The following is a 144,179-nucleotide window of genomic DNA, read 5'->3' as shown; positions in this document are numbered from 1 at the left end:
GGTGACACTTCTCATAAGACCTGGGTCAATATTCATGTTTTGGGTCCTTTTCATATCTAATGCCAAAAAATCCCCAAGTGGTGTCAAGTGAAAGAGAAAGAAGTAAAGCATGTATTAAAATCATTTTCCCCACCGGGAGTGACACTCCTCAGCAGACCAGGGTCAATATTTCTATTATTTCCTTTTCAAAATCCGAAGAAGCTATGACCTGCCCAGTGTGTCAAATGAAAGAGAAAGTAAGAATACAATCCAAAAAATTTCTACACGGGGGTGACATTCCTCATGAGACCTGGGTCAATGCCAAGAAGGTATGACCTCCCAGTAGTGTCAAATCAAAGGGAAACATTGAAGAATATAGGCCTAAATGAAAATAATTTCCCCACTCGGGGTGACACTCCTCATAAGACTCGAGTCAATATTCTTATTTTGGGTCCTTGTCTTATCTCAAAATCTCAAGAAGGTATCTCTACATCTCACATCTTCCATAATATACTGCCAAAGGTCCATGGTTCAGCTCATGGTGCGGTAACCGCTCTAGTTAAAGCAATAATGTGCGATTTCAATAAAGAATAGATTCGTATTTGTTTTCCACAAAATGTTAGTTTTCACTGATCACATAATGTCCCCATTTAATTTCAAGCCAACAAATGAGGTAAAGCACTTTTTACAGAGAAAATTGCTATTTCATTCTAGCGCTTATAATTATCATCAATGCGTATACTAGAACCGGGGGAGGGTGGCAACCCCCACAGAAAATTTTCACAGAAAAAATAAGGACGGCAAAGAGTAAAGTGGCCTTAAAATGACTAAAAATGGGACAAAACTGGACAAATGGGGACAAAAAATTGGCTTTGCCTCTCCACAGTAAAAGGCTGCGCCCCTGATTAAAGGCGTCGCTGTGGTGCAAATCACACATTAAAGCCATATTAGGCCTATAACATTTCTGTAAAAATAGATTAATATTTATTTTCCATAAAATGTTAGCTTTTACTGTCAGATATGTCCCATTTTAATTTTGAGCCGAACAAGTGAGGTAAAGCATAGAAAATTGGAATTTACTACTAGCGCCCATAACATGCATGTTACTCCCGCGGTTGTAATACAGTACGATCCTCGGTGTGATGGGTATATGTGTATCCCGCACGCCATACTGTGCATACGTGTTCGACTAATATTTCCATCGTAATAATAAAACGATGGAAATATTTTATTCAAAATCTCGGATTTTGACAAAACTACAGCACCTAAAGTCTTGATTTTTGCAGAGTATCTTTATTGACTAAAGTACTTTACAATCGTGTAAAAATCGGAATTTTTCATTTTTTTGAGGGCGTTCTTTTCAGCAAATGTTATAATATGGCTTTTTAAATTCTTATCTTTGGACCTTCGTCAGATCCGTACAGGGAAGCGAAAACCAAAATTAATTAGTGGTAGGCCTTATTTGTCCATGCGCGGATTGGGGGGGGGGGCATTATGTATCCTTAGCCCTGGGCGCCACAGCCCCTAGCTACGCCACTGCCCGCGTCTAAGATATTATCGGGTGGGTGGGGGGATAGGGGCGCCAATTTTATTTCTTGCCCCGGGCGCGACCAACCCTAGTTACGCCCCTGCCCCCCCCAAAAAAAAAAAAGGATCCAGTTTTTGCTATTTTTCCAATAAAAGGTCCAAAAGTGGGAGAACAAATTTCAAAAAGGGGATAAGGCATTTACACAGACTAAGGCAATATGTAGCGGGATTTGGGTGCACAAATCTGCCCAAGTACAGTTATCATTTGAAAGTCCGCCTTTTGGAATTCCTGCACCCCCAAAAAAAAAAAGAAATCTGTGTTTGTATATGGGCCTTCATTAATCTTTATAGGCTCAAACTCAACTTCAGTTCAATTTATACACAATATTATGGTTATTTTTATTTGTTTGTTGGAAAATGAACCAAAATTTCAGGGGCTATTCAGGCCATTTAGACGTTCTAGAACATGTAGAAGCTCTGAAAATTATTTTTTTCTAACAAATACTATGCACATTATTTTTCCAAAATCTGATTGCATTTATCTTTGTCTTCCATGTCTAAATGTTAATAGGCCCTACTATCATGACAGCTAATGACGGTTCACAAGCACTTGAGGCCTAGTCTGTCGCCGTAACAATTGAGTCTGAAATGGATTTATATCCTAATATTTGAATATGTCTGCAAATAAGTAAAGTTTATAGGCCACCTTTAATATTATAGGCCTACGCTCATAATACCAAGATTACCAAAAACAAAACGACACTTTGCAGGAAGTCAGTCATTATTAAACACAACAACAACACTAATTAAGTATTTAAAAATTAACATTAACAATTTTTATTAAAAGCAACTCATTACTCATACTTTCATGTGTTAATTATTTTGCTAAAAGTGTTATATAATGTACACAACTACTGTATTTTTTTTTATAATGACGTACACAACTACTTTCTTAGACTTGGGTCTAATATTTTATAAGTATTTCTAATTCACTGAGTGTACCATATGGTATTATCATGATATCACTACTAGTATGTTCTTTGTAGATTTGTATACATGTATTACATTTATATTTATATTTTACTTATCAAATAGGGCCTAATTATTTAATTTATAAAATATGAGTATTTGTTATGACACTTTTTATTCATGTTCAAGTTTATTTAAAATATTCTATTCAGTAAATACGTCCGGAAATACGTATGTTTAGACTGTGGTTATACTGTATCACAGTATTAGCAGTGCAAATTATGTTCAAATCTACCACTAATATTACAAAGGTCAAATAGGGCGAGCTAGGGTCAAGAGGTTAATGGCATTTGCTGAATTCTAGTACTGCCATTCAATGAAGCGCACTGGCCTGGTGGATTATTATTACACACATTCTATAGTGTTTTTGAAAAGATAATGGCACTATGGCAGTGAATAAATGTTAGTTCTAAATATAGGCCTTCTGTATGTACAATGTATTTAAATTATTTACATGATTAAAATACTAGAGTAGTCTTTATTAATAAATAAATGCGACAAGTGGCAAAATCAATCCCCGGGAATCAATCATTGGCTTACCAAAAAAATCAGCCATAAGATCTGTTAAACATGTTAAAGGTTGTGTTCGTCATCTTTTAGTTTTATATTGTTAATATTATTCAATATTTATAATACTAGGTGTAATGAAACAATGTGTACACAATTTTCCATAACACAGTGAAAAATCCCGCTCGTTTTATAAAAGTTCAAATACATTTAGTATGTTTGATGTATGAACAGTAAATTTCTGGTTCAGGAAATTTGTCAATTTGAACATAAACTATTTCTTATTTGCAAATGTGTTTGTCTCGCATGAAAATTGTAGGCCTATACTTCCCTGATGTGTATTAAAAGGTCCAACCGTGGGCCTTAATGCCTTTTTTTGCACAACACATCTTTTCGATTTTGTTTGTTTGTTATTTGTTTCTTGTGCAATAAATATATTAAAATAAAAATTAAAATAAATTACTTTAAAAATGAATTTGGAATTCCAGACTTTTTCCCCCCAAAAAAGTTTACACTCTATAGGGGTTCTGGTGGAATATGCCTGGAATTCTAGATATTTTTTCCAAAACGAATTTGGAATTCCAGACTTTTTTTCAAAAAATAATTTGCCCTCTATAGGGTTTTGGTGGAAAGTGCCGGGAATTCCATACTTTTTACGGAAATTGGGTCTGGAATTCCAGATATTTTCTCGAAAACGAATTTGGAATTCCAGAATTAAAAAAATAATAATAATAATTTGCCCTCTATAGGGTTTTGGTGGAATGTGCCGGGAATTCCATACTTTTTGCGGAGATTTGATCTTGAATTCCAGATATTTTTTCCAAAACAAATTTGGAATTCCAGATTTTTTTTCAAAAAAAAACACTGCCCTCTATAAGGGGGTCATTATCTGGAATAGTCCAATGGAGAAAGTAAGATGCCATGCATGTCCATAGCTTCGCAGGAGTTTCCGACTAACAATCAACACATTCAGAATAAAAATTCATTTAAAAGGAAAAGGGCTAGCAAATGAAAAATTGTCAAGAGAAATGAAAGAATGAGTAACCCTTCACAATTAAAAACAGGGAAAATATGACACAACATCGATTTCCAAATTATGGGGGAATTACAACACAAAACGTATAAACAAAGTTAAAAGAGTTTTTAACTTTATACGTTTCTGTGTTTCCCCCATCCCCCCATTGGATGTTGTGTCATATTTTCCCTGATTTTAATCTTATCCATTCCTTTTGGATCCATCCTTTGGGTCCCTGCTGGTCAGTTGGAACAGATGTTCCCTATTTTTATATTAACCCTTCACATCATAACAGAAAATGTTTTATATTTAAGCATTTTATATAAAACATTGTTATAACATTTTTGTAGATAATAGTTATTTAAAACATTTTCGTAATCAGAGAGGAAGACTTCTGCTCATCTTCTCTGGTGAGACAACAGGGCTGGGCTATCTTTCCATATCAAAGTTTCAACTATCGGTCATATCTATTTCCTCAATAATATGTTTTGATACAACTTATGAGGGGAAAAGTTTGATTTACAATATTTCGATATTATTTTTTTAACTTTCTAACAGCTTAAGGGATCCAAAATGAGCGTTTATTGCGTTTCGACAGTATTTTTTGTGGGACATGAGAGCACCTCAGACCTATCGAATTGCATTCTGAATACGAAGCATGTCTTTCTGATATCAAATAATTTTCATTTTTTTAAATCACAATATAATACAAATTTTATGACAAATTATAAAAATTTGATATTTTTCAAATTTTGATATATAACAGTCCTCGAAGTAAATTATATAAATCTTAATGATATATTCTTAAAGTGTATGTAGCAGGAGGAAAAGCCGACAGTCAATTGAAAATTTTGACCTTTCATATTGAAGATATGGATTTTTTCCCAAAAAGACCTAATTTTTTTTGGTGTTTTGGGGAAAAAATCCATATCTTCAATACGAAAGGTCAAAATTTTCAATTGATCGTCGGCTTTTCATCCCACCTACATACACTTTAAGTATAAATCATCAGATTTATAAAGTTTACTTCAAGTACTGTTAAATATCAAAAATATCAATTTTAATGATTTGCCATAAAATGTGTATTACATTGCGAATTTCAAAAAATCAAAATTATTTAATATCAGAATGACATTATTCGTATTCAGAATGCAATTCGATATGTCTGATGTGCTCTAATGTCCCAAAATAAATACTGTCCAAACGTTCATACCCCAGCCCTTAAGAGTGAAGATTGTAGTGAGTATAATCAGTCATTTATAAATGCGCTTGCCACTATCTATTATTGTAAACTATACATTGCAAATTAATATCAAATTATTTTAAAATAAAATGTACATGTAAGGTGAGTTTATATAGCGAATTAAGTCAATTAACTAAAACCCTGCAGTGTATTTGTGACGTGGTAGACACTTTTGGGCAGGATCGTAAATGGAGAAATAGACAAAAATCTGCCCGGGGGTGATTTTTTCACGATTTGGGTATATGATGTTATTAGCCTGTTATTAATGTTTAAATATTGTCTGATCGTTTCAGACCGGCATTAACTGCATGGCATCTTGTATTGTTGAGACATTTTTCAAGGTAATTTTTACTCTCAACATTAATTTGTCAATAATATTTTTAAAGGCAGCTTATCTATTATGAATATTAAAGGCCCATTCAGTGATTTGCTCATCCGGACGATCGTAAAAATCATCAAAATTCAGATTTTGGTACTTTTGTTATTACATAGATGTGCTAACATGGCTTAATTGCAAATGGTTCAGCCGAAAGCCGGGTATTTAAGACAAAATAAGACATTTTACACGAATCTGTAATTTAGATACTGACAGTATCTAAATTAGCTACATGTATTTGAATGGGGCTTCAACTTCGTCAGTATATAGGCCCCTACTGCTGTTTTCTTCCTTTTTTTTGTTGTTTTGCCAAATTTGGCATTTGAAAAATACCAAATGACAATTTGAATGACTTATCCTTCACTTTTAAGCAATTTATAAATAATTTTAATTTTTTTACTCTTGCGCTGGGATCACTGAATGGGTCTTTAAGAAATGTGGCGTATCAAGTCAAAAACAGACATCTTTTGGGCAGCTTATCAATTTTGAGGTTTTTACATAAAGAGCTATTTTGCTCCACAACGCCGTTTTCCCCAATGAAATCGGACATTCCTTATAAGCGAACATATTGAGTTCGTAAGTTATGCATTACAAAATTGGAAATTGCGATATTGTGGGTAAAAAGCAGAAAAGACATAAAAAACAAAAAAAACAACAACAAAAAACAGAACAGAACAGAACAATTTGGAGTAATGAATTAAAGAGTTGAAGGAGTTAATGTTTTCTGCTGTTTCAGTGTACATGTTCTCATCGTTGATGGTTTGGTGGACTGTCATGTACCCGGGGTCATGTAACATGGATGTTTACAAGCGTGATCCTAAAAATGCCTTTCACATTGACCAAAACTAATTACAAGACCTCTTCTATATTGAGGCTGGCTTTCCCTTTTAAAGGGAATTTTTATTCATGATAAAAATGACTTGCCATCAGATTTATATCATTATTAAATCTTTACATGCATGATTTCCTTTGACTATACAGTATTTTTACCATTTTACACCGTCTCAACTTGGAACCGCTTCAATGCATTATCCTACTCGGTACAAGGATCAAATCTCTATTTATAATATTAATTTACCATCACTTTTATTTTGGAAAGTTTCTGATAACATAACATGGGCTGCCAATGTGAATTTGTTAACTATTAACGCTGAAGTGTCCTAAATCGTCGCAAGAAAGTGAACCAAATTAGCATGATCAGATACGCTGACAGCGCCGGCGATATGATGATACATCATCCATAATATGCGCAAGCAGACATCCGAGGGTTATGCTCCCGGTATAGCATTCATTTCTACATACTTACAAAGTAAATTCGTTTACTTCCGTGATGTGCAAAGGTCCAATCGTGGGCCTTAATGTCTTTTTTTGCACAACACATCTTTTCGATTCCAGGCCAAACCAGGGTTCAATTTCGTTGCGTTTTTGCCACAGATTTTTGAAGGAATCGATTTTACTTTGAATTGTGCATTAAATTATTGAATCAGGAAAAGCAATAATGCAAAATAGGTCTGGTTTGGCCTATTACGATGAAAATCTCAGCAAAGCAAAACAGCATTCGAATCAAAATTACTAGACCCTGCAGACCTACAATCTATAGATTTAGCCTAGGCCTACTGATAATTATATCAGCAGCTAGCCCACATAAAAGCCCACCATAAAAACAAACCCACAAGAATATTTTTTTCAGTGCCGAAAAGAAAAACATTTCGACTACATTGAACTGCATGAGATGATTGAGTGAAGTGTGCAGAATTTGGCAGCCATTTCACTAGACCAGTAGATCGTAAATATACCTTTTAATTCACTGTTATGGCCAGCTGCAAGGATGTGTACATAATTATTTGAGGTACTTTTCCTCATATTTGGCAATTTTATTCCCAAAAGAGATCTCAAAATCATTTATTTCTAGCAAAATGTTTATCAGCTCGGCAGTGCTGCAACCACTGTTTATAAACAACGAACCAGTGTTGTCACTACTAAAAGGAGCCCAAAATCCCGCCCAAAGTTCACCTAATTCCTTACCATGTGTTTCAATGGGGAAGAAATTTATGGAAAATTCCCTTTGAAGTTTTTGGACTCGCAAAAGTAGCTTTTGGGCTTGAAATAGTAGAGTAAAGAATCTGCTGAGAGTGAAAATATCATTGAAAAGAGCAAATTCTACTCGTTTAAATAAAAAAAAAGAATTGTTGTAATTGCGCACAGCAAACTAAAGTTATACTCATTTGAATACAACCACCCATTTTTATGCCTCCACCGCGAGGCATACTGTTTTTGCACTGTCCGTCCTTCCGTGCTTCCGTCCGTCCGGATGCTGTATCTCGGGCATGGATGGGCGGATTGACTTCAGATTTTCAGGATAGGTTGGTAATAGTCAAAAACTCTGGATACTTTTTTTGGGTGAGGTTCAAGGTCATATACTGAGGTCAAAGGTCATTTGAGGTCAAACGTCCTTCCGTCCGTCCGGATGCTGTATCTCGGGCATGGATGGGCGGATTGACTTCAGATTTTCAGGATAGGTTGGTAATGGTCAAAAACTCTGGATACTTTTTTTTTTGGGTGAGGTCAAGGTCATATACTGAGGTCAAAGGTCATTTGAGCTCAAACACGGTAAACTTGTAAATTGGGTTCTCATATGAACAGTTCAAATCCTATTGCAACCATTATTATGTTTTGATGGATCCAAGTTGTGATAATATTGGATCCAACACATAATAATAGGGATGCCCACTGTCAATAAAGTTTACACTAGAACGATTCTTCATTTACTGTGTGCGTGCACTCACACACGTATTGTCTATGGAGAAACTGATCGATACAAGAAATCCCAGGCCTGTTAAATGGCGTACATACTTGTTTTGATCCAAATGTAGGCCTATATCAGGGTGTTTCAAGAAATTCCTGATTCCACCAGAAAACATTAACCAAACTTTTTCCTGTTTGGTCAGTAAATAGAGAGGACCTTCCTTCATGAAGAGATCAACTTTTTTAATGAAAAATTTAATGAGATGAGAACTACAACAGGTTGAAGTGACACCATTCCGTGCATCAGGTGTTCAAACGCAATTATCTCCGAATTTGGAGTGAATCAGACAAGCAAACTTACATACTCATAAAATTTAACTATTTTTGAAGACAAAATGTGTAGGATGTTAAGAAATTTAAGAATGTTTAAGCCGACCGCGGCCCATCTCAAATCATGCACTTCCCCGTGCACTTCTCACTACCATGTTCATTTCATATGCTATCCACCGGGGCTATCCATCATGGCTTCCATGCACACACAGTGTATTGCTCAATGTAGTAAAGATAACCTTTGAGTTGGAGCAAATTTCTCAAAATTGGTAGTGATAAATGTTACCAAACTTATGCCATGATGAAATATAATAATTTTTGAAGATAAAATGTGCTGACCTTAAAAGATTGAACAATGTTTAAGACTACCGCTTTTCATTTGAAATAATGCACTTATTGTACATCTCCTCTATGGAGATATTTTCCATGGCGGCCATCTATGATCATGCTTGAGGTTTCACCAAACAAACCATGGGTTTTGAGGTCTTATATTTTTTGTTGTATGTCAACAAAATCGATTAAATTTTCAGGATGATCTTATTTTCATGTATATAAGCAAATATAATGTTCCAGATAAGCTAGTTAATAAATACATTAAGAAAAAGTACCTTAAAGTTGCACTTTCTGTTAGTATTCCTTTTTGGACTTTAACGTTTTAAAATGTTCTAGCAGCCCTATATAAAACCGTGACACTCGAAAGGCCATATCTCTGGAATGAAACGTCCGATTAAGATTATTTAAACGCCAAAATGTTTCTTTCATTAATTCCCAGCCAATAAGTTAGGTCTGAATCAATTTAAAAGTACTTCAATTTTTAGTGGACATGCCTAATAATAATGATAAAATTGGATGCTTTACGCCCAATATTTATTGGTCTCGCTATGAGTTTTAAAATATTGGACTCTACTACGTCTCGTCCAATATTTTAAAACTCATAGCTCGACCAATAAATATGGGCTTAATCGATCCAATTTTATATCAAACTTGAGTCATAGCTGCACTTTGTGAACCCTTATATATTGGTGGTGATATAAGGTCATAATGGTCATTTGAGGTCAACTTGTAAAATACCATTATTTTGAGACTTTTGGTTAAAATTTGGTCTCATATGAACAGTTTAAATCCTAATGCAAGCAATCTTGGGTCATAGCTACACTATGGAAACCCTCATTTGTTTACCTTTTTTATACTTTGTTGCATGTAGTCCTACAGGGGGGCCCTTTTCCTTATTTACCTCTTTTCTCAGAGACTAGGTGTTGCATGTTCCTCAAACTTGGTGGGTGGGTGCATCTTGACCCCAGGCAGAATAAGTTTGTATTGGTTAGTGGGTCAAGGTCACATGAGGTCATCCAGGGGTCATCCGAGGTCAAATTAGCAAAAACTGTCATGGGCATGAAACTTGGTAGGTAGGCCTACAGTCAACATTTAGAACCAAATTTTTGGAAGGTAATTTTGGGGTCATCTGGGGTCACCCAGGGGTCATCTGAGGTCAAATTAGTAATAACTGTGGTATGGGTAGAAGGGGAAAGATGTACAAAATATTTTATGAATCTCGAAAAAAGAAATGTAAGTAATAAAACTATCACTTATCTGACTGATACAGGTGGAAATGATGTAAATAATCAAGAAGACATTATTAATGTGCAAGTTGATTATTACAAAGAATTGTGCAAAAAAAGGGGTCAAACGACAAAACATAGGCCTATCTTAATACTAATTATGGCGTGTCCGTCCGTCCCTCTGTCCGCGCGCAATCGCGTGCGCGTGGCTCGCTAACGCGTGCTCGCGGTGCGTATAACGCGAGCTCGCGGTGCGTATCGCGTGCGCGCTATCGCGTAGTGCGCGGAGTACCGACGGGCACAGTGCGAGCATCGGAAAGCATTACTCGCGTAGTGCGCGGAGTACCGACGGGCACAGTGCGAGCATCGGAAAGCATTACAGTGACTAACAGGTGCATCTCATCGGACCAATAGGCCTATTTAAAAGACATGATTAACATAAAAAATTAAAAATCATCAGGGTGGTAAGGCCTAGGCCTATGTAACCCGTTTGCGTTCACATTTCTCCCGATTGAATTGACGGCCTACATCCAGACACTACTAAAATTTCGGGGTATTTTTGAGTCCTCCGATGTGGTTGCAGGACAGGGTTTGGAAGAGGCGACCGATGGGTTTTCAGATTATAGGTACCGAAGTAAGCGTCACAGCTACAAAACAGAGTTGATAGTTGTGTCTTAATCATTGAGAGACGTATATCGTATAGTAGTTTGAAAGGTCGGGACAAGTATTATGGGTAATTAAAGATAGGCCTATCACTAGAACCGCCCAACCCGAGAACCGCAAAATCTAGTGTTTGATAATTTCGTTGAAAATATGAACACTGAAAAGTTATCTGAGGAAGATAAAAGGTCATGTGAGAGTTTAATGTTGAATGTGAAAGGCTCTTAAAACAATGGCCAATTGTAAGAGCCCCGGGATTGATGGATTAACTTCAGAATTTTTTGAATGTCACTGGAGAGTGGTAGGACAGTTGATTGTAAATTCGTTTAATGAAGCACATGAAGCTGGCGAACTCTCGGCATCGCATAAAAGAGGTATTATTATATTAATTCATAAAGGGAAGGGATAGAAACAAACTGGATAATTGGAGACCGATAACGTTACTGAATATAGATTACAAGATTGCAGCAAAAGTACTCGCCTCAAGAATAAATCATGTTTTACCGAACGTAATTAACACAGACCAAAATGGCTTTTTAAGAAAACGTGGTGCAGCTTTTAACATGAAGATGTTTTGAGGTATACAGAAAAGGAAAATATAGAAGGGGCTATGATTTGTATTGATTTTCGAAAAGCATTCGATACGATAAACAGAGATTTAATTTTATTTGCACTTGAGAAATTAAATTTTGGTATGCAATTGAAAAAATGGATAACCACTATGTTTAAGAACACTGTAAGTTGTATATTACACAATGGTCATTTGTCAAATTTCTTCTTTCAAGAAGAAGGTTTAAGACAAGGTTGTAATTTATCTCCTTTATTATTTCTTATAGCGTCAGAAATTATGTCTGGTAAGATAAGACAAACAAATGATATTCGGGGTATTGAATTACCCCTTAAAGACTATGGGGAAGGTGAAGTCAAAATAACTCAATTTGCCGACGACACTACAATCTTTGTGAGGGATGAAAAGTCAATACATAAAGTTATAGAAATCCTTGACCGTTTTACAGAAATTTCAGGTCTACATCTTAATAAAACAAAAAGTGACGCAGTTTGGATTGGCGCAAGCAAAAGTTTGAAAAAGAAGGTCGGTGATATCAATTGGAAATTCGAACCAAACAACAGTGTCAAATTATTAGGAGTAGTAGTTAACCCGTCAATTAATATTGAAGAGTTGTCTGCAAATTGGGAACCAAAAATGGTCTCAATAGAAAAGTCCATAAGAGCTTGGACAATAGTAAAAAAATTGATGGCATCAACATTTTCATATACTAGTATAGGTTCAATAATAGACTTACCACAATGTTTTGTAAATAAAGTAAATAGTATGTTCTTTAAGTTTGTATGGGGAGGTTCGGAAAAGGTTAAAAGAACTATAGTAAACGAGTACGACCACGGTGGCCTAAAATGTTCAATTTTAAAATATTTCTGGACTCATTGAAGTTGTTATGGATAAAAAAGTTGGCATCGCCAGAAATCAGCACGTGGAAGAATAAATTCCTTTATATATTATTAATAAAACCCAGCTAGGCGTACATATTGTTAAGTGCAACTGTACTTTTGAAAATATCAATGCAGTGGTATTAAAGATATTATAATAAATGAGATGAGATGCCCATGTTTTACCGAAATATAATCAAGGTATGGTTGTCAACAAAAAGTACTCAAGACACAGACCAAGTGCAAAACTGGGGAGTTATTTGGAACAATATTTGTATAATTAGCAGGGGTAAGACATTTTATTACAAGGAGTGGGCTAAAAGAGGTATAATATGTATTTCAGACTTGTATGATCTAAACGGTGTCTTTCATTCAATAGATGAAATCAAAAGTAGGTTCCCACAACCAGCCAGTTTTTGTATAGGCCTACAATATTTAGCTCTAAAACAAGCAATTTTAACGACATGCAAAAATAAACTTCAGAATGTTACTAACAAGGATAATATACTTTTATGATGGAAAATTTTTTGTTGCATTAATGAATTGCACCACACAATTATATAGGAAAGCTATGATATCAAAGATATCGACTAAACCAATATGTCAAACCTTTTGGGAAAATAAATTCAAAAACATGCAATTCAATTGGAGCACAATTTGGAAAAATATTCTGGCAACAAAAGAACCTACCCAGCAAACACAAAACGTTTTCGACATCATTCGCAAAAGGTTATAAAAGGTTGTCAGAAAACGTTTAAATGTCGGGTTATATAAAGGTTATATTAAGGGTATAAAACGTTTTCATAACATTAAAAACATTTTTGATAATCTGCTGCCCAGCAAACACAAAATGTATTACAGAAAACGTTTAAATGTCGGGTTATATAAAGGGTATAAAAACGTTTTAATAACATTCCAAAAACATTTTTGAAAACTTCATACAAAACGTTCTAAACAGAATGTTATTTTGGGGTTGAAAAAATATTTTGCGAAAAATGTTTGCCCAAAACATTTGCAATAACGTTTTAAAAACGTTTTCATGACCTTTATATAACCCGACATTTAAATGTTATTAAAATGTTTTGAAAAAAACATTTTATGAACATTTCTGTGTTTGCTGGATGCAAATATTTTAACATAATGTTATTTAAGTGTTGACAAAATATTTGGCAAACAATGTTTGCAATAATAGTTTACAATAGCATTTTGAACACATTGTTAAAATATGGTTGTACTGTGTTTTTATACAAAACGTTTTAAAACGTTTTCATGACCTTTATATAACCCGACATTTTAATGTTATAAAAACGTTTTTACCTAAGCCAAAAGCCAAAATATAACTTATTTAAAACGTTTTTAAAACGTTTTTGTGTTTGCTGGGTAGGCTAATGACATTAAATTGGAAAATAACCAGTAATATTTATGCAACAAAAGTCTTTCTTAACAAAATAGGAAAAGAAAATAGTAATGTATGTGAAATTTGTAACGAAGTAGATTAAAGATCATGGAGCGAAGTGGACAAAATAATTTTGCAACACTACAATGTTAAATTTAAAACCACACAAGCAGATGTTATCTTTGGTTACTACCATGCAGGAAAATGTAATACTATTATCAATAAAATAATAAGTGTTTGTAAACTGTCAATTAGTAAATATCGTTACGGGAAATATCCCGATTTGATCAGTCTATTACATTCTGAAATAAGAATCAGAAAGCTTATGTGGTAATTGTAGTAATCAGTAAAGTCAGAAATTAGTAAAGTGAGAACAAATGAGTGATGTAAATATATAGTGATGAAATCAACGAAGCAAATAAAATAAAAGATTTAAAAAAACCTGTGGTATCATGGGTATGAAACTTGGTGGGTATGATCAACATTTAGAGCCAAATTTTTGGAAGGTCATTTTGGGGTCATCCAGGGGTCAACTGTGGTCAAATTAGTAATAGATTTTTCTATTGTTTTTAGACTTTGGAATGATTTATGAAATCTTCATACATATAAATAAGTTTATTAGAGAACAAGCATCACTTCCAAGTCTTTTTGCGGTACCCTAGGGGGTTTATCACTCAAAATAAAAAATTAAAAAAAAAAAAAAGGGCCTCATCGTTTCCTCGAGCACTGTTGGAGAAGACCGAAAACTACTGACAATGCTAATTTTACATTGAAAAAAAAAAAACAAAACAAAAAACACCTCCCTCCCTCATCAATTCATGAAAATCCTCTGGACGAGAACCAAAACATTAATTTTATACGGCCTAACTGTGGTATGGGCATTACACTTGGTGGGTACAGTCAACATAATAGATCCAAATTTTTGGAAGGTCATTTTGGGGTCATCTGATGTCAAATTAGTAAAAACTGTTGAATGGGCATGAAATTTGGTGGGTACAGTCAACATTTAAAGCCAAATTTTCAAGGTCATTTCAGGGTCATCAGAGGTCATCCACGGATCAGCTGAGGTCAAATTAGTACAAACTGTCGTATGGGCATAAAACTTGGTGGGTACAGTCACCATCAGCCAGGTCATCGTGACAGCCGAGTCATCCAGGTGTCATCTGATGTCAAATTCAGTCTGCCCTTGAGGCTTGAAACTTTGTATCAACTTTTGAGTGCCACATAATCCCACATTGCTCCTGTTGGTGGAGGCATCACGGTCGACGCTGTGCGTCGAAAACCGCGACATCCGAGAACCGCGGTCCATCTAGTTGTAGCTGCGCATTGCCGATTGATTTTCATCCATTTCAATTTCGAATCAACAAAGTACTAACAGGATTTATTGCTGAATTGACAATTTGTCAATTTGAACATAAACTATTTATTTGCAAATGTCGCATGAAAATTGTAGGCCTATACTTCCGTGATGTGCAAAGGTCCAACCGTGGGCCTTAATGTCTTTTTTTGCACAGCACATCTTTTCGATTTTGTTTGTTTGTTTATTTATTTCTTGTGCAATAAAAATTAAAAAAATTACTTTAAAAATGAATTTGTAATTCCAGACTTTTTTCCCCCAAAAAAGTTTACCCTCTATAGGGGTTCTAGTGGAATATGCCTGGAATTCCAGATATTTTTTCCAAAACGAATTTGGAATTCCAGACTTTTTTTTCAAAAAAATAATTTGCTTTTAATTAATTACAAACGGCGTCCCCAGGATGAAGTCTATGACGGTACTGTAGTTTGCATGGCTACCAATTCAAGTCTTTACGAACGATCTGGCAGAATTTTGACTAGGGAATGTTGGGTAAAGGATTGTGTCTTTGGGTCTTGCTGTAACGCATGTCTAACTCTAGCAATTTTCACTTGTGATCTAGCAGTTCGTGGTCTGCATGAAGCTGTCTGTTCCTTAGTGTCCCATGCACATTGTGCTTGTTCAAATTCTTATGTACTGCTCCCTTTGAAATGGATGAAAATCAATCGGCCATGTGCAGAAAACACACCTGCCACGTAACTTTATTTGCATTTGAATAACGCGCCTAACCAAACAATATAATAGGTATATTGGGGAGTGAAACCGTGTGCAGCTACAGAAATGGGTGGTTGTATTCAAATGAGTATAACTTGAGATTGCTGTGAGCAATTCCAACAATTCTTTTTTTTAATTAGACGTGTAGAATGTGCTCTTTCCAATGATATTTTCATATCATTAGCAGATTTCTTACAGATCTCTAGTTACAGCCCCTCAAACATGAGTTTACTTCTTTTTGACTCAGCCTGTATATACAATCCATAAAAAGCCCTAACCCATATCAGAAAGCAAATGAACACTAGTGTGTCCAAGTTCAGTGATGTTAGAACTTTTCAGTTAGGTTTCTTTGCCCCTTACATGTGCACGTATATTAACTGAGATTTTCTATCTCTAGGTAACATGATATGGGCTGCCAATGTGAATTTGTTAACTATTAAGGGATCTGGAATGAGCGTTTCGACAGTATTTTTTGTGGGATATGAGAGCACTTCATGTGCATCAGACATATCGAATTGCATTCTGAATACGAAGAATGTCTTTCTGATATCAAATAATTTTCATTTTTTGAAATTCACGATATAATACAAATTTTATGACAAATGATTAAAATTTGATATTTTTCACATTTATGACAGTCCTCGAAGTAAATTTGATAAATCTAATGATATATTCTTAAAGTGTATGTAGCTGGGAGGAAAAGCCGACGATCAATTGAAAATTTTGACCTTTTATATTGAAGATATGGATTTTTTTCCCCAAAAGACTTATTTTTTTTGGTTTTTGGGGAAAAAATCCATATCTTCAATACGAAAGGTCAACATTTTCAATTGATCGTCGGCTTTTTATCCTACCTACATCACTTTAAGTATAAATCATCAGATTTATAAAGTTTACTTCGAGTAGGCCTACTGTTAAATATAAAAAATATCAATTTTTAATCATTTGCCATAAAATGTGTATTACATTGCGAATTAAAAACATTTTTTTTTTTTTTTTCAGAATGACATTTTTCATATTCAGAATTCTATTCGATATGTCTGATGTGCTCTTATGTCCCACAATAAATACTGTCCAAACGTTCATACCCCATCCCTTAACGCTGAAGTGTCTAAAATCGTCTCAAGAAATTGAACCAAATTAGCATGATCAGATATGCTGACAGCGCAGGCGATACAATGATATCATCCATAGGCGCAAGCAGACATCCGAGGATGGGCTGTGCGTTAGGCTCACATATCAAATGCACTCTATAGTTTTGCCACTAATTACCCCCCCCCCCCACCAGTGTTGTAGTCGAGTCCTCAATGTCCGAGTCCGAGTCCTTGGTGTTCGAGTCCGAGTCCCTGCCAATTTCTGATGTCCGAGTCCTCAATGTCCGAGTCCGAGTCGATCTTATGTATCAAATTCAAGCCCTAGGCTTTTCACCAATAAAGGGATCAGCCGGTCATGTTATGTTTTGCCCTATTATCATTGTTTATGAATTAATAAGCATACCTGGTTTGTTTAAAGTACAAAAAAGCCTGTCCGTTATAAAGAAATAAAATTAAAACAGCCCAAATATCGATACAGCCGAGTGGGCAATGCTAGTTTTTCATATGGAGGTTATTCACTTCACTCATGCATGTGTGACTTCTAACAAAAGGAGTTGGTTCCTGTAGAAACAGTCATGGTTGCACATGTACGTTAATTGTTTTCAATTTTCGTGTTCCATTTCGCGCATATTTCTGCAGCTGTGTTCACACATGCACTTATTACCGGTAATATTTTATCTGGGCTTATGTCCGATTGAATTAAATATTTTCCGCTAATCCCTTAGCGCGTCTATAGGCAGGGCCGGTTACCATAGGGCCAGATGGGCCCGGGCCCAGGGCCCCCAGATTTCGGGGGCCCCCAAATTTGCCCCGTGCAGTGTGCATCTTCCATTTTAGCCAAAAAACACCATGTTTTGGGCCAAAATAGGGTACACAAATTGCAAAATGGCCTATTTATATATAGCAAAATTCAGCTTCAATTTGGGCTAAAATAGCCTAAAATTGATTTTTTTTTCGCGCACAAATGTCCTAGTACAATCTAAAACCTTGGCTACTTGAGTGCACATGCCTTCCTCACGATGCGTTTGGGGCCTCCAAATTTTGGCCTGGCCCAGGGCCCCCAAAAAGCTAAATCAGGCCCTGTCTATAGGATGGTGCGTTTAAACATGCCCTATCTCCCATCATGTTCAGTATACTCTAGCATTATACGTGAAGGCAACAAACAATGGGCAATTACTTTATGCATAGACAAGGTGACACCCAGCAAACACAAAAACGTTTTAAAAACGTTTTTAATAAGTTATATTTTGGCTTTTGGTTTACATAAAAACGTTTTAATAACATTAAAATGTCGGGTTATATAAAGGTCACGAAAACGTTTTAAACGTTTTGTATGAAAACACACTGCAACAAATATTATATTTTTAAAATGTTTTCAAAAATGTTATTGTAAACTATTTTTGCAAACATTTTTTGCCAAATATTTTGTGAACACTTAAGGGCTGGGGTATGAACGTTTGGACAGTATTTATTTTGGGACATTAGAGCACATCAGACATATCGAATTGCATTCTGAATACGAAGAATGTCATTCTGATATCAAATAATTTTGCTTTTTGAAATTCGCTATTTAATACACATTTTATGGCAAATCATTAAAAATTGATATTTTTGATACTTAACAGTACTTGAAGTAAACTTTATAAATCTGATGATTTATACTTAAAGTGTATGTAGGTGGGATGAAAGCCGACGATCAATTGAAAAGTTTGACCTTTCGTATTGAAGATATGGATTTTTTTCCCAAAACACACAAAAAAATTAGGTCTTTTTGGGAAAAAATCCATATTTTCAATATGAAAGGTCAAAATTTTCAATTGACCGTCGGCTTTTCCTCCCTGCTACATAGGACTGTTATATATCAAAAATTTGAAAAATATCAAATTTTTATAATTTGTCATAAAATTTGTATTATATTGTGATTTTCACAAAATGAAAATTATTTGATATCAGAAAGACATGCTTCGTATTCAGAATGCAATTCGATAGGTCCGAGGTGCTCTCATGTCCCACAAAAAAATACTGTCGAAACGCAATAAACGCTCATTTTAGATCCCTTAAATAACATTATGTTAAAATATTTGCACCCAGCAAACACAGAAATGTTCTTTAAATGTTTTTTTTTTTTTTCAAAACGTTTTAATAACATTTAAATGTCGGGTTATATAAAGGTCATGAAAACGTTTTTAAAACGTTATTGCAAATATTTTGGGCAAACATTTTTCGCAAAATATTTGTTCAACCCCAAAATAACATTCTGTTTAGAATGTTTTGTATCAAGTTTTCAAAAAATGTTTTTGGAATGTTATTAAAACGTTTTTATACCCTTTATATAACCCGACATTTAATCGTTTTCTGTAAAACATGTTTTCCTCCCTGCTACATACACTTTACGAATATATCATTAGATTTATATAATTTACTTCGAGGACTGTTATATATCAAAATTTGAAAAATATCAAATTTTTATAATTTCAAATTTTTATAATTTGTCATAAAATTTGTATTATATTGTGATTTTCACAAAATGAAAATTATTTGATATCAGAAAGACATGCTTCGTATTCAGAATGCAATTCGATAGGTCTGAGGTGCTCTCATGTCCCACAAAAAATACTGTCGAAACGCAATAAACGCTCATTTTAGATCCCTTAAATAACATTATGTTAAAATATTTGCACCCAGCAAACACAGAAATGTTCTTTAAATGTTTTTTTTTTTCAAAACGTTTTAATAACATTTAAATGTCGGGTTATATAAAGGTCATGAAAACGTTTTTAAAACGTTATTGCAAATATTTTGGGCAAACATTTTCGCAAAATATTTGTTCAACCCCAAAATAACATTCTGTTTAGAATGTTTTGTATCAAGTTTTCAAAAAATGTTTTTGGAATGTTATTAAAACGTTTTTATACCCTTTATATAACCCGACATTTAATCGTTTTCTGTAAAACATTTTTTGTTTGATGAGCAGTAGATTATCAAGAATGATATGAAAACGTTTTATACCCTTAATATACCCTTTATATAACCCGATATTTAAACGTTTTCTGACAACCTTTTATAACCTTTTGCGAATGATGTCGAAAACGTTTTGTGTTTGCTGGGCAGCCTTCACAGTGCAAGTTGAATCATGAATATTGGTTAAGTTTTTCAGATTTTACAGCGTTTTTAATGAATTGTGATACCGAAAGTAACTACTGCATGTTGTAGGGATTTATAGGGATAGGATTTTATGTAAACAATGGCCGGCAAAAAAGGTAAACAAGCTGAGCGTAATCAAGTAATTAAGTTACGTATGAAAGGCTGCAGTATTACTGATGTGGCTAAAAGCTAAAAATCGTTCAACATCGTGGGTAAAAAACATTTGGGCGAAGCGACATTGGCCAACTTTGAAGAATAAAAAACGCAAGAAAAAAATCAAGATTTTTAACATAACAGCCTCCACCGTGCAAGTTGAATCATGAAAATTGGTTAAGTTTTTCAGATTTCACAGCAATTTTAGTGAATTGTGATAAGTTTATAAGTAGGAAAATAAAACTAAATGAAATTATTATGTTTGGATGGTTATTATTGTTTATTATTGTTTACAATATACAAAATAAAATATGGTGGGCCATGTTTCAACGCACTACCCTATACATTAGTCGGCAATAGCGCTATGTCCGACGTGTTTTATCAGATAAGCCTATTACCGGTCATAAATCCCTCCTTTCTACAGGAGCACTATCAGGAAATTTAACCCGATTTTAAAGTATTTTTCACTGAAAATTCAATTCTAATAAGCGCCCCTTTTTAGGCAAAATTACGTACAGACAATACGATAAGTATGTCATGTAAGAATAATGCAAATTCCAAAATTGAGACCAATTTAGTATTTATTATTATTTTAGTTTGACAAAGTAGTCCCATGTTACAGTAGACTTCGCTCTATATCGCATTTTATACATGTAGGCCCTACATGGTGGACATCCATGAAACAATGACAAAAATAATAAAAAAATAATAATGACTGTCCTCATCATGCTATAATTTTTGGAGGGGGATCCCAAATTTACAAAAAGTCGGCTTCTATAAAATTGCGACCTCCCCTATTTCGGCAGCAAACATTTTATGACCCCACCCCACCGTTTACACCAAACAGGCATCAGTTTTTTATGACACCCTCTATTTTTCTTTCCGTATATTTGCCCCCCCCCCCCTTAATCATCTTATAAAATCCAATTGCATGCCTTTCTGTTATCATGCTTATAGCTTAATAAATTTCATCTCCATCTACATCCAGGGCCATACTGCCCCCCACTGAACCCTCTGGAGGGTTTACATTTGCTCCCCCGCCCCCTAGAAACTCGTGTAGGTCATCCAAATAAGGATGGTCAATTGCTCCTGGGTGCGATGGAGAGTTTTCAGTGCCTTAATTTTTATCTTAGCATGTATCTGCTCCCCGACCGTACGGGGAATCCCTTGTCATGTAATTATTTATATTAAGTTGCAGCTGCAGTCATGATGATATCACGCACGGATCGCGCAGTAGTACTCTGCTTAAAATTTTGCGAGAGTGATATACTCACAGTTATATCCGACAGCCTAATAGTGCTGTCCACACGTAATTAGGCTACTATTACCATGATTACCGGACGCAACGTTCTGATCGGTCTCAACAGGTCTTAACCATGTTAACCCTGCTCTTCTTCGGCTTTAAATCATCGGATTTAAGGCACATTATGTCCGATAGAGTTATATCCGACGCTCATTCACACTGCCACTTATATCCGATACTATTACCGACGTAATCAGCCATGCCATGATGATATCACGCAGAAAATTACTCTCCTTAAAATTTTGCGCGAGTGATATACTCACAGTTATATCCGACAGCCCACAAGTGCTGTCCACACATAATAGAGAGCTTGCGAAATGGCGTTACTTTAACTTTCTTTAACGTCTAGAGGATTATAGAGGATTATGTATTCAAAACCAAGGTGGTTTTGAATACATAATCCTCTATAATCCTCTAGACGTTAAAGTTAAAGTTAAAGTAACGCCATTTCGCAAGCTCTCTAATTACTATTACCGGACGTAACGTTTCGATCGGTCTTAACAGCTCTTAACCCTGTTCATCTTCGCCTTTAAATTGTCGGATTTAAAGCACATTACGTCGGATATAGTGATATCCGACGCTCATTCACACTGCCTATCCGATAATAATACCGACGTAATTTTAGTCCGGTAATAAGTGATTTAAGTCCGACTTTGTGAACACGACTTGTGTTGCTAATATCGCTTATCACATGACCTAAGCGCCCGTGCAATGTGACGTCACTACAGCCCAAGTATCGAAACATGGCGACTTCCACTGATGATTTTAATTAATTAATTACACTAATTAGCAAAAGTGTTTGATTCTCACAATACCGTCAATTTCGATACACCCGAGTACACAGATATTTCCAGCACAGCGAGTCTTGTCTCCACGCAGTCTTGTGTTATATTACACGGTTGAGTGCATAACATAGATATGTGATTGGTTTTTGTCCAAACCCCAAGTGTTTTTACATTTTTTACATTAGGTCAACAGATAACGCAATTCAATGTTATAGCAAGGCGAATGTGGTAAATCTGTTGAAAACTACCTATCCAAGCACATTTTTTTGACCAAAATGTAGGATTTAAAAGTCAAAACATCAAGTTTTCCTTACAATATTTTTTCAAATTTTATGTCATAAAATGAGAGAATACACTTATATTGGCCATATACTGGCTTCATTAGAATGAGCAATTCTCTTTAAATTGCAAATCTTGTGCAAAAAGTTCCGATTTCGCCTATTTTGTCATACGGTTGTAAATTCAATGAACTATGACTTTGCTAAAGAGCGCTTACAAATTGATATGATTCAGTGGGGGCCCCAAGAAAATGGGGGCCATTATGTGTGGGAACGCTAAAAATTGGGTGTCATTACCGTGAAAAATAACATTCTGGACAAAAAGTATGTGTGCATAAAGGGTCATTGGGTGTAAGCAGATAAACTCAAGGATATAATTTAACTTCCTTTGCATTTCACTATCATGTTTGAAGCAATACTAAAATGACAATATATTTAATCGATGCAACCCAAGCCGGCAAATCCACGGCCATGTGGGTGTCTATTTCGCCCAAACATTTGCTAATCTCTACATAAACACCATTGCACACACAACACTTAATCGGATGACATTACCATTTCATAGGGCATGTAAAAGTGCATTAAATGGGTGTGCCTTCGAGCCAAATCGCGTATGGCGTTGATTCCGTTGAACTTAAAGCTCCTTGCCAATGTGATCATTGTGATGACCATCATTTATAGAAGTACACAGAAAGTCTCACACATGAGCAGATTAAATAACTGATGAATCGATTTAATTAGCTCCCATTTTGGTTGTGATGGCAATAATCAATTGAAAACCGGCTATTTTTGCAAGAGCCTGACTGCTGAATTCGGTTCCACAGCACTCCAAATTCAGATGGTAAATGATTAAAATGAACGAAAATGTCTGACCTAAAAATACCCAATTTTGCCGGCCTCGAAAAGGACTCGAGGAGGACTCGGAGCCCTTGGGGTCCGAGTCCGAGTTTTTATCTTCCGAGTCCGAGTCCTTGAAAAAGGACTCGAGTCCGAGTCCAGGACTCGAGTCCTCCAACACTGCCCCCCCCCCGCCCATGGTTCCTTCATACATCAACATGATCAAGGATAAGATACTGGAGAGGTTGCAATTTCCAAATGCCGTGCTCTTACGCCCGTATATCTATTCAAAAACTTGTCACAGAAGGGCAGAAGAGTGATTTTGAACATATCGATGGGCGTACGATCACTTCGTTTGAAGATCACAACCTCTCAAATGCTCAACACGTCATCATAATCCATAAAAAGCCCTAACCCATATTAGGAAGCAAATTGACTCTAGTGTGTCCAAGTTCAGTGATATTACATGTAGAACTTTTCAGTTAGGTTTCTTTGCCCCTTTTACATGCATGTGTACGTATTAAGGTTGGTCTGAACCCTGGAAATATGGAAACTTTCGGGCCTAACTTCTAAATTGTTGGTCCAAAGTATATAAAAGTATACATATTTAGAATGACAAAGACTTGATAAGTTCATCTGTGAGGTCAAATTTGGGCCAAAATGGCACTTTTGGCCCCAAATCCCAAAAATAACGGTTTTTGGCCCACTTCTTTATTGTGCATCATAATAAAAAAATTCTTGGGCCAAAATTTTTTTTTTATTAATTTTTAAAAACTAGATCAAAATATCTAGGACCCGTTTTTTCATTTTTTTGAATTTTGACCAATTTCACCAAAAACATTTGAAATTTGGACCAAAATCGGGCTTTTTTATGATTTTTTGAAAAATCAGCATTTTTGACCATTTTGGCACAAATTTCTCAAAGTTGGTCGAAATTCAAAAAAATGAAAAAAAAGTGCCATTTTGGCCCAAATTTGACCTCACAGATGAGCTTATCAAGTTTTTGCCATTCTAAATATGTATACTTTTATATACTTTAGACCAACAATTTAGAAGTTATGAGGCCCGAAAGTTTCCACAATTCCAGGGTTCAGACCAACCTTAACTGAGATTTTCTATCTATAGGCATGATAGGTAACATGATATTGGCTGCCAATGTGAATTTGTTAACTAACGCTGAAGTGTCCAAAATCGTCGCAAGAAAGTGAACCAAATAAGCATAATCAGATATGCTGACAGCGCAGGCGATACAATGATACATCATCAATAAAAAAAAGCGCAAGCAGACACTCGAGGGTTTGGCTGTGCGTTAGGCTCACAAATCAAATGCACTATATAGGTCCTGCCATTAATACCCCCCCCCCCACACACACACACACACATAAACCTACACCCCCACCTCCACTGCCCCCGCCCCCATGGTTCCCTTCATACATCAAGGATAACATAGGCCTACAAGAGACGTTGTGATTTCCAAACGCAGTGATCGTACGCCCGTATATCTATTGAAAAACTCGTCACAGAAGAGTGATTTTGAATATATTGATGGGCGTACGATCACTAAAATCGCAACCTCTCAACACACAAAATGTCGATCTTTTAATTGCATGATATATCCAAATAAATATGTGACACGATTTGGTCCATGGGGGCCAAAGGAGGCATTTTTGAAAATTGAGTTACTGTAATTATTACATTACACATACAATAGGCTATCATTTACTGAAAACACCAAAGGTCTAGCATACTTTACACCAAAGGTCTAACACACACACCCCCACACACACCCCACCTAGACCCCCAAATGGTTCCCTTCATAAATCAAGGATAACATACTAGGCCCCATGTCGCATGGGGGGAAATGGGAGATCACACAAAAACAGATTTTCTAAGATAACGACAAATTCTGTTAAAACAGGCTGCTGAATTCTGCAAAATTGTGAAAAATGAGGAGAAATGCTGCTAAATATGTGTGATTTACCATTTTCCCCCATGTGACCTGGGGCCTAAATATTGAAATCCTTCAAATACTACCAAAGAAGAAATGTTGAGCTATTCCATTTGAATTACATAATCCCCACCTGGCAAGACATCTTCCACACAGGGAGTGTGAATATCAAATGGAGTTGCCTGAATGGGTGACCACATTTGATGCACTCCTGTGTGCAAGATTGACGCCATAACCTCCATCTAGAGGGTGTAAGGATTTTAACTGGAACAGCCCATTGGCTGCATTTCACACATCGGACATACAAGGTAGGCTGCTAAATCAGTGTAAGCAAATTGTGTACTTTGGAGCTGTGGAGCATATTTGATTTTAAATTTCCCGCTTTTTCTCGAAGTCCGCAAGTAAAATGCGCGTTCTCGTTATGAAACTTTAATCCGGAATCTATTCTATTTTTTGACGCCAGAGGAAAAAAGCACTTGGAAGTCCAGAAAAATGCATGTGAAGTTTTAATTTTACATTGAACCCTATGCAAAATATACAAGTTGGAGTCCAAATTGAGCTATATACTACACATTGTCTGCCTTGAGATTCCAGTGGTTGAAATTATAAGCGATTTCGAACATTTTGAATTTTCACCCACCCCCCCACCCACCCGCCTACCCCCTCCCTCCGGAATTGCCGGATAAGCCTATTACCGGTCATAGTGCGTCTACATTAGTCGGCAATAGCGCTATGTCCGACGTTTTATCCGATAAGCCTATTACCGGTCATAAATCCTCAAGTTTCTACAGGAGCACCATCAGGAAATTTAAAGTTTTTTCACTGAAAATTCACTTCCAATAAACGCCCGGCCCCTATTTAGGAAAAATTTAAAAACAATACGGTAAGTATGTCATTATAAGAAAAATGCAAATTCAAAAGTTCCAAAATTTAGCCCACTTTGTATTTATGTAGGTTCTATTATTATTATTAATATTTTAGTTTGAAAAAGTAATCCCATGTTACAGTAGACCTAGCTCTATATTGCGTTTTATACATGTAGGTCCTACATGGTTGACATCTGTTAAAAAATGACAAAAATAACAAAACAAAATAATGACTGCCCTCATCATGCTATCATTTTGCGACCTCCCCTATTTCGGCAGCAAAAATGTTATGACCGCCCCCACCCTAAACACGCATCAGTCTTTTTGAATAAAATAAATACACTATCTGTAGTCATCTTGTGACCTCAAAATTACTCTCCTTAAAATTTTGCGCGAGTGATATACTCACAGTTATATCCGACAGCCCACAAGTGCTGTCCACACATAATTACTATTACCGGACGTAACGTTTCGATCGGTCTTAACAGCTCTTAACCCTGCTCATCTTCGGCTTTAAATTGTCGGATTTAAAGCACATTACGTCGGATATAGTGATATCCGACGCTCATTCACACTGCCTATCCGATAATAATACCGACGTAATTTAAGTCCGGTATCGGTAACATTCAAGTGATTTAAGCCCGACTTTGTGAACACGACTTGTTAATATCGCTTATCACATGACCTAAGCGCCCGTGCAATGTGTGAAATGTGACGTCACTACAGCCCAAGTATCGAAACATGGCGACTTCCACTGATGATTTTAATTAATTAATTACACTAATTAGCAAAAGTGTTAGATTCTCACAATACCGTCAATTTCGATACACCCGAGTACACAGATATTTCCAGCACAGCGAGTCTACGGTCTCCACGCAGTCTTGTGTTATATTACACGGTTGAGTGCATAACATCATAAGAGCTATGTGAGTGCTAGTGGAAAATAGATATCTGTGATTGGTTTTTGTCCAAAACTCAAGTGTTCCCTTCATCCAATCAGAATTTTTTTTATATCAAACGAAAGCTAACACTCCCCCCCCCCCAAAACACTTTTTTACATTAGGTCAACAGATAACGCAATTCAATGTTATAGCAAGGCGAATGTGGTAAATCTGTTGAAAACTACCTATCCAAGCACATTTTTTGACCAAAATGTAGGTTTTAAAAGTCAAAACATCAAGTTTTCCTTACAATATTTTTTCAAATTTTATGTCATAAAATGAGAGAGTACACTTATATTGGCCATATACCGGCTTCATTAGAATGAGCAATTCTCTTTAAATTGCAAATTTTGTGCAAAAAGTTACCGTTTTCGCCTGTTTTGTCATACGGTTGTAAATTCAATGAACTATGACTTTGCTAAACATTACTAAAGAGCGCTTACAAATTGATATGATTCAGTGGGGGCCCCAAGAAAATGGGGGTCATTATGTGTGGGAACGCTAAAAATTGGGGGTCATTACCGTGAAAAATAACATTCTGGACAAAAAGTATGTGTGCATAAAGGGTCATTGGGTGTAAGCAGATAAACTCAAGGATATAATTTAACTTCCTTTGCATTTCACTTTCATGTTTGAAGCAATACTAAAATGACAATATCTTTCAAATTTCAACGCCAATCGATGCAACCCAAGCCGGCAAATCCACGGCCATGCATGCCATGTGGGTGTCTATTTCGCCCAAACATTTGCTAATCTCTACATAAACACCATTGCACACACAACACTTAATCGGATGACATTACCATTTCATAGGGCATGTAAAAGTGCATTAAATGGGTGTGCCTTCGAGCCAAATCGCGTATGGCGTTGATTCCGTTGAACTTAGAGCTCCTTGCCAATGTGATGACCATCATTTATAGAAGTATACAGAAAGTCTCACACATGAGCAGATTAAATAACTGATGATATGAATCGATTTAATTAGCTCCCATTTTGGTTGTGATGGCAATAACCCGGGCAATAATCAATTGAAAACCGGCTATTTTTGCAAGAGCCTGACTGCTGAATTCGGTTCCACAGCACTCCAAATTCAGATGGTAAATGATTAAAATGAACGAAAATAAAAGACCTAAAAATACCCAATTTTGCCGGCCTCGAAAAGGACTTGAGGAGGACTCGGAGTCCCGAGCCCTTGGGATCCGAGTCCGAGTTTTTAGCTTCGAGTCCGAGTCCTTGAAAAAGGACTCGAACACTGCCCCCCCCATGGTTCCCTTCATACATCAAGGATAACATACTGGAGAGGTTGCAATTTCCAAATGCCGTGCTCTTACACCCGTATATCTATTCAAAAACTTGTCACAGAAGAGTGATTTTGAACATATCGATGGGCGTACGATCACTTCGTTTGAAGATCACAACCTCTCAAATGCTCAACACGTCATCATAATCCATAAAAAGCCCTAACCCATATTAGAAAGCAAATTGACTCTAGTGTGTCCAAGTTCAGTGATGTTACATCCCAGCAAACACAAAAACGTTGTTAAAACGTTTTAAATAAGTTATATTTTGGGTTTGGGTTTAGGTAAAAACGTTTTAATAACATTAAAATGTCGGGTTATATAAAGGTCATGAAATCGTTTTAAAACGTTTTGTATGAAAACACACTACAACAATATTTTTAAAATGTTTTCAAAATGTCAATTGTAAACTATTTTTGCAAACATTTTGGCCAAATATTTTGTCAACACTTAAATAACATTATGTTAAAATATTTGCACCCAGCAAACACAGAAATGTTCTTAAAATGTTTTTTACAAAACGTTTTAATAACATTTAAATGTGGGGTTATATAAAGGTCGTGAAAACATTTTAAAAACGTTATTGTAAATATTTTGGGCAGACATTTTTGACAAAATATTTTTTCAACCCCAAAATAACATTCTGTTTAGAATGATTTGTACCAAGTTTTCAAAAATGTTTTTGGAATGTTATTAAAACATTTTTATACCCTTTATACGAGGGGCAGTCAGTATGTTTTAAGAGTTGACTCGTGACGTCATATGTGGATTGTTTTCATGGCATTTCTCACTGATTACATAAACACTGTACCTTTGTCTTTCATACAACACATGTAAAAATCATATCATACACATGCATGATTACATAACAGCATTAGCATAAAATCAATATACTAGGGACACTGCCAAATCACGCAAAAAGGCGGGCCTTTTAAATTACAGAAAAAACACGTGTTTACAATGTCCGAAAACAGCAAAAGTACAAGGTGCATATGGCTAGTTTTGGGCAGGAATAAACACTAGGTCCTCCGTTTGCATTTAGTAAAATATGAGACTTGCCATTGAACTTTGGTGGAAATGGGACGTCTGGAAACTTCAACAACTTTAGGGCTTGAATGGAAGCAAAATTATTCTGCAAAAATGGCGAAAATGAAAAAGCAGTTATTACAAATGACATTAATTATCTCCAAAATGAAACAGACTAAAATATAATGACTGGTCACGTGTGAGAGCTGGTACTCAGTGCGATGATAACTGATGCAAATGAAACAACAATCTGCGCATGCGCAGGTGGGATGACCGATACAACATGGTGGAAATGCACGAAAATTGCTAAATTCCATGTAAATAGGGCCTAAAATATTACAAAATGCTATGAAAATTGTAATTTAAATATTCATATGAATTTTATGGATGATCTCAACCTGAAATGAACAGAAAAGTTTTAAAAATAAATTTCTCATTCAAACGACGGCCTCTCTCTTTGTACCACTACTTTTTGTATTAATGTAACAATGGTACAATAACAGTTATATTTTAATCACGGATTCAAATATTTTCTAGGGAGACTCCCGTTTAAATGTTTGGAGATTAGTAAACAGAACTGGCAAAAAAAATAAAATTTCCACGTTTGCTATTTTTGGCAATATCAAGATTTTTAAAGAAAGAAAAGCCTTGTTTTGTCAAAAATAAGACATATTTGACCACGCATTTTAAATAAACCAAAACCTTTACAGCCCAACAAACATGGTTTAATAAACTGGTAGTTTGTCTTCTATAACTATTCCAAACGGCAGCATTCTCCATTCTTTAATTCCCGAGAAAATATAGAAAATACAACAATACCTCATTTCAGCCTCTTATTTCCCTTAACAAAAACGCCTCAATTTCACCAGGTGACTCTAGACCATTGATTTTATGCTAATGCTGTTACGTAATCATGTGTGTGATAGAATTTTTACATGTGTTTTTTGAAAGACAAAGGTACAGTGTTTATGTAATCATTGAGAAATGCCATGAAAACGATCCACAAATGACGTCACGAGTCAACTCTTAAAACATACTGACTGCCCCTCGTATAACCTGACATTTAAATGTTTTCTGTAAAACATTTGTGTTTGCTGTGCAGTAAATTACCAACAAATGTTATTTAATGTTGTGAAAACGTTTTATACCATTAATGTACCATTTATATAACCCGACATTTAAACGTTTTCTGACAACCTTTTGCGAATGATGTCGAAAACGTTTTGTGTTTGCTGGGATGTAGAACTTTTCAGTTATAGGTTTCTTTGCCCCTTACATGCATGTGTACGTATTAACTGAGATTTTCTATCTATAGGTAACATGATATGGGCTGCCTATCATTTTCTTCGGAGGGGGGTCCCAAATTTACAAAAAGTCGGCTTCAATAAAATCGGCGACCTCCCCTATTTCGGCGGCAAAAATTTTATGACCGCCCCCACCCTAAACACGCATCAGTCTTTTTGAATAAAATAAACACACTATCTGTAGTCATCTTGTGACCTCAAAATCTTTACATTCTGGTCATCAAAATTTTTTTATGAAACCCCCTATTTTTCTTTCCGTATATTTGGGACCACCCCCCCCCATGATTATGGCTTAATAAATATCATCCCCATCTATATCCAGGGCCATACTGTCCCCACTGAAGGGTTTACATTTACTCCCCCCCCCCCTACAAACTCGTGAAGGTCATCTCAATGATAAGGATGATCAATTGTTCCTGCGCCTGAACTTTTCATCTGATATATTAAAGTTGCAGCTGCAGCCATGATGATATCACGCAGTAGTACTCTGCTTAAAATTTTGCGAGAGTGATATACTCTCAGTTATATCCGACGGCCCAATAGTGCTGTCCACACGTAATTATACTATATTACCATGATTACCGGACGCAACGTTCTGATCGGTCTTAACAGGTCTTAACCATGTTAACCCTGCTCTTCTTCGGCTTTATGATCATCGGATTTAAAGGCACATTATGTCCGATAGAGTTATATCCGACGCTCATTCGCACTGCCACTTATATCCGATACTATTACCGACGTAATTTAAGTCCGGTAAGGCTAATGAAAGTCGATTCAAAGTTTCCCGTTACCCTACTCCGCTCAAAACAAATTGTTGGCCAAATATTTCATTATTTTGAATAAATGTTGATTTCTAACAAACTTTTTAATATACAAATAAATAATTGTGTTTTTAAATATATCATAAATCTCTTTCTGTTGATTTTCAGGGATTTTCTTTGCATATAGGAGCATGGTATATGGCTAATAATGAATTAATAATGAGTACCTATTCAATTCTCTGTCCCGCACTTTATGATCTGCTCTGATCTCATCCCGTAAAAAAATATTGTGAAACTTTTGATAATAGTTGTACAATTACCTTCATGTGGTTGTAAACTACATCTGTAAACTACAAACTGTGATTTATCACATGTATACATGGGCAGCTATTGGTTTACACCTGTAACAGATGCAATAATGAAATGGTGTAAAATAATGAATAATGAAATGGTCACCTAGCTACACAGTCATGAAAAATTATGTAACGGGAAACTGGGATTTGACTTTCATTAGCCTAGTAATAAGTGATTTAAGTCCGACTGTGTGAACACGACTATTAAGTGAAGTCTTTAGATGCATGGTTGCCTTTGACTATACAGTATTTTGTACCATTTTACACTGTATTATCTCTCAACTTGGAACCGCTTCAATCATGTCAATGCACTATTTGACCATTCAACATTACTCGGTACAAGGATCAAATCTCTATTTATATTTAATTTACCATCACTTTTATTTTGGAAAGTTTCTGATTTTCTATCTCTAGGTAACATGATATGGGCTGCCAACTATTAACGCTGAAGTGTCCTAAATCGTCGCAAGAAAGTGAACCAAATTAGCATGATCAGATATGCTGACAGCGCAGGCGATACAATGATATACATCCATAGGCGCAAGCAGACATCCGAGGGTTGGGCTGTGTGTTAGGCTACGGTTAGGCTCACATATCAAATGCACTGTATATGAGTCCTGCCACGAATTACCCCCCTACACACACACACCACCCCACCCCCACTACCCTCCCCAAAAAAAATGGTTCCCTTGATACATCAAGGATATAGAGAGGTTGCAATTTCCAAACGCAGTGATCGTACGCCGCGCCCGTATATCTATTCAAAAACTCGTCACAGAAGAGTGATTTTGAATATATTGATGGGCGTACGATCACTTCGTTTGAAAATCGCAACCTCTCAACATGTCATCATACATACAATCTATAAAAAGCCCTAACCCATATGAACTCTAGTGTGTCCAAGTTCAGTGGTGTTATAACTTTTCAGTTAGGTTTCTTTGCCCCTTACATGTGTGTACGTATTAACTGAGATTTTTTATCATAATTAAAACTAACTATATAAATATGAACATTTAATAAATAGTGAACAAAGATGAATAACAAATTGTGTTATTTGTCAAAATATCCCTCAATAGGGATCATACTATGTCACATGCCCCCTTCTCTAAGAATGGAACGGTGTTTCCATGCGATTTGTTCTGGGCAGATTAAAGTTGAAAACAAAAGTTACAATCGAGTTCAGGAGTTTATCATTTTCAAGGCATATAACCATGATATCATAACATTTATAAGTTCTTTTCAGTAGAAAGTTTCATTGCATCTTCGGCGTCCATAGTAACCATAGTTATTTCATGCAATAAACAGTTTGTTGACATCGTTAAAGGTGATCCCTTTCTGGCAGGGGCGTAGCAAGAGCATCAGGGGCCCATGGACAAGGAGCAGTACGGGCCCTTTTAACCAGGGCGGGATTTAGCCTACCTTATGGGGCCCTGGTCCAGGCTAAAATTTGGAGGCCCCGAACACACGTGCCGAGAGGAAGGCATGAGCATTTAAGTCAGTGGCAAAGTTTTGGTTTAACTAAAGAAGGACAAAGGGGGGGACTAACATATTTTGTTCAATTCAATTTTCAATTCAAAACATGCTGTTATTGGGGTTAAAAGAAACATGCATGAGGCAATTTTCGGCCCAAAATTGCCTTGGACCCGGGCCCAGCTGTCCAATGGTATAAAAATCCGGCCCTGCTCTCCATTATCAGCCCTTATTTAACTTTCGCTTTTGTGCTCGGGGCCCCTGAGCCCTCGGGGCCCATGTACTTCGTCCACCCTGTCCCCCCCGCTTGCTACGCGCCTGCTTTCTGGAGTCGTATTCTAAACTGGTTATAGAGTACTCTGTCCTCTTTGTTGATATGTTGCTATAGTAATTACTAGTATGCCCTTGTAAAATGTGGGTCATCAAAAGTTAACTGTACAACTTCTGTCTATCTCACTTCCCTGGGTTCAAAGAAATCCTGTAGTCACAGTCATGGTGTCTTGTTACAAAGACATAAAACATTTCTGGAAATGTCAAAATTCAGCTCTGTTGCCATAGAAATCTGCATGGTCAATGACCTTTGCTCTTGGTTCCACAACAGTTTGTTACAATGCAAGCTGGGTATGTGTACTAGCATTTTGCACATAAACTGGGACATTGTACTTGGCATGCTTGGATTAAGCAAGATACAAGTTATACATGTACATTCAAAATTACTGGAACAATTTTTTGTCATCACCATGTCATGTCGCCGCCATGTAGGATATATAATATGGAATATATAGTCATATATGCATAGTTCATCATGGTGTTCTGTGGAGGGAATCTGGCAGCGATGTGTTCAGCATAAATATAGTTCAGGTAAAACAAAAGCAGCATAAATTTTCTCAACAGACATGACAGAGTAAAGATATTGTCTCTTACGTAAGCGGCATGGCATTAGAATTACCTTCTTCCCCTTGCAAACTGCAAGTAAGCTATTATTGATATATTAAGAATACGATTAAGCATCATTAACTTGATCTCGTGCGCTAGTTTGTAATGTTTGAATGTTTCTGTGTTCCAGTGTATGATGCGTAGGCCTCTTCCCTTGTATCCATTAGTAAATAATATAACAATCAAATGGTGCTTCATTAAATACTCAATTTAAACTGTGATGTATAGGTTTTCCTGGTCAATTTCGCAACTTGTGTGTTCGATTTAAAAGTGTCATTCGTTTTCGCGCAAGATTGAATAATCGCAACGAATCCCGATTTCTTTTTCGCATTATAAGCAATCGATTTCATTTTAGTTCAATCAAATTAATGTATGATCAGAACAATTCATTATTTTGAATTCAATTTCGTTCATGAATGTTTCAATTTCACCATTAGACGTCGAATTTAAAGAAATAGGCAATCAAATTCGCCATAGATGGATGAGGGACTGCGAAACGTTGTTAATTCGATTTTCAATTTCATGCATTGACAATCTAATTAGCGAAAAGAAATTCAATTTGAAATTATGCGCATTTTCAAGTATACTGACATAGGCCTATAGGCCTACATCTACGTTGCAGCCGCAGAAACAAAGTGAGTAGTCCTATGTAACACAGAATACACACAAATGTTTTAAAGGGTAATGCTTGTAATGAGAAGAATACTTTAGGTAGGCCTATAGTGTTCATTTATAAACGCATTATACGAATGTAACATGTTAATATTGTTTTATACACACGAACGTATTAAAATATGTTAAAACATCGCTTAACACGTTCGGGTGTTAACAATATTAACACTTTAACGTGTTAATCTTCACGTTTCCGGCACTTCATGTGTGTATAATTGAACACTCACTATTCACCTTCACTGCATAAGTTATTAACATGTTCAAATGTTTTTACAGACACCGAATATTATAGGTTTTCCCGGTCAATTTCGCAACTGGTGTGTTCGGTTTAAAGGGTCGTTCTTTTTCGCGCCCGATTGAATGATCGCAACGAATCCTACTTTCTTTTTCGCATTATGAGCAATCGATTTCATTTTAGCTCAATCAAATTAATCTATGATCAGAACAATTCATTATTGTGAATTCAATTTCGTTCTAACGCTTCTATATTCACCATTACACGTCTAATTTGAAGAAATCGGCAACCAATTTCACCACAGATGAAGATTGACTGTGAATGGTGAAACGGTGTTAATCCGATTTTCAGTTTCATGCATTGTCAATCTATTAGGGGTGGTGCAATAATTATGTGTACCCCCGGGGGGTGAATTCTCAAAATGGTCTGCCAAAAATCGCTTGCCCCCCCCTGGCCGTGCCAAAAAACCTTTGCCCCCCCTTTTGATGTGCCAAAAACCTTTGCCCCCTTTTGACGTGCCAAAAATCTTTGCCCCCCCCTTACACATGCAAGATTTTGGGGAACCCGAATTTAAAACCTTAAATTGTCTTAACATATAATGCGAGCGCAGCGACAGCAGGAAATTTTGCATATTTGAACGTGTTCGTAACATTTTCCTACGCCTTTTAGGACGTAATATAGAAACGGTGCCCAAAATATCTGTGCCAAAATTGCTTGCCCCCCCTTTCGACCTGCCAAAATCGCTTGACCCCCCCCTTTCGACCTGCCAAAAAATGCTTGCCCCCTTTTGGCCTGCCAAAAAATCTTTGCCCCCCCTATAATTCACCCCGGGGTACACATAATTATTGCACCACCCCTTATGGTATTATCAAATTAGAAATTGAGATATCGGCCTTAAAAAATATTATTGACAATGTTGAGAGTAGGAATTACCTAGAAAAATGTCTCAAAAATACAAGATGCCAGTTATAATCCGGTCTGAAACTATCAGACAATATTTTTAACATTAATAACATCACAAATTCGCAACAAACCAAAATTATGAAAAAATCACCCTCGGGCAGATTTTAGGCTATTTCTCCATTTACGATCCTGCCCAAAAGTGTCTGCTTTTGACATGACACGTCACATATACCAAAGAAAGAAAGAACAACAGAACAGAATTACATGCAATAAAAACAATCCAGAATAATCCCCCATGAAAAATAAAGTTACTTTATACAAAATGTTTTGGACTTATATCAATTTCAAGAATAATCTTTAACATGTTTATATTTGTAACAATTTATTGGATTAAAAAGGTAAAACGAAATTAAAGCCTACAAAAATTATATAACGAGCTCATAAGCATAAGTAAAATATGAAATATGTTTAAAAATATTTTAAAACAAAACAGACCAAAACGAAATCCCTTGAATGAACGCACGATTTAATAACATGCATATACATTGCATAGCCTATAGGCCTCTATGAGACGAAATTAAATGAAACGATAATAAATTTCAATGACAAATGACGAATTTGTTTTTGCGAAAGGGATCGCTACGTATTTTCAGACGAATTTGACCTGCAATTTGATGAAAATCAATGACACAAACACGAAATATAATGCTACAATGTTGAAATCTAGTTAAATTGAACTGGAGTTTCTTGCTCCGAAGATTTTTCGGGACGAAATTGAAATGACTTTGGTACGAAAATCAATGACGCAAGTGCGAAATACTCTGGGAAAACCCACAATAAAATCAAACATGTCACCGTCTTCCACTCGGACTATACTCAGTGAGGTTGATGAAAAACGAAAGTCCTTGTGTTGATACAGGGCATTGAATGTCCATGTCTGACGTCGGAACCCCGTCGGAACTCGGACGAATCGGACTAGATTGGTAGTTTAAAAAAGTAAAATATAATATGCTACTGTATAAACTTTCAGAGTCATAGGCCTAAAAGCATTATGTGCACCTGCCAGCTGCCACCTTTCATGATGTTGAAATTGCCGGGATGTGCTTTTCAATTTCAGCTATCAATTTCTTGTAGCGATCGAGGCTATTATTTATTTAATAATAGAGGGGGTAATGTAGATTTTTGCTGTCTTCAAACTAATCACAATTATATCCAAACTACTGTGTAGTGGCTGGTACTGTTAGCAAGTCTCACGGGAGTTAAAGGTCACATTGTTTAGCTAGTAACAATAATTTCGTCGGCAAAATTTAGTGCAGTAAAAAACAATAAGAAGCATAAAGCCAGATCTCGCGGGGTTTACCGACACAAATTGCCGTCGTTTGCCATCGTTTACCGGCACTTACCATCGAAGTTTTTTGTAAGGGCATTTCAAAGAAACCAGCAGTTTTAAACTAGTTAGAAAGCTGAGCCAATCACTGGCTCCAATAGTTTCATTTCTTGGATGCAAGGTCAGCAACTCTTCACAATTAACACTGCACACACACAGTAGACTTTTTCAAATAGCTAATAACATAATACATCTCTGTGCAAGAAACTGAGTAATATTTTAGATAGACTCTTCACTGATCTAGTGTGTTATGATTCCTAACTTTTCAAATGCTAGAAATATTTTAAGGTACTGTTCAGCGGCTGTTCAGGAGGGTAGGGTGTAAGTGAACCAACAGTTCCTGCGGAACAACAAAAAAGTTATGTATATTATAGGGGCAAGGAATCCAATTACTTCACTAAAATTTCAGTGATTCAAGACAAGTAGTACCCCGGAGTGGTTCATTATAATAGGTTAAGAGATGAGTACACTAGCGGTACCTCTTTTCTTAATAACGTACTGCTTGTCTTGAGTCACTGAAATTCCAGTGTAGTAACTGGATTCCTTGCCCCTATAATATACATAACTTTTGTTACCAGTGTGTTATTATTTTTTGAGAAAAATGCAAAAATTGTCACAAAGTTAGTTATCAAGGGGAGTAGTACCACCTTAAACTCATTCAGTCCAGCGATATAGAATAAAAACTAGATAACTAAAGGACCAATCACAGGACCAGCTAGCTGGAGGAATGGCGACCATTATGCTAATTAGGAGATTGTTGTTTATGTCCGTGACGTCATTTTTGTGCCGAAAAATGACGAACAATTTCAGTTTTCTTTCCATTACTGTTATATTGTGATAAAAAATCCCTTTAAAAAGGGATGGACCGGGACAGTATTGATTCCATGTGAAGTATGAGTAATGCTTTTGATATATTCTTTTCTTTGATAGTATCTGATGGCAAGAGATGGTCTAAAATTATATTTGGGACATAAAATATAATGATGTACGTGTAATTGATGATAAATTAAAGAAATCATTCTGCAAACATATCGGTAATCTTCCTTTAATATTCTGCAAGTTGCGCAATTACCTGCGGTCAGTTGATGTTATTGTTTTGAAATTAGAATATACAATTACAAGTATTGTTCAAGTAATTATCTATGCTATCCTGTATCGTTTTATGGATAAACATTTTTAGGTACGTCCTAGCTATAATATGGGCATAATTTATAAATGTAGGCCTATAGTATTGAACAATGTACCCATTTGACATACACTTATAGAAAATAAACAAATTATTGTCTTAATTTATTAATTATAATTAAAATGACACTTCATAAAATTACATTCAACATGATGAAAATGATTGAAGAGAAAACACACAATGTAGATTATTATTAAATGGAGTAGGTAAGATGCCATGTCCATAGCTTCGCAGGAGTTTCGGACTAACAATCAACACAATCAGAAAAATACAGTCTAAAACTAGTGGCAAATGGTGTTCATAGACCACAAACCTAGCTGGGGCGTGTTGGTGTTGTGGATGTATTTGACCCCTGCAAAATGTTCCAAAAATTTTCCCCTGGTCATGAGGTTTGTTGTCACCGAGTTTGAGTCCTGTATTCCTTACAGATGTCCAAAAAATACATTTATAAGATTTGACCTCTGCATGACCTTTGACCTGACCCCTGCAAAATGTTCCCCTGATCATGAGATTTGTTGTCACAGAGTTTGGGCCCATACCCCTTACAGATATCCAGAAAATGAAATTATAAGATTTGACCCCAGATAACCTTTGACCTGACCCCTGCAAAGTGTTCCAAAATGTCCCCCTGATCATTAAGTTTGTTGTCACCAAGTCTGAGCCCCGTATCCCTTACAGATGTCCAGGAAATTCATTTCTAAAATTTGACCTCTGCATGACCTTTGACCTGACCCCTGCAAATTTTCCCCTGGTCATGAGATTTGTTGTCACCGAGTTTGAGCCCCATACCCCTTACAGATGTCCAGATAATGCAATTGTAAGATTTTGCCCCTTTAATGACCTTTGACCCCAATTCTGTATGCAAGTTCTAGGCGTGGGGTATAGCCGATGCATATATGCAAATGACATCATTGTACTATATAATATGTGGCAGAAGAAGCATTTTGAAGGTATTTGGTTAAATACAGGAAATGCCCCCTTAATGTCCATTTACCCCAATTCTGTTTAGACCCTACGGGCACTGGATATAGCCGATACATATGTGCAAGTTACGTAACTGTAGGGTGTAACATGTAGGAGGAGAAGCATTTTGAAATTTATTGCCAGAAAGAAGAAAGATCGGATAGCATTACAGTATCTAGCTGGGGGGTGTAACCCCCCCCCCAGCTAGGTAAGTAAAGATTGTATTTGTAGTCATGGTAGTGAGTAATCAGTCCTTTATGTGCTTAACACTATCTAGTATATAGTAAACTATACATTGCGAATTAATATCAAATATAAATGTCCATGTAAGGTGAGTTTATATAGCGAATAAACTAAAAACTGCAATGTATTTCTTAATATTAATAATAGGCATAGGTAAAAAGCAGAAAAGACAAAAAGACGAAACAATTTGGAGTAATGAATGAAGCATGCTGTTTCAGTGTGTATGTTCTCATTATTGATGGTTTGGAGGACTGTCATGTAAATTAGATGCAAGCGTGATCCTAAAAATGCCTTTTACGGTGACCCAAACTAATTACAAGACCTCTTCTACATTGAGGCTGGCTTTCCCTTTTAAAGGGAATTTTTACTAGTGCACGGGTGTACAATTTATGCAAAGATAGTTTATAGTCCGATGGTATAAATAGTGAAGGAGACTAGACCCTCACTATCTATCAGACTATCAGGTTCACTCACAGTCGCATAGGCCTACTGCTATGCTAGCTGCAAGTTAAACCCAGTGGGGGTAGGTAGTACATGTAATACTAAGGGACCGATCGGTTTTTACGGCAGGGGGGAATGGGTGTTTTGGCAAAAATATCGACAAAAATTTCGCGTTCCCCCCTCGCGTCCGCTCAAAATTTTCGCGTTCCCCCTTGTTTTCCCAATTTTCTCCATTTAAAATTTAACAATCCCCCTCCTGGTTCAACTAAAATTTCAGGTTCCCCTCAAGACCACAAAAAATTTCAGGTTCCCCCTAAATTTACCCATTCCCCCTGCCATAAATAACGATCGCTCCCTAATAGCGTGTCCCGACCTCGACCATGGTGACCTTTGACTATGGCAGTCTCTTTAACTTGGTAACCCCAAGTGAAACTACACATGAAAGAGTACTCAAGGTGAATGCTGTAACCGTCAGAGCGACTGACTTGTAACAATTTAACAACGTTTAATTGCATTCCTAAAAAAATTAAACAACCTGTTAATTTTTCATCATCGTATCAACACAAAAATTCCCTTCACATACAACTTTAATGTTTACACGTTTAAACATTATCAAAACAACTTGCTCCAGGTCCACCTGTTTTCTTTACGAATTCTATCTTATTCATATTCTAGAAACAACAATTTTTCATTTTTTTTTAATAAGTACCGGGCCAGCTCATGCTGGCCCGGTCCAAAAAACCATATACCATATATTGGAGTTAGTCCAATATGTTAGGAAAATATTCAAACCGATGACCCCATGTTGACACTGGCTGAATAAGCTGTATTTTCACTCGTAAGGGTGACAGTCACTGTTGCAATTTCGTCATTTTATTTTTCACAGACGAAATGAGAAGATTTGACCTTTTGAGATCATTTAGTAGACATGTTTACCAGTCGTTTTGATTTTCGTAACAACAGTTCGCCCTTTGAAAAGTGAACTTCGACGTACGTGGTGCAAAACTTTCTTGCCACCACTTGCCAAGTTTTCTTACGGTGCTTCCCGAATCTTTTTATCGTGTGGTTGATCAGTGCATGAGCGGTAATGACACACGGCACCAGGGCATTCGCTTAAATGCCTTGATTCAGTCTTCCTACCATAAGAAAAACATCAAACATACACCTCATGAATAAATATGACTACGATGAAATTTAAACCCGTATTGTAAGTTTTTTTTTGTAACGTTAAGATTTTTAAACAGCGGTCAATAATTAGTTATCACCATCTAATATATAGAATTCGTTACCTATATAACATTGAAAAATAAGTAATGGTCGGGGTTCACCTTTATTGCCTTTTTTTTTTTTTTTTGCCGAAGCATTCCAAACTGTTTAAACTATTCCTTATTGACTTTGAGATCTTTTTTTTTTTAATCGGTGCGGGTATTTCATTGTTGATCACCCCCTATTTGGTTATAACACAAGAACGGCATGTCACAGGTCAAACCCATTTTTACATTCTTACTGCCTCGGACAAATTATTTGGATGTAAATGATACGACATTACTTCTAAATATTTACATAATCAGAATTAAAATAATTGTAACTTCTAATACAATATATTACTTTGTTAGAAAAAAAAATGATGTCACACTCTTTGTTCTGTAACGTCATCATCACCATGGCAATCTTCTTTTGGTGTCGGTTTGTAGCCATTGTCATGATGATAGTTTGAGGTCTTCTGAAAACATGGCAATTTGCTTTTCCCTCCTATTTATGGAGAGAAAAAGAAGGAGGGAAATATTACAACTCATTAAAAGTAACAGGGAAGGTTGGTTATAAACCAGGCAGTCTAGTCCGCTCAAGCAGTACAGGTGGACAACTGCAATGCAGGCCTGTTTTCCTGAAGAAATTGTGTGAAAGGTGAAAACAGCACCATTTTGGAGATAGTCAACTGTGCGAGGATTTTATGCAAAGGATATGAACGTCTTCTGTGGACTTCGCTGAATAGTGATCTTCGCAGGACAAGTGAATCTGGATATACACCAGAACTTTCATCAGGATATGCATCAGAACTTTCAAATCAACAAGAAGAAGGCTGCTGGCTAAGTAACTTTATTTAATACAGTGTAATTTATTGGTTCTGACTGATTGTATGTATCTATGTTCATTCACAAGATTATTGATAAATCATATTTATCTTTTGATTAAAAAAAACTCAGATATTGTTAACTTAATCAAACAGTGTATTATTGTTGTGCATTCGTGTGAATTTGAGTAAAAGGTGATTTTGGTCTTGAGTCATTACGGCTCGTAACATTGAAGGCCTATTAAAGATTATGTACTTACTGCCATATTCTTCTCCATCTTCAAGTGATTGTGGTAGATCTACTCCAAGAGTTTCTGGTAGAAGTAACACAAGTAGTCCAGCAAGAATAGAGTTGACGCCAAAGATAATGACTGGTAGAGGAGTCCAGTAGTTACCAAGGAGAAGGATTAATGGGGAGAGAACACCGCTGACACGGGCTGACATGGAGGAAAGTCCCATTCCAATACCCCTGTAACGATGGTGGTAATTCTGACATCAGTATTTTCAAGCTGGGGTGCAATTCCTTCTCATGAGGTGCATTTTACCTGTAGGCTTAAGGTTGCTTACATGACAAATATCACAGGCCTTGAACCTTGTTATACCTTTTTGATTTATACGGGGGCTATTTAAACAAATTAATTTAACCTACTGATTTTTTGTGGCATTGTTGTAGCAGGAGAATTACTGTATCGCAATTTTGCACCTCATTTTAAAGCGTATTTTGAGGTGCAAATGGCGATGCGATAGGGCTTAATTCCAGGTCTGGATGGGATGTGTTGTAAAGGGTGTGGTTTGGGGTATTTATTTTGACGAGATCGTTAGTTTGAATTAACGCTGCGCGCGCTTCAACTTAAAGAGTTTTGAGACATTGGTCTTGTTAATTTACCCCCCATTTTAATGGATTCAACCTGATTTCAAATATGGTAATGAATTTACAATTGAAGAGCCTTGTTGCAAACGTCTTACATCCACTTGAACAATTTTGCGAAAACATCAAAAAATCATTTGAAAAAAGGACTGATATATGGAGGTTTTGCGTAGGATGAGCATCCCGCCCAACCGATATACCCTACTTGAAAGGTCCGACCCCCGTAGAACCAGTAGCTCGATGGTAGAACAGGGTTTTTTGTCGTTGCCTTACTGTACGTTTACTTGGGTATGTGGAAAAGTTACAATAAGGTGGGGAAAATCATTCAAAATAATCTTCATACAAATTTGTATCCTCATATGAAATCACTCGAACATACAAAACCCTATTAAGTGAGTTGTGATGTCCAGTGCCAAATCGGATGATGGAACAAACAAAAAGTTAAGCCTATGGTTACTAGAAATAAAAGGTGGTTATCATTTAAATTCCTCGTTTTCATAAAAATCAAGCATGCTGTATTTAGAGGGCTAAGAGCAAGAGCTAGCTATGTCCACAATTACATGTTACTCATTTCGGCAACAAACGGACGGTTAATTTTGCCCTCTATAATATAATGTAATTGATTTTGGGGGTATGTACATGGTCACTTACGTCTAACTAACCTTGCTAACTGTTTAAGTGACCACGCATATACCCCAAAGTCACTTGCATTTATTATGGAGGGCAGAATTATGAGGTGCAAATGGCGATGCGATAGGGCTTAATTCCAGGTCTGGATGGGATGTGTTGTAAAGGGTGTGGTTTGGGGTATTTATTTTGACGAGATCGTTAGTTTGAATTAACGCTGCGCGCGCTTCAACTTAAAGAGTTTTGAGACATTAGTCTTGTTAATTTACCCCCCATTTTAATGGATTCAACCTGATTTCAAATATGGTAATGAATTTACAATTGAAGAGCCTTGTTGCAAACGTCTTACATCCACTTGAACAATTTTGCGAAAACATCAAAAAATCATTTGAAAAAAGGACTGATATATGGAGGTTTTGCGTAGGATGAGCATCCCGCCCAACCGATATACCCTACTTGAAAGGTCCGACCCCCGTAGAACCAGTAGCTCGATGGTAGAACAGGGTTTTTTGTCGTTGCCTTACTGTACGTTTACTTGGGTATGTGGAAAAGTTACAATAAAGGCTGGTTCAAAGTGTATATTCGAAGGCGAATATTCGGCTTCGAATACTTTTTGGTCGTCAAAATATATGCGGCTTCGAATATAAAACTATGAACCGGAGAAAGATATATTTCTACAATTCACAGCGTTGCCCGACTGTTAACAAGTATTGCCCGTTGACCTAGGTAAGCAAAAATTAGAGAATTTCTATAACGTAGTCAATAAAATAATAGGTAAACTCAATATTGAACTACTGTCATGATTTAATGTCTGAAAATAAAAATGAATAAATAAATTAATAAGTTAATAAAGAAATAAATAAGTCAATAAGTGACCATGCGTTTTAAGTGGAGATGTAACATTTTGGGGTTCATAATATAGGCTCTACCCTGGGAGGCCTACAGCCTATGTAGTTAAATTTGGTGTCAAACTAAAGCTTGTGATGAGACCAATACAGTAAGCATAATAAATATTGTAAACATTATTAACATTTGCATAATGTGCGGGGTGGAGGATGATCAGGAGGAGCAAATTGAATATAAGTGACCCCCAGTGGTCATATAATGCAAGAGGGCCATTTCTTTTTTCACATTTTGTTTACAATTCACTTTAAACTGCATACTTTAACACCATACAATCATATTCCAGGTAATTTAATTTGCTTTGAGAAGCAATTTTACATATTTAATTTTCTGTAATTATCAAACACATGGCTAATTGTTATCTAATCAAGTATAACATTATAATTATAATTATAGGCCTAGATAGTAATGCGTTGAGTTTTTAAAAAGTAATATCCGCCTTTTTTTTCTTTCTTTTTTAAATGACATACTCGTTACAAAAACAAATCAGCATGGAAAACATTTTTTTCGTCAGAGGCAGATATTTGGTCTATTCAGTGTCATAAAGCTACAAATAGACGATCTTTTAAATTCATTTTTAAATGGCTTTTTCTTTTTCAACCTTATTGTTTGTATTTGTAATGTTCACACAATCTGACAATGTCCCAACTTATACCTAATGTGAATCGAGCCATTTAACATGTGCTTGTAGGACAACGATTTTGAATGAAACTTATTAATTGTGATATTTTAATTCCCTAGAACACCACAGTTAAGCGTCAAGTCCAAAATTGTAAGTGGGTTTTCTTTTATTTTACCTCATTATTTCGTTAAAATTACTCGAAAACCCTCCTAAGAGTTGTTACTGATATACATTTCATAATTTTCGGCAAAGAATAGCCAAATAGTTGACCGAAATCGTATATTTGCACCAATATTTGACTGAAATCGTATATTAGCATTACCGCCCCTTCGTGACTTTATTGCTGCTAAATGTGAAACGAGATTACTTGAAATATATATTTCAAGAGTTGAACAAGTTTCAACTCTACGAATATATTTCTGAAATATGTCTATCTGATTGGTTGATGGTCAAGAGGATTACGGCATCCTCAAAGTCTCTTGCTGTAATTCTCTAATCGATATCTATTATAGGACCGATCTTTTGAAATCCATATACAACCGTGTCAAATGAAATAGTCTCGGATCATAATTTGTGCACGATACAACGTTGATACTTCAGATTTCGGAATTTTATTTAAAATAGGCATAAATCACCTTGAACAGGTTGAATGCTGGCAAAAGTAGATAAAATAACTATGGGTCGAATTTACATTAATCAGTGTCCTGGGCCAGGATAACATGTAGGACTCCTTCGCACTCTAAAACAATACTTCACCAAATGTCCTTGCTTTAATTTTCTCATTTAATTTATTTTTATTTTTATTAATTTCTTTATTCACTGCCTATGTGGTCAATCCGGTATTGCCAAACATTTCTCGTCCATTACCCGTGTTAATCTATTTATTTATTAAAATGCACCATCTATTAAATTCCTGTAATACAAATGTATAGTCCTAGTGTATTTTGATAACAAAGTTGTTTTTATTTTTGATTGGAATTTGGGGTTCCATAGATTTACAAGGGGTCAGTTTTACACGATTTCATATATAAAATATGTTTGGGCATGGCGGAATTAATATATGATTAAAAATAGACATACGCTTAGGCCCCCTTTTTGAATGTTTGTACATTATTAATATTAATGTACAAAATGCAAACGAATGTATATATTTGACTGTTTTGTAAACATTAATTTTGATGTTTACTCATAATTATGTCTGGAAAGTCAGGAAAAAAAGGAGTATCGATATTTCCTGGGAAAGTGGATCAGATGAGCAGTGAGTAAAAACATTCGCTCTAAATGTTCATTTGATTTTTATTTTTTTATGAATTTATTAGGCCTACTGGTAAAGTGAAGAAAAAAACTCCAAACGCACTCTAGGATTTTTCATCAGCAGCAGTAGAAATTTCTCTTGCATAGATTTTCGGGTGATCTCGCTTGGATTTAGCAAACAATGAACTGTTCACTTGTAGGTTATGTTTGTAAGCCTAAATATCATATTATTTGCATAAAACATAACTTACCATCACTACAGCATTGGAATGCTATTGCCTGCCAGGCATTTTCCTTTTTCTGGACGTCTTTATATAGTCCCTTACTTTTATGTCATATAAAATGGGTACGCTTGTACCGCACTAATAACGTTTTCTTTCAGTTCGTTATCAGCCATTTTGGAACTATCCAGACGTATTTTGCACAACTGTGCAGGTTAATTTTCATTGGGGATTTTTGAAATCATCGTTCGTCGAACGATATTCAGGTGACCTCGAGCCTTTCATATAAATCAATAGTATCTCGCTATCAGTTGCGCGATATTTAATCCGACTCAACTCGGCGTGTCATCATATTTTATTCGTTGCCGTATATATTTTGACGTCACAAAAAGTATTCGACAACGAATATTCGCCTTCGAATATTCACTATGAACCGACCCTAAGGTGGGGAAAATCATTCAAAATAATCTTCATACAAATTTGTATCCTCATATGAAATCACTCGAACATACAAAACCCTATTAAGTGAGTTGTGATGTCCAGTGCCAAATCGGATGATGGAACAAACAAAAAGTTAAGCCTGTGGTTACTAGAAATAAAAGGTGGTTATCATTTAAATTCCTCGTTTTCATAAAAATCAAGCATGCTGTATTTAGAGGGCTAAGAGCAAGAGCTAGCTATGTCCACAATTACATGTTACTCATTTCGGCAACAAACGGACGGTTAATTTTGCCCTCTATAATATAATGTAATTGATTTTGGGGGTATGTACATGGTCACTTACGTCTAACTAACCTTGCTAACTGTTTAAGTGACCACGCATATACCCCAAAGTCACTTGCATTTATTATGGAGGGCAGAATTAACCATCCATTTGTTGCCGAAATGAGTAACATGTAATTGTGGACATAGCTAGTTCTTGCTCTAAGCCCTCGATTTTATGTATGCTCCAGTAAACCCACAACGTTTTCGTAATAGGTGAAAGACAGTACAAAGAAACCTAGTATTATATTGGTACGGTGGTTCTTGAGATAGTTCTTGATATTTTGAGAAAACGTCACAAAACTTGTGAAGCCTATGGCTAGCTCGCAGCGCAGAGCAATAAACATACCGGACTACTGTTGGATAAATCTCCGCTGAGAAGATGTAGATGAGACCGAATGATGCAGAGATGCAGAATTTACCCACCATGGCAACGACGGTTCGGGGCACACCAAGAGCTGAAAATTAATTTGAAGAAACATTGTCAAAGCACAATTGCATTAAATTAACAATAATGTTTTCCTGTTTTAGAAAAAGTACTATAATATTTTTGTTTTGGAAATTTCCTGAATACACTGCGAATATAACATACGGTCTTGACTCTTAACCAACATTGCGACTATAACCTACGGTTTTGACTTCTTCATGCTTTCCTCTTGCAGAAATAATAATTTCTATTCTCGGGTTAAAAGTCATTACTCATTCATCTAATCTGGGAATGTTGATATGAATCATATACAGGTATTTGGCGTCAATGTGATGTTATTCCAGCGTTGCCGATTATCATATATAGGTATTTGGCGTCAATGTGATGTTATTCCATTGTTGTCGATTATCACATACATGTACGTGACATCAAATTGATGTCATTCCAGCGTTGCCGATTATCACATACAGGTACGTGACGTCAAATTTTTGATGTCATTCCAGCGTTGCCGATTATCACATACAGGTACGTGACGTCAAATTGATGTCATTCCAGCGTTGCCGATTATCACGTACGGGTACGTGACGTCAAATTGATGTCATTCCAGCGTTACCGATTATCACATACAGGTTCGTGACGTCAAATTGATGTCATTCCAGCGTTACCGATTATCGCATCATAGTGCACTTATGTCCACGGCAAATTCACCGTGACCTTTCCAGCCATAAACCCGCTTAGTGAAGATTAAACCGAGATATGCAGTACTAAACCATTACATAAATCGATTGTCCAACGCAAATTTATTACCACGTGATAATATTAATCCAATGAGCGATCGAATTGTCCGCTACGGTCGACTAATCCAATCGATAATGACGCTATTGACATGTACGGGCGGAGCCCCACTGACTGAGTTTTGGGGTATTTTTCACTGGTTTGCTGTCATTTACTCATCAAGGCGGTCCACCGTTATTATAAGGACTATACTAATACTTTAAAGATTGACATGTAGAGAATAAACCATACTTGCTTGACAGAAAGTACTAAATTTGTATCTAATACCCCATGCTAAATTCAGATATTTTGAAAAGAATAAGTAATTGAAACATAGAGAAAGTACTAAAATCATAGCTTTTATACCTTTTCATATATGACGCTAACTAGTTCATCTCATTCAAGTCTTATCAGCAAATGTGACCAAGCCAGGGCGGCCCGGTGAAGCAAAATGTGCATTGGAATAACACGGGAGTTTGGATATAGATGGTATATTTCTTTTTCATAAATGGTCCCCCGTTATTAAAGCTTGTACCGCGTTGAAAATTCAGATATTTTGAGAAGAATAAGTAATTGAAACATAGAGAAAGTACAAAAATCAGAGCTTTTATACTTTTTCATATATGACGCTAACTAGTTCTAATCTCATATATCTACAACACAGCGCTACCAGTAGGGTTCAATTGCCTATTGTGAGTGCCCCTGTGTTGTGTGCATACATGTAGTTGACAATAGCTGCATGATGTACAGGTATGTGACATCAAATTGATGTCATTCAGCGTTGCCGATTATCGCATGCAGGTACGTGCAAGTGCTGCGTACAATATCCTTATTTCTAAATGTCGAGATAATTCGGAATACTTACGGACAACGATGGTAAGCAAACAAGCAACGCCACCAACGACCATGTATAAACAGAGGGGTACTTTTCTTCCAAATCTCTGCACGATAAACCAACAGCTTAAATAGGCGGGGAATTCAACTGCACCTGATACAAATGCTGCCAGGTAGGCGTTCACGCCCAGCCCCGATGTACTTAGTGACAGCCCGTAGTATACGAGGTTATTCACGAACCTATGAACAATTTAATATAAATATATCGACTAACCAGTGCCAGAAGTCGGGAAGTGCAAAAGCTACCATGTGTAGATTACTACGATATACTGTTTGTATATGTTCACAGCTATTGCACTTACCCCCTTCTGGCACTGATCAATCGATATATTTATACATCAGAAGAGGAGCTAGCTGGTTTCCGTGTGAGGGAATTTCTAGCTTATATATCTCTGTGTCTAATATTTGTGTATTTGCCACATGCCAAATGTGGGCATTATGACTAATAAGTATGAATATTGCATGGTACATATAGGGAAATTGAAATTGATAGAAGTCTTTCCAGTTGTACAAAATATGTACATAGAGGTCTAGAGAAGTCCAATCCCAAATCTAAAGAAGTCTTGTACAGACTTGTACAGAATACATTTGTACAGACTATGTACATAGAGGTCTAGAGAAGTCCAACCCGTTGTACAAAATATGCACATAGAGATCTAGAGAAGTCCTACCCGTTGTACAAAATATGCACATAGAGATCTAGAGAAGTCCTACCCATTGTACAGAATATGCACATAGAGATCTAGAGAAGTCCTACCCATTGTACAAAATATGCACATGGAGATCTAGAGAAGTCCTACCCATTGTACAGAATATGTACATAGAGATCTAGAGAAGTCCCACCCGGTGTACACAATATGCACATAGAGATCTAGAGAAGTCCTACCCATTGTACAAAATATGCACATGGAGATCTAGAGAAGTCCTACCCGTTGTACAAAATATGTGCATAGAGATCTAGAGAAGTCCCACCCGGTGTACACAACATGCACATAGAGATCTAGAGAAGTCCTACCCGTTGTACAAAATATGCACATGGAGATCTAGAGAAGTCCTACCCATTGTACAGAATATGCACATAGAGATCTAGAGAAGTCCTACCCGTTGTACAAAATATGTGCATAGAGATCTAGAGAAGTCCCACCCGGTGTACAAAATATGCACATGGAGATCTAGAGAAGTCCTACCCATTGTACAGAATATGCACATGGAGATCTAGAGAAGTCCTACCCATTGTACAGAATATGCACATAGAGATCTAGAGAAGTCCTACCCGTTGTACAAAATATGTGCATAGAGATCTAGAGAAGTCCCACCCGGTGTACACAACATGCACATAGAGATCTAGAGAAGTCCTACCCGTTGTACAAAATATGCACATGGAGATCTAGAGAAGTCCTACCCATTGTACAGAATATGCACATAGAGATCTAGAGAAGTCCTACCTGTTGTACAAAATATGTGCATAGAGATCTAGAGAAGTCCCACCCGGTGTACAAAATATGCACATGGAGATCTAGAGAAGTCCTACCCATTGTACAGAATATGCACATGGAGATCTAGAGAAGTCCTACCCATTGTACAGAATATGCACATAGAGATCTAGAGAAGTCCTACCAGTTGTACAAAATATGCACATAGAGATCTAGAGAAATCCTACCCGTTGTACAAAATATGCACATGGAGATCTAGAGAAGTCCTACCCATTGTACAGAATATGCACATAGAGATCTAGAGAAGTCAAACCCGTTGTACAAAATATGCACATAGAGATCTAGAGAAGTCCTACCCGTTGTACAAAATATGCACATAGAGATCTAGAGAAGTCCTACCCGTTGTACAAAATATGCACATGGAGATCTAGAGAAGTCCTACCCATTGTACAGAATATGCACATAGAGATCTAGAGAAGTCCTACCCGTTGTACAAAATATGTACATTGAGATCTAGAGAAGTCATACTAGTTGTACATGTACAGAATTATACATAGAGATCTAGAGAAGTCGTACCAGTTGTACATAATATGTACATAGAGAAGTCTTACTAGTTGTACAGAGTATGTATACAAATCTAGACAAGTCTTTCCAGTTACAGAATATGTAAAATAGAGATCAAGAGGAGAAGTCTTACCAGTTATACAGAATATGTACAGAGATCTAGAGAAGTCTTGTTGTACATGTACAGAACTATACATTGAGATCTAGAGACGTATTACCAGTTGTACAGAATATTTACATAGAAATCTTAACAGTTGTCATGGTTGTACAGAATTAAGTACACTGAGATCTGGAGAAGTCTTACCAGTTCTACAAAATAAGTATATTGAGATCTTGAGAAGTCTTACTAGATACAATATTTTAATTGGTGAGATCCAGAGAAGTCTTACCAGTTGTACGGAATATGCACATAGAAATTTAGAGAAGTCTTACTAGTTGTTCAGAATATGTACATTGAGATCTAGAGAAGTCTTACTAGTTGTTCAGAATATGTACCTGGAGATCTAGAGAAGTCTTACCAGTTGTATAGAATATGTACATAGAGGTCTAGAGAAGTCTTACCAGTTGTACAGAATATGATCATATAGATCTAGAGAAGTCTTACCAGTTGTACAGAATATATACATGGAGATCTAGAGAAGTCTTACTTCTGGCACTGATCAATCGATATATTTATACATCAGAAGAGAAGCTAGCTGGTTTCCGTGTGTGGGAATTTCTAGCTTATATATCTCTGTGTCTAATATTTGTGTATTTGCCACATACCAAATGTGGGCATTATGAAATATAAATAAGTATGAATATTGCATGGTACATATAGGGAAATTGAAATTGATAGAAGTCTTTCCAGTTGTACAAAATATGTACATAGAGGTCTAGAGAAGTCCAACCACAAATCTAAAGAAGTCTTGTACAGACTTGTACAGAATACAGTTGTACAGACTATGTACATAGAGGTCTAGAGAAGTCAAACCCGTTGTACAAAATATGCACATAGAGATCTAGAGAAGTCCTACCCGTTGTACAAAATATGCACATAGAGATCTAGAGAAGTCTTACCCGTTGTACAGAATATGTACATTGAGATCTAGAGAAGTCTTACCCGTTGTACAGAATATGCACAAAGATCTAGAGAAGTCTTACCCGTTGTACAGAATATGCACATTGAGATCTAGAGAAGTCTTACCAGTTGTACAGAATATGTACATGGAGATCTAGAGAAGTCTTACCCGTTGTACAGAATATGTACATAGAGACCTAGAGAAGTCTTACCAGTTACAGAATATGTACATGGAGATCTAGAGAAGTCTTACCAGTTGTTCAGAATATGTACATAGAGGTCTAGAGAAGTCTTACCAGTTGTTCAGAATATGTACATAGAGGTCTAGAGAAGTCTTACCAGTTGTTCAGAATATGTACATAGAGATTTAGAGAAGTCTTACCAGTTGTACAGAAAATCTACAGAGATCTAGAGAAATCCTACTAGTTGTACAGATGTGCATTGAGAAATCTTACCAGTTATAGAATATGTTAATTGATGAGATCCAGAGAAGTCTTACCAGTTGTACAGAATATTCAGCGTTTTAAATCTAAGATTTGGAGTCCGGAATAGATCTAAATGTGTTGGTCGACGTCCACCGGCGGTGAATCTAGCTTCCTGCAGTAGGAATATAAACAGTATATTTGTCATCTATTTACAGAAATTCTCTTATCACGGTGCCCATATCATTCCACAAACCATTGCAGGGATACGCAGTTCGAGATCATCACAAGCCCCAATCGACTTAAAACCACGGCAGCAAGGATCAGCTCCCCAGTTTCATACGTTTGAACCAGGACAATTAGCACGGGAATTGTCACCTACCTCAATTATTCCACGAGAACAGAAAAGACACTGTGGGGGATCGAACTCGAATCGTCACATATCAGAATTTAGTGCATTAATGCTATGCGTTTTGAGATATTTTCTCAAAATATTAAGAGTTATCTTAAGAACCACTGGACCAATACTAGGCTTGTTTGTATTCATTTAAATGCATTTTTCATGCTGATTTCAAATATAGTCATGAAAATTTACAATTCTGAAATTTTTGTATTTTCAATTTTTTTTTACTTGTCGTCTGCAGTCGCATCTAGCGCCTTAATTACATGAGCTAATTGGACTGCTGCTACCTCAGCGTGGTCACTCACAACTTTATGCCACCATAATTTTGGGTAAAATTGCCAAATTGTCATTATTTTTGTCCCTCTGTGACTATGACTGTAATGTTACTCTCCTATCTGCCTTCCCTTTCCCTACACATTGGACATTTGCATGTCACACCGGAAGCGTATAACATTATTTGAAATTGGTATAAGAGTGGCTTGGAAGTGAGAATCATGATGAACGCATTCACCACGAGTGTATACAAGAAAGCATACATTAGTGTATTAAAATATTTTAAAAGAGTCAATTTAGTGGGTCGCACATGTAGCATGCAATTTGTTATTACTAAAATCATGGAACACGGGTCCTGATAAAAATCCCTTTAAAAGGAAAGTACTTGGTTTATGGAAGTGAGAATCACGTGGTTCAAAAGAACCCATCGTTTAACAGTATATCGTTCTTACCTTTTCTGTCACCTTGTCATTTTCATCAAACAGCACATCTGGAAGCTCAACTTTGTTGACTTTGGCTGCTCTTCTGATAATTTTTTCGGCTCTGTCGTATTTCCCGTGGCTCATTAACCACCGAGCAGATTCCGATACAAAACTTGAAATGACAAACAATGTTCATCAACATTAACTTATTGGTTGTTCACAACTTTTGACTGATATAAAAATTAACGTTATATGCAAAGATTGTGTATAACTCTTCATTTATTTTCGATGGACGCGGGAAGTCTTGGCATTGTTGCCTTCTAAGCAAGTTACATTATATGCTAACGTGTTGTTATAATTTTTATATCAGCAGCATCGACCTCCGATGCTGCTTTGATGCTTGTTATTAATGAACTAACTACTAATTAATCAGAACTAAGGCGACGAAAAAAAAGAAAACTCTGTTCTACGGACCCGACCGACCCAGCTTTTATTGTGAAACAAATTTTCTTGTACAAATGAATGCCGACCCAAATTTCGGAAATTTCAGGAACAATTTTTTTTTTAATTTTCTCAAATTGCAAATTATTTACAGATTTTGGTGATTTTTTCGGTCATTTAAAAAAAAAAAAAAAAAAAAAAGACCGACCGACAGACCCGACTTGAAAGGTCCGTCCGCCCGTAGAACAGGGTTTCTTTTTTCGTCACCTACCCAGCAAACACAAAAACGTTTTAAAAACGTTTTAAATAAGTTATATTTGGGCTTTTGGTTTAATTAAAAACGTTTTAATAACATTAAAATGTCGGGTTATATAAAGGTCATAATTACGTTTTAAAACGTTTTGTATGAAAACACACTACAACAATATTTTAAAAATGTTTTCAAAAAATGTTATTTTAAACTATTTCTGCAAACATTTTTGCCAAATATTATGTCAATACTTAAATAACATTATGTCAAAATATTTGAACCCAGCAAACACAGAAATATTGTTAAAATGTTCTTTTCAAAACCTTTTAATAACATTTAAATGTCGGGTTATATAAAGGTCATGAAAACGATTTTAAAACGTTATTGCAAATATTTTGGGCAAACATTTTTGGCAAAATATTGCGAATACTCCCAAAATAACATTCTGTTTAGAATGTTTTGTATCAAGTTTTCAAGAATGTTTTTGGAATGTTATTAAAACGTTTTTATACCCTTTATATAACCCGACATTTAAACGTTTTCTGTAAAACATTTTTGTTTGCTGAGCAGTAGATTATCAAAAATGTTTTTAAGGTAAAGAAAACGTTTTATACTCTTAATATACCCTTTATATAACCCGACATTTAAACGTTTTGTGACAACCTTTTATAACCTTTTGCGAATGATGTCGAAAACGTTTTGTGTTTGCTGGGTAATGCTTAATTTATATTAGTCAATATCAATACAGGCAGATATCTATATTTTATCAATTAATTAATTTCATTTTCATAAATAATAAGGATCGAACAATCATCGATGGTCGATCGAAAGATCGAACTAATTTGTTTCTATTGCCTAATAATGATTCTGGATTCCAGGTTTCTGTGATGATACTTACGGTATAAGAATAAAGAACAGTGCAAGTGGAACGGATATGGCTAATTGTAAGTGCCTCCAATCTCGGATGAAATACGCCAAGATAGCAAGTATCATGTAGCCAACAGAAAAAAACAATGGTATAATTGTTCCGGCGCATGCACGATATTGAGGACCAACAAACTCCGTACCTACAGCAGGGTTTAATTTCAAAATTTAATAGTCGTTAATTGCATCTCAGCAAACACAAAAACGTTTTAAATAAGTTATATTTTGGCTTTTGCTTCAGGTAAAAACGTTTTAAAATGTCGGGTTATATAAAGGTCATGAAAACGTTTTAAAACGTTTTGTATGAAAACACACCATAACAATATTTTAAAAATGTTTTCAAAATGTTATTGTAAACTATTATTACAAACATGTTTTGCCAAATATTTTGTCAATACTTAAAATAACATTATGTTAAAATATTAGTACCCAACAAAAACAGAAATGTTCTTAAAATATTCTTTTCAACACCTTTTAATAACATTTAAATGTCAGGTTATATAAAGGTCATGAAAACGTTTTTAAAACGTTATTGCAAATATTTTGGGCAGACATTTTTCGCAAAATATTTTTTCAACCCCAAAATAATATTCTGTTTAGAATGTTTTGTATACAGTTTTCAAAAATGTTTTTGGAATATTATTAAAACGTTTTTATACCCTTTATATAACCCGACATTTAGACGTTTTGTGTGTATTTGCTGGGGAGTAGATTATCAAAAAATGTATTTTAATGTTATGAAAACGTTTTATACCCTTAATATACCCTTTATATAACCCGACATTTAATATTTTTATAACCTTTTTTATAACCTATTGCGAATGATGTCCAAAACGTTTTGTTTTTGCTGGGATGTCATTTTTCATCAAAAATGATCACTTCGTGAATACCGACATCTTATTTTCCTATTCATTTCTCTCTATCAAGAATTTATATATTGCTATTTATAAATAAGGAATACAGGACTGTACAAACTCTGCAAAGTTGGGCAAAATGCTCACAGATGCCTACAATCATTTGTTTAAATGTCACGGCATCAATTGTCAAATATTCTCAAAAAGATTTCTGTAAATTCCGCAACTTAAATTACGCAAAGGTGCATATAAGATATCGGCAAATTATATAGAATTGGACAAAGTTGGTGTTTTAGTGACACAATTAGTGTTTCGGAGCCTGTTGAAAGTGTTTAACTTTAGTTTTGATGTGTTTAAAGTGCACTTCTTAAAGGCCCACATAAAAAATAACAGATGTGGAAATAAGAGTATAAACTGACCAGTAGATACCAGTTGTAGTCCTACTAATTCAGGCATATTGGATGGCCTAGGGGAAAGTTATCCCATATTTTGTGAAATAAACCTACTCATGTTACCGTTTAGCCGTGGCCTGGCTTGGTGCCTGATCTTACCCAGGGAAAGAGGACATTGCAATATTCCCCTTTAAAAGGGGGTTCCTTCAAGCATGTTCACGAAACCTGCGCATCCATGCCTTTTTCACACCAATTTGGCCATGAATTAAAGTAAATTTTGGTCATAAATGGGTCAAAAAGAAGAAGTCCATATCAACTACACTGCATTTTGTTGTCGATTTTGTCCGGATATTGACACGGGACATCAAAGATTTTGCTACTGGGGTAAAGGTATGTGTTCTAAACTAAAATATTCCTGGTGTCATAATTTTTGGCCCTATTAGCTGGGACAATTGCGCGCAGATGCGATAAAACTTTCCATTTTAACCCAAAGGTGATTATGTTGTGTTAACACGGTGCAGTTTCCACCCAGTAGATAGAGCTTGGGGCTACTCTGGTCCCCCTTCACGTCTGATGCGGACCTGCTCGTCCCGCGTGACCAAAAAATTGGAGGGAAAAGACGTTACACCTTGTTCTGGGGCGGACATTTTATAAATGAATTTAAAAGAGCAGCAAGGACACCACTTACATTAGGGAACAAACCAAAAGATCGATGACGTCCTATAAACGTAACTGGTTTCGTTTAGGGGGAAGGGGGTAAAAATACTCGATTACGTTTGTACAAAAACATCGGTCTGAAAAATGTGTCATTATTATTATTATGTCAAAATTTTCAACATTTTATTATTACGTTTCTGACAGGGAGGGGGGGCCGGCTGAGAAATGAAACCAGTTACGTTTAAAGGACGTCATCGATCTTTTGGTCTGTTCCCTTAAATTCCAGATGTTAAATCTACATCATATAAATGTAAAATTTGAGGAAAAATGAATGAGTCCGTTTTATTTTATCTGTTATTTGTCTATAACGGATCTTTACAATAGCCCTATGGAGAGAGTGCCCGTTGAGGGCGCTATAACCCCCATTTTAGGAACAAAAATTATGATTTTTCGACTCCATCAGTCTTACTTTGTGTAGGAACTTCTTTAATTTCCTGGTCATTTGTCGGGTTGAAACTCGAATAGTATAGAAATATTTCAAGCACGGATTTTTAATTCTCGCTGCACGGATTTGTATTCTTACTGCACAAACGTGCCAGGAGACACGTTAGAATAGCCCCTGGATCACATCCCATTCATTCACAGGTTTTTCACTATTTTAATTCAAAGCCGCACTAGTCCTGATTGGCGGGTGCCACTTCATTGACCGATTTAGTCATAATTATGAACCATCAAATAACCGGGCTGCCATTGATATGATAACTCTATCCTTTATATTAACTTCAAAATAAATTTCTTACCGAGTACAAATGCTGTCATATAAGCACCCAAGTTACACATGCCAACGAAGAATCGCATTGCTGTAAATGTATTAAAATTGGGCGCAAAAGCTGCTATGGTTCCAACAACAGCCTCACATCCAATACAGATGAAGAATGTAGGTAAACGCCCAATCCTGGCAACAAGAGTGAGAAAGAAACGATGGTAAGAATAAAAGACATACGATATAATATTGAATTCAAAAGAAAAACGAACGAAAGAAGGAGGAGGATAGGCCTACATATATGATCTGGCAGTTGCATGGTGACCTCTTGACCTCCCATAATCCACTACTGCAAGTGACCTTAATTATTTTACAAACAAGTTTGTAAGGACTCTTCTTGTTTCCGATTTATTATAAAAAAAGTATTTGGGGAAATTTAAAAACATGAATACATTTAAATACATGAAACCCGTGGTGGTCTTTTTCTTTTTTAGGGGGGGGGGGCGTGATCCAGGGTGCAAGACAGCCAATTTTGCTGACAGAAAATGTGACATTTTTACACTAATGTGTCACCGCGAGCCGAAAGCTTGGGGTGTCTGTAAAAGATGTAATGCATCGAAACGGGTCGAAACGTATCGAAACGGGTCAAAATGGGTGAAAGGAAAACTGGAATGGATGGAAACGGGTCAAAGTTATTCAACAAATAACAATTATAGCACCAATTATTACGCAAATAATTAATTGGGTAATTAAAAGCCCGTAACCTTTAGTGCTTGGCAATATCCGCAATACTCCTATGATATGCTAACATTGTGTAAACCGTGAAAATAAAAAGTGATTAAATAAATTAATTAAATAATTATTCTCGTTCTTTTTTCTTCAACAGATGGTTATGCTATTCAAGTGCAAAAGCAAGCAGCAATGTAACACGTCGCATGCGTCCAGAAACGCACATTTAACATGTTCAAGACGCATAGCAATTTGCCGACGGACACATTCAATATAGGCCTAATATAAAGAGAGACGCAATAAAAATTAGTTGAATATTTTAGCATGGGTGTAGGGTTGACATTTTCTTTTGGGGGGTTGTTTTTAGGGAAGTAAAAATGAAAATAGAAAAAGAGAAGAAAATGAGATATTCATATTATTTTGTTTAATGCTAATCATCCTGTTGGAACGTTAAAATTTTATGTTTATGGACCATCCAAATCTTAAGTAGCCTCGTTATTATCAATATATTATTACTCTTTCAATACAAAAAGCAGATTCAACGTTATGCTCTCTCGCTCTACTGGAAAGTGCACATCATCCTTGTGGAATGTTAAGGGAAGGGGTATGAACGTTTGGACAGTATTTATTATTATGGGACATGAGAGCACATCAGACATATCGAATTGCATTCTGAATACGAAGAATGTCCTTCTGATATCAAATAATTTTGATTTTTTGAAATTTGCAATGTAATACACATTTTATGGCAAATCATTAAAAATTGATATTTTTGATATTTAACAGTACTCGAAGTAGACTTTATAAATCTGATGATTTATACTTAAAGTGTATGTAGGTGGGATGAAAAGCCGACGATCAATTGAAAATTTTTACCTTTCGTATTGAAGATATGGATTTTTTTCCCCAAAACACCAAAACAAATTAGATCTTTTGGGAAAAAAATCCATATCTTCAATATAAAAGATCAAAATTTTCAATTGATCTTCGGCTTTTTCTCCCAGCTACATACACTTAAAGAATATATCATTAGATTTATAAAATTAACTTCGAGGACTGTTATATATCAAAAATTTCAAAAATTTCAAATTTTAATAATTTGTCATAAAATTTGTATTATATCATGAATTTCAAAAAATGTAAATTATTTGATATCAGAAAGACATGCTTCGTAGGCCTATTCAGAATGCAATTCGATACGTCTGAGGTGCTCTCATGTCCCACAAAAAATACTGTCGAAACGCCATAAACGCTCATTCAAGATCCCTTAAAGATATCATTTCAATCAAAATGCCGACGGATCTTCCAAATCTGAAATCTTATGTAACAATACAAACAGCCAGACATCATTATTGTAGCATTATTGATTATTTTGATTCCAAGTTAATATTATACAGCCTGACTAAAAAAAATTGTGCAAGTGAAAAGCGCCTTTTTTGGCAATTTGAAAATATCGTTGTGACAAGATGCTTACATCAACGTCAAGGGCGTAGTCTTAGCTCTCAAATGCCATTTGTTCTGTTCAATTTGCTTGTTTTAATCTCGAGATATGTTTAGTTAACAACGAAAGGGTAAAATCACAATTGTGCCACTTTTACTAGGGAAGAGGGCTGTACATGTCAATCAATGATAGCATCAAGTTGATCAAAATCAAAAGAATGCATCAATTACAGAACAATACAAAATTGTTTTTATTATACTGTTTTATCATGATACAGGTATAACAGCTTAAAAGATAATTAAATATTAATTTATTGCTGTAAAATAAAATACATGTACATGTCAATGATTTTATCATGGTAAATACTGTTTTCTTTGTCACTCAAGACATGTTAAAAGACAAATATTGCACACTATATAGGTTAATGAACGACTATTACTTGTTGGGAGAGAAATTTGACAAAATTATGCACGCGCGCTGATGTTGTTGCGTCTAATGCACGAGCCCCGAAGGGGGAGTGCATTAGACGCATCAACATCAGCTGCATGTACATTTTTGTACAGCCCTCTTTATAATTCCCTAGTAAAAGTGGCACAATTGTGATTTTACCCTTTCGACGTTAACTAAACATATCTCGAGATTAAAACAAGCAAATTGAACAGAACAAACAGCATTTGAGAGCTAAGACTACGCCCTTGACGTTGATGCAAGCATCATATCGCAACTGTATTTTTTAATTACCAAAGAGGGCGCTTTTTACTTGCAATATTTTTAGACAGGCTGTATATTAAATATTTTATTTTATCCATAAATATACATCAGAGCAGAACCAACGTATGGATAGTATTGATTTTTGATGATACAAAATAAAGACATTTTGAGGGTTGAGACAGGCCGTTGCAGCTCATATACTAGCGCAATACAAAAAGGTGGCGACAGCGTCGGCTTTCCCTGTGTATTATCCTGCGCTGAAATGGCGTCCGATGGCGTCGACAACAGGCACCAAAATCACGGGCGTCGCCATATTGGAAAAAGTTAAGAAAAATGCTGCTGCCACCACGATAGTACTAAAAGCTACGTAAAAAATATGCCTAGTGCTGTGGAGACTTATGCTAATTAAAGAAAAATGCTGCTGCCACCTACGTCCACATGTGTTGTTGCAAGTGTTGACGTCGCTGACCTCACATCGACGATCGGAGTTGTAATTCCATCGCACTTCGTGCTCTATTCTTCTTCCATGGTTGAGAGCCAGAAAGTCTGAACACACAATTGAATATATGAATACAAAACCCACCCAAGTCCATACGTTGGCTAAATTGAGTTAAGCATGGGAAATTGTTGCTATACATAGGCCTGTCATATGTATGAAAGAACAACTCAAATTCATCCTCTGTGTCTATTGAGCATGTGAAAAATAGCATGTATGAAATAACCACCCAATTCCATGATTTGAGTCTTGTAACACATGTATAAAAGCCCACTTGTAACACATTCATTGCTAGAGAATGACTTTTGAAAAAAAAATGGGTTTAATAAAGGAAAGTGTGTGGTTTATATTACATGGCAGAATGCTTATCAACATTATACATACCTGTGTGCTTTATTTTGTATTATCTTACTAGTGGTAATCACATTCTAACATTGTTGTCTTTGTATATGTTTCAAAAAAACCACCCAAGTCCAAAATTTAAAATGAACCCCACGAAGTCCCTGAAATGCTAATCGTCATACCTAATATAGGTTAATCTACTCATTTGCACGTAAAACTTACCATATTGACCAGGTAAATCTAACTGAAGGAATTAAAATGATATACAGGGTTTTCTCTCAAAATCACTTCCCATGGACTTGGGTGTTTTTGTATTCATGTATTCAATTACCTGCTCCCACAAAATAAGCTTAGACCCTTTTTTGAATAAACGTAATAAGTTTATTGTGCTTAGCAATAAATAGTAAAAGGGGATTCACAATCGATTGATTATTATTATTATTACCACATTGTCAAAAGTTCAGTTCAGATTTATTCACATAATATCAAATCTTCACATGAATACAATAAGAGAAGTACAAAATCTAACCCAGTGCCAATTCAATTACTGATGTGACCCGGCAGCACAAATGAGCCGTAAATTCCCTAAATTGTATTCTGAGTTACGGTGTAAAATGTGTACGAAGGTCGTATTCATCGGTAACTTAAAGCCATATTATAACATTTGCTGAGGAAGACGCCCTCACTGAATTTTTAAAATTCCCTTTTTTACACGATTAAATTGCACTTTATTAAACCAATATACCCTGCAAAAATCAAGACTCTAGGTGCTGTAGTTTTGTCAAAATCCGAGATTTTGAATAAAACGCCGGAATCCGCGCTTTATTATTATGATGGAATTATTAGTCGAACGCATACACGATTTTCATAACACACAGTACGTACGGCGTGCGGGACGGTGATATACACAACAAAGGGTCGTACCACAACATGACCGAAGGAGTGTGCGGGACGGTGATATACACAACAAAGGGTCGTACGACAACATGACCGAAGGAGTGGGTAGTAAAGTCTAATTTTCTTTGCTTTGCCGTAGTTTTTCGGCTCCAAATTAAAAGGGGATATATCTGACAGTAAAAGCTAACATTTGATGGCAAAGAAATGCTAATCTAGTTTGTTTGAAAATGTTATAATATGGCTTTAAGCTGGCCCGACATCTGTCTTATTTTGATAGTCAAAAACTAATCAATAATCCTATTGTTGAAGTGGATAATAAGTTTCTACCTTAGATGGCTATAGAACTTTTAATAGCTCTGGTCTTTGTTTGCTTTTGCTAAATCCTGTTCAAGTGGTGGGTTACCAGGCATTGTATTCTTAAACCTCGTTGACTTGGGGATGATTTGAAATGACCGCCAATCATGACTGTTTGATATTTATTGCCAGCAATGTGGAAAAAGAGACACATGTAAAAACGTAAAAGCTATAATTTTGTTGAAGGAGCAAAGTTTAACAAACCATAACCCCGCTTCTGGATATCGTTTGAAGTCAAATGATATACCATTTTTAAGTTTATGATGTTTATTTTTAAACACGAAATAAAACAAAATTGACCGGGGAGGAATTTACGGCTCATTCGCCGTGAACGGTCACATATCGTCGGTCGCAACACATAGTGGCGTAGGGTGATTTTGGTCATTTTATGAAATTTGGCCCAACGGTTTTTATTTATCAAGTTCTTCAAGTACACCAAGTAAGGAAGCTCAACTATACTTAATTAATTAATTAATAACTTTAATTAATTAATTGACCTATGTTAACAATTCGGTAATATCTTTAGTTTCACAAACTGACACCACTAATAATGCACCACTAAAAATGCGAAGCGGCAAAAATTGGATTTGATGACATTTAGGCACAGAATCAGCTTCATCTGTTAATAATGTGGCGTATGCTTCAGAAACGAACCGAAAACCACAAATCTTCCTCTAAGGCTGCGTTCACATAGAAGTATACTATTCGGGTATACGGTGCACGTTTTGCAGGTGTACGCGTATAGCTTAAATCGAGCAAGGTAATTTCATAGTACCGGGTCACATAAGAGGGCACTATTCAGACTATTCGAAAAGGCCGTATACCTGCGTATAGTAGTATAGTGGGAATCGTGCGTGTTCGATCATAGGGCCTGCACTTTGGCTCGACATTTGAAAGGGGCGTGAATTCATTTTTGGATACGCCCCTATTATAATTAGGTAATACTCGACTCACACACATTCCCTATATGTATATACATGTACCACATGTAGTCAATCTGTCTGCTTTATCTGTATTGTGCCGTTCTTAAGCAAATACGGTAGTTAAACACGATTTCATCAAACATTATAACAATAGCTCTTTTACAGTGTGCAATCATCCCGGGCAATAATAGAGGATGTGCGTGAAATTATTGATTGGCTCCATACAAAGGAATTGAACCGGTGTCCTTCACTGTAATCATGGCACAATGCAGTGCATTCAATCAAACGTTGTCGTCAACCTATTTGATCGTATTTGTGCATTTGTTATGTGTGTGAGACGAGCTGTCGCGGTAGATTGCAATAGCTTGTAATCATGCTTTTGTTGAATGAATTTGAGTACTCCGCCATATTTACGGTATGATACGTCATAATCTAGGTGATTATTTGCATTGGATGTCTTGAATACGCTGGCGAGGTTGTGTAATAATCGGATTAATGCTATAACAGTAGGTGAATACAAGTTTTGAATATATCGCGTTGCAAAGCCCCATTCAGTGATCCCAGCGAAAGTGAAAAAAAAATCAAATTGTTACTTTTATAACAAATTTTAATGAAAAAAATTGGCACAAAACCCAAGAAAACGGCAGTATTGACGAAGTTGAAGCCCCATTCAAATACATGTAGCTAATTTATATATACTGTCAGTATATAAATTACAGATTCACGTAAATACATTATTTTTGTCTTAAATAGGCCTACACGGCTTAGGGCTGAACCACTAGCAGAAGACACCAAGTTGATGTTTTATGACCTTTGACATTCTTTTGTGGCGAGTGACATGGTCAGTTCAATTCACGCCGAGTGTCCTTGACAGGTTTAACTCTGCTTCGGTGGTCATGAAAGAATTCAAAAGATAACCTCTGCCCCAACAATCCCAAGCAATTGTCTGAAACTGCTCTTCGGATGATGTATCATAAGAACTCAGTCGTCAAATGATGATAGTCATATAATGACCAAAAGATTATTACTGACTATATCATTGAAGACTGAGTTCCGCAGTCTTGTACAAAATCTGAATTTTGATGATTTTACGATCGTCCGGATGAAAAAAAATCACTGAATGGGCCGTTAGTTCCCTCCTCTCCTTACACTGGCAATATGGATCAAAGAAAAATAAAGAAAACAAGAAAGAAAACAAGAAAGAAAAAAGACAAAGAAAAGAAACAATAAAAGAAAAACAAATATGAAAAGTTCGAACAATATTTGGTTTATAAAATTAATGTGACCGTGATGAGGCTCGAACTCACCACCTTCCGATTTAAAGTTCGAAGCGCTAGTGTACCAAATTCTGATGCCTTACCAAGTGAGCTGTGCTCCTGAGATACGAAATAAAAATAAAATAATACACTGTATACCTGCTTGTGTCGGTAATTGATTTGCTCAAATTCCATAATGGTACAGTGCAACAGAGCAAAAATGCCCAAAATTTAAAAGCTATATAATTTATGACCACTATACACTACACATAAAAATACTAATACAAGGGAATTTCAACGTAAGAATCCAAACAATTAAGTACCAACATGCACAGCTTTGTCCTTTATCACATTTGGGGTTTTAACAAAATGTTATCAAACCTCTACTGTGATTGGCAGCTGCACAAGGCATCTCTTTGATAGCTGATCATGGCCATCCATTCAGCAAGTGGCTACTAACTGACCTTGACAGGCTTGAATGAGCACTGTCGTCTGCTACAAAACCATCACACTCTAGGACTACACTCTAGGACCTGGTCACTCCATAATGCTACAGGGAGCACAGTACTTTGACAATGGAGTGAAAGACTATTATTATTGATTAGGCGCGGATTTTAAAAGTACAGCTCCTATGCGTGTATAAAAAAAAAATTGGAATAGAATGTTTGGAATCATGTACTAAAAAGTACTAAATGCATTCTGCAAAATACGCTCTGACCAATTTATAAATCATTTCATTAGCTTTAATTTGACATATTGTTTGACATATTTGGAATTATGGTAAATCATTAAATAAAATATTTATTAATTAATCAATTATGGCAATATTAATTAAAAATTTAATGCAAATATGCATATTTTCTCTGACAGAATTGTAGGATTTGACAAGAACCATCTTTCTTGTAAGTTTGATTCTTATAACATACCGGTATCGTATTGCGTCCCGTTATAATTGCAGAAAAAAATACGCGTGCAGGACACACATACGCACACACCCCCACACACCCAGAGGATCGTACCGTTTTACAATCGTATAACATTCATTGGCGCTAGTAGTAGTAAATTTCAATTTTCTTTGCTTTACCTCACTTGTTCTGCTCAAAATTAAAAGGGACATATCTGACAGTAAAAGCTTACATTTTATGGAAATTATGTTTAACTATTTGCTTAAGGATACGATACATGATTTACCGACAAGTGACTCATTTCGGAATGCGATCATGAATTTTGAAGAAAAAAAAGTTTCCACAGGCTTCGTTGGGATTCGAACCAGCGATTCGAAACTTCCTTCGATTACGCGTCTAGCGCTTTACCGTTCGGCCACGGTGGCAGTTGAGCGGAGGAGTGTAATGATAAATGATAAATCTCATAATGCCATCTTTAGCCTTTTGTTTACTAAACATGTATGGTATCTGTATGCCAGGGACTGTTTAAGAATATAACATTAGATTTATGATATTTACTTCGAGGACTGTTATTTATCAAAAATGTGAAAAATATCTAATTTTAATAATTTGTCATAAAATTTGTATTATATCGTGAATTTCAAACAATGAAATTTATTTGATATCAGAAAGACATTCTTCGTATTCAGAATGCAATTCGATATGTCTGATGTGCTCTCATGTCCCACAAAAAATACTATCGAAACGCTCAAAACAGATCCCTTAATTTGGTTAATTTTCTTTTCCTTTTCTTGTTTTATATATTTTTTTTCTTTATTTTTCTTTGATTTATATTGCCAGGTAAGGAGAGGAGGAACTAAAGGCCCATTCAGTGATTTTTTGAGTTTTTTTTCATCCCGACGATCGTAAAAATCATCAAAATTCAGATTTTGGATACTAGACTGCGGAACTCAGTCTTCAATGATAGTCAGTAATTTTTATATTTTGGACATTATTATGACTAGCATTTGAGGACTGAGTTCTTATGATCCGAGGAGCAGTTTCAGACAATTGCTTGGGATTATTGGGGCAGAGGTTATCTTTTGAATTCTTTCATGACCACTGAAGCATAGTCAAACCTGTCAAGGACACTCGGCGTGAATTGAAAGACCATGTCACTCGCCACAAAAGAATGTCAAAGGTCATAAAACACCACTTTGTGTCTTCTGCTATCTAAAGGCCTATGGCTGATTTTGTACCTTTCGTCATTGTCATAGATGTGCTAACATAGCTTGCTAGTGCAGTGGTTCAGCCGAAAGCCGCGCGTGTGTCTAAGACAAAAATAATGCATTTACGTGAGTCTGTAATTTATATACCGGTACTGACAATATATATATAAATTAGCTACATGTATTTGAATGGGGCTTCAACTTCGTCAATACTGTCGTTTTCCTGTTTTGTTTTTTTGCCATTTGTTTTTCAAAAATTTATAAACGTAACAATTTGATTTTTTTTCACTTTCGCTGGGATCACTGAATGGGACTTTATAGCGCGGATTATTCAAAACTTGTTTTTACCTACTGCTATATAGTATTAATCCGATTATTACATAACTTTGCCAGCGTATTCAGACATAGGTTATGTAGGGATAAACTGTACATGGGTATAGAGGCCCTGCATGCTTTTATCGATTGGCTCCAAACAAAGGATTTGAACCGGTGTCCTTCACCGTAATCACGGCGCAGTAGCCTACAGTCCATTCAATCAAATGTTGTCAGTGTGCGAGACGAACGATGTATAAATCTGGAGGTCACATCATCACTTATCATGCTTATTGTAAAAAGTTTGTCCAATGCATAATGTGTGTATTGTTCCCGGGTATTGTCAATACAGTCAAGCAAACAGGTATTATATTTTGAAAAGGCCGCTATAGTATATTCACAGGGGTGTCTTGAATGGCCAATCATATGGGACATAATCAAATTGCAGTGACTGCTTCCTTTGTTACCACATGTCAGTCATCTTGTGATTATTGGACCATGTAAACCTGCAAAAAACGAGCCAAAGTGCAGGCCCTATGTTTTAGTGCAGCGTATACCGTCCTAATTTTAAAACTAAACGATATGTGGGTAAATTCATTTTTTTGTAATAGATGCACTATCTAATTCTGCACATTATGACACCTCATTGAATGCAATGTGACCTCAAGAAGTAAAGTTACAAGCATTTGATTAGACGAAGAAAATTGGTAAACTGACCTACAAATGTATACTCGTTATTATTATACGAAATACGCTCATTTGACCAGGCTGAGTTCACATAGTATACTCCTATATGAACTCAGCCTGATCGAATGAGCGTATTTCGTATAGCGAATACCGTATACCGTATACTTCTATGTGAACTCAGCCTGATGAAGATATTTATACGTGTTAGGAATAGACATCAAAGATAAATATTATTGATGCACTCAAAAGGTTAATTACTTCGCAGAAGTGTATTCGTCAAGATAATCGAACTTGACCGTGAACGTATTGCATTGATTTTAAATGCAATAACTCCTCGGTCACGATTATCGCACTTTCAGTTTCCCACGCGTTTGAACGGGAATTGGATTGCGTACTTTTTCAATGTCTAGTGAGCAAATTTTTTCAATATTTTGAGAAAATTTTCTATTCTGTATTGTTTGGTAATAATGTCTTTTGCCAATAGTATGTTTAAAGTTGTAATTTTGTGTTTTTGATCGCAAAGATCGGATATTTTCGTTCCCGATTCGAATTCTGAACCCTTCGCAAGGGTGCCGATTTCGGCAGAACTTTGACGATAATTTTGCCTTTTTGGACACTAAAATGCTTTCGATCCTTAATTTTGTTTCAACCGAGTCTTAAATTAGCAAGCACAATACGGTTGGTACCACTTTTATATACATTGATGAAATTTTAAAGATTTTTTTTCAAGTTTCTAACCGGCGCAAATCGTTAAGTGTGTATTTCCCATTGACATCCAAAATGGCGTAAGCCAGTCCTCAATATACATAGGTACGGCGTATATAGGACTGGCAAGCGAGTCTAGTCTCGTGCGATAATCTTGACTAATCTGCTCAGTTAATTATCCTTATGGTAGGCCTATCAAAAAGTATTTCGCAAAATCAATTTTAATATATTTTTAGTAGTCAAGTTAGCTCAATCGATAAGGCGTTCGACTATGGTGCGAGAGGCTGCGGGTTCGAACCCTGGTGGTGCCTAGTACGCTCTCGTAAAAAAGTGAGTTAGCTTGAAATTCCCCTAATTTGCCTCGTTGTAACCCGTACGAAACTCGGGGAGCTGATCCTGGTTGCGATGTTTATTTGAGGAATGTCTAGGATGTGCGCTCTTGAAGCAGCAAAGTCCCTGATGTTAAATGGTTTATGGAATGATGTGGGTCAGCGACAAACTGTAAAGTGTGCTGAGGCTTGTGGATCAACGTCTAGGCGTTGTGCCTGTGCGTAGCGCACTATAAATCACTGCGCTTTTCCTTTTTTTTCTTCTTTTTTTTTTAATAATTCACTGACTTCATTCAATTCATTCCAATTTGTTTAAACGGATTATGGTAATTTGGCAAGTTAACCATCAAGTGAATTTTGAAACGAGGAATGGAAAAATATGAATTTCGAAAAATGTTTAAATTTGTGTACGTAATGAATTATAAATGTTCTTATTTACCAAATTTGTAATTGTAAACCGTAGGCCTTTGTATTTCATTATCCAGAAACTATGCATAGTGCAAATTGCATATTTTTACATGTTTACATAAAATTGCAGGTTTTTGTTGTAACTGTCAGATTCCCATCCAACATTACGTAATTATTATCAATCAACCGAGCAAGGACACCGGAAAATATAGGCCTATCAGTTAAAGCTATTTTTTAAAGGGTTCAGTACCCTATGTTTGAAAGTACAATGTGAAAACTTTTGACCAAGCAATTACTTAATTGCTAGTGTGTGTCCACCTGGACGGTGTAATTTAAACGTATTAGCTATAAAAAAAACCCATTTCACTGGTAAATTATGCATGATGATTATGCACAGGATCTGCGAGCCTATCACTATCAGACACGCCAAATTACGTTGAGGAATGGCCTCCTGATAACATTTTTTGTTGTTGTTGTTGAAATTCGTTCTCTGGTAACAACGTTTGGACAGTATTTTTGTGGGACATGAGAGCACATCAGACATATCGAATTGCATTCTGAATACGAAGGATGTCCTTCTGATATCAAATAATTTTGATTTTTTTTTTTAAATTCACGATATAGGGCACATTTACATTACACATTTTATGGGCAAATTATTAAAAATTGATATTTAACAGTCCTCGTCGAGGTAAACGATATAAAATCTAATGATATGTACTTATAGTGTACGTAGCTGGGATGAAAAGCCGATGATCAATTGAATATTTTGACCTTTCGTATTGAAGATATGGATCCCCCAAACGCCAAAAAATAGGTCTTTTTTTGGAAAAATAATGTATTTCTTCAATATGAAAGGTCAAAATGTTCCTATTGATCGCAGGCTTTTCATCCCAGCTACATACACATTAAGTACATATTATTAGATTTACAAAGTTAATTTAATATCAAAAAATATCAAATTACATTTCGACAAAATTTCTTTAAGGGTACTTGCCCATCAATTTCATTCAGGGGCGTGTTTGAAAAACGGAACAGCGCATTAGTAAAAAGAATAAAAAATACTAAATTTTCACCAGGGTTCGAACCACTGCCACCAAGGCACTATGAATGCTAAAGATGCCTACCGTGCCACGGTGACTGTGGTTAACATTCGGCGATTTTCAAAGATATATATATCAACACGTTTCTAGTGTATTGAAAATCAGATTTTGGTAGGAATACAATCATAGAAAGTCATAGAAAGACATATGACTTTACTGTCTGTTTGTTTTTCATTTAATACAAATTAATTTTGATGAATTGAACTGGTACGACTCTTAGGACTCGTGATAAACGACGATTAATTTTGTAATAATAAGATGAAAACGCTGGGTCATTCACGACGTCGTTTGTAATTCATGTCAAAACCTGGGGAGTGACCACACACATCCGTGTACGTGCGCAATCGATACTCAATGATCCAGACAATATCGTTTGAATATACCGCCCTTGTGTGTGTGTATGCGCCTGCTTGACACATCTTGTCACTTGCGGGAAGATATACTATAGGCCTATACCCTAATAGCTTACAATAGATACCCCACCGTAAATAGCTCTCTTCATTACCTCGCTGTGCCAGTATATGGTCAATTCCAGCGAAAGCGGGACAAAATTCTCTCTATGTTAACTTTCCACTTTAAAATGTCATTAATAAAGGAAATCACGTTATTGATGGAGCATATCATGTCACGTCCAATGTGCTCTCTTTGTGCATATAGGCCTTTACTAGCAAGTCATACCAGGGGACAAGTTATGATAGCTTAAATGAATTGGCGTTACCCACGAATTCAAAGATAAAGCACCATATATGTCATTGAATGTCCTTCAATCAAAATGAAATTATTACCGTTAGAAAGACGTTTGCATGATCTCTCATCATATGTAAAACGATTGAATTCCACCAAAGTTTGTGGACTCTAGAGGCCATTAAGTCAATTTGGCTAATAATTTTGTTACCCGCGTATCAAAAATAAAATGATCGTTCTGAAAAATGTTAAGTGAATATGCCATAAATGACTATATCATGAAACGAAGTTTCGTTCTATAGTTCAGAGGTCCAAGTGATTATTTTATGCAAATACGTTTTACCCATAAAATTCCATAAAATCAAATTTGACGTTACCCACGTATCAACTGTTACCCACGAGTCCAGCAAATATAATTGCCATAACTTAAATTAACATATAATGACTTTGGACACTGAATTTAGTTTGACAAGCGCTTAAAATTGTAAATCGTAAAAATACGTTCACCGCTTTAAAAAATAATCTACGACGGTTTAAACTTTTGTTACCCACGAATCCCGAATAGATGCTAACCTTGAAAAATAAGGAGATTGTTTATTTTAAGTTTAAATCAGCACATATTCAAGCCATGGGTATGCTATAATTTTGACAGTACTTACAGTTTATACACCTAAGAAACGCAAACCCCAAACGGTACTATAGTACTTATAGCTTTACCCACGAATTCGGCGTTACCCACGAATCCAAGGATTTACTCGTAAATTATATGTTTCTTATGCATCTTAACATTTTGCAAACATGCGAAATAGGTTCCAAAACAGTCCTGTTTAATAGCGTCCTCTTGAAGGTATACTGAAGCTGCATCATGAAGTTTTGATTGATTATCCTAAATTACCATTTTTGGGTAAATGCAATTGGTTAGAGAAACGGGAATCATTGAAACACAATGGAGGAATAACCGCATGGTGGTTTCCAACCTTCTGTAATATTTTCTATTTTGCCGCTTACCAATACATACCTTCAAATATGTGTTACCCACGAACATTTTGGTTACCCACGAATCCCTACTTAAATTATAGTTAACAATGTATTGATAGTGTTTTAGTTCATAGGAACTGTCAAACACGAGTTAATAGAATATTGCTGCATGAAAATATGGAATGATTTTACTAAAATAATAATATAAAACTGTTTGCTCTGTCTATTTGAATTTGGAAACTTTATTATTCTCAACATTTTATACCCAAAATGCCATAATGATCCATTCTAAATATTCCATGTAGTCTGTATTTTGATTAAAATTCATTTTAGTGCCATTGCAGCCTGAATTATTGACACACGGAAAAGTATTTTTTATTTTTATTTAAAAAAAATAATAGGAATTGCTATTTTCCAGACGCTGTTACCCACGAATCCATCCGAGATCCTCATCCTGCGACGAGATACAAAATCTAACTTTATATTTATATGAAGCATTTATTCTAATCTTTCGAAATAATACAGTAATGTTAAATGACAGCCACTTTGGAAAGAGTTCGAAGAATTGACACAATCTTAACTGTACACCTGGTTCTTTCTTAAAATTTGTAATAACCAAAATATTTCTGTATAGATATATGTAATAAAATTCTATTTTACGTTCAAAGTCTTCACCGATTTCTAGTGTATATGAGCCACACATAAAATATTGAAAGATATTAAAGAAAGTGAAATTTTATGGCGTACAACAGGTGAAAAATGCTTGAATTCGTGGGTAACATGCATATGCGCATTTAACACTTTATTTGGTCTAGCAAGAAAAGTTATTTTTCAATCCGATGGCACTCCACCTGATGATTCACTAGACATGATCGTCTCATTTGATAAGTCTAGAATTGAAAAGGAAAACATTTTCAAAATGGCCCCAGAGAGAATTTTGGCCCGCTTTGGCTGGAATTGACCATATACGTATAGTGTATGTACTTTTGAACCATATTTTGTTCAAAAATGATAGGAAGGGACTGTTTTCAGCTAAAATGTTGGCTATCAGGTGATGCTCAATGATACCGGGAAGTGTTGCAGAAAGGTAAGCGTACTCTTTATTTATTCAAAATATCACATATCAATGAATTATATTGGAAATCCAAAAAGGAAATGTCAGGTCAAAATTCTCACCTTAGAATTATTGTGAAATAAAATCAAACCAAATTTAGGCTCCGCAAACAACGTCCAATTATTCCCATTGGTGTTTGCTACACGTGCATATAATAAATTATGATTTGGGGCCAATTTGAGAAGAGTTAATGCCTCGAGTTTCAAAATACACCGAGTGATGTTTTTTGATCAAAAACATCGACAATTCAAGACTCTGTAAAAACAAATCAAGAATTATCTGGGATAATTGCAACTAAGTATAATGAAAGTTATGATCTAAGCTACCAGATGCATCATTAATTTCCTGACTATGATATTTAGTTGTGGGAAAAGATTACTTTCATGTAGCCTTAATTAGTAACTACTATAACATTAACAATAGGTCTATTACGTAACAACAGCACAATTTCGTAACACATTAATCTGTTATGACTCTTGCAATTTGCCGACAAATCACATAGCTTTGACGACATTTGCCGACAATCATATGGTTTTGACGACGACAGTCAATTTTTGCCGACAAAAATTGTGTTCACATCCCCTCCCATACCCCCCCCCCCCCACTAGCGTCGCCCCTGGGTAGTGGGTATTGTATATTTTTTCAAACCCTGGTTTTAAACTTAGGCTTCTAGTGTAAGATTTTCGATTTTCACAGGCTTCAAGTTGCCCCGCGATCTTTTGGGGGTGGGGGTGGGGGAGGTCAACATAATTCGCTAACATAAGATATTTTCCAACTTTCTAAAGCACATCATAAGGGCTATGTCATAGTTTTGTCAGAATTTCGGTTTTGATTACACCATTTTTCAATTCCGACTACCAATTTTGTCCAAATCAACTCGCGAATGCACCCATGGATGGATGATTTTGCAAGCCACAAAAGAAATATCGATTATTATTTCTGCTGGTTATATTAGAAATGAAGTACTGGTTGGACATTTTGGCGAGCCGAAAGCTTGGGGTGTCTGTAAAAGATGTAATGCATCGAAACGGGTCGAAACGTATCGAAACGGGTCGAAATGGGTGAAAGGAAAACTGGAATGGATGGAAACGGGTCAAAGTTATTCAACAAATAACAATTATAGCACCAATTATTACGCAAATAATTAATTGGGTAATTAAAAGCCCGTAACCTTTAGTGCTTGGCAATATCCGCAATACTCGTATGATATGCTAACATTGTGTAAACCGTGAAAATAAAAAGTGATTAAATAAATTAATTAAATAATTATTCTCGTTCTTTTTTCTTCAACAGATGGTTATGCTATTCAAGTGCAAAAGCAAGCAGCAATGTAACACGTCGCATGCGTCCAGAAACGCACATTTAACATGTTCAAGACGCATAGCAATTTGCCGACGGACACATTCAATATAGGCCTAATATAAAGAGAGACGCAATAAAAATTAGTTGAATATTTTAGCATGGGTGTAGGGTTGACATTTTCTTTTGGGGGGTTGTTTTTAGGGAAGTAAAAATGAAAATAGAAAAAGAGAAGAAAATGAGATATTCATATTATTTTGTTTAATGCTAATCATCCTGTTGGAACGTTAAAATTTTATGTTTATGGACCATCCAAATCTTAAGTAGCCTCGTTATTATCAATATATTATTACTCTTTTAATACAAAAAGCAGATTCAACGTTATGCTCTCTCGCTCTACTGGAAAGTGCACATCATCCTTGTGGAATGTTAAGGGAAGGGGTATGAACGTTTGGACAGTATTTATTGTGGGACATGAGAGCACATCAGACATATCGAATTGCATTCTGAATACGAAGAATGTCCTTCTGATATCAAATAATTTTGATTTTTGAAATTTGCAATGTAATACACATTTTATGGCAAATCATTAAAAATTGATATTTTTGATATTTAACAGTACTCGAAGTAGACTTTATAAATCTGATGATTTATACTTAAAGTGTATGTAGGTGGGATGAAAAGCCGACGATCAATTGAAAATTTTTACCTTTCGTATTGAAGATATGGATTTTTTTCCCCAAAACACCAAAACAAATTAGATCTTTTTGGGAAAAAATCCATATCTTCAATATAAAAGATCAAAATTTTCAATTGATCTTCGGCTTTTTCTCCCAGCTACATACACTTAAAGAATATATCATTAGATTTATAAAATTAACTTCGAGGACTGTTATATATCAAAAATTTCAAAAATATCAAATTTTAATAATTTGTCATAAAATTTGTATTATATCATGAATTTCAAAAAATGTAAATTATTTGATATCAGAAAGACATGCTTCGTAGGCCTATTCAGAATGCAATTCGATACGTCTGAGGTGCTCTCATGTCCCACAAAAAATACTGTCGAAACGCCATAAACGCTCATTCAAGATCCCTTAAAGATATCATTTCAATCAAAATGCCGACGGATCTTCCAAATCTGAAATCTTATGTAACAATACAAACAGCCAGACATCATTATTGTAGCATTATTGATTATTTTGATTCCAAGTTAATATTATACAGCCTGACTAAAAAATTGTGCAAGTGAAAAGCGCCTTTTTTGGCAATTTGAAAATATCGTTGTGACAAGATGCTTACATCAACGTCAAGGGCGTAGTCTTAGCTCTCAAATGCCATTTGTTCTGTTCAATTTGCTTGTTTTAATCTCGAGATATGTTTAGTTAACACGCATCAACATCAGCTGCATGTACATTTTTGTACAGCCCTCTTTATAATTCCCTAGTAAAAGTGGCACAATTGTGATTTTACCCTTTCGACGTTAACTAAACATATCTCGAGATTAAAACAAGCAAATTGAACAGAACAAACAGCATTTGAGAGCTAAGACTACGCCCTTGACGTTGATGCAAGCATCATATCGCAACTGTATTTTTTAATTACCAAAGAGGGCGCTTTTTACTTGCAATATTTTTAGACAGGCTGTATATTAAATATTTTATTTTATCCATAAATATACATCAGAGCAGAACCAACGTATGGATAGTATTGATTTTTGATGACACAAAATAAAGACATTTTGAGGGTTGAGACAGGCCGTTGCAGCTCATATACTAGCGCAATACAAAAAGGTGGCGACAGCGTCGGCTTTCCCTGTGTATTATCCTGCGCTGAAATGGCGTCCGATGGCGTCGACAACAGGCACCAAAATCACGGGCGTCGCCATATTGGAAAAAGTTAAGAAAATGCTGCTGCCACCACGATAGTACTAAAAGCTACGTAAAAAATATGCCTAGTGCTGTGGAGACTTATGCTAATTAAAGAAAAATGCTGCTGCCACCTACGTCCACATGTTGCAAGTGTTGACGTCGCTGACCTCACATCGACGATCGGAGTTGCAATTCCATCGCACTTCGTGCTCTATTCTTCTTCCATGGTTGAGAGCCAGAAAGTCTGAACACACAATTGAATATATGAATACAAAACCCACCCAAGTCCATACGTTGGCTAAATTGAGTTAAGCATGGGAAATTGTTGCTATACATAGGCCTGTCATATGTATGAAAGAACAACTCAAATTCATCCTCTGTGTCTATTGAGCATGTGAAAAATAGCATGTATGAAATAACCACCCAATTCCATGATTTGAGTCTTGTAACACATGTATAAAAGCCCACTTGTAACACATTCATTGCTAGAGAATGACTTTTGAAAAAAAAAATGGGTTTAATAAAGGAAAGTGTGTGGTTTATATTACATGGCAGAATGCTTATCAACATTATACATACCTGTGTGCTTTATTTTGTATTATCTTACTAGTGGTAATCACATTCTAACATTGTTGTCTTTGTATATGTTTCAAAAAACCACCCAAGTCCAAAATTTAAAATGAACCCCACGAAGTCCCTGAAATGCTAATCGTCATACCATATTGACCAGGTAAATCTAACTGAAGGAATTAAAATGATATACAGGGTTTTCTCTCAAAATCACTTCCCATGGACTTGGGTGGTTTTGTATTCATGTATTCAATTACCTGCTCCCACAAAATAAGCTTAGACCCTTTTTTGAATAAACGTAATAAGTTTATTGTGCTTAGCAATAAATAGTAAAAGGGGATTCACAATCGATCGATTATTATTATTATTACCACATTGTCAAAAGTTCAGTTCAGATTTATTCACATAATATCAAATCTTCACATGAATACAATAAAAGAAGTACAAAATCTAACCCAGTGCCAATTCAATTACTGATGTGACCCGGCAGCACAAATGAGCCGTAAATTCCCTAAATTGTATTCTGAGTTACGGTGTAAAATGTGTACGAAGGTCGTATTCATCGGTAACTTAAAGCCATATTATAACATTTGCTGAGGAAGACGCCCTCACTGAATTTTTAAAATTCCCTTTTTACACGATTAAATTGTACTTTATTAAACCAATATACCCTGCAAAAATCAAGACTCTAGGTGCTGTAGTTTTGTCAAAATCCGAGATTTTGAATAAAACGCCGGAATCCGCGCTTTATTATTATGATGGAATTATTAGTCGAACGCATACACGATTTTCATAACACACAGTACGTACGGCGTGCGGGACGGTGATATACACAACAAAGGGTCGTACCACAACATGACCGAAGGAGTGTGCGGGACGGTGATATACACAACAAAGGGTCGTACGACAACATGACCGAAGGAGTGGGTAGTAAAGTCTAATTTTCTTTGCTTTGCCGTAGTTTTTCGGCTCCAAATTAAAAGGGGATATATCTGACAGTAAAAGCTAACATTTGATGGCAAAGAAATGCTAATCTATTTTGTTTGAAAATGTTATAATATGGCTTTAAGCTGGCCCGACATCTGTCTTATTTTGATAGTCAAAAACTAATCAATAATCCTATTGTTGAAGTGGATAATAAGTTTCTACCTTAGATGGCTATAGAACTTTTAATAGCTCTGGTCTTTGTTTGCTTTTGCTAAGTCCTGTTCAAGTGGTGGGTTACCAGGCATTGTATTCTTAAACCTCGTTGACTTGGGGATGATTTGAAATGACCGCCAATCATGACTGTTTGATATTTATTGCCAGCAATGTGGAAAAAGAGACACATGTAAAAACGTAAAAGCTATAATTTTGTTGAAGGAGCAAAGTTTAACAAACCATAACCCCGCTTCTGGATATCGTTTGAAGTCAAATGATATACCATTTTTAAGTTTATGATGTTTATTTTTAAACACGAAATAAAACAAAATTGACCGGGGAGGAATTTACGGCTCATTCGCCGTGAACGGTCACATATCGTCGGTCGCAACACATAGTGGCGTAGGGTGATTTTGGTCATTTTATGAAATTTGGCCCAACGGTTTTTATTTATCAAGTTCTTCAAGTACACCAAGTAAGGAAGCTCAACTATACTTAATTAATTAATTAATAACTTTAATTAATTAATTGACCTATGTTAACAATTCGGTAATATCTTTAGTTTCACAAACTGACACCACTAATAATGCACCACTAAAAATGCGAAGCGGCAAAATTGGATTTGATGACATTTAGGCACAGAATCAGCTTCATCTGTTAATAATGTGGCGTATGCTTCAGAAACGAACCGAAAACCACAAATCTTCCTCTAAGGCTGCGTTCACATAGAAGTATACTATTCGGGTATACGGTGCACGTTTTGCAGGTGTACGCGTATAGCTTAAATCGAGCAAGGTAATTTCATAGTACCGGGTCACATAAGAGGGCACTATTCAGACTATTCGAAAAGGCCGTATACCTGCGTATAGTAGTATAGTGGGAATCGTGCGTGTTCGATTTTAGTGCAGCGTATACCGTCCTAATTTTAAAACTAAACGATATGTGGGCAAATTCATTTTTTTGTAATAGATGCACTATCTAATTCTGCACATTATGACACCTCATTGAATGCAATGTGACCTCAAGAAGTAAAGTTACAAGCATTTGATTAGACGAAGAAAATTGGTAAACTGACCTACAAATGTATACTCGCTATTAGCTATACGAAATACGCTCATTTGACCAGGCTGAGTTCACATAGTATATACTCCTATATGAACTCAGCCTGATCGAATGAGCGTATTTCGTATAGCGAATACCGTATACCGTATACTTCTATGTGAACTCAGCCTGATGAAGATATTTATACGTGTTAGGAATAGACATCAAAGATAAATATTATTGATGCACTCAAAAGGTTAATTACTTCGCAGAAGTGTATTCGTCAAGATAATCGAACTTGACCGTGAACGTATTGCATTGATTTTAAATGCAATAACTCCTCGGTCTCGTGTAGTCACGATTATCGCACTTTCAGTTTCCCACGCGTTTGAACGGGAATTGGATTGCGTACTTTTTCAATGTCTAGTGAGCAAATTTTTTCAATATTTTGAGAAAATGATGTCAAATTTTCTATTCTGTATTGTTTGGTAATAATGTCTTTTGCCAATAGTATGTTTAAAGTTGTAATTTTGTGTTTTTGATCGCAAAGATCGGATATTTTCGTTCCCGATTCGAATTCTGAACCCTTCGCAAGGGTGCCGATTTCGGCAGAACTTTGACGATAATTTTGCCTTTTTGGACACTAAAATGCTTTCGATCCTTAATTTTGTTTCAACCGAGTCTTAAATCAACTCGCGAATGCACCCATGGATGGATGATTTTGCAAGCCACAAAAGAAATATCGATTATTATTTCTGCTGGTTATATTAGAAATGAAGTACTGGTTGGACATTTTGGCAGTCGCAAGTGGAAAAAAGTGAAATCAAAACGGATATTCTGACAAAATTGTGTGCCTTACAGAGGTGGGAAATATCTTTCTTCAGCGAATTATATTAGTTTGACCAACGCTAAAACATGAATTCCGAAAAAAGCTCGCGGGCGAAGTTAAGGCTTATGAAAATTAAAAATTAAAACATACAAACTATTCTTTTCTGGTAAGGCGTTACACCACCATGACCACTGCTGCTCGAGACGGTGTCAGGACGTTTCGCCCCACACCAGTACATACCACTACCAGTTCGCCCCAATACACGTACATACCGCGACCAGTTCGCCCCAATACACGTACATACCACGACAAGTTCGCCCCAATTGACTCACTGTGTAAACTGTAAAGTGCCGTGAATGCAGTGCATGCGGTCATATGGCCAATCAATACAACTTCCAATTGTTTGCATTTATATTCATGTATTATGGAATAATCAATACGACCTATTCATATAATAATAATTAATACGGTATTATAGTAAAAATGATAGTATTATTATTATTTTCTTATGATAACAATAAAAAATAACTATCATTTTAATATTATTAATAGTACTAGTATATATTAATCATATCTTAATTATTATTATATTATTGAATCACTTTACATTGTGTTGTTTCTTTGTGGCACTACCTCCGGGTCTTAATCAAATTGAGAGCATACTAGGCCTACTTGTCAAGCAATCGATCGTACATCAGTGTGTAAGGCACACGGCCGCGGGCCCGGGGGCTTGTCTAGCAAGGTACGCCGTCGGTGTGTTCTGGCACTTTTGCGTGCTTTGGTCACGGTACCATTGATTGAACCAGGATTGAACACATATCACACCCGGCGTTTTCGCGGAAGTGGCAGCAAATATCCGCCGCTTACACGCGGTGCAAAAAGCGGGCAAAATTCAGTGCACAGCTCGGGTGCACAGCACGGAACCCACAAAACATCTCAAAGCTGCTGCTGGCGTTTGTTTTGCTAGTTGTACGCAAAATTGCCAAATATATTTTTTTTCAGTCCTTTTAATAGTTTCATTATGTCAAAGAAGATCTTCTCTGATTTAATATGTTTATAGGACTGCAAGTTTTGAACATCTCAAACTTATTTTAACTGAGTTTGAGTCGGTAAAATAAAAATACACAAAACTCGCAAGAGTAAGAGTTTTTTGTTGTTTTTATTTTCTTTTTATATAATGTTTTGTTTTGCCATATATTATATAAATTATTACACTGGCGATTTATAAGTAATTTACATCATGTTTAACACTACTAGTACTATGCACGCTACGGCAACGTTATACACGGTGAGTCAATTGGGGCGAACTGGTCGTGGTATGTACGTGTATTGGGGCGAACTGGTCGTGGTATGTAATGTGTATTGGGTGAACTTTTTGGGGGCGAATAGGTTTCGGGGTGAGACGTCTCGCATTCCTTGAGACAAAGGTATTGATACTCACCAGTCAGAGAGAGTACCGAAAAAGATCGATCCGCACAATATACCAGCGAAGAAGATGGACTGCGATAAATTAGGCAAGGCTTTTTTCTTACACACCAGATTGAACTGTAAGGAAGAGAAAAAACAAAATTAATGCCCTCCACGCAGCGAAGTTTCGGGGTTTTTTTTACTTAAAAAATGTCAAAATTGTAAACATTCATGACCGTATTTGGAATCAGCATAAAAATGCATTAAAATGAGTACAAACAAGCCGAGTATTTGTTTCACTGGTTCTTAAGATAGTTGTTGATGTTTTGAGAAAATATCTCAAAACTTGACCTTTTTATGTTGAAGCCTATGGCTAGCATGCAGAGCATTAATATGATTATACAAATGTTGTGGAGGTACAGGTGGGGAATCAGGTGGGATGGTGTGTGCATGTGTTTGCTCCGGGTGGGGGTCAAATCATGAAATGAGCCGATTAGATTTAAAATTAAATCTTTAAAATTTAAAATTAAGTCTTTAATATTTAAAATTCAAATTTATAAGATTAATTTTAAATCTAAATTTGATTGGTCCCTAATTACAATCCTTAAGGATTTATTTTTAAATCCTTGTAATTTAGAATGTAGCAAACATGATTGGACCTTTGCAGTATTTAAACCTGGCTAACAGGAAATTACTCCAGCAAAATCAATCGATAAAATCTAGTCCATCCTCCACATTGAATGGTGGGCTGCACTTATGCCCAAATATGTCACTTGTCAATCAATAATCACCCACTTGAAATCCCCTGACTCTCTCCAATGACCAAAGTTATGGACAGATTTGGGAGTTGTTTTTGTTGTTCTCTGTCATTTACGGTACGACTATTTGCAGATGCCCCACCTACTCAGTTTTTACATGCAATGTATACATTATTCTTGACTAGCAGCAAGTACAAAAAATATCCGTCAAGTGGTTTATCTTTAATGCCCTTCGGAAGAGAGCGGTCCACAAAATGAGCGATAGTCACTAAAAGGGAATTTTGCAGGCCATGCCGTGCCCTTCCTTACTAAAACACAAAAGTACGAATATTTCCAAACATCTAAATTAGCTAAAAATTAGGACATGTTACAAAACTATATTTTCTAGAATTTCAGAGAGTACAAACAATATTGGCTGTTTAGTTTTCACACAGTGACGTTAACTAGGCAATGCACTATACCTCTAACATACACTGTTTGTAGAAGTCAATGGTGAGAGCACTGTGTATTGTGTATAGGAAAATGGACAGTAACTGCAGTATATCCCAATCCTATCCCAAGCCTATATTGAACTCGACTTATTTGTAGCATTGCCTAGGTAGCGTAACATCCAAGATTGTGCAATTATATCGGATTCAGAACGGTCATTATACCTCTTTTGACAGAATCGTAGCATTTTCATATTTTTGACCCATAGAGACAACATTTTAAACTTGCCCCCCCCCCTGACGGGAGGGAGTTATATCCTCTGTAATAATGACATTTTTTGGGTAAAAATTGTGGTCAAAATCACATCATGAGCATGTTTTTCAACCTAAATATCTGAAGTCATATTGAAATGTTTCACTTAATCCCAAATAAAGAATTATTCAGCGTTGTAAGCTCTACATCTGTGCCAAATTTGGTGTATTTCCTATAAAAGAATGTAGGATTTCTCCAATATATTGCAATGAGTACGGCTTGTTGATGGTGATAAAGTATCCCTGTGTTATGATGCCTTTGCTTGCGCTGAAAATTACACCCATGCAGTTTTCATCCATTTGAACTTTGTGTAGGTGTAACCAGAGAAAATGATAAAAGAGGAGGTCGCTCGCGGCTCACATCAAATAAATAATGTGTGCATCAACCTATTGATGGAAACAATGATCTAATCTGATTGATCAAAATAATACGATAAGTGGCTTTGCGAGTCACAACTGTCTAGCTCTAAACGGCGCATGCCCGGATATCAATTTGTTACGTCAGTTGACCGCGAAATATAATTTCTGTATTGTTTGGCATGACCGGCTGCTAAGTTTGACCCGAGATCCCTGTGAAAAAGACCCTCATTTTGGAACCAAATAGCATTTTTGGACACGTTTGAACACAAAACGGGAGTATATGGAGAAACTGACACGAGTTTGAATTACTGATTACACTAGTTTTAAGTTTCCGTAAACTGCCACAAATATTCAAATGGTTATCATTTAATAAATTTCTTTTCCTTTGACCTTATATTAATTTTACTGGAAAATTAATTATGCTTGACTTTCCATAACTTAAGGGGTCGAGCTGTATTGTTTGAAATATCTCCGAAATGAGAGAAATTTGCCATGTTTGATGTGAATTTTTGCCTAGCAATATTGATCATAGGTTCAAAATTGATGGTGCATATCAATGACCAAACTCTCTAGTTTTATATTTGAGCCTGATCACTTGTGTAAGGTCTTAGGAAATTATGTAAATAGGCGTGTATATTTGATGTTACATTATTGCTCACGCACTTTCTAGTGGCAACGAAGATTTCATGAATTAATTGACTTTGCATCGATTTCGCCAGAAGTTCGCCTTAATATGTTGCACACTCTATATAAATAATTACGGTACTTACTTTCAACTTGAGGGTAAGGCATGTGCCTTAATTGGTATCGTTTGTGCACACAATTCATCGTAATTTTGCAACCTTGGAAAAGCCTATTTCTTATTGCAATTTTGTCCATCAAAATTTTAAAAATGTCCCACTTTTTTAACGAAAAAGACTTCTACACCCATTCCGTTAGCGAAGAAACCCAAATTTGTGTGTATTTAGTAAATGCATCCTATTCCAAACGTTCACTTTAGTGCTGAGTTTTGCCTTTATATGTCATATCTACAGAATTGATGTTATGGAATTTTTAGCATAAATTCATTGATTTTTTTTTTTACTCACCGCCTTGCCTCGAAATGTCACACATAAGAAGGCCAAACACAAGCGTTGCACAGTGGTTACTATGTTTCTTCCGATTGGTGTCTTGAATTAGTATAAATCCACATTTTCCTGGTAACAGTCCAATGCAATACTTCATAACTAAAAACATGTGTCACTCTGAGCAGCTCTGGATTCAGTGTCGATATATTTATCATCATTTCAAGGGGTCTCAATGTAGGTTGTCAATATACGCTTAATGTATAAAACCGAACTTAGTCTCTGGCCGCGATACTGCCCAGATCATTTTTCTACTGCCAAAATATGTTCTAAAAGCCTTCTAAACATTGATCGCTTCGACTAACGACTAAAATGTACAGGGACCGGCTTATTCTATACACTGTTCAATAGCCTTATTGTGATCTGGAGCTAGCATTTTTTCATAAATATCGCTTTCAGCCTCTATTGGACTATAAACCATTCGATAAAGTAGGCTGGGCATACATCGGAAAAAACGACAACCAATTTTTTATATTCCAACATGTATAATTATTTTTAGAGTAATTTAGTGAGAGTTATTAGTAGAATTTAGTGTCGAGTTATTAGTAGAATTAGAGTTAGATCAGAATGGGGTAGGCCTATTTGGGGGTAGCCCGGGGTAGGTGTGTGTTTTAAATCGACGGAGTGTGGATTTATTGATGTGGGTGCTGTAGGGGGTGTGTGGGATGTGCGTGTGTGAGTATTAAGGGTTGCAAGGTGGAATGTGTGCATAGGTGAGTAGTTGGAAGTCAGAATTGGGATTCAGAGAGTCAGGGGTTAGATAAGGTTTGGGACTAGGTTTAGGTTTAGGATTAAAACTTAGGTTACAGGTTAAGGCGACGTTTAGGGTTATGGTTGGGGTTAGGTTTAGGATATATTTGTGTCTTATCATTAATTTTCATTCAGCTTATAGAGGCAACCATAGCACTGAAACTGCCATTCTACGTGTCAAAAATGACATTATGCATGAGATTGACAATAACAGGGCTGTTTATCTTGTCTTGTTGGATTTGTCGGCGGCGTTCGACACGATTGACCATGATTTATTAACATCTCGCCTTGCTACATCTTACGGGCTGCGTGGTCTCGTGTTGAACTGGTTTGATAGCTACCTCAAGAACCGCACAAATCGTGTCAGTATCTCTGGCACCCTTTCGGATGAGCAATCTGTGGATTTTGGGGTTCCTCAGGGCTCAGTTGTGGGTCCTCTCATATTTACTTTTTACACTAAACCTGTCGCTGATATCATAACTCATCATCATCTGAGATACCATGTATATGCAGATGATACACAGCTTTATACTGCCTTTGATCCTTCTGTTCCTGGAAGTTCTGATCTAGCTTTATCCAGATTGTCTGCATGTATCTCAGATATCAAGAAGTGGATGACAATCAATAAACTCAAGTTGAATGATCAAAAAACCGAATTCTTTGCTGCTGCATCCCCTCGTGCCATTAACTCCATTTCCAATGTTACGCTTCATTTGAGCAGCTCAGTCATCATCGAGCCCTCCAATTCCATCCGGAATCTGGGAATCATATTTGATCCCACCATGTCTATGCGTGACCACATTACCACCCTCACAAAGTCTGTCAATTTCCATCTTCGTAATCTTTACCGCATCCGTAAATTCATTGACCAGGATACCTGTCACCATGCTGTTCGCTCTCTCATACTGTCCCGACTTGATTATGGCAATGCAATCCTCTATGGTATCACTCAAGGTGAAAGAAATAGACTGCAGAAGCTGCAAAATCGTGCTGTGCGTTTGATTTTCTCTGTCCCTCGCTCAACTGGTACCTCCGACCTTCTCATTCAATTGCATTGGCTTCCAATCCAGGACCGAATTCTTTTTAAACTCCTGCTTTATGTTTTCAAGTGCACTCAGGGCCGTGCCCCCAATTATCTTTGTGAGCTTCTTTCAGCCTATGCTCCCGGAAGAGAATTGAGATCTTCTTCCGATAAGACCCTGCTTAGTCAGCCTAGGGCACATAGAGGATCTGGTTTAAATACCTTCTCTGTCTCTGGCCCGAGGGAATGGAACAAACTCCCTAAAGCCATCAGGGAGTCTCCATCAATTCCCGTTTTCAGGAAGAAACTGAAAACTCACCTTTTCAGTTAGCTTCTTTCTTGTTCCACTGTGTTTCTTTTTTCCCCATCCTTTCTCTCCTTGTTCAGCGCCTTGATAAATTTTAAAGTCGCTATATAAATACCTTTATGTATGTATGTATGTATTAATTGTGAACAAAAAGAAAGAAAGAAAAACAATAAAAGATACATTTCAGCATATACCTTCATATTACATAAATGTTTCATTCAGTCAAACATTTTACCTCAATCACCCTAAGAAAATAATACCACAAGGCAAGGGCAAAATTAGGAAAATGTACATTTTTCGGCAGGCATAATTGATGACGTTTTAACGTGAAATGTGTACAATATTTCAAAACCAAATTGTTTTTGTATAGGACAACGGATCAAGTTTTAATATGCCACAAATGGCCATATTAAAAGATAAGCGCAACCTAAAACAAGCAACCCGCCCTACACACCATCACATGTTACGCCACACTATAGGCCTACATGCTACCACACAGAGAATGCTGCAGTATTTTAAAACGTAGTTTATAAACTCTGCAAAGTAAATCACAACTCGCCAATACTATATTCCACAAATATGGACATTAATGTATTCGGATCACTGAGGTGTGTCCAATTTAGACATTGGAACTGATTTCTATAAATCTTAACAATATCAATTGTTATACCTTTACGGTTAAGCTCGGTTGGTTTATTCAGGGATGAGACATGGGACAGCTTTAAGGTGATATAGGCACAGGTGTGTAGTTCGATTCCAAAACCACTAACTACCATTCATACCCATCGCCAATAAAAGGATTAGGGATTAATCTAATGTGATAATCACAACCAGGCACATGTAGCTTCCACGAGTGCAGAGACAGAGAGAGAGTCCTCCAGGCTCAGTGCACCTTAAGGGCACACAACTATGAATCAACTGGCGTAACTACCTCTTTCTCTCTTTTGTCTTTTAAAGAAAAAAAAAAAGGATCACTTTCCTCACAAGGAAGTGAGGATAACACTACTAAACAACTACTACTAACAACTGACTTGCAGAAACCAATCTAACAGCTTATGACACTGTTGGTTTAGAACACTCAAAATAGGCAATGTGCCAACAGTCAATAACATCAACAGTTCAAGAGTCTTTTTGTCTGCAATGACAAACTGACATTCAACATGAATGTAAAATGGTTCAAAGTTCAAAGAAGTAAACGTCAGTTCCAGAGTTTTCTTTTCGAATTCCAAATGACATACGTAAATCAGTTCAAAGTTCAATGAAGTGACCATATAGGAGGACACCGATGATGGATTAATGTCATAGTACACAGTGACCTGTCCATTTAGTTTAACACATAGTCTTTCAGGTGCTCAGGAAGTTTGTGAGGGCGCGCGGAACGCCTTTGTGTGAGCAATGGTGGCATGATCTCAGGGCCAACCATACTAGCTTGGGGGATGCTTTCACTAACCTCACTGCTGTTACCGGTACATGGATTAGACTGTGCAACCAAACCGGAGGTATTGCTGGAGCTATGACCGCTATCGCGCAAGGGATCGCGAGGATCTGACTCAGAACTGGGGTGCGAGTGATTAGCATTCCTGGGCAGGGGGTCACAAGTAGCAGGTGTGGACAACTCGCCAGGTATGAAAGGAGGCTCTGGAGGAGTACATTCAGGGACCACTTCAACAAACTCGGAATCCTCGGTGGGTGGAGACGACTAATCTTTACCGCATCCGTAAATTCATTGACCAGGATACCTGTCACCATGCTGTTCGCTCTCTCATACTGTCCCGACTTGATTATGGCAATGCAATCCTCTATGGTATCACTCAAGGTGAAAGAAATAGACTGCAGAAGCTGCAAAATCGTGCTGTGCGTTTGATTTTCTCTGTCCCTCGCTCAACTGGTACCTCCGACCTTCTCATTCAATTGCATTGGCTTCCAATCCAGGACCGAATTCTTTTTAAACTCCTGCTTTATGTTTTCAAGTGCACTCAGGGCCGTGCCCCCAATTATCTTTGTGAGCTTCTTTCAGCCTATGCTCCCGGAAGAGAATTGAGATCTTCTTCCGATAAGACCCTGCTTAGTCAGCCTAGGGCACATAGAGGATCTGGTTTAAATACCTTCTCTGTCTCTGGCCCGAGGGAATGGAACAAACTCCCTAAAGCCATCAGGGAGTCTCCATCAATTCCGTTTTCAGGAAGAAACTGAAAACTCACCTTTTCAGTTAGCTTCTTTCTTGTTCCACTGTGTTTCTTTTTTCCCCATCCTTTCTCTCCTTGTTCAGCGCCTTGATAAATTTTAAAGGCGCTATATAAATACCTTTATGTATGTATGTATGTATTAATTGTGAACAAAAAGAAAGAAAGAAAAACAATAAAAAGATACATTTCAGCATATACCTTCATATTACATAAATGTTTCATTCAGTCAAACATTTTACCTCAATCACCCTAAGAAAATAATACCACAAGGCAAGGGCAAAAATTAGGAAAATGTACATTTTTCGGCAGGCATAATTGATGACGTTTTAACGTGAAATGTGTACAATATTTCAAAACCAAATTGTTTTTGTATAGGACAACGGATCAAGTTTTAATATGCCACAAATGGCCATATTAAAAGATAAGCGCAACCTAAAACAAGCAACCCGCCCTACACACCATCACATGTTACGCCACACTATAGGCCTACATGCTACCACACAGAGAATGCTGCAGTATTTTAAAACGTAGTTTATAAACTCTGCAAAGTAAATCACAACTCGCCAATACTATATTCCACAAATATGGACATTAATGTATTCGGATCACTGAGGTGTGTCCAATTTAGACATTGGAACTGATTTCTATAAATCTTAACAATATCAATTGTTATACCTTTACGGTTAAGCTCGGTTGGTTTATTCAGGGATGAGACATGGGACAGCTTTAAGGTGATATAGGCACAGGTGTGTAGTTCGATTCCAAAACCACTAACTACCATTCATACCCATCGCCAATAAAAGGATTAGGGATTAATCTAATGTGATAATCACAACCAGGCACATGTAGCTTCCACGAGTGCAGAGACAGAGAGAGAGTCCTCCAGGCTCAGTGCACCTTAAGGGCACACAACTATGAATCAACTGGCGTAACTACCTCTTTCTCTCTTTTGTCTTTTAAAGAAAAAAAAGGATCACTTTCCTCACAAGGAAGTGAGGATAACACTACTAAACAACTACTACTAACAACTGACTTGCAGAAACCAATCTAACAGCTTATGACACTGTTGGTTTAGAACACTCAAAATAGGCAATGTGCCAACAGTCAATAACATCAACAGTTCAAGAGTCTTTTTGTCTGCAATGACAAACTGACATTCAACATGAATGTAAAATGGTTCAAAGTTCAAAGAAGTAAACGTCAGTTCCAGAGTTTTCTTTTCGAATTCCAAATGACATACGTAAATCAGTTCAAAGTTCAATGAAGTGACCATATAGGAGGACACCGATGATGGATTAATGTCATAGTACACAGTGACCTGTCCATTTAGTTTAACACATAGTCTTTCAGGTGCTCAGGAAGTTTGTGAGGGCGCGCGGAACGCCTTTGTGTGAGCAATGGTGGCATGATCTCAGGGCCAACCATACTAGCTTGGGGATGCTTTCACTAACCTCACTGCTGTTACCGGTACATGGATTAGACTGTGCAACCAAACCGGAGGTATTGCTGGAGCTATGACCGCTATCGCGCAAGGGATCGCGAGGATCTGACTCAGAACTGGGGTGCGAGTGATTAGCATTCCTGGGCAGGGGGTCACAAGTAGCAGGTGTGGACAACTCGCCAGGTATGAAAGGAGGCTCTGGAGGAGTACATTCAGGGACCACTTCAACAAACTCGGAATCCTCGGTGGGTGGAGACGACTTGGGAAAGGGACGAGAATCCAGGTCAGGATAATACTGGACCTTAAAGCACTCAGATTTCTTGATACGATAAGAAGTATTCCGAAGCTGAGAACCCACAAATTTGCGGATGTTGCACCATGGGCCTTCGATAGTAGTGACTAAGTAGCGATCTCTAGCATGAGATTTCTTGCGATCTGAGTAGAGGTAGACAAGATCACCAACCTCCAACTCTGCTGCTGGGGAGGCAGAGGCTAATGGGGCCTTTGAATGAGCACTGTGTGGGTGGTTGGCTTTTCGCAAGGCATGCTGGGCCTGAATCATTTGACAATCAGTGAAAGGAACCTGCTCATTGGTAAACTGGTCTCGCTGAAACCACATCTCACGGGCTGAAAGACCTCGGGATCTGATGCGAGTATTAAGGGCTGCAGTAGCAATGGCAAGTGATAATGCTGTAGCCGGACCACCTGTAGAATCTTGTCTGAGCAACTCATCTTCAAGCTCACGAATGGCTTTCTCAGCAACAGGATTCTTGTTATTATTTTTAATACGACCGATCTCAACCGATAGATGGTAACGTGTGAGAAGTTTGTCATTGGCGAGTCGAACAAACCCTGGTGCTGGGTCAGTACGAATGACTGCAGGGGGGCCATCAAGTGGACGAAGTTCAATGCACAATTGAATCAGGGCATCACGCAACGTGCCATGTTGTTCATTCTCGACAATGCAAGAAGCTGTGTAGGACGTTGAGGTTTCGCGCAGCAGCACAAGGACTAGCTGGCGGCTACGCTTCAGGATATCAGCTGCAAAAGAAATGCCAACTGCATCGGGAGGGTCACTTGAGGACTGCTCGATCAATGTCTTAGGGGCATTGGACAGAGAAGCACACTGGTGACAAGTTGATGTCACTTGATCAATAGCCTTGTCCATATCAAGAGCATAAAAGTAACGCTGGGTCACCAAACTGAGCTGATGTTTGGAGGGATGGTCAAGTTGGATGTGCAGGGCAGTGAGAAGACCATTTAAGACCTGTCTGGGAACAACAATACAATCGCGAGTTGGGGACAATGGTTGATCACGACGAACAACAAGTAGGCCATCTCTAGCGATAGATGCAACCTGCAAATAGCGCTTCACATCTTTGACAGAAGTAGCTTTCTTTGAAGGGCGAGTGCCCTGAACTAGATGAGCATGTGTTCGTCGCAGATCCGGGCATTCCTGCTGAATAGCATGCCAGGCTGCTTTGCTGGCAAAGGGGAGCTTAGCTTTCCCGGACAGAATGTCATGTGCGGAAACACGAAGGACAGTTGCTTCCTCTTCACGTTTGATAAAGGAGCATATTTGACAAGTGGGCTCAGTGCAGTCAGGGGCATTACGACTAGCAAAGTCTGAGGGGGTGTTAGCTGATCCTGCAAGATGACGAACAGATGCTTGCAAACGACTGACAGTGGAGAGGAATGTGGACACGCGAGGACTGGCTGAAAACTCACCCCGGCAGAGCTTTTCATATGCCTGAACACAAGGTTTGCTGTCAGTGAGGATACATGTCTTGTGTTTGGACTGAATAACATAGGGACTGAAGTGCTTGGTGGAGGCAGAAATAGACAGCGCCTCAATTTCGCAGGGTAACCATGTTGGCTGTCGATCACGCAATTTAGCACTGAAGAACCCGGCGAGGAAGAGTTTGTCATTGCGGGAAATATACAATGTCGACCCAATGCTATGTTTCTTCACAGGATCCATCAGTAATGATCCAAAGCTGATCATTGGGATGGGGAAGTGTGACTGCCCTAGCGGAAGACAGTGCTGCTTGAGCCTTGTGAAAAGCAGTATGCAGACTATCAGACCATGTAAGCTCTTCAGTTGATTGGTGCCCTGCAATAGCATCATCTAATGGGGCTACCAGACTGGCACAATTCTGAATGACACGGGCCAGAACCTTGTATGCACCGATGAAGGACCGCATGCCACCAACTTTGCTTGGAGGCGAGCAGCTGGAAAGTGTGGCGATGCTATGGGGGCTAGCACAAAGGGTTCCATTTGACCAAATCCAACCCAGAATTACTGTCTTTTGGGGGCAAATGACTGTTTTGGAAGCAGAAAGACGTAACCCAGACTTAGACAAAGCTTGCAAAACTTGACGCCAATTCTCAACAAGTTCATCCACAGTATTACCACCACAGTACAAGTCATCAGCGAGTTTTGCTACGACACCTTTCTCTAAGAGGTCACCAAGGACACGACACATCAGTTCCTCAAGGGCTGTTTCAGACCCTGGCATACCCATGGCACACCGTGTATACACACGCACCCCACGAAAGGGAGTTGCAACACCACAGTATTTCATGGACTCATGGGATAAAGGGATTTGGTAGAAAGCACTAGTCAAGTCAGTGGCAATCAAATACTTCCATTTGGCAATTGAACGCAATGTTGAGTCCACATTGGGCATTAGAGAGGGTTGTGGCTTGCTATATCTACCGACATCAGCAAATGCAGTAACCAGACGAAAGCCTCCATTAGGCTTCTTGACAAGAAAGGACGGGTTAAGGTATTCGACACACACACCGACATCTTCAGGTCTAGCAAAGACGCCTGCTTTTTCAAGCTGATCAAACTTTGATTGCAACTCTTGGAGTTTATCCTGTGCATACAATGGGAGACGACCTTTGCGTTGGGGGGGTTGGACCGGTCCCATATTAACCACAGATTTGAAAGGGCCGACAGCACCATTGTAACCTGGGAAACTAGGGTCAAAAACCTCATCGTACTCACCGAGAAGACTGCGGAAGTTGGATTGCTCACAAGTGCCAAGTATACCATCTGGGTCAAGGGCAACAGCAGCTGAGTAGTTAACCGGTGAACTGGGCTTTGGGACATTGACTGATGCTGCTGCAGCAGTGTGTGATGGCTTAGAAGTTAGTGATGGTGAAAAACAGTGTGTATCTGGCCAAGATGTTCATGCTTTCTGATGACAAGTGGCACACCAGTATTGTTGGGAATGCGAACCCTGCCTGCAATACTTGTGATTACATCAGGCTTGGGCCAGGCTTGTTTGGGCGGTAGGAACCTACCGAGCGGGGTATCAACACGGGGCTCAATGGCAAAAGTAGCATCTGATTCAACGATGTCTGCAGGAGATTTACCTCAACGTATGAGCCTGGCCATATGGTAGTGTTTTGAGAAGGTCCACGAAGTATATGGGCACGACGAACAGTGTGCTGGGATTTGGGGCTCTTGTTGGCGCCATAAGTGATAATTGTACCATCTGTCAAGATGATTTGGTTCTTAGCAGGGCGAATTGCGACATCATTGCATTTCATGAAGGGAATACCTGCAAGGATTTCTTCGTCAAGGTCTCTAACAACTAGACCTTTAAAGACAAAGGAGTGTCTGTCACGAGTAAAGGTGAGGGTTGTTTCCCCAACTACTTTAAGAGGGGATGACCCATCAGCTTGACGGGCAGACTGCGAACTCTGATGAATGGGGCATCCTAATCGGTGGACAGTGTTTTCGCGAATGAGATTACCAGTGGATCCACTGTCAATGGTGATGCGGACCGCATGGTGCTTGTGGAATGCATCTACATAAGGAGACTGATCAACATGAATTCGCAGCGCTGTCTGAACATTGGGCTGCGCACTAAGGTCAGATTGGTCAACAAAGGCGCATGCTAAATCTGAGTCGCTGTCACAATCATCAAGGATGTTAAGCTGACGAGCGCGGGCCAGGTATTTTCTGTCCTTTTCAGGGAGGTACGAGCACTCGCTTAAGAAATGCGCATGGTCATGCCGACCAGCTTGCTCACACAGAGGGCAGGATTTACCAAATGATTTCTTAGCTTTCAATTTAGGCATCGGTCTACGCTGACTACTAGTGCGCATGCTGCGAGCAGCATCGTTTGAGCTCAGCTCATCCAGGAGCGAATCCAGAGCTTGAGAAATTTCGGCTTTGATAGAAGCCAAGGTGCGGGATCTTAGCTCTGTACCGTACCGCTGCTTTACTAATCGGGGCAGCTCAGGGTTTATAAGACGCAACCACGTTAACACTACAAAGTTTTCGAGTGTAGGCGTAATCTCCTCATCTTCATCGATGACTTGGTCATGGTGACTGATGCCGCCTCCTTCACGCATGAGGTTGTCTTCGGTGAATGCTACTAGACGCTGGTACAAGTCCTCTGGCCGTTCATCAGGGCCAAGGGTAATATTGTTGAACTCTAGGAAGTGGCCACCTGTTGTTTGGAAGCCAAAATGGAGACGGATGGCTTGCCATATCTTATTCAGGCTGGTGCAGTTTTTGAGTATTGTATTTCTTGAGATAATTGGACAATAGTTGGCTATTTGTCCAAGCATAAGCTCTCAATGCAGCATTTTTCTGGACTGCTGTTTTCCTTTGGGCTTCCTGTATGTCCTCACCATCGTTAGTGAGACCTCGAAGAGGGAAGTTTTTGACTTTTTGCCCCATACCGCTCCTTCAACCAAGTAGGGAGAAAAGCTTGGGTCTAATGACAGTGTATACTGGAGGTTATGTTTCCAGCTTTCAAATGAGTTTATTGTTTCGTTCTTTGTTAGAGGCCATTGCTTCGGCGCACGATGTGTTGTGGCCATTGCTGATTGTTTTTACACTCGTGTATGTGAACCAGAATAATAGCTAATATGCAGCCTTGCAGGCTTAAGCTTACTGTTTTAAGCTTACTGGTCGCTCACAGTCTTGTGAAAGATCACACAATTAGGGTTCAAGATGACCACCAATTTCGTCAGGAAGGTCAGCTGAGAGACTTCAGAGATGACTGGTTTCGAATCCAAGCTGTCACCACGCCAATAAAAGGATTAGGGATTAATCTAATGTGATAATCACAACCAGGCACATGTAGCTTCCACGAGTGCAGAGACAGAGAGAGAGAGTCCCTCCAGGCTCAGTGCACCTTAAGGGCACACAACTATGAATCAACTGGCGCATCACCTGTTTTTATCTGTATTATCATTCGAATTGCCCGTGGTACCTTATACGATGTCAATATTTTATATTGATGATGAGGTTGACATGAGTGACATTATATTGTATACCCTCTGTTGCTTTAGACTTGACCAAGTCTTTTGACATGGTTAGAACAGTAAAATTAATTTGCAGAGAAAATTCATGATGTAGGCTGTATATGCCTAAGCCTAAATTACTAAGTTATAAGAGGTGTGCGACATATTATCATTATCATTATCAAGATAATCATAGGCCTATTATTTTGTATTTAACATAGGCCCTACTTTACAGTTAACATGGTACTTTATGAAGTAGTATTAATGAATCATCAAAAATTCAAAATTAAATTCATGTAGGCCTATATACCAAAATTATTAACTTCAAAATCTTCCAAACAGGACATAAAAGGTATAATTTACGAGGATACTATTTTGGTGCCACACTCTACATGCATGTTATCTAAGACCAATTGTAGGATATTGAGTTTGGATCTATGATTTGTTCAGTTTCTTGTGAGTACACAATTTTTGGTCCTACATGTATGTAATCTAACAGTATGGAAAATGGTGCCAGGTGCAATGCTAGCCATTTACATGTAAACATTAAAGAAACCACCATGAGTTAATATCAGCACATTTATATTTTTTGCAAGCTGGATTTGACCAGGGATATGAGACAACACAAGGGGGGGGCATATAAAGCAATTATTGAATAGGCCTATATTGTATGCTTTCCCACATGTGACTTATAGAACCAAAGCCTTGGGCCAAGGCTACTATAATTGCTTTAAGCAATGCATTATGTAAAGCCACAAAATTTATTATTCAAGGTCTGACCGTCTGTTAATGACCTGGCAACAGAAACGCCCACGGTACAAATAGTTGTAGCTTGTAAACATGGTAAAAGATACTGTTTATCGCAAAAAACATTAAAAAATGATACTTTAAGGTATTGTTTTGTTAATTTTTGTATGGCACATCATACATACACATGTGCTGAGGTCAAAAAGGTATCAATTTTGTTTTTGACCCCTGACTCACCTGTCATTCAAAACAACCCCTTAAGGGATTCAAAATGAGCGTTTATTGCGTTTCGACAGTATTTTTGTGGGACATGAGAGCACCTCAGACCTATCGAATTGCATTCTGAATACGAAGCATGTCTTTCTGATATCAAATAATTTTCATTTTTTAAATCACAATATAATACAAATTTTATGACAAATTATAAAAATTTGATATTTTCAAATGTTTGATATAGTCCTCGAAGTAAATTATATAAATCTAATGATATATTCTTAAAGTGTATGTAGCAGGGAGGAAAAGCCGACGGTCAATTGAAAATTTTGACCTTTCATATTGAAGATATGGATTTTTTCCCAAAAGACCTAATTGTTTTTGGTGTTTTGGGGAAAAATCCATATCTTCAATACGAAAGGTCAAATTTTCAATTGATCGTCGGCTTTTCATCCCACCTACATACACTTTAAGTATAAATCATCAGATTTATAAAGTTTACTTCAAGTACTGTTAAATATCAAAAATATCAATTTTAATGATTTGCCATAAAATGTGTATTAAATTGTGAATTTCAAAAAATCAAAATTATTTGATATCAGAATGACATTCTTCGTATTCAGAATGCAATTCGATATGTCTGATGTGCTCTAATGTCCCACAATAAATACTGTCCAAACGTTCATACCCCAGCCCTTAACAAAACTTTTGATTTTTTAATGGGAGTTGCAATTTGCTTTTTCACTCGTTTAAAATCATGGTCACCCTGCACACCGTCATCATCCCTATATCTTCGGGTTTGCTGAAGGTCGAATTCCGCAGGCCACGCCGCGCAAGATGTACAAATCAGCTCCCGGCGGCGTAATTTCTTTCTGCAACCATAATGGGCCGCAATATATCACTAACCGCATAGTCCGAGGCAAGGTTCATTATTGTCAGGGTTAGGGTCTTAGGGTTAGGGTCTTATGGTTAGGGTTAGGGGTTAGGGTTAGGGGTTAGGGTTAGGGTTTAGGGTTTAGGGTTAGGGGTTAGGGTTAGGGTTAGGGTTAGGGTTAGGGGTTAGGGTTAGGATTATATTCGTATTTATTATACTAGTAATAGTATATTGTGTGTATGCAGTTTATTCCGTAATCAATAAGTATCATAAACAAACACCTTTCTGGTACAACGAATCATAGCACATTCGTGTAGGCATTAGACTATGGATACAAAGGTTGCGGGTTCGAACCCCAGGTAAACCGTTATAGAATTTTAATTCTATCGATTTCTTTTATTTTATTAAGTAAGAGGAAATAATAATGGTAATAAACTCGTGTTATATCTAGCCTCATAGGCCTATTAATTACATGTATGTACTATGTGTTATCGCATTGCGGCCCATTATGGTTGCAGAAAGAAATAACGCCTCCCGGCGATACACTGCAGATCGCAGAATTGTGTGCATGGTTTACCACCACTCTGCCTAGCTATATAGTTGTGTACAATACTGTATGAGTTTCTTGTGAGTGCATGTCCATCTTAATAATAAGTCGGTTCGTACTTTTCATAAATTACTTTTTGAACTATCGTGACCGAGGATATCTTGCAACTACGTGAAGCTCGTCTGGCAAATTCTTAAGAGTAGTATTGCGTACCAATCAAAGAAAATCAAAAATAGTTGGCAGACTTCAAAAAATGGAATTTCTTCTTACTTTATATCAGGATGCAACTTTGGTCAACGTCTACAAAAATCAAAATTATTTCATCACTGCACCTTCGTTACCATAGCAACGGCAAAAACATCAAAATGACCGGTTTTAGACTATTTCGGCACTTTAAAAAAAAAAAAAAATAACAAGTTTCAGGATTCACCATATAAAGGAAAAATAGAAGTAAACCTTGAGAGTTCCACGACATAATTGGCAACATCTAAGCTTTCTAAAAATACAGTTGTTTTAACAAACAGTCTGTCCTACTTGGGATATTCAATTGTTTCAAATAGGGGTGTTTTTCGTAATTTTTGACTTTCTGAAATATAGCAATATTCAATGAGCTGTAACCCCCAAAGTGGTGCTTTTTATATGTTATATTTTTCAGTGTGGCTGGACTAGATAGTACTGTACCCAAATAAATAAAAAAAAGTTCTGGTAATTTTAATATAGACAAACAGTGTTGCCATAAAGATAAGTATTTTTCCATAAAATAAGAGTTAGACCAGGTTAAAAATGTTACCACACATGAAAGGAAACATTCTCACATAGTTTTTCTGGACCAGTTTTTCATGAGCAACAAGAATTTATGAGGTAAAAATAAAAACCATGTATCCTGAGAACTTCCTGTGAGGGCGTTTTATTCAAAATGGCTGCCAAAATCCAATGAAAATCTACTATACGTTTAAAAAGGTCGCATAAAAGATAAAAGTGACTAGATTTCGGATTTGTATTGATGAAAGTAATGTATAACTATGTCAAGGTATTAATAGAATGGTACCAACAGGTCACAGTTGGGAACGCTTTTCAAAATGGCCCCCAAAATCCAATGAAAAGTATATATATGGTTAAAATAGTCACTTATGAGGTATGATTGCAGTGGCGTAACGTCATAGGGGCACGGGGTTACATGGCCCCTAATCGATCTGAATTTTAAGAATCCCAAAAAACGGACTGCCACCCATATTGGTTGGTGCCTCCCATATGATAACTGGTGCTACGCCACTGTATATGATTGACCAGATTTTGGTTAAGCATTGATATTAATAGGAAGGTGCCAGGAGGTCACAGCTGAGGGCACTTTTCAAAATGTCGGACCAACATAGTACACCGTTAAACTTAAAATAGTTACTTAAAAAGAGGTATAATTGACCAGATCTTGAATTAATATTGATCCCAGTACAGTAAAATTAAGTCAATGTAATAATAGGAAGATACTGGGGGGGTCACAGTTGAGGTTGCCTTTCAAAATGGCCACCAAAAAGAGCTGCATGATATCAGCCACAAAGCCACAGATAAAAGTGTTAAGAAAGAAAGTTGTCTTTGATAAGAGAATGTAATAGTTGTCTTTGATGAATCATTCAATAGTTGTCTTTGATCATTGTCACCTCTAAGCAAGTGTTTCAGAGTGCTATATAGCGAGCTACAAAGTGCTATATAGCGAGTCAAGATGGCTAATATGATTACCAAATCTCCAAAATGACCACCAGAGAATTGTCCCTATGTATTGACTATTAACAAAGGGCAGGATATTTACTTCATACTCTTCTTGGTTTCACTGAATTCTTTTATTGTGTGTTTATCTTCGAGATCACTCACATCGATATCACTACATTAAGAAAATTATTCTTCATTATCTAGCCTATCTGAAATCAAAGCGGCATATAGGTCATATATATCTTCTTTCGTGAAAACGTTGCATTCTCTGAAAAGAAGATAGCTGCACTTTGAGTCTGCTAAAACCTTTTCCTTCTTTGACACCAATAGACTGCTTTGTTCTCGATGTTGGTAAAGAAACTGTTGAAATCACAAGACAACTGTGATTACCTGCATGGCGATAACTTTGGATGTCATTATTGTCATACCTCTTGTTTGTCTCTCAACATACTTGATGCTTTATGTCAAGGAAAAATGCAACAATGATCAATTGTCTTGCATATAAGCCTACTGGCAAAAGCGAAATCCTCATACATGACTGGTAGGTGTAAATGTCCTGACTAAAGTCATCGGGTCAACGGCACATGCAATGCCAGTTGCCTCTGCTGTAACTTCAAGAAGCAAAGTTAAAAAGTGACACACTGGCCTATTCAAAACAACACGGACTAGACATCTGGTTTGAGAGTGGTAAATGGCTAATTTGTGTGTGCCTTTGATTTAAAAGAAAAGGAACAAAAGAAAACTGAAACAAAAGAGCTGACAAAAATACAAGTTATGAAAAGTACAGAGAAGTAAAAACTGAAATAAATATTGCTTTAAAATAAAGCTTCATCGAAGAAACTGTGTAGTCTCTTTGTTGCGCTTGTTGGAATCTTTTTGCACATCGTATAGGCAAATTAATTTGTCACTTTTAAAATTGGACCCTCGTCTATTCAATTGCTTGTAATTTTTCTTCTTGAGGTCACATTGGATTCAATGTGGTGTCATAATGTGCAGGATTAGATAGTGCATCTATTACAAAAAACCAATTTACCCCAATATGGTTAAGTTTTGAAATAATTGTGCTTATTTGTGTAACTTGGATCGAGGGGGGGGGGGGCTCTCAACTTTAGAAGTGACGGGTATTGGCCTACCGGTGTCGCGAAGTAGGGGCCTATCGGTAACAAAGCGTTATTTTAAAAAAGGGGTCATTGGGTATAAACAAAATAAAAAAGGGGGTCATTGGGTATAATATTTTGAAAAAGGGGTCATTGAGTATAAGATTTCAAAAATGGGTCATCGGGTAGAAATTTTTGAAAAAAATGGAGCAAAATTTGAAAGTTTTGACATTATTTTGTTGCATTTTGATGACGTTCTTCTAGAAAAAAAGGGGGGCATTGGGTAGCCGCAACCAAAAAGGGGGGTCATCGGGTATGACTTTTTAAAGAAAACGCCCTCACAGGAAAGTTTTCAGGATACAGGATTTTACCTTATACATTCTTGTTCCTCAGTTTCTCCTTTCATGTGTGGGACCTAGCTCATTTTTAACCTGGTCTATTTGGCCGTTTTTCAGCATAGCTGAATGATAGGAAATAACAAGATGAGCAACAGCTTCACTGAGAGACGTTTTTTCTGGCAACACTGTCATTAAAATATTATCAAATCGTGTCTCACTTTACGGTGTATTGATGCCAATTTCTTTTGGTACATTATCAACTCTAATCAGGATTTTCAGTGAAAGTAAATGCTCAAAATCCATATTTTCCACACTACCTTATAATGTCAACAATCCTAAAAAGTTCAAAGTTTCTGGCAACACTGCTCTCCAGTAAAACAATTACCAGAACTTTGTTTTCTATCGATAGGTAGACCAATACCTTATCTACCTACCCTGCAAAAATAATTTTAAAAAGCACCACTTTGGAGGTTACGTCATTTTAAAAAGATCATTTTTTCATAATTAAATTAATGAAAAACACCCCTATTTTACAAAATGGTATCTACCATATTGAAATAATCAATTGTTTTGTTTACTTCATTTTTGGAAAGGACAAGGATGGATACTTCATTGTATGGGAGAAGATTATTTTAATTCACGTTCTTCATACAGAAATATGACCTAATATTTAAGCATTTTTCCAGTTGTGAAAAGGGTAAAATAGTGAAAATTGGGTCAATTCATATTTTGGCCGTTACCATGGTAACCATAGATGAAGAGGTAAAATTTTAACCAAATTTATACATGTTGACTCAATGTCTAACCATGTGCAATGTATAAAGAAAATCGGTTTTTTGAAGTCCACCACATCTTTGATTTTTAAACGCAAGGTCTCTTAATGACTAAATTCGCTTCACGTAATGAGTAAGTCGTACTTGATTGATAAGTTTTACCTCCGAGTAATGAAAAACTCTAACATGATTGGTCAATTTGGCTCCACGGAGCAAAAAGTCAGCTACGCGTAGCAGCTCCACGTTGTGGCGGTTGCGGCCTACCATATTAGTATCCCATATGATATTTCTATTGTAAGAAAATTTTCTTTGTTGTCACGTAAATCACAGGTTTCGTTTAAATTAACTACCTGGAAATTAAATTAACTAATTAGTGAGGACCGGTATTTTGCTGTGGATATGTTTAACTGCAATTTTGATGTAAAACATTTGAAATCCGCTGTAAAAATTTTGATAATATTCAACTCTTTGAGAAAATTATTTTATAAAGGAATGCTGGTAAAACCAGGTGCAATACAATGTACATTATTGACACACTATCACTCTCTTTATCTTCGTCAATAATAGAATAATCGATTTCAATCGAATTGAATAGAGTGTATGCAATAAACCAACCGGAACGGTATAACAATTGAGATGGCAGCCATGTTGGAGGACAGTTCTAAAATAGCTTAAGATGACAGAGGGATAGGTCTCTAGATCGATTCCACATCCATTCATACCTATCACCTGTTTTAATGTATTATCATGCGATTTGCCCCGTGGCACCTTATGGAGGACAGAATTTTATTTAAATGAGGATGACTCTGTCATGAGTGACGTCGTATTGCATACCCTCTATACATGAGTTTGTAGTTGACTACTGAGCGACCTAAGCGATCGATTGCTAGCCAATCAGATAGAACTCCTTTTCTTGCGTTCAGTGAAATACCACTCGCCTGTCGCTCACTACCACTCGCCCGTCGCTCACCAACGGAGTATTAAATTTATATTTATCGTATAGGACGTCGACACTGTGCCCTGCAGTTATTATTATTATTTTTAAAGAAAAAAAGCATGATTTGACTGCGAAGTTGGGAATTTAACGATGAACTTCCGTGTGTGGAATACTTTTTCCACTAATAGAACTACCGAATCAGTCGAGCGTGTAGCGGATGAACAGATTACCACAAAGGAAGTTTCAAGTGGCGTTTTAAGTACCCCAAACAAAGAAAAGTGAATGGAGGTTAACTGTGGGTAATCGGATTATATGTTCGAGCGATCTCCTCTTTTCTCATCGTCTCTGGTGTAACTAGCGTCTTGAAAAAGGCGATTCTAAAACACAACATGTTAATATGTTATACCAGGGATACAAAGGGATGGGCATCCTAGTATTACGTAACAAACCGGAAGATGTAGCCTAGGTCTAGACAATAGGCGGATTAGCGGCCATTTTGTCTTCTACATGATTTTATTCACGTGTCCTTATACTTTAGTACACAAGTTTACAATTTTAAAATTATATTTTGTGTATACAATATATTCTGTAGTAAATCGATCAAATGACGGTGATTGTTCAGGTATTATTTGCTTGATAGAATTAAATTGTCTGACCAGCTACTATTCTCCTCCGCCGTCAGTGTGATTCCAGTCACTCCACGTACCGTGTTGCGAAGGTGGAGGAGACTAAAGCTGTATTGACGAACACGCATGCGTTAAAAATGATGTAGCCTTAGTCGAACAATAGCGTGACGTAGTTTCCGGCATTGTTCCTATGCACTTTCACCCTCCTGGTTATACGTACGAGTAGACCTATTTATAGACGAATCCAACGAGCCAGGTCATGGTCAGGATTTGGTCGGCCATGACGGGTCCCCGCATGCACCAAACTGGTGTAGTGACTGCCCAATTGGGTGGATTAAAGCCGCTTAAAATTCGATGTTAGATTCTTTTGTGTTGTACACTGTCATTATTCTTTGGTCTACGTGAAAATACCCTCCAAGAGCGAATCATTTCACATTTTAGGTGGGATGGAGCCGACGGGGACCCAACTTTGGCAGCCATTAAGGTATAGGAATGCGTGAAATTGGATTCGTCTATAGGGAATATGGCTGCTCTGAGATTCCCATTTTAGGTCTCCGTTTTTTAGGTTTCCATGGGGCTAAAAACGGGTTCCCAAAACAAATTAACAACCTCCCCTGTCAGGCGCGTATCCACGATTTGGGGATTGGTTGTACGTCTTGTAATACTATCAGTATAGGGCCATGCAGCCAAAAGTGCTTAACACAGATGTTTCAAATGGACGAATCATTATATCAAAATGTTCAGAAGAGTCTGGAGAATCTTTGCTGCCATGTTGTCAAATTTGTAACCCGTGCGTTCAATTCCATTTCCATGGCAACGGTCACGCTATTTAAGGATTTTGATTATTTTTTACCTAAAAATGGCATATTTTAACTAGCTTGAACTAACTTGAAAATTAAAGGGAGTAGAAACGTCATATTTGGTGCGCAGAACACATGTCACAAGGATATAATGTGAACAAAATCATATAATTCAATACATTTAATTTATGGGTAAAAATTCAATTTTTTGGTGATTTTTGTTCAGTTTTGACCAAAAAAATGTAATTTTTACATGGGATATTTTTTTGAAAAATGACATGCATCTTGGAAAGTGTATTTTAAATAATATTAAATATTAAATAAATAATACGAGTATTGTGTGGCTTCTACTTCTAGCATCGGGGGACAGAAACCTTACCTCGGTAACTGCTGTGTTAGTGTATTGTGAATGATCATATTCCCAACCATCTTTGCCGCATCCAACGATCTCTCTGTGTGCTGAAACATCGGTGTTATTATCATTGGATGATGCGATGTAAATAACCTCCTCCTCGTACACCGTATCATTATACCGTGTACATTGCTCGTACACTACTGATGAACCGGTAATCGTATACGGTATAGTTAGATTCCTTCTTTTTTCGATGCACTGTGATGCGGTAAGATTCAGCGATGTACAGTTGAGACCAGGCACACTGGGTACGTTACACCAGTGATCAGTATTTGCTGTGAGAAACACGGCGCCGATGGCATGCCATGCATTTGGTATTGCCACTAGACACAGTAGAAAGTAAACTCGTCTCTGGAATCGACCAAATTCACCAAGCCTTTTCACGATTTCGTCGAAGTGCATTTTTTCTAATGTTTCTTCAAACTATTTTAGGCATAGTCATGTATTAAAGCCAAACTTCTCACGCAGGCGGTTCTATGGCGATTAACGCTTTTATCCAGCTTTATATATAACACATTCCCTATTAAGCTATAATAGTATTACACGTGTTTCCATTAAAAAGCAAGGCCTACATACTATAATAGTAAAGTCACCCGTGTGTAAAATATCAAGGATTTTTGAAAATATGATATTCGACAATAGGCCTAATCATAAATCACGAAAAATTAATCTCCCGATTAATACTGATTTCAAAACTAAGTCAACCGTTTGGCTATCAGCGGCGGTGGAATAATTTTTGGAGGGTGGGGCAGGATATTTTGTGCCAGTTTAATACTAGGACATTAGAACACAAATTCTGAATTTCAAACTATTTTAGACCAATTGAAGGTAGTGTTAGGTGTTCATCGAAGCAGTGCGCGCGCAGCACATAAAATTGTGCTGGAGTGCCTGGTCGTCACGAGTCATCGCGGGTCATCCTTGACCAGTCATGTAATGGTACACTGAGTTAAGTAGCTTTTTAGTGCAACTTTTGAAAATGCATCTTTTTCATTCATTCACCATGCATTGTCATGGCTACAAACTAGGAGCTATCCAGCCAAACGAGGTATCAAAATTTGCATAATTAACCTGGAATTGTTTTCGCTATTTCAGTTTATAAATGTGTTGCATTGATTTTGAGTTTTATATCGTACTAAGGGGTAATTAGTAGGCGTGTAGCATTTTCAATGTAATCAGTGAAAACTAACATTTAAATAGGAATATATTCTTTATGCAAATCACTTATTAGCTTATTGCTTTAATGTAGTGGGACGCCCGCGGAATAATTTAGAGAGGGACATCTTCCCTTCCGCACGCCATAATATTTGTCCAGTTCTGGTTTTGTTGCTTAAGCCTAACCTACACCTCATTAAATCTCACAAGAAAACCACTGCGTATGCGTGCATCCCACGTCAAAGAGGTAAATAAGGATAATTTACTGGGTGAGCAATTTAATTTATTTTTGTCCTCAATTCATGGAAATACATGTAATTTTTACTGGGTGGGCAACTGTAATTAATGGCATATATAATATTAAATTCCAGGTCGGTCAACATGGCAAATACAGGGTGTCCCAAAAATTCCTTTATCGTTAATTAAAATGTTACATCTCTTGTTTAAAGTCTCTTTTCAGCAAAGACGAAACGTTTTCGACATTATTCGCAAAAGATTAAAACAGTGACGTTAGTCACGGCTGTGTCTTTTTTCTTACAGGATCTTCTTCTTCTTTCTTTCTTTCTTTCTTTCTTTCTTCTGTCGACCTTTACATTTGCTCTAGCACTGACATCCGTACACCGATTTTAACCTAACTTGGTCACAATCATCACTGACAAAGCCCCTACATGTCGCATGAAACTCGTGGGGTCAAAGGTCACGTAGGGGTCACAGAGGTCAAAAACGTGATTTTAACTCAAAATGCTACTTCTCCCACAAATTTTGCAGGACAGTAACGCCACTTGCACACATGTATTGTTATTACCCAGCGTCTATATCTATTACACAGTTTTGAGGTCAAAGGTCATTAAGGGGTCACTTCCGGTATAAAACCAAATTCCTTCAAAAATTGTTATTAGCTAAGAAAAACAAAGGAGAGTGATGGTATGTGCACACATGAATTATGTTAACCTAATGTATATGTGGTATTTTTTTTATTTGGGGTCAAAGGTCATTATGGGGTCACTTCCGGTATAAAACGAAATACCTTCAAAATGCTACTTCTCCCACAAATTACATAGGACGGTGACGCAACTTGCACACATGCATTGCTATTACCCAGTGTCTATGAATCATACACAGATTTGAGGTCAAAGGTCATTAAGGGGTCACTTCCGGTATAAAACCAAATTCATTCAAAAATTTTTATAAGCTAAGAAAAACATAGGAGAGTGACGGTATGTGCACACATGAATTATGTTTACCTTATGTATATGTGGTATTTTTTTGTTTGAGGTCAAATGTCATTACGGTGTCATTAAGGGGTCACTTCCGGTATAAAACGAAAAACCTTCAAAATGTGTTATTTGATAAGAAAAACATAGGACAGTAACGGTATGTTCACACATGAACTGTGGTTACCCAATTCATATGTGGTATTTTTTTATTTGGGGTCAAATGTCATTACGGGGTCACTTCCGGTCTGAGACGAAGTAACATAGCAAAGTGGTGCCACGTGCACCCATGCATTGACATTAGCCAATATTTTGGGGTCAAAGGTCATTAGGGGTTATAACACGGCTGTGTTCGTGGGTTAGACCACAGCTAAGTCTAGTTCATTTTGGTTCGGCAATCCAGAGATCTGCTTCACTAAACACAAATGTATGAAAACCCTTTTGTGCCACCTTTTAGAAAATTGAATAGAATGTTATTCAAATACCTGAACAGTACAGTTAATAAAAGAACATTCATTTGTATGATTAGAAATAATTATGTAACAAATTGCTTAGTAAAACTTCAAACGTATACGATACACAATATTTCGTTGACATAAGTTTAATTTTACAACAGAGTGTTCAATATTTACATGTAGAGCCTTCTTCCCTATTAAAAGTGGCACAATATTGTGATTTTACACCTTAATTTTTAATTAACTAAGCATAACTCGAGATTAAAGCAAGCAAATTTAACAGATTAAACGGCATTTGAAAGCTAAAACTGCAACCTTCACGTTGATATAAACATCATGTCACAACAGTATTTTCTAATTTATTACTGAAGAGGAGCTTTTTACTTGCACATTTTTTTAGACTATAGTGTTTGTGATATCTACTCTTAATATAGCTGTAGGAGTACCGGGGTACAACATTGGCTTAATGGCATGGCAGCTGTTCATTGCATCGACAATGGACCATTAAAAAAATGCATCATACTGATTAAAATGAAATCATTTACTTTGATCGATGGTCATTTAGCTTAAACTTAATCAGGTATTGCCTTGATTTGAGAGGTCTCTATACACTGCAAAAAATATTTTACTCAACATTGAGTAAAAAGGTTACAACTCAACAGTTGAGTAAAAAATTACTCAACATTGAGCTCATATAGGTCACAACTCAACAACAAATGAGTAAAAAAATTACTCAACATGAGCTCATGTTAGTAATTGTTTACTCATTTGTTGAGTTGTGACCTATTATGAGCTCAATGTTGAGTAATATTTTACTCGAATTTTTTACTCAACTGTTGAGTTGTGACCTTTTTACTCAATATTTTTTGCAGTGTAGTGATAGAGTTGAATTCAAGCTTCAGAAGTCCAATAGCAAAAATTTTAAGTTAGCATTCATCACCAGCAAAACATTCTAAAAGTTGATTTCTTTGGTTTCAAAAAGGCGTTTTGTCTGCAAAAGAAGGAACCAATATTTGGGTAGTTTGGAAATGATGCTAAGGCTTTTCCATGAAGAAAAAAATCTATGCCATGTTCGGTATCAAAATAATTGTATAAGTTTGATCTTTATCTGATATTTGCCCATTACCACACCTGGGATTTTGACGGAAGTGTAATATCGGGAAAATACTCCTGTTAAATGCCGGTAAATGCAAATACAGGTGCATTTAAAACGAAACGATTAATAATATTACTTAGATAGCAAAGTTAAACCGAGGAAGCAGTGAAATTAGCATTGGTAAAAAGGAAGGGTAATGTTTTTATCTGGTATAGTGAAAAAATATTTTTTAACTTTTACTGTGTGACTTCTTAGCATATATGATATTAGAGATATTATAAATTAGGATGTGATGTATTCAACTGTTTGAGAAATGAATTATATAAAGGAACCCGTGTAAGATCCGGGTGCTGTTTCTATAATACAATGTACATTATCGACACACTATACCACTTTTTTATCTGCGTCAATAATAGAATATTGATTTCAATCGAATTGAATACATCTCTCCATTTTGAGTTTGTACTCACCACTGAGCGATCTAGCGATCGATTTCTAGCCAATCAGATAGGACTCCTTTTCTTGCGTTCGGTGAAATACCAAGCGCCCGTCGCTCACCAACGGAGTATTAACACAGAGCATACCTTAAGAGGACACTTGGCTCATTTGCATGGCAGTCGGACTCTCCATTGTATTTGTTCATTTGTGTATGGAGAGCAATGGCGACCCTTCATTGTATTTGTTCATTTGTGTATGGAGAGCCATTCTTGGAGCCCATGGGACTCAGGCTAGGTCCTCAGGTAGAGTCAGACGCTGTATATACTAGAAACGCATATTCTTAATTCCGCGTTTATTCAATGTTAGCATTAAATTTGTATTGCCAGGCAGCGCGCGCAATGGGAAAACCTGAATTTGTTACATAAAAAGAAATGAAAATAAAAAAAAGTCGGGTTCCACCTGAGTACATATTAAATGGGTGTAGAAATTGTTCTGAAAATATTAATTAATTTAGACAAACATACGGGATATAATGAACCTTTGACATGACGCCATGATGACATGATTTTATTAGTCGTTTTATATCACCTATACCGTGTGTCATAATACCAATATTTTGTAATTTTATATAAGAACTAATATTTTGCATCATAAATGCGCAGTCCATATGTACAAACGAATACTAATCTTCAAGATATTAAGCTTTAGAAGACTTCAAAATAACATGTCACTAAGCAGGTCATAGGTGCTGGCCTATTCCTATTGTACTTGTTCATTTGTGTATGGAGAGCTCACTGACCTGTATAGAGGTCAATGAGCTAGAGCTTCTTTACGGGGCACTATCGGTTTCAGAGCGTAGTTCATTGAACTCAAGTGCTTTTATGTTATTGCAAAACGGATCGTGGCGAAAGCTAATAAATAATTCATACCAGGGTTTAATTGATCTGTGATGCGGACATTTCATCCAGGGCTATGACACTCTATTCACGTGGTTTCTTTTCCAACGCTAAAAGATTACGAATTTTGGTGGTTTGTAAATGAAAAGTGTCCGCACTATCGATTGATTACGTAACTGTTATGAATAATTTATTAGTTTTTCAATGCAATCGCCTCGACCCATTAATACATATTATCTGTATTTATCAAAGTACTTGGAATAGCAATCTGGTGAGTTCACTGAACTACGCCCAAATACTGATGGAGTTTTAATGGCGCTAATCCTCTCCATACACAGATGAACTACACCACATTTCGCCATAATGCATTTTAGAAACGCTTGCTGTTAGAATAAGAAAAATTTTAATTGTAATTATTGCACAGGTCACGGCGACCCTGTGACCTTTCCGGAAAAAAGCCGAGTGGCAGGTTTTTCAAATAAATATTTTCTGTGTAAAAACTGTACCATCAGATAGGTAATGGAATATATGAATATTAACTGTACATCTATCACAAAATTTTTTGATAACAACTTGCGTCACAATTGATCTAGTATAGAAGGTAGAGAATTTATTTCAATCTTATATTACGCCATTTTTTTTTGGAATTAAGTGAAAATCAATTCTGTAAAAACTGTAATTATTTCATGTAATTTTCACATTAGACCCGACAAAAGATTACCGTTTTGTTGTTATGATAATCTAATCTTTTGATTTCGTAAATAAAATTAGGGTCTAATGTGGATTTAGGATGCAAACTGGAACAATCCAATGCCTTGTCAAAAACATTTGCTTCAAAATGGAGTTCGGATGTACTTCGTAATACAACTTCCGCCACTGGTGGAAACCACATGCACAGCAGAGCACGTGGCCGATATCAAAATCGATTTTATGTATTGTGTATGTATGTAGCCCTCGTATTAATTGTCTCTATGCGCTTGAGAATTCAACAATATAAACAATGGTAGCTTTATTATAATACACATTAATGTTTTAAGCAGATAAAATTCCAAAATATGATGTAGTATTGAAGTTGCGATTTATTAATATTATATGTTCATGATGACACTATCAAGTCCTTCGTGGTCGAGCGGTCTAAGGCGCTGGTCATATGGTATATAATACGTGATAGCGGCGCAATGCAGCGTGGGTTCGAGCCCCGCCTGTGCCTATAAATTAAATTTACTTCTTTTTTAAATTTCATATTATGTTAGGGAAATGTGGCTGGGAGAATGTATGTATGGCGAAGAGTGGTGTGCAGATGAACAAATACATTAGGAGAAGGTCAACACATATGACCTCCTATATGACATGTTATATGAGATGTACAACAACCTGAATATCATAAAGATCAGTGTTCGTTTGTGCATATGAACTGCATATTTACAATACTAAATATTACTCGTTATATATTATGTCAAATATTGGTATTATGACAACACGGTATATACATCGAGATAATATGGTATATACATTGTATATAAAACGACTAATAGATCCTACTATCATGGCGTCAGGTCATTGGTTCATCATATCCCGTATGTTTCTTAAAATTCATTCATATTTGAGACAAATTTCTGTGCCCATTTTATAGGCGTACAGGTGGATCCGGTTTTTTTTGTCATTTTCATTTCTTTTTGATGAAACAATTAAGGTTTTCCACTGCACGGAGGCCACTATGTGATACTAATTTAATGCTATTTGTAAATGAATGCGGATTCCCGGTTGTTGTTTTTCCACAGTGTGACAACTGTCCACCCATCCAGACAACATCATCACACAATAAAACGTCTGTATTATTTTGTACGATGAGTAAATATTAAACTGAACTTTGCCTTGGAACATTGTGTAAGACGGTGTAAGATTTTGTGGGCGCCCTCAACATTATTATCCTCTTTGTATCCGTAAATGACATGGCATAGACTGTGTGAATTCTATGAAGACTACTTATACATAGGGTCATATCCATGGACACAAGTAACGATAATTGACAACACGATACGCGACTGTATTTAGGGAGGCTAACCACTAATAATTAATAATGCCGGGTAGGGCCTACTCCTGGGCGACTCGTGTGGGCAAGGACGCTTAGGACGGTGACCAAATGAGTCTCAAATTTCACCGGGGAGGGGCACTCAAGTATGATAATGTAGGCCTATACGCATGTGTGGCCAACTTTTTTAAACACCCCCCTAAAACGAGTTTTACCCTACCAGCAAATTTAGGATCAATAGGCCTAAGCTAACTTAATACACTAAAGGAAGTTTTGGATGAGAAAACGGACATTTTGATGAGAAACGGCCAAAATGGTGAGAATTTAAATTTTCTCATTCTTTTGGATGAGAAACTTCCTGGTGTGTGTGTCAATCATTATTGTCTTATTAAAATCCGGGACTTTGGTTAACCTGTGCTAGACTCCAGCACATGTTAATGACGCAAAGACAGTTGTGGTAATACCATGGTCGCAGACCTGCAAAAAAGCTCAAAAACAGATTATAATGAAACCAGTTTTTATTTTCCTTGCTCTAGCGAGTTCACAGAGAAGGTGTTTCTAGTACAATGCAGCGTCGGACTCTAGCTGAGAGCGTAGCCTGAGTCCAAACGGACTCCAAGAAGGGCTCTCCATACACAAATGAACAAATACAAAGGAAAGTAGTCTCCTCCGTGACCAGCTTGATTTCGATGGAGCGAAACCAAATTGGCTGCAGAGGAGACGGGTAATTTTGCCATGCAAATGAGGTGAGTGCCCTCTCAAGAATAACTACTCTCTGATTTCATTATTCGCAAACCACCGGGATTCGATATAGGTTTGCGTTGTAAAATGAAAATGTGAATAAGAGTGTCATCCCCCTGGTATTAAGTTTATATTTATATACTGGGTGTCGACACCGTGCAAGAGTGAAGGAGGTACAGTAAAACGTCAGACACGTGAAATAAGATGCGTATAGTCTTGAAGGATTGTGCGTCGTTGTCAGATATGTCCCCGACTACGACTACTCCATCTGGTAGGCTATTCCAACTGCAGTGTGAACTGTGAAAGTCCTGTTAGTAGATATGGTTCCAGAAACTGGTACTGTGAGAGCATGACAAGGCATGGACAAGCTGCATGGAGCTGGAGCGTGTAACTCTTCTGACTACTAATGGCTTTGGTAGCAGTGCCTTCAGATATCTGGTGGGCACAAACTGTTATACATTTTGTAGAGGACTGTTGCTGCAGCCACTTGACGTCTTTGGTGACGCTAAAAACTTTTACGGTCTACATTATTTCGGGAAAAGGTTTCTTGCGATGCGAAGCATAGGATTGTCCGCACCCCAGTGGCGTAACTAGACATTTTCATTTTGGGGGGGCAAGCGGGGGCAAACATAATAAATGAGGGGGCAGGAATCCAGCACCTTTTGGCGACAAAAGAAGTGTATGGCACAAATGCGCGCGAAGCGCGTGAAAATTTTTGGCATATTGAAGCTAAACTGGTGACATATGGTAAAAAGTGGAATAAATGCGCGCGAAGCGCGCAAAAATTTGTGTTTTTTAAGGTTAAAATTACCAGATATAGAAGTAGGCCTACTTTAACTTTTTCATTTGGGGGGGCAAACAGGGGGCAAGGGTTCAAAATGGGGGGGCTCCAGCCCCCCTGCCCCCCCGCTGGTTACGCCACTGCCGCACCCCAAATGAAACGTCGAATTTTGTTTTTGTTAACGTTAAAGGGAGTCTCCGGCAATCATAATATTATGCCTTATATGTTTGAAAATTAATTATCAAGCACGAATCACATGGTTTTATTTAAAACAAACTCACTCATATCTTAATACTAATTATAGAGAGTTTGTCCGTCTGTCCGCGCGCTATCGCGTGTGCGCGGAGCTATCGCGTGCACGCAGAGCGAGTACCCGCGGAGCTATCGCGTACTCGCAGAGTGCGTACGCGGAGTATCAACGGGCGTGTGCGCGGAGTACGGCGACGGGCGAAGTGCGGGCATCGGAAAGCATTACAGTGTGCATGTGACTAACAGGTGCATCTCATCGGACCAGAACCAGTTAAGGGTAGACGAGGTATTGTTGGTAAAAAAAAAATAAAAATCGATTTTTATTATCTAGATCAATATATTATTGAAAAATAACACCCTGATGTTTTGCAAAAGTTCATTCTACAAATCGTATACTTTGCAAACTTGCTTAATTTATTGGTGTTAATGAGTTAAAATTATGTACGTTTTACAAAAGTGTTGTTGTTTCAGCCCTCTTTATAACGTAACTCAAGAACCGCAGCACCTATAAAAGTATATGTGATATTTTTATTCTTCTACACGCGCGCTATGAATTGAGCAATGCAGTTTTTGCCAAAGCTCACTACCATTCGTAAGATGCTGTGAACTACCAAACCACAACAGTTTAAAATAATTAATAACCTTAAGGCCTATAACCCATTATATTAGGCCCTATTGCGGTCATAATTCACATTTCTCCCGATTGATTTCATTACTTTAACGGCCTAGCGCCTACATCCAGATACTGTGGGTATTTTCGGGGTCCTCCAAAGTAGCAGGGCACTCAGGGCTTGGAAGAGGTGAACGATGGGTTTCCAGATTATGGATACCGAAGTAAGCATCACAGCTACAAACCAGAGTTGTGTCAAGTTGGCTCTTGATCACTGAGAGACACAGGCCAATATCATTGTAGTTTAAAAGGTCAGGGCAGGTATATGGGTAACGGGTGTTTGGTAATTAGAGATAGGCCTATTATGAGAATCACCCAACCCGAGAACCGCGAAATCTAGTTGACCATAAGAGGGCGCACCACCAAATCACTCCACGATTTATGTACCAGTGAAATTCGGTTAAAATAGTCCACCGCTTATTTGAGCTTGTTTTGGCTTTATTTTCTAAACGTATAGTCAAATTTTGCCCGTTTTCAGCTCATTTGCTTCCGACAAGTATATATATATACATGAAGAATTCGGAGAAAAAGTCCCAATTTTTTATTTTTGTTTTGAAGTTCTGGCGCGAATTTGAACAACGTCCGGTTTCCAAAATTGAGTGATTTTTTAGGGTTAATTTTGCACAATTTTTCTTTGCGGCAAAATAACAGAAAAGTCGGTGGTTAGCAATATATTCCGTTAAAAGAATAATATTCTACACATGATCAGCTTTAATCTGATACCAAGCTTTAAAGTTGAAATACGTAATTCAAGTGCCAAAACGAGATCCAAATGTAGGCCTTTTACCGTGTATTTCAATGGGCGCGTTTAATGGTGGTGCTCTCCCATAAAAACGAATTAAAACAGTCGGCTCTCAACACGCGATATTTAAAATTTCCGGGGCAATGACGTAATGGTTATTTGTGTTCAATTATCGTCAGCCTTCATTGCACTCGACAATTTCGGCGTCCGGTAATTTTGAATATCGCATATTGGGAGACGGATGTTTTTATTCGTTTTATGATCACTATGAGTTTGTTTTAAATAAAACCACGTGATTCTTGCTTGATAATTATTTTTCTTACATATAAGCCAGAATGTTTTGATTGTCGGAGGCTACCTTTAAGGGGGTACTACACCCATTGATTTTTTTTTTTTTTGCATTTTTTTGCATTTTGTGAAGAATTTTTTTTTTTAATTGGACAAAGTGGTATGCAAAATGAAGGGGCAAATCTTCTCGTTTTATTGGTGGCATCGGTATCAATGTAGCTTACATGCTTTTGAAGATAGAAGCCAAAAGGAGGTACATCACTGATGATTTAAATTCACTTCATTTTGGAAAGCTTGCTATCAACGGATTTCGTTAACATTTTGGATATGTGTTGCTAACACATTAGGGAAATAAGGTTGATATGTAAAATGGGAATAAGTGGTCCCTGATTTCTTTTATGACTTCATGAACTTGGTGCTCCACAAAAACGAACCGGTTAAAATGCTTCTATTTTCAATGTCGAGCTGCTTTCAACATGGTTAAAACTATACTAATTTATTTATTAAAAACGGCTGCAAAAAAGAGACTAGGTCGTGCGCAAACTAGGAAATTCCCATGAATGCGCAGATGCTCAAAACATAGATTTCCCGAGTTTGAGCATGATGCGCAAAACACAGATTTCCCGAGTTTGAGCATGATGCGCAAATTCAGGAAATCCCAAAAGGACGCAGCTTTTAGCTGCTTTTAAGAGCTGCGCATATCAAGGAATTGCTGGGTTTGAGCAGCTTTGGGATGCGCATGAGCCTATGATAGGCCTATCACCATTTCCCGCATGCGCATTTTTCTGCGTAAACTCATGAAATACGGTATATTACATACATGCTCTTCCCCTTAATGGTAGAATTCATTCATTCATTCATTCCTGGACTGTAGGCATGGACGAAAATGGTCCTTTGTGCAAAAATGGTACAGAAGATCCTCGCCATTTCCTCTTTACATGCACCGCCCTGAATGATATACGTACTGAAGAATTCTCCGAGCTAGAGCGTAATCTTTCGGACCAGAATTTAGAGATTTTCTGGCAATTTCCTATGGCGGGGGACTTGGATGTAAAAATGTGCCTTATGTTGGGAACCCCCTGGGACTGTGAGAATGAAGTCAACAATTATTGTTTTGATATGTCTTGCAAAAGTTATTTAAAACGTGCATGATCTTTGAGATCCTCTGTCTTGAAGAATATTTAATGTCCATTATTTGTCATGTCATGCCAGTATGTAATTTAATTTTATATTTTCATTTTCTACATTTTGTTTTATTTCCTGCTAACGACCCATTTCAAACCAACTTGGGTTAAGACAGACAGTTTCTTTTGCTTTCGTATTCATACTGCAGTTACTGTCCGTTTTCCTATACACAATACACAGTGCTCTCACCATTGACGCGTGACCCCTACAAATGATGTACGTTGCAAGAATGGGCACTTGCCTAGTTAACATCACTGTGTAACAAATAACCAGCCAATATGTTAGGTATTCTCCAAACTTCTAGCAAATATATTTCTCTAACATGACCTAAAATTACAGCTAGGTTAGATGTTCAGAAATAGTCGCACTTTTGTAAAATATGAGTGAGGGCAAGGCATAGCTAGCCAACTCCCCGTGTTAATTGAATGGAGATTTGACCGAAAATATTGGTATCGGACTGCTCACTTCTGAAGGATGCCACAAAAAAACGGTACAAGCTACATCTTAACTATTCTCTGGCAATCATCATGATGAGTGTCTTATATAGTATGCCGAAATTGGGTACTGTAGGTGATTGACAAAGGGTCGCACTTTTCTGATAAATAAGTGACAGTGAACATGAAATATCAGCGCCCATAAACCCAAGTTAGTAGCTAGTTAGTGGAGGCCGTCACGGGACTGATTATTGATTATTGAAGTGCCTTAATAGATACGCACGATTTAGGGCAAGAAAAACAAACCGGGACACTTTTGGAGACATCATCATCATCATCATCATCATCATCATCATCATCATCATCATCATCATCATCGACATCATCATCATCATCACTTTCTACATTTTTTCTAAACAACATAGGGCCTACCGTTTTAATAAGATTTTTTCTTGAAATGCATGTAACTATAATTATTGTTTAGAGCGTGATGAAATAAAACATCACGATTTTCATCACAAAACAAATATAATGCATAAGAAATCGTTTGTTTTAGAGCGTGATGATGAAATAAAACATCACGATTTTCATCCCGAAACAAAGTAATACATAAGAAATCAATTTTTCGTGAGTGATGAAATAAAACATCAAAATTGTCATCACGAAACAAAGTAATACATGAGAAATCGTTTGTTTTAAAGCGTGATGAAATAAAACATCACGATTTTCATCACAAAACAAAGTAATAGACCTACAAAAGAAATACATTTTTCGAGAGTGATTAAATAAAACATCACGATTTTCATCACGGAACAAAGTAATACGTAAGACATCGTTTGTTTGATTGCAATCAACCGCGACAGTTCGTCTCACACACACATAACAATGCACTGCGATCAAATAGGTTGATGACAACATTTGATTGAATGGACTGCACTGCGCCATGATTACGTGCACCGGTTCAAATCCTTTGTTTGGAGCCAATCAATAATTTCACGTACAGCCTCTATGCAAATTAGAGTTTACACACGCTGCAGCTGGGGTAATCGACCGAAGCTGGTTGCCGTTAAGCGCGCTTCAGACTCCGTATTGTACGTACAATATTGTATGTACAATACTTTTCGTGACGTCAAAAAGTATTACACGTGCAATAAATAGTATGTACCGGGAAAATATATATTTTGCTACAATCATTGGTTGCTTAATTGATACGGAGTTGCCAAATTTCTAAGAGTTCTAAATTTAGTGAGTGCACGGAATGATGAACATCTTTTAATGTCTTCTTGTATTCAACCATGGTAGGTATCATAATACCTACCATGATTTAACTGTACTTGAATTATTATATAATCAATGGGCACCTTTTTAAAGTTAATAATACGTCGTATTAATACTAATATTAATAATATTAAAATTGTAATAATAATATAAATGGCACATTCAGATCTTATTTATTTATTTATAGATATATCTATTTAGGCCTATTTATTTATTTATTTATTTATTTATTTATTTATTTATTTATTTATTTATTGATTGATTGATTGATTGATTGATTGATTGATTGATTGATAACTGATTGATTAATTGATTTAGAGATTCATTTATACTGATATTTAGTCATATATTGATTTAGAAAGTTTAAAAGTATTATTTGTAGGCCTTTGTATTTATTCTGGTTCTGATTTTATTGATACTGATATTTTGTTAATTTTAAAGTTTTGGCATAGCATTCGTTACATTATAACACGCTGTGTTATGAATTTGGAACACCTTTTTACATTATTGATATCGTTGAGGCATGTTATGATAGGCCTACTTATGATCATCACAATACATCCATAAACGTGTTAATGCAGTAACCGTAACGTTAGGGGCACGGAAGCCCCCCATTGATCTGAAATATTAGAAAATCCCATAGGAAAACTGCCGAAAACGGCTTGTGCCCCCCCTCATCAGAACCGGATGCAACGCCTTCTACACTTTTTCATTCATTAATTATATAGGCGTATTAATAGTAATGCGTTGAGTTTTTAAAAAGTAATATCCGCCTTTTTTTCTTTCTTTTTGAAATGACATACGGTACTTGTTACAAAAACAAATCAGCGTGGAAAACATTTTTTTTCGTCAGAGGCAGATATTTGGCCTATTCAGTGTCATAAAGCTACAAAATAGACGATCTTTTAAAATCATTTTTAAATGGCTATTTATTTTCCAACCTTATTGTTTGTATTTGTAATGTTCACACAATCTGAACATGTGCTTGTAGGACAAAGATTTTGAATTAAACATGTTAATTGTGATATTTTAATTCCCCTAGAACACCACAGTTAAGCGTCCAAAATTGTAAGTGGGTTTCTTTTATTTAACCTCATTATTTCCCTAAAATTACTCGAAAACCCTCCTAAGAGTTGTTGTTACTAATAAACATTTCATAATTTTGGGCAAAGGATATCCAAATAGTTGACCGAAATCGTATATTTGCACCAATATTTGACTGAAATCGTATATTAACATTACCGCCCCTTCGTGGCTTTATTGCAAGCCAAAGTGTGAAACGAGATTACTTGAAATATATATTTCAGAGTTGAAAGAGTTTCAAACCTACGAATATATTTCTGAAATATGTCTCTCTGATTGGTTGATGGTCAAGAGGATTACGGCATCCTCAAAGCCTCTTGCTGTAATTCTCTAATCGATATCTATTATAGGACCGATCTTCTGAAATCCATACAACCGTGTCAAATGAAATAGTCTCGAATCATAATTTGTGCACGATACAACGTTGATACGTCAGATTTCGGAATTTTATTAAAAATAGGCATAAATCACATTGAACAGGTTGAATGCTGGCAAAAGTAGATAAAATAACTATGGGTCGAATTTATATTAATCAGTGTCCTGGGGCCAGGATAACATTTAGGACTCCTTCGAATTCTAAAACAATACTTCGCCAAATGTCCTTGCTTTCATTTTCTCATTTAATTTGTTTTAATTTTAATTAATTTCTTTATCCACTGGCTCTCTGGTAAATCCGGTATTGCCAAATATTTCTTGTCCATTACCCGTGTTAATCTATTTATTTATTAAAATGAACCATCTATTAAATTCCTATAATACAATGTATAGGCCTAGTGTATTTGATAACAAATTTGTTTTTTTTTGATTGGAATTTGGGTTCCATTGCACGATTTCATAATAAGATATGTTTGGGCATGGCGGAATTAGTATATGATTAAAAATAGACATACTCTTAGGCCCCCCCTTTTTTAATGTTTGTAGGCCTACATTATTGATATCAATATTTATGTACAAAATGCAAAAGAATGTATATATATTTGATTGTTTTGTAAACATTAAATTTGATGTTTACTCATAATTATGTCTGGAAAGACAGGAAAAACTAAAGAGTATCGGTATTTAGTTTCCTGGGAAAGTGGATCAGATGAGCAGTGAGTAAACACATTTGCCCTAAATCTTTATTTGATTTTTATTGTTTTATGAATTTATTAGGGCTACTGGTAAAGTGCAGAAAAAACCTCCAAACGCATTCTAGGATTTTTCATCAGCAGCAGTAGAAATTTCTCTTGCATAGATTTTCTGGTGACCTCGCTTGGATTTAGCAAACAATGAACCGTAAGGGTTATAGCGCGTTATTTAATCTGATTCAACTCGTCGTGGCACGTATATTTATTGCACGTGTAATACTTTTTGACGTCACGAAAAGTATTGTACATACAATATTGTACGTACAATACGGAGTCTGAAGCTAGCCTTAGTGATCGAATGAATGAGCTTATTTGCTTTACTGAATCGATTTACTGGATTAATTTCCTGTTAACTGGGTTTAATGCCACAAAGGTCGAATCGCCTTTGCCATGGACCATGACTGCATCATGTAATGCCACAATTTTACATGTACATATTTAGTTGTCTTTTAATTTGTTTCTTGTATTATAATGTTGTTTTTGAACGCACCGCTGGTTAGGCGTGTGCCACTGATACAAAAGTGTATGTTCAAATAAATAAATAAAATAAATAAATATCATGTATGAAGAATTGACAGATCCGTTGCATCACAAAAATCAATTAGACCTTGAATCATCTTAAGGGCTGGGGTATGAACGTTTGGACAGTATTTATTTTGGGACATCAGAGCACATCAGACATATCGAATTGCATTCTGAATACGAAGCATGTCTTTCTGATATCAAATAATTTTCATTTTTGAAAATCACAATATAATACAAATGTTATGACAAATTATAAAAATTTGATATTTTTCAAGTTTTTGATATATAACAGTACTCGAAGTAAATTATATAAATCTAATGACATATTCTTAAAGTGTATGTAGCAGGGAGGAAAAGCCGACGGTCAGTTGAAAATTTTGACCTTTTATATTGAAGATATGGATTTTTCCCCAAAAAGACCTAATTTTTTTTGGTGTTTGGGGAAAAAAATCCATATCTTCAATACGAAAGGTCAAAATTTTCAATTGATCGTCGGCTTTTCATCCCACCTACATACACTTTAAGTATAAATCATCAGATTTATAAAGTTTATTTCAAGTACTGTTAAATATCAAAAATATCAATTTTAATGATTTGCCATAAAATGTGTATTAAATTGCGAATTTCAAAAATCAAAATTATTTGATATCAGAATGACATTCTTCGTATTCAGAATGCAATTCGATATGTCTGATGTGCTATAATGTCCCACAATAAATACTGTCCAAACGTTCATACCCCAGCCCTTAACTTGATGGATATTTAGGCCTATTTTGTCAATAGGGTATTGAGAGAAATTGTTGAAAGGGAGGATTTAGTGGCTATGCATAAAAGAAGTATTGATGTGATGAGTCTGAATGATTCATCCTTTATTTTCTTTGAACCAATCAAATGCAAGGATTGAATGCTTCACCGCTTGTGAATAATGAGCACCTACAGTAACTTAGGCCTATATGCTTGTTAGCATATTGCATTTCAGCTGTGTATTATATAGGGACACTGTTAAAACTCAACTTTCTAACAATTAAGATGGATTCTAACAAGGACCAGTTGGAGCAAATCATGTCGAAAATACATGCTGATGATGTCAAATTCATCCGGTTTGAGCAAACTGATATATATGGTGTGGCACGCTCAAAGACTGTTCCAGTGAAACACTTCACGAAGAAAGCTATTTATGGCATCAATTTTGCTCTAACAACTTTGGGATATGATCCACAGGGTCAATGTACACCTGGAACTGGATTCCTATTTGAAAGTGGTTCTACCGATGCTTTGATGTTTCCTGATTTGGATACTTTTATCACCATACCTTGGTGCAAAAACACAGGAAGAATTTTACTCGAGCCGACATACAAGGGTAAACCGGTGGCTGCTCATCCACGTACTGTAGCCAGGCTTCAGCTGGATCGCTTGAAGGATATGGGCTATTCTTTACTATCTGCTCATGAGCATGAGTTTTATGTTGCTGACAAGAACACATTGGAGCCTTTCATTCTGGGACAAAACATACGGTCCACTATTCGTAACTATAAAGATCCAGAATTGGTACATCAGCTTCTAACAGATCTTCCTCAAGCTGATATCGATGTTGAGACATATGAGAGCGAGCATGATCCTGGACAACTTGAAATCACCTACACACCATCGTTTGGAGTCAAGTCGGCAGATACTGCACACACCTTCCGTACATCTGTAAAGGAAATTGCTTCACAACATGGGTATATAGCAAGCTTCATGACCAAACCATGGGCCCATTCCACTCGAAGCGCATGCCATTTCAATCATTCCCTGTGGGACATTAATGGTGAAAATAATCTGATGATGGATAACAGGAATCCAGACAGTTTATCAGACGTTGCGCGACATTGGCTAGCTGGTATCCTAGCTCATGCACCAGCTGTTAGCCTCCTTATGGCACCTACTATAAACTGTTTGAAAGCATTTGAACCAAGCTCTACTAGTATCAATCCTGTTAATGCTACTTGGGGATTTGATAACCGTACAACCGCACTTCGTGTTAAAGTAGGTGACACTGGTGCGTACATTGAAAACAGAATCTGCTCTGGTGGAGCCAATCCATACCTTACTCTTGCTGCAACTGTAGCAGCAGGTATCGATGGTATCCAGAATCAGATGGAACCCCCTCCACATGTCAACGGAAATGCATATGACCCTGACAACATCCCAACAAAGACCCCAATACTTCCATCTAATATGAAGACAGCCTTAGAGAACTTGAGTAATGATAACATCATCTGTGAAGCTTTGGGTGATGAGTTTGTGAAGTGCTTTGTAGCTCACAAGTTACATGAACTGTGTATGGAAAATGAAGCTAAAGCCAAAGGAGACACTGACTGGGAAAGGAACCTCTTCTTTGAATACCTTTAGAGTGCCAGTGATTAAAGACCCATTCAGTGATTCCAGTGAAAATGTAAAAAAATAAAATTGTGCGTAAATTGCTTGAATGATAAGTCATTAAAATTGTCACGAGGTATTTTTGAAATGAAGCAATTGGTAGAAAACGAGGAAAACAGCAGTATACGCTGGCGAAGTTACGTAATTAATCGGATTAACTACCATAGCAATAGGTCAAAACAATTTTGAACATATTGCGCCGCACTACAAGCAGGTTGAACTAATCACCTGTGTATGTCTGCAATCATAGATTAAATACAATACATGGTCTTTTCAAAGCTACTAATCTTACAGGTGCAAGTGATCAGCATGATATGGTTCAATGCAGCGGTACCGCGTGAACGTGTCAGTGCAGCGCGTTATATTCAAAAATTGTTTTGACCTATTGCTATTGTATAGTTAATCCGATTATTACGTAACTTCGCCAGCGTATTGACAAAGTTAAAGCCCCATTCAAATACATGTAATTAATTTTTTCTACTAAAGCCATAATGTACGATCTTATAATAATTAATGTGGAATTGGTTTTATTTTTAAATCTGATTTTTTTTGCATTTTGTACACATGTTCCAACTTGCACCTGAATGGAACCAGCCAAATTTGTTGTGTTTGTAGGCTTGCAATTTGAACAAAGCAAAGTACGACATATTAGGTCATACATGTACATGTATCATGAATTTATGTAGAACTGCCAAAATAATATTTCTGTCATCAGTTACCCGACGGTTATTACTAGTATTATTTCAGCATTTTTGAGTTATAGAATAACACATTTTGAAATTTGAAGGTAATCGTATATTATGGCTTTAAGTAGATAAAAATGACAAATTAATGCAAAATGTCTATACCACTATAGCCAAAATAACAATTTCTCGATCATGAGAGGATGTACCTTCTGCGTCAGAGTACTTTTCATAGAATAACACGATCGCGTGACCTGCATGACCGAACCTTGACCTTGCCTAGCAACGACCGTGTGATTGGTCAATTCTCAAAAGCTGTGGTTGCGCGGTAAGCGCCGGTATTTGCGTAGTACGCTCGGCGCAAATAACTGTGCGTACCCAAGTTGGCTCTAATGATCGAGAATTTAATATTTTGGCTATAGCAGGATATGTCACCACATATATGACACTAACAAAGGTGCCAAAATCTGAATTTTAATCATTTTGTACGACCTCCGGATGAGCAAATCACTAATAAGTAGACCTTGAATTATTTTATTATTTGCAATTAAGTGAATTAACAAGAACTTCACAGTAAACATTTTAAGTGAGATTTAATCAAGATACAAACGACTTTTGGTTACCCTCTACGGACGGTGCCCTATTATTGTCTTGTAGTTTTTGTTTTGTTGTTTTTTGCTAGATTTACTTTGAATATGTTTTGTTCAAAAGTACGTCTTAAATTGAATAACATAACTAACTTACTTTTGATTCTATTACTTTTTACTAGTATGCATTGGATGCAAGTTTTAAAAGTACAGTAAGCCAAATAATTAGGGTACCAGTTACGTTCACCCATTGTATATCCTAGACAAGGCAGATATGTCATAATTGGAACCAACAGCCAATAGCTGCATCTTTTAGCTCGAATATAAGACCTCATTCGTTGAAATTGTTCAAAAAATAAAGACACGACGATCAAATAACCCAAGGAAGATGCTAATTTAAAAGTTGCAGTTTGCCACATTGCATTGCTATTGATTTTCACAAAGCGTTCGCGAACAGGAAGACTAGCTTCGTGCTTTCATTGATTAGAACACAAAAGTGCAACTGTTTATTTCGTATCTTCATTAGGTTTTGGATCGCCGTTTCTTTAATTCTCAACCCGGGATTCTCAACCAATTTCAACAAATAAGGTCTTAAATCAGAGCAAAAGATTACAGGAATCGGCTGCTTGTTTTAATTTTGACACATTTGACTTTATTTAGGATATACAGGGGAGCTGCTACCTTAATTATTTTGCTTACTGTAGTTCTATATACTGCGGGAATTAACACTTGAAATGCGAAATTAATGAAAATACCTTTTGGGCCTAATATATTTTAGAAACAAGTTGAATTTAGTCTCTTTAGTAGCTAGTTTAGTTCCGCTCCCCACACACAAACATTGTTCGTGTGGACAGGGCGGTTGCTGATGAGACTGCGATAAAACGGCTCCAAGATGGTAATTCTTGTAGCTTTAACCATAGAAATACCATGCGATACCCAGCAAACACAAAACGTTTCCAAAACGTTTTGAATTGGTTTTTATTTGGTTTTGGTTTTTTAAAACGTTAAATACACGTTTCCAAAACGTTTTGATAAACATCGAGTTATCTGATGGCAGAATAGTTCGACCAAAACGTTATAAAAACGTTCTAATAACGTAGACCCATTGTAGACAAAATACTCACGAAAAAAGCAAATAAAATCACAATGTTCATAGATCGTTCCATTCGACTGGATTTCCACTATATAACCAATTAGCTGGATATTAAATAATTATTTAATATTTATTATAATAAGTAGGCTATCGAATCAACAAGAGACTTGCATTTTATTTTTCTGTAATTTATTTAGGCCTACTGTACGTTATTTGCATGAATGATGACAGATATGAATAAAAACGTAAGCAAATTAAAGTAAAAAGTACCGGTAAATTTACATTGCTTTATTTTATAAATCAACTTTCAAAAGATGTAACCATGGTAACGCACGGTCTCGATTTCGTAAAATAATGAACCGGCGGCTAGTCTCGGTCCCAGACGGCTTGTGCTCCTCGTTACTCAAGGAGCACAAGCCGGCTGGGACTAAGACTACCCACCGGTTAGTGCGGTTTGTGTGTTTCGAAATACTAGTAACAAATTGTAACCGTTTTGACCATGCATCAACGGATATATCTGTGAATCTCAATTGCTGACTGTTTACGGTGGAATTTAATAGGCCTAGCTAACCTTTAATCATGTTTATAGATCAAAAGATAAACGTGTATAGGCCTTTGATTTTGTAGACAAGTTGCAGCTATGTTTTGGGCGAAACATTTGCGTTTTAATGGAATTACTGACATATGATTTTAGTCTGCACTGATGGCGAGCAATGGTGACTACTACACAGTACTATTATAGTACTAGTATCCTTGATCTCAGTGACCTTATACTTGACTAGCCTATACGTGGTTACTGCTCAACTACTATATATTAGCTGTTCAAATTTGATTCTGGTGTGGAGAAAGCGATACAATTCTACATGTATTTTTGTTGTATTTGATGATAAGTGTTCCAGCTCCAAGAGTAAAGTATAACAGCATTAGGTCTACTCATTTAGGTAAGTTTTCATTTTCAGTTTTAATTGAGGCCCTTTTATTTCTTAATTCTGTAAATTTTAATAGCATGACATGGTATAAATGTGCCATTTGTTTCTGATTATAATCATATATAATATTCACGCTAGTTGCCCATTGCAAGTCTCTTGTTGGTTTATATACTGCGCCAAAAAGTATCCTTACACTTGGAAGAAAAATAGATAGCGCATCTATTAAATAAATAAATTTACCCAAATATGGTTTAGTTTTAATTCACATGTTCAGTTCAGTTCAGTGAGTTGTAGAATTGATTTTTCCAAGTGTAAGGATACTTTTATAATTTTAGCGCAGAATACATTTACATTAATGTATTTTAATATCACATTTAATATCCTAGCTAAGGTTGGCTTTCATATTTTGGTTATCCGAATCATGCTGCCAGCTGCCGGCAAGAATAATCGATGCAACAGGACTGGACTGGGACGCTGAACATGTCTTGATGTCGAAGACATTGGGGACATGGAGTTATACATTATCTCATGGTGTACATCTTTTACTTTCATGGTTAATGTATTTCTTCATGGTTTCATGTCTTATATACTACACAAGAGATCGAAGTGTTAACGTCATAACCATGATAACTTGGACTACCAAAGTGATGCGGTTTATTAGCATTTGGAAAACGGTCTGATAACGTTTTCAAAACGTGTCATGCAAACGTTATTGAAACGTATTTAGAACTACGTTTTAAAAACGCAATATTGAAACGGTTTTTAAACAAAAGTGAAACGTAATATTAAAAAAAAAAAACGTAATCAAAACGTTTCATGCAAACGTTATTGAAACGTATTCAAAACTCACACATTTACGTTTTTAAAACGCAATATTGAAACGTTTCTTAAACCAAAGTGAAACGATTTTTTAACGTTTTAAAAACGTATTTTGGCTAGCTGGGTAACAGATGGCTTGGTAGCTCAGTTGGCTAGCGGATTGAATTGACGAGTGCAAGGTACCCGGTATAGCATTCATATCTACATACTAACAAAGTATGATGTTTTGCATAACTTTTATTTTGCACCGCGCGATGTGTGTTGTAAGGGTGCATACCACCAAATTAATGTCCCTCATCATTTATTAGACATTAGGATAATCATCTCTGAAAACAGAAACATACAGTCATGCGGCGTACACGTAAGTGTGAAACATGTGTTTGAACCTGAGGTATACTAGTCTCAGGTTTGAACAAGAACACTAATTTATGCAGGATACACCCCATACGGTAGGTCTGACCAAACACGGAGAAGCTGAAGGTCACTCTGTTATTTATCTTCTACCTGACCAGCATGCAAATCCCTCAGAATTTTACAGACAACCGCAGGTCAAGGCCGTGTAGGCCCTATGTGTTGTTCGGTATCGGCCGCTTTAGGGGCAGAATGGATCCATACGGTCACTGTCCTAATATTCTCTACTTTCAAAGAATAATTTATATTGTAGACTAATACCGTACTTTAGGATTGTGGAGATACAGATATTGCTAATTCATTTGTTACATACACAGTCCGCTATTCAGCATCGAAGTGGTTACGTAATTCTCTTGGTTACCGGATCACGCTACTTTGGTATGCCTTCGAGTGCCATATACTTTATGTGGTGATCATTTCGATCGTGGTTCATTACTCTAGCGCGTGATCCCGTTGACATAGTAACATTACGTAACTTCGATACTGAATAGTTTGCCTTTTAAAATTTAAGTTACCAATCATTGTGACATGCGCCCTTATTCACAAACACGAACTGCACGGGGTTTCCCAGCAAAACTTGTATTTTTTCATAGTGCCCGTAAAGTATGATATTTTGCATATGCAAAACTACATATTTTGCCGAAGTATGTAGTTTGCATATGCAAAACTACATACTTTGGAAAGTATGTATTTGCATATGCAAAATATCATATTTTGCAAAGGTATGTGGTTTTGCACGCAGCACCGGGTCCAATTACCGGTATTGGCAATTTATATTTTTTTCCTATCCATTTTTCTTATGTGCAATGTACCGGGTTCAATTACCGGTATTGGCAATAAAAAAAAAATTTCATATCCATTTTTAACTCAAAACAGCATAATTTCATTTGAGACTGTACATATTATTGCACTGGAAAATATCGTATTGGATTGATGATTTGGGTATTTATTCACATTTTTGACGCAAAAAATGGCCTCGTTTCTTCACATAGCTGTATAAAGATGACAATATTTGAAATTGTATTTAAGTTTGACAATATTCATTATCTATATCGCAAAACCAATAGGGTTTACCCCCTTTAACAACGTCTTGTATATAGTTCCTATGAGCTATTGCACGTTAAGTGGTCTTGTCTTGGACTACATTGTAAAAAATATTTTACTCAACATTGAGTAAAAAGTCACAGCTCAACAATTGAGCTCATTATAGGTCACAACTCAACTGTTGAGTAATTTGAGTAATTTTTTACTCAACTGTTGAGCTGTGACCTTTTTACTCAGTGTTGAGTAAAATATTTTTACAGTGTAGTATGCCTCGTATAAATGCTTATATTCATATCTCTTTTGGTATTGATTAAAAAATCAGTCCCTTAATAAAACTTGTTCAGATTGTTTATTCTTGTCTCCTTCACCAATGTAGTCAATCATAAGAATTATAAATATAAGTACCCCTGATTGAAAAACAATCCATAAGAATTAAGGGCTCGGATAGCAGCGTTTTCACGTATTTTTTGTGGAACCTGAGAGGACATCAAACTTTATTATCTACCGGTATAATATTTTATTAGGCCCGCAATGCTATCTTTAGTAGACATCAAAAAAAAGCATCAAACATCAACGTATGCCCAAAACACTTCACAAACAGAGAAAATGATGCAGGCCGTAAGTGGCCTGGTTCAACAGAATACAGAAATGATGCATGTCGCAACGGGCCTATTTTGGTTGTGGCCTATCGCGCCGAGTAGATAGCAAATGAAAATGAAACATTAAAAATACACCAAAAGACTTTCCCAACAAGCCTATTGCTAAATGTATGAATTGTTTTCTGTATAATTTTATAAGGTTCTTAATGCTATCTTGAGTAGATAGCTGCATATATTTGTTAAATTTTCATGGTAATAATTGCAATAGTTAATTTTAAAGTTCTATCTTCATACATAATAAAATAATAATTTATGATGTAATAACGAAACGTGAAAATTCCTCTTTAACCAATTCATTAAAAGTTTATGATAATAAAATCAATGAAGTAATTAAAAGTTTAATATCAAAAAATGTAACCATAAAAAAAATGTAAAAGCTTAGGAAGTTTTATTTCATTTTAATGCTTGCACGTGCAATCGAAAATTATCATGATGATATTTTTATGAATTGATAACGAAACATTTCACTTTCTAGTGTGAGTGATATGTCTATGGGTACACCTGCTGTTAGGCTCCGTAGGCCTCGTATCCATAGGCTGTTCCCTTGTGGCGTGTGCCCTTGTTCCGTGTTCACTTTTTCCCATGTGACCTGCCACACAGACAACGAACCTTTGTTTTGCTTAGTGGCCGCTACGGTTCGTTGTCTGTGTGGCAGGTCACATGGGAAAAAGTGATTACGGAACAAGGGCACGCGCCACATGGGAACAGCCTATGGATACGAGGCCTAATGGCTCCTACTATAAACTGTGTGAAAGCATTTGAACCAAGCTCTACTAGTAGGGATGCCCACTCTCAATACAGTTTCCACTAGAACGATTTTTCATTTACTGTGTGCGTGCACTCACACACGTATTGTCTATGGAGAAACTGATCGATACAAGAAATCCCAGGCCTGTTAAATGGCGTACATACTTGTTTTGATCCAAATGTAGGCCTATATCAGGGTGTTTCAAGAAATTCCTGATTCCACCAGAAAACATTAACCAAACTTTTTCCTGTTTGGTCAGTAAATAGAGAGGACCTTCCTGCATGAAGAGATCAACTTTTTTTAATGAAAAAATTAATGAGATGAGAACTACAACAGGTTGAAGTGACACCATTCCGTGCATCAGGTGTTCAAACGCAATTATCTCCGAATTTGGAGTGAATCAGACAAGCAAACTTACATACTCATAAAATTAAACTATTTATGAAGACAAAATGTGTAGGATGTTAAGAAATTTAAGAATGTTGAAGCCTACCGCGGCCCATTTCAAATCATGCACTTCCCCGTGCACTTCTCACTACCATGTCCATTTCATAGGGAGTATAAAACCGGGGACCATCATGGCTTCCATGCACACACATTGCTCAATGTAGTAAAGATAACCTTTGAGTTGGAGCAAATTTCTCAAAATTGGTAGTGATTAATGTTACCAAACTTATGCCATGATGAAATATAATAATTTTTGAAGATAAAATGTGCTGACCTTAAAAGATTGAACAATGTTTAAGACTACCGCTTTTCATTTGAAATAATGCACTTATTGTTCATCTCCTCTATGGAGATATTTTCCATGGCGGCCATCTATGATCATGCTTGAGGTTTCACCAAACAAACCATGGGTTTTGAGGTCTTATATTTTTTGTTGTATGTCAACAAAATCGATTAAATTTTCAGGATGATCTTATTTTCATGTTGTTATAAGCAAATATAATGTTCCAGATAATATAGTTAATAAATACATTAAGAAAAAGTACCTTAAAGTTGCACTTTCTGTTAGTATTCCTTTTTGGACTTTAACTTTTTAACATGTTCTAGCAGCCCTATATAAAACCGTGACACTCGAAAGGCCATATCTCTGGAATGAAACGTCCGATTAAGATTATTTAAACGCCAAAATGTTTCTTTCATCAATTCCCATCCAATAAGTTAGGTCTGAATCAATTTAAAAGTACTTCAATTTTTAGTGGACATGCCTACTTCTAGCATGCGCGTATTTGGGGCGCCTTGGGGGCGCCAGCCCCCCGGGGTCAAAGCAGGGGGCGGCAAAAACGAAGGGGCGGCGGAAGAAGAAGGGGCGGCAAGAACAGGCGCGGCAAAAACGAAGGGGCGGCAAAACGAATTATCAAAGAAAAGGGCGCAAAAAATGAAAAAGCATAAAAAAAAATTGAAAAAATGGTTGCTTTTAGGGCGCTAGCGCCTAAAATCCCTTTTTGCTCTTCACTTTTTCAAACGACCGAGAAAAAAATTGGGTCAACCTTTACTGGCTGTTAAGGAAGGGGCGGCAAAATTGTTTCTTCTTCAGCCCCCCGGGGTTGGGGCGGCCACGGTACGCCACTGATGATAGAGGGATATTTTAGGGAAATAAAGTGGTAAATATATCGTGGGCTACCCCAAAGTCACCTGCATTGATTATGGAGGGCAGAATTAACCCGTCCATTTGTTGCCGAAATGAGTAACATGTAATTGTGGACATAGGTGGTTCTAGTTTTAAACTCTCGATATTAAGGTTAATGCGGGAAATTTAAGGGGAAATAGATAGCCTATTAAGGTTACGTTCACCTGTTCATGCTGTTACATTAAGGGTATTTGCACTATCATAATCCTAACCTTAAATTTCCTCATTAACCTTAATATCGAGGGTTTAAAACTAGACCCACCTATGTCCACAATTACATGTTTCTCATTTAAGAAATAAAACCACGATGATCCCCAAACCCAAGGAAAATGCAAATTCAAACATTGCATTAGCATGCCCTATTGATTTGTACACAAATTGTTCTCGAACAATCTTTGAGAACTCGTAGTCTGGGTGCCAGTGGGTTTAACGTTGTTTTTGTGTCCACAGTTTTGCTTTTGATAGATTTTGCTTCTCAAGACCACCACTTTCAAAAATATGTTTACTGGGACCTCTGTCAGCGTTGGCAATTTTCAGATATGGAGGATCAAAGTTCATAGGTCAAAATTCAAACTGCTCAAATGCTGTTGAAAAGTTTACCAAATTGTTCCTCTTGTTAAAGCAATCCAGAAAAAGTATACTTTTACCTATCTGTGCACATTCCCTTCTGGAGTTATACGCAGAAAGGTCAAAGGTCACCATTTGACCTCCACAGGGGTCAAAACCTGAAAAATATTCCGATTTTCATGAAAATAGTCTCAAATTGTTCGCCTTCTGTAAACAATGCGGCAGATTATGGACATGTCTTTCATAGGGGTGTATGGATAGCCCTTTCTTCAGTCTGGAAGGTGTGACTGTCTCGTGCCTTTATTCATTATCATTGTGAAGTTTATTCATTTTCATGTCATTATGAGCCTGAGCCCCACACACTGTATACCCAATATTCGTGGATACCTCCATAACGGTGGTCTCTCTACAACCACACCTTGGGATCTGTGCTAAGTGATTTGAAGCACCGAACACCCTACAGATGGACAAGAAAAGAAGTTTGCATAAACCCAGCTTGTGGACATTATAAGCATCAAGAAAACGCCGAGTTGTGAGTAACTCAAAACTTTCGCTGGCATCATCATAGCACCAGCCATGAAAGTCGAGACCGCTGCTGCAATTATTGCAGAACCGACACTTTTTAACGCAAATTCACTAAGTTCTTTGCGATCGGTGACTGGAGCTATACAATATGCAACACCGTAATGGATTGTGAAATCTATGGATAATCCTACACCTAGCGATAACAACACACATTCAATGATATTCAGGTGCCATCCAAGAAGGATCAAGGTTCCGATGGTGACGAGGATTGTTCCTGATACAGATAAGATAGCATAGAGAGCGATGAGCACATTACGTGTCGTGAGCAACAGAATCAGAGTGCCAATTACTAATGATATCCCCATACTCTGTAAGGTTCCATTTGCCAATCCTATTTGAATGGCGTAAAAATAGATTTGATATAAGCCAGCCGTAATAAACCAGCCACATTTCATGCCTGGTGGAGCTTTCGTGATCTGATTCGTCGTCCACGAATCAGCAGTGGTCCAAAATTCATCCATCTGGACATATTCGGGTGTGTCTTTGTAGACGCTTGTAGCAACGATTGAAAAGGCTGATATCGTGTTGTCACCAGAATACAATGGTCCATGAGGGATGGGCAAATGGAAATAATCTGTTAACAAACCAGCGCAATCCATGAATTCTGCGCATATGATTGGAGCACACTTCTGAAAGTGTTCCTTTGAATAAGGAAAGTCCGTTCTCTCACAGCATATATCTGGTATAACTGGATTTCCAGGACATGGCATCTGCATGTGAGATATGACCACTTCTATAAAACAATGAACATCGTAGTGGTTATTAACAAATGGTTGTTTACGGATATCGCTACAAAAGTCCACCAACCATTGTTGTGATCCAGGATCACTTACATCAAAAGTGTCATCTAAGGACACGTTATCAGTTGCTTTTGAGTCAGGATTCCACAAACTTCTATGTTCATTTGGAATTGCACCAAACACAACAACATATGGTAGAAAGTTAACATTGTCATTATCCTGCTCAAACTCGTAGTTGTGTTTGTATATTTGGTCATATTTCTCCATAGGATGATTTGCTTTGAACATTGGGTAATCCCTTTGTGGGAGTAACTACAGAATACCCCTCTCGGGGGTATAGTTGTATAAAGTTGTAACATGTTTGTATGTATTGGAATAGGGTGTTTTGTGCTTGAGTGGGGTATTCTGTTTTAATGATTTGTGTATGGTAATGTTCTGAGTGTGTTATTCTGGAGACTAAGTATAGGTCTTGGTTTTTTTGTGTTCGTAGTCGGCGCAGACATAGTCGAAAAACCGACAGAGTTGGCGTTTGACGTGGACGCAGTTTAAATTGGCGGGTTAATCAATGCAGCGTAGATGCATTGTTTAAGTTGCAGTTGAAACAAAGGAAGTCTGTTTGTTTGTTTGTAATTTATAGTGTATTTTTTGTTAGATGTACTACTCGGGAGTGTATGTGCCCGGTATAGGTGTTGGTTTTTAAAAAGGCGCAGTCGGCGCAGACGTAGTCGAAAAATTGACATGTTTGTTCTTTGGGGCGTTGGTATTGCATGGGAATTAGGTGTTTTGTGCGTGACTAGTGGTGTATTGTGTTGTAATGAGTTGTGTATGATAATGTTGTGAGTGTGGTATTCTGGAGACTAAGTATAGGTCTTGGTTTTTTTGTGGGCGCAGTAGGCGCAGACGTAGTTGAAAACCGACAGAGTTGGTGTTTGACTTGGACACAGTTTTTTTGCGGTTTGATAAATGCAGCGTAGACGCATCGTTGGAACAAAGGAAATGTGTTTGTTTGCGTGTAATCATGGTAATAATGTTTGCTGGTGTACTACTCGGGAGTAGGCCTATATGTGTCGGTATTTAACAAGGCGCAGTCGGCGCAGACGTAGTTGAACATTGACAGGTTTTAATAAATGGGGCGTGGACGTAGTATTGCGGGGGTATTTATCCCCGTTACCGTTGAAGGAGTACAAGATGTGGTATTTTTGTGTGTGATTGTATTTCAGGCCTACTAGGACAAATTATTCTAGTTTTTATGTCGGCGTGTCGGCGCAGACGTAGTTGAAAATTAACAGGTTTGGGCTTTGGGGTTGGACGTGATTTTATGAATGGGACATAGTGTTTGGGGGGTTTGTGCCCATGACGTTGAATTAGTATAATATGTTAGTTTGTGTGTGAATGTGTATGGTGGCAGTACATGGACAGTATGTTAATATGTTGGACATAGGTCTTGGTTTTTAAGTCGGCGCAGTCGGCGCAGCCGTAGTTGAAAATGGCAGATTTTGCGTTTGGGCGTGGACGTAGTTAAAAGTGGTGATTTTAAAAATGGGGCGTGGACGCAGTATAGCGGGGGGATTTGTCCCAAATCCCCCAATGGCGTTGAAGGAGTATGCCTACAAGATGTTGTTTTGTGTTTGATAGTGTTTGAGTTTGTTGTTGGTACATATGTAAATTGGACAAAGTATAGGTCCTGGTTTAATGTCGGCGCAGACGTAGTCGAGATTTGGCATGTTTGGGCTTTGGGCGTGGACGTAATTAAAATGGGTGATTTTATAAATGGGGCATGGACGCAGTGTTGGAGGGGGCTGTCCCCGTTGAAGTTGAATTGGTATGGTATGTTGTTTTGTGTTTGATACCAGTATAGTGTTTGAGTGTTTTGCTGCTACATGTACTGTTTGGACCGTTTGGACCCTTTTTATGTCGGCGCAGTCGGCGCATACGTAGTTCAAAAATAGCAGGTTTTGTGTTTAGGCGTGGGCGTTATACCTGAGAATATTTGATTACTTTAAAGTTAATATGGGAACGTAATTTGTTCAGTGGATTTAATAATTGTTAAGGGTATATCTTCGAGTATAGGCCTACAACATCAAAGTATGAAGGTAAACTGACGCACACCGTCGACGTCCTATACGATAAATATAAATTTAATACTCCGTTGGTGAGCGACGGGCGAGTGGTAGTGAGCGACAGGCGAGTGGGATTTCACTGAACGCAAGAAAAGGAGTTCTATCTGATTGGCTAGCAATCGATCGCTTAGGTCGCTCAGTAGTCAACTACAAACTCATGCATTCAATTCGATTGAAATCGATTATTCTATTATTGACGAAGATAAAGAGCGTGATAGTGTGTCAATAATGTACATTGTATTGCAGCTGGATTCTACATGCATTCCTTTATATTATTATTTCTCAAAGAGTTGAATATGATCACAATTTTTACCCAGGATTTCAAATTTTTACCCGCAAATTGCAGTTAAACATATCCACAGCAAAATACCGGTCCTCACTAATTAGTACATTTAATTTCCAGTTAGTACATTTAAACGAAACCTGTGATTTACGTGACAACAAATAAAATTTTCTTACAATAGAAATATCATATGGGATACTGATATGGTAGGCCGCAACCGCCACAACGTGGAGCTGCTACGCGTAGCTGACTTTTTGTTCCGTGGAGCCAAATTGACCAATCATGTTAGAGTTTTTCATTACTCGGAGGTAAAACTGACCAATCAAGTACGACTTACTCATTACGTGAAGCGAATTTAGTCATTAAGAATTTGCCAGACGAGCTTCACGTAGTTGCAAGATATATAATCATTCACCCAACTGAAACTATAATACCAGCTCATTGTTCATTGCACAGGTAAAACAGACACAAGTGCAGTGTGTATTTAACCAGAGAAGATCTGATGTAACATAGTTGAGCTGTTTTCATTGAGTGTTATCTTGGTTTAATAGCTTTTAATGGGGTTTAAGTCCTTCAAAGGTCGTGGTGAATTCTACTAGACATGACTGCATCATGATTATTTTAAAGTCAACAACATTTAACAATATGATCACCGTGATAGTATGACAGTATCAGTACCGTGGGTGTCAGTGATCCTGGCCTGACACAGTAGACAAACAAACAAACACGCCACACACATGGCACATGCATGCAAGGTAACATTGACTATACACTAATCAAACAATGGTATTGATCCTGTACAACTGTTGGTGGTTTATTTACATTCGATTCATTTAAAATCCACATAGTAAACATTAATTTTGGCAAGAGTTTTCTCTCTCTGGAACGATGATGCATCAACTGGCTCCGCGTAATGAAAAGATCTAACATGATCGGTCAATTTAGCTCCGCGAAGCGAAAAGTAAGCTACGCGTAGCAGCTCCACGTTGTGGCGGTTACGGCCAGCCATATACTGATCATGCGAAAATCGTAAAACATAGAATAGAAACAGTGTGGCCGGCTCTCAAAATCTCAAATTGTATGCATAGCCTGAGTCGCAAGGCCTATCTCGAACAAAATCACCATGCGTAGTTTTTGAAAAACGTGAGGATTTATCGTACTACCACGGCAATTTTTAACACGAAGATATAGGGATGACGACGGTGTGTGACGTTGAATTAATATAATTTTAATGGTGGTGTTCCAGATAATGATGGTATTTAATGTGATGAAATACCATTGATTAATGTGCACATATGCACATCATGCGTGGCGTTCAAATAGGGAAATGTATAATTGAATAGATTTGATCAAATATGGAAGATTAACTTCGAAGTCTGATAGGTGTGACTACTGTAGGCCTACGTTTTAAAATGATGAATTAGAAATGATGAATTAAAAAATAACTTTAAAGGAGGATTTCGTGATCCTAGCATCCTCTTTTTATTACATTTTTCAGTAGATATCCACGAACAAAGCTTATACCCACAATTTCAGTTGATTCCGATTTTGCGTTTGCGAGTTAATTATGCATGATTATGTGTATTACCATGATTACACTGGGCCATAGACAAATTATGTGTTGAAATTTCGTTCTGGTATACCAGAACGAAATTCAAATTTCACGATATGTTTGCAAAACGAATTAATCTGCAAGAAATTTTTGAGAAACGTGGGGGGATGATGCTGTGGATCAGGAAATGCCCTTTTAATTGCATTCATAATAATTGATGCGAAATTTGGTGGTAAGATTGTGTCATTATTCTTCTTTCTTACTTTTCTTACTTTTATACACTCTGTTGTTGTTTGAGTTGTTTTGATGATTTTGATAAAAAGTTGATGCATTATTTTTTGGCATTAGATCCTGATAAAAAGACACTCTTAAACCTTAAAAAGTTCTATAAAGAACCTTAAAGATTTAAATAGGCATAGGGACATTCTAATTCATTAATTCAGGGACTCATCACAAAGTTAAGAAAAGTATAAAGAAGTGTTAACCATGTTTCGTAATAAAAAAAAGATTTCGTGGATAAAGAACTTTTTTCAACACTTGATACTAAATATATCTTTGACTATTGAATGACTTATCAAAATACATTAAGGACCTGATCAAATAAATACCCTTATCTGGAATGAACTTTTGTTTTGGTTTTTAATACTGGAACATTTGCGAAAATATTTCAGGCTATTCGTTTATTTTTTACTTCAGGACTAATGTTGCTAAAAAATTTTACAGCCCCCCCCCCTCTAAGTGCACAAAAACTTTTTAACCCCCTGTTCATACACCCAAAACTTTTGAATCCCCTATATTCAGAACTCCTAAAATTTTATAACCCCCCCTACATATTTTTCAGCCCCCCCTCTACCAAAGTATTTATGAGCACTCCTAAGCATAATAATTGAAGATTCAGTATGTTTTGAAAGTGATATTAGTTCTTCAAGGATGACTTTGGCTATAGGGGTGGGCTTGGCACGATTTTAGGGCACATGATTATTTTGTTCATTGCAATTTATTTGCGGGCATTTGTCCTTATTTAAAATATTTTGGGCAAATATTTTTTGCAAAATATTTTTTCAACCCCAAAATAACATTCTGTTTAGAATGATTTGTACCAAGTTTTCACAAATATTTTTGGAATGTTATTAAAACGTTTTTATACCCTTTATATAACCCGACATTTAAATGTTTTCTATAAAACATTTGTGTTTGCTGTGCAGTAAATTACCAACAAATGTTATTTAATGTTATGAAAACGTTTTATACTCTTAATGTACCCTTTATATAACCCAACATTTAAACGTTTTCTGACAACCTTTTATAACCTTTTGCGAATGATGTCGAAAACGTTTTGTGTTTGCTGGGTAGCTACTTTTATGAAGAATGAATGTTCTTTTTATGAAGAATGAATTGATTTTTATCCTTCATCTCTATTAGATTTTCAGTGTATTAGCAAGTAGATGATGTATATGTATCACAGACGTTATACATTTATAAAAACTTTTCTTTTTCAACATAAACCCCGGATAACCCCCCCATATTTTGCCAGGAGAGCTTACTTATTTGTGTCTTCTATACTATCCATCATATACCCCCCTGCATAACGAAATTCACTACAATATGCCCCCAAAACAGAACTCCCCCGCCCCACATAATCGCAAATTGACACGACAGCTTCATTCCAATTCAATTTATTTCATCCGAAACGGTCCTGTGATACACCTTCCCTAATCAAACACATTTCTCTTGCATTTGATCATCTTCTACAAAAAAAAAAAAAAAATCATTATAATACCAAATCTAAACACCATGCCATGGAATTCACCATAATGACCAACGCTCTGCAGGGTCTATTGTTCTATTGTTTCCGATTAGAGCGCTGACATATTGGAAAATGTTGCCAATCAATATTCATGAGAGTGTACATTCAACGTCCAGTTTGCGAAATTGGGTGAGTTGTGTTTGGTAGGTGTGAAATACATCTGACTGGGCGTTTTAATTACGTAACGAATAAAGGCATTGACATCGTCGAATGGCTGCCCAGTGCTGTTATGTGTTTAGTTATTATATAGGCCTAATAATTATTATTAAATGTATTCATCATTCCTTTCTTTTCCTTCTCTGTACTTATTCGTTCCTAGGCCTACATTTTATCACTCCCTCGCTCTCATTGTCCCATCTCACCCTCCCTCTCTCATTCCCATCATTTTCATTATATTTCTATTTATCTACTTGTCTTTATTATCCCTTCCTCCAGCCCTCTCTCATTCTCCATGTCCCCTCCGCCCTCTTCCTCCCTCCCCCCTCCCAAGACTTCTCACAGAGGTGAATATGTCCCTCCCCAACCCCCTCCCCTCTTTGGGTACGCCACTATTTCTATACCAATCTCCTTCTTAAAATAAAATTAAATGGAAATTTCTTAAAAACAACCTTTATAGGCCTATACTTAAATACTTACATGTATACGTATAGCGATTACCATTATAGTGTAATAGATATATGGACTGGAAATGGCAGCCTTCATACATTCTAATGTGTAATCGATCACCAAGAGCATTCAATTTATTTAAATGAAACACCTATCGTCAGGTGGGTGGTAAAGATGATTGCATCGACAGCTAAAGCCTCCTCATAGTCTTCAGACCCACACAAGCACACATTTGGGATACATGAGTACAATGGTACCACTTTACACATGACTGCCCTTACACATGACTGTAGTGTGGTCACTTATTGATACTCGCCTGTTGTGTAGAGCGTTAATATGATGCCGGATCAGTGACCAATTTAATGGCGGAACCCCTTTATTCGAAACAATGTTACCACTTTTATGAATAGCCTGTCGCAACTTCTAATCGGCATCAAACGAACAAAAGATTATATAATCTATTGCGACTCTATTTCTATTTAAAAGCTCTTTGATAATGACCATATCACGTCCTAGCTCACATTGGGCGCCCCGTTCCTTTTTTAAAGGAATTTTTATTTAGTTGAACGATGCGATGCGGAAATTTTGGCCCCTGGCTCGGTGACTCCGGTATCCCCTTTGCATTTCAGCATTGATAGCAAATTGCTTTTCACGGGAAGAGAATTTTTGGGACAGCTTGGAAAAACTTAGGTTACAGATCTGAAGGGCCAAAGCTGAATCATGTTGCCTTGCACAGCCCCCCCCGAGAACATGGTCTCTGGCAGGAGTGATGATGAGTTCACTGACCTTTTAGGCCAAGTAAAAATTAAAATATGCTTCTCGTCCGGGTTTTTAAAAATTAGGAGAGGGGCTTTTATTTTCTAATTTTATTGGGAAATGACGCTAAATACCTGTATTTAGCACCATTTTTGGGTATTCGACGCACATATTAGCTCATATTGATATCTGAGAAAAAGGAGGAGGCCCTTTTTATTTTATTGTTTTGAGAGGTAGGCCCTCTAGTGATCACAAAACTCTTCTTAAATGATGTATTATGCATTTACAAAGCCGTAAAATAAGTTTCAACTTCTGAAACATCTTTTTCAACATGTTATAACTGAAAGTTTACAAAATAAAAGAAATTTGAAAAATCTTCAAAAAAGGATGAGGGCGCGAACGAGAAACATGTATTTTTTTTACTGGGCCTTAACAAGTTCAACCATGGTTCAACAAAAGTCAATACTATTACGTAATTGTTCATGTGATGACACACACAGAGGGAAAGTCAATATTTACATTTCTTGGTCATAAACCTCACCTCCATGCAGTAGCCCTTTTAATATGTTACGCATTATAGCTGATTTGGGTAATCCCAAAAAAAAATCTACCCATCGTGGGTTAGGGTTTTAATAACATGCTTAATTTCCGGGTTTGATTGAATTTAAATAATGGATAGGCCTACACATTTTAAGTTTAGCATCAGTTTTTGTTATTTAGTTAAGTTGGGTTTTTGAGAATTACCAAAAAAAATTTTTGCTTGAATCATTAGAAAATATGTACCATATTGGCTGAAATTTTTGGGTTGAAAAGTCGTGTATGAGAAGTCAGGGTCACAAATTGTACTAACCTGAAATTTTTATCACTTTGTAATATTTTGATTTGGTATATGTTTCTTATTAAAATTTGTTGTGGAAAAAAGTGAGGATTTTTTATCACTTTGTAATTTGTTCATTTGTTATGTTTCTTATTTAAAGTTTGTGAGGAAAAAAGTGACAGTTTTTCATCACTTTGCACATTTTGAATTTTTTTATGTCTTTTAATATTTTGTGAGGAAAAAAGTGAGAATTTTGTCATGACTTTGCAATTTTTTTATTTATTATGTTTCTTTTTTATCTGGTGAAAAAAAGTGAGGATTTTGTACTACTTTTATATTTTTGATTTTTAATGTTTTCTATCATTTTGTGATGACAAAAGTGAGGATTTTTTCATCACTTCGCAAATTTTTCATTTGTTACGTTTCACGTTATTTTGTATGGAAAAAAGATTGTTTAATTTTCTGTATAATGTTTAAAGCCCATGGATTGAGAAATTTAATATTATTATTCCATGCCCTGATATTGTTTGATTGCATTTTGTAATTTTGTTTTCAAAGTGATAAAAAGTGATGAAAAAAAGTGATGAATTATTATGATGTCCACAAAATAGGTGCCAAAATTTCTCCCCCAAAACGCTCATTCCAGATCCCTTAAGTCCAGCACGAAAAAAATTGAAATCCTTGTCATGTATTCAAAACTGCAGAATTTTCTGTTGCAATTTAGATTAAGAGTACCCCAATTATGTTTACACAAACAAAGCCCAAACGAACTGGTGTATGAATGTACATTATGGACGGTAATATGGCATATAATTTTGTAAGACCTTAAACAATCATTTTGTAAGTGAAGCCCCTATTATTTATTAATGAAGCAGTTACAATAAAGAATAATCATGTATTGAACTGCTCAATTTTTGAAAGCATAGCCATTGGGCTATTCCAGCAATTTTCCACACACCCCCCAAAGGTGACAAAATTAAATTTAAAACAAAATGTGGGATTTCCCATGAATGATTTTGCAAAATTATATGTGATTTCCCGACATTTACATTCCGATGTGCATCTGGATGGGAAATGGGATGTTCTTTCGACATTTCATGATAGGAATTCCCAAGCAATATTGAGGGGGAAATCTGTGGGAAATCCCAATGTCACCTTTGTGGGGTGTGTGGAAAATTTCTGGAATAGCCCATTGTAATTTAGATTTAGTGTATTTCAAATAAATTATAACCTTTGTCATAAGTGTTTGGAAAAAATTGTGACGAATTCCCTCGCGAACTTTTATGAAAATGGTATGAAAGTTTTGTCTTGTTACGTTGCTTTGCACTTTGTGTACATTTTCTTTTTTTTTTTTTTTTTTGAAGTTTTTTATTCCCTGTTCTTGGAACTGGTGGAGGGAGAAAAAACATACACAATGGGCCACCAGTTACTAACAATAGGCCTACTAAGCTTAGGTCGATTCGGATGACACTTTTGGTTG

General features: G+C 36.8%; 3 protein-coding genes across 3 annotated transcripts in view; 1 reads left to right on the top strand and 2 right to left on the bottom strand.

Annotated features, from left to right (window-relative positions):
• Positions 1-41,884: 41,884 nt before the first annotated feature.
• Positions 41,885-105,858, bottom strand: LOC140142161 (organic cation transporter protein-like). Its single transcript, XM_072164127.1, has 10 exons — positions 105,424-105,858; positions 82,465-82,568; positions 58,726-58,880; positions 55,997-56,165; positions 54,438-54,579; positions 53,387-53,484; positions 49,802-50,010; positions 48,085-48,193; positions 42,739-42,947; positions 41,885-42,159 (listed from the first exon to the last, which is right to left on the bottom strand). Exons 1-10 carry the CDS (start codon positions 105,856-105,858, stop codon positions 42,038-42,040), a joined length of 1,752 nt encoding a protein of 583 aa, XP_072020228.1. The 3' UTR covers positions 41,885-42,037.
• A 17,013-nt stretch (positions 105,859-122,871) lies between these two features.
• Positions 122,872-124,233, top strand: LOC140142160 (lengsin-like). Its single transcript, XM_072164126.1, has one exon. It carries the CDS (start codon positions 122,872-122,874, stop codon positions 124,231-124,233), a length of 1,362 nt encoding a protein of 453 aa, XP_072020227.1.
• Positions 124,234-133,808: 9,575 nt separating this feature from the next.
• LOC140142159 (protein dispatched homolog 1-like) overlaps positions 133,809-144,179 on the bottom strand; it is a 23,632-nt gene continuing 13,261 nt past the window's right edge. The window contains exons 5-6 of the mRNA XM_072164125.1: positions 135,260-135,285; positions 133,809-135,036 (exon numbers count right to left, since the gene is read on the bottom strand). Coding sequence (XP_072020226.1) covers positions 133,865-135,036; positions 135,260-135,285 — 1,198 coding nt within the window. The 3' untranslated portion in view covers positions 133,809-133,864. The remainder of the gene's footprint in view (positions 135,037-135,259; positions 135,286-144,179) is intronic.

Source organism: Amphiura filiformis, chromosome 20 (genome assembly GCF_039555335.1).
Source record: "Amphiura filiformis chromosome 20, Afil_fr2py, whole genome shotgun sequence".
NCBI lineage: Eukaryota > Metazoa > Echinodermata > Ophiuroidea > Amphilepidida > Amphiuridae > Amphiura > Amphiura filiformis.
This window is presented reverse-complemented; position numbering and strand designations above follow the sequence as displayed.

Bases quoted from the DNA above. Each gene is read 5' to 3' on its own strand.
- LOC140142160 (XM_072164126.1), top strand. From the start codon at position 122,872: ATGGATTCTAACAAGGACCAGTTGGAGCAAATCATGTCGAAAATACAT.
- LOC140142161 (XM_072164127.1), bottom strand. From the start codon at position 105,858: ATGCACTTCGACGAAATCGTGAAAAGGCTTGGTGAATTTGGTCGATTC. The intron at 82,569-105,423 runs GTAAGGTTTCTG...TCTTCCTTACAG, and splicing joins CTAACACAGCAGTTACCGAG to TTCAATCTGGTGTGTAAGAA. The intron at 42,948-48,084 runs GTATGTTTATTG...CCATCGTTACAG, and splicing joins ATTTATCCAACAGTAGTCCG to GGGTATTGGAATGGGACTTT.